The 144179-nt window shown below is 34.3% G+C and overlaps 10 protein-coding genes, 2 long non-coding RNA genes and 1 other non-coding gene across 18 annotated transcripts; 3 read left to right on the forward strand and 10 right to left on the reverse strand.

The window, feature by feature from the left end:
- The first annotated feature begins 23312 nt into the window (after nt 1-23312).
- Nucleotides 23313-24822, forward strand: LOC131645788 (F-box protein CPR1-like). The gene is made up of 2 exons (XM_058915997.1): nt 23313-24052; nt 24146-24822. The coding sequence occupies exons 1-2, from the start codon at nt 23383-23385 to the stop codon at nt 24646-24648; spliced, it is 1173 nt and encodes a 390-aa protein (XP_058771980.1). The 5' UTR covers nt 23313-23382; the 3' UTR covers nt 24649-24822.
- A 1483-nt stretch (nt 24823-26305) lies between these two features.
- Nucleotides 26306-35902, reverse strand: LOC131648875 (phosphoglucan, water dikinase, chloroplastic-like). The gene is made up of 19 exons (XM_058918603.1): nt 35605-35902; nt 34907-35522; nt 34604-34687; nt 34390-34521; nt 33864-33989; nt 33587-33765; nt 32924-33008; nt 32425-32589; nt 32270-32322; nt 31497-31705; nt 31273-31391; nt 31069-31139; nt 30778-30895; nt 30082-30168; nt 29913-29999; nt 29730-29806; nt 29398-29548; nt 28137-28239; nt 26306-27444 (listed from the first exon to the last, which is right to left on the reverse strand). The coding sequence occupies exons 1-19, from the start codon at nt 35778-35780 to the stop codon at nt 26540-26542; spliced, it is 3543 nt and encodes a 1180-aa protein (XP_058774586.1). The 5' UTR covers nt 35781-35902; the 3' UTR covers nt 26306-26539.
- A 3686-nt stretch (nt 35903-39588) lies between these two features.
- LOC131648876 (UPF0235 protein At5g63440) lies at nt 39589-41290 on the reverse strand. The gene is made up of 5 exons (XM_058918604.1): nt 41045-41290; nt 40604-40969; nt 40280-40368; nt 39977-40045; nt 39589-39833 (listed from the first exon to the last, which is right to left on the reverse strand). Exons 1-5 carry the CDS (start codon nt 41157-41159, stop codon nt 39774-39776), a joined length of 699 nt encoding a protein of 232 aa, XP_058774587.1. The 5' UTR covers nt 41160-41290; the 3' UTR covers nt 39589-39773.
- A 467-nt stretch (nt 41291-41757) lies between these two features.
- LOC131648493 (protein LAZY 1-like) lies at nt 41758-42703 on the reverse strand. The gene is made up of 3 exons (XM_058918246.1): nt 42698-42703; nt 42537-42603; nt 41758-42398 (listed from the first exon to the last, which is right to left on the reverse strand). Exons 1-3 carry the CDS (start codon nt 42701-42703, stop codon nt 41758-41760), a joined length of 714 nt encoding a protein of 237 aa, XP_058774229.1.
- Nucleotides 42704-49561: 6858 nt separating this feature from the next.
- LOC131648880 (photosynthetic NDH subunit of lumenal location 5, chloroplastic-like) lies at nt 49562-50871 on the reverse strand. The gene is made up of 3 exons (XM_058918610.1): nt 50717-50871; nt 50078-50632; nt 49562-49977 (listed from the first exon to the last, which is right to left on the reverse strand). The coding sequence occupies exons 1-3, from the start codon at nt 50765-50767 to the stop codon at nt 49825-49827; spliced, it is 759 nt and encodes a 252-aa protein (XP_058774593.1). The 5' UTR covers nt 50768-50871; the 3' UTR covers nt 49562-49824.
- Nucleotides 50872-52464: 1593 nt separating this feature from the next.
- Nucleotides 52465-56733, reverse strand: LOC131648878 (uncharacterized). 3 transcript variants are annotated; one of them, XM_058918606.1, is made up of 8 exons: nt 55602-56733; nt 55241-55384; nt 54878-55034; nt 54471-54643; nt 53476-53531; nt 53358-53380; nt 53098-53200; nt 52465-52952 (listed from the first exon to the last, which is right to left on the reverse strand). In XM_058918606.1, the coding sequence occupies exons 1-7, from the start codon at nt 56283-56285 to the stop codon at nt 53130-53132; spliced, it is 1308 nt and encodes a 435-aa protein (XP_058774589.1). In that variant the 5' UTR covers nt 56286-56733; the 3' UTR covers nt 52465-52952; nt 53098-53129. The 3 variants fall into 3 exon arrangements, with proteins under 3 accessions (XP_058774589.1, XP_058774588.1, XP_058774590.1); XM_058918605.1 differs by lacking the exon at nt 53358-53380 and having other exon boundaries at nt 55602-56726; XM_058918607.1 differs by lacking the exons at nt 53358-53380; nt 53476-53531 and having other exon boundaries at nt 55602-56731.
- Nucleotides 56734-57591: 858 nt separating this feature from the next.
- LOC131648879 (delta(3,5)-Delta(2,4)-dienoyl-CoA isomerase, peroxisomal-like) lies at nt 57592-58896 on the reverse strand. The gene is made up of 3 exons (XM_058918608.1): nt 58749-58896; nt 58026-58667; nt 57592-57947 (listed from the first exon to the last, which is right to left on the reverse strand). Exons 1-3 carry the CDS (start codon nt 58822-58824, stop codon nt 57757-57759), a joined length of 909 nt encoding a protein of 302 aa, XP_058774591.1. The 5' UTR covers nt 58825-58896; the 3' UTR covers nt 57592-57756.
- On the reverse strand, nt 58740-58811 carry TRNAQ-UUG (transfer RNA glutamine (anticodon UUG)). The gene has a single exon. It is a non-coding gene; the product is annotated as a tRNA-Gln (tRNA).
- Nucleotides 58897-62624: 3728 nt separating the features above from the next.
- LOC131645789 (uncharacterized) lies at nt 62625-64581 on the reverse strand. Of its 2 annotated transcripts, XR_009297194.1 has the most exons (3): nt 64186-64581; nt 63754-64047; nt 62625-62844 (listed from the first exon to the last, which is right to left on the reverse strand). It is a non-coding gene; the product is annotated as an uncharacterized LOC131645789 (long non-coding RNA). The 2 variants fall into 2 exon arrangements; XR_009297193.1 differs by having other exon boundaries at nt 63754-64581.
- Nucleotides 64582-73334: 8753 nt separating this feature from the next.
- On the reverse strand, nt 73335-74684 carry LOC131645790 (uncharacterized). The gene is made up of 2 exons (XR_009297195.1): nt 74464-74684; nt 73335-73554 (listed from the first exon to the last, which is right to left on the reverse strand). It is a non-coding gene; the product is annotated as an uncharacterized LOC131645790 (long non-coding RNA).
- Nucleotides 74685-81045: 6361 nt separating this feature from the next.
- Nucleotides 81046-84908, reverse strand: LOC131648882 (serine/threonine-protein kinase PBS1-like). 3 transcript variants are annotated; one of them, XM_058918613.1, is made up of 5 exons: nt 84595-84908; nt 84291-84508; nt 84016-84205; nt 82096-82487; nt 81046-81991 (listed from the first exon to the last, which is right to left on the reverse strand). In XM_058918613.1, exons 1-5 carry the CDS (start codon nt 84701-84703, stop codon nt 81524-81526), a joined length of 1377 nt encoding a protein of 458 aa, XP_058774596.1. In that variant the 5' UTR covers nt 84704-84908; the 3' UTR covers nt 81046-81523. The 3 variants fall into 3 exon arrangements, with proteins under 3 accessions (XP_058774596.1, XP_058774597.1, XP_058774595.1); XM_058918614.1 differs by having other exon boundaries at nt 84291-84505; nt 84595-84906; XM_058918612.1 differs by having other exon boundaries at nt 84291-84511; nt 84595-84904.
- A 4628-nt stretch (nt 84909-89536) lies between these two features.
- Nucleotides 89537-91708, forward strand: LOC131645791 (exocyst complex component EXO70C1-like). Its single transcript, XM_058915998.1, has one exon. It carries the CDS (start codon nt 89631-89633, stop codon nt 91650-91652), a length of 2022 nt encoding a protein of 673 aa, XP_058771981.1. The 5' UTR covers nt 89537-89630; the 3' UTR covers nt 91653-91708.
- Nucleotides 91709-107305: 15597 nt separating this feature from the next.
- Nucleotides 107306-121344, forward strand: LOC131648887 (coiled-coil domain-containing protein SCD2-like). Its single transcript, XM_058918618.1, has 17 exons — nt 107306-107843; nt 107935-108071; nt 108152-108209; nt 108331-108372; nt 108447-108509; nt 112895-112944; nt 113029-113056; nt 117448-117522; nt 117600-117710; nt 117804-117864; nt 119078-119194; nt 119336-119457; nt 119645-119720; nt 120157-120198; nt 120273-120313; nt 120618-120744; nt 120947-121344. The coding sequence occupies exons 1-17, from the start codon at nt 107457-107459 to the stop codon at nt 121084-121086; spliced, it is 1677 nt and encodes a 558-aa protein (XP_058774601.1). The 5' UTR covers nt 107306-107456; the 3' UTR covers nt 121087-121344.
- The last annotated feature ends 22835 nt before the right edge of the window (nt 121345-144179 follow it).

The raw sequence follows: 144179 nt of genomic DNA on the forward strand, positions 1-144179 counted from the left end.
AGAAGGATAGCTTTTCAACCCTTTCATTTACAAGCCTTAGCAATCCATTTAAGTTCTTCCTTTCCACATATAGAACAGTTATAATTATCAATCAATCCAAACTTTTTCATTATATCCTTTGTGGCAAGTTTCTCGTGGCTCGCAAGCCATAGTGTTATGACAGTTCTAGGCCTTACTGCATTTTAATACATCAAATCCTTCCATTCAACATGCGGTTTTTCTTCCAACAGCATCTCATAGACCTTTCTCATATGAAACTTGTGTTGTCCCTGCATTTTGGTCCAAACATTATTTATGCCACATAAAATTAGTTTTGCCACATTACACATTATCCTACGTGGCATCTTAAAAAATATCTCTCCACTTTTCAAAAGCTAAATATTACAAATAAATTATGCTTGAGGTCACAAGTTGGAATCCTGAAAAATATAAAAATTATATTAATTTAATAACTACTAACATAGTGTTCGAATCCTGAAAAATGCAAAAATTATGTTTACTTAATAACTACTAACATAGTGTCTAAAAAATTATTTTAAGTATTTTAATTACATAAAATATAAATAAATAGACTAAACACACTCGCGTGTTGCACGGGTCATATTCTAATAATATTTATTTTTGAGAAAATAAAAGATGCACTAAAGATATAAACTAACTTTACACTGTCATCTAAGAAACGAGACACGTCTCGCTAAATCTTTTTTTTTAACATGATTTGAAAAATTAATGACTTTTTGTTGTAAGATTGAATAAGATTTCTTTATACATTAAAATTTTTATTTTTTATTTTTTTATTTAATTATTATCATTAGATTAAAAATATTTGATCTAGAAGATATATGTTAACTTAAAAATAATTTTTATAATTCATATTATTTGAATTGTTTTGACCAATATTAGATTAAATATATAATATTATAATAGAATTAATTTAATGGAAATACATCAACACTGTCAGTGAAATCAAAACCATTAATTTTTAGAGGAGTTTGACAATTATTTTTAAAGATTGTCATATTTGAATTGTTTTGACCAAAATCAATTTAAATATTCTCTCCGATGAAAAGAGATATCTCATTTATATAATTAGTATGACGTGTCATGTTATTTGAATTAATTTGACCAAAGCTAATAATAAATGGCTTTGGAGCCCCAATTCAAACATTTCTTTAACCTAGCAACAACAGTAGTAGTAGTGAGTTGAAGAAATTTCCTCTCTTTGGAAGCCATCACCAATGTTCAGCTCAACCATGGATTATTAGCAGAAGCAATCACCACCTTTCAGCGAGTCTTCCGATTCAAAGGTTAGCAGAAAGTATATTCACGATGATCTTGCTTTCGACGTTCTTTAAAAACATGCCATAAAATCATTGAAATGTTTTGGATGTGTACGCAAATCATGGTCCATTTTATTTGATAACTCTCGTTTCATGGCCTTGTTTCGCAACCATTTCATATCTCATCACAATTCTGATGATCATCATCCTACATTTCTTCTTATATATCTACGTGACTGTGTTGATCGTGAATACGCTGCATTGATTTTCTCGATAGTAGAATCAAATTAAATTTTCCACCTTTGTTTTCAGAAGATGAACGTTTTCTTAGTATTTTAGGAAAAACAAGTGTTAACGGTATTTTTTGTATTGGACAAGATATTATAGGGGGGATACAAGGAATTTCAGATACGTATATTGGAACCCAGCAACCGAGGAATTTGTCAATACTCCTGCTAGCCCTGACGAGCTTGTACTGAAACGTCCTCTCCTTATTGTGTTTCATAAATTTCATGGGTTTGATTCTCCTCCACCTCAAGGTATAACGTATTACTCCTTTTTTGAGATATATATAGTCTAAGAAATAATTCTGTGAAGATACTCCACATCGACGATATGTCTCTATCAATTGTTGGTAACGCATTTAGTGGTGACTAATTGTACATGGATGGTGCATGTCATTGGTTGGTTAATGGTAAAATACATGATACAATAGCTCTCATGTCATTTGACATGAGTCAAGAGGTGTTCTTTACAACACCCATCGAAAAAAGATCTGAGTTGGATTATGGATAATTGGCGGTGTTAAATGGATCAATTGATTTTATCATAAATCATAACAACAATAATATTTTTCACATATCTATTCTGGATGAACTCGGTGTGAAAGAATCATGGATCAAACTATTTATTTATGGCCCCGTGCCTTTTATTGACTGGTCCCTAATTGGATTTGGGAACAAGGGATACATTTTCTTTAGAAAAAAGATGATGAGCTAGCCTATGTTGATTTGAGCACCCAAATAATTGAGTAGCTTGGTGTTAAAGGGGAAGATTGTTATTGTAAGATCGAAATTTATAAGGAAATCCTTCTCTCGATTCAAGGATCAAGTAACTATTTTTTTTTCTTATTGTTCTCACCTAGAGGTATGTTGGTTGTAACACCCCGCTAATTCCCCGCGGCAATTAACAAATTAATTCAGAGTAACATGCAAAAAGGGTGTCACAATTCATAATAAAATAAACCTCATTCGTCATATGTCATGCATTCACCAAGAACTTATTAACATAACACAAAATTCCAAAATATCATGTTTACACAATAGAAATAAATCGTCAAGTCAACATCACATCATCAATGCATTAATATTCTAAAATAAATTAAACAAATAGAGTCATCAACTAGAACTCAAAACATCGTGTTCCTAGTGTTACATCTATCAAAGCATGACACCTGACGCTAACTAACAAATCGACTTATGAGCTAATCCTCACCTAGTCAAGCCGTTATCCTCAATCTAAAAATGACACCAAGTAAGGGTGAGTCTCATCACAATTAACCAATGTTATTGCATCATAAACAACAATATATCATAGTTATATTATTCACCCAATCATTTCATATTCATACGTTTCATCATCACACATTCACCAATCATCAAGCTATAACATAAAACACATCATTCATGTTATAAAAAGTCATGCATAGGTATGAAACTGACACTATACATGTGGTACCAACATCATCAATGGGAAAACCCACCGACCGATATAACCTTGTCAAGATACGACGCTGCTAGTATAATTCCACACAATGGGAATTATACCCTTCACTAAACCCCCACGTCATCAGAATTCAGCCCTCAACAAATGGTTATGAATGCATGTAAACATATATAAAACATACTTTTATCATCATCATTCTATGAGTAACATCATCTTATACTCATTTCATCCTCATCATCATCATCATCATCATATTTAAAGCATGTTTATATATACATTAACATCATTAAATTAAATCATATCTCAATCAATCATACAAATTATTTCGTTCAGCACATCATAGTCCAAACATCATTCAAAACAGATCATCGGTTCAAAAGTTATCCATCATCAAACTTTCAAAATACACAAACAGTAAAATCTGCATTTCACGTTGGCCATACGCGTACCAACAGAGTAAAATTTCCACAAACACACACCATACGCGTGTCATACGTGTATGAACAGAATCAAATTACCACATAAAACAACATCATACGCGTACCATACACGTATCACTGTGTATCACTTGCCCATACATGTATCACTGCGTATCACTTCCCCATACACGTATCACCAGCGTATTCCCAAAACCTGCAACTTACCTATCCGTCTTCCTCGCGAATTCACCGGTCACAGCCTGCGATTTTGGATCTAAAACAGAATTTCTGCACTCTTAACAGTATAGGATTCATCTAACATTGATAGTACATGAACCTATATTCAATTTTACTCATCATAACATAATTCTACTCAATTTATTAAGGATTCACAGTCATAGATTTTAATCTAAGGATGAACACAACAGCAAAATCAGAATACATAAACCCATTGATCTAAACAACATCCCTAATCAATATTATCATTCATAGCATACAATAATAGAGATTAACTGGAGAGTCCCCCTTACCTTAGTTAAGAGTTCTTGTTGGTCTTTCCCTCCACAGTTCCTCTTTCACGTTCTTCGTGTTCCAAACCTTCAGTCTTTCACGTTCTTTCTCTTTTCCCAACTTCCTTATTATTTTAAGAAAAATAATATTAAAATTAGTAAAAGTCATCCTAACACCACACCTCCCTTCGTGCTAACAGCATACACTGGCCCGATACCTTAAACCCTTTATTCTCCTAATTTTATTTTCCATAAATCAACATAATTCAAATATTAATTCAATTTCTAAATTAAATTAAAATTAAAATTATACGGGTGTTACAACTCTCCTGCACTAAAAGAGTGTTCGTCCTCGAAAACATACCTCAGGTACAGAGTTTCGGATAAGCATCCTTCATCTGGCTCTCTAGCTCCCAGGTAACCTTTCCCTCAGTCGGTCCTCCACAAGCTACTCGGACCAAAGTTATTTCCTTTCCACGTAATTGCTTCAGCCTTCGATCTTCAATCCTCACAGGTAAAGTCTCAACCGTTAAGTTGTCCTTCACATGTACATCATCCATTTGGATCACATGGGACGGATCCAACTTGTATTTCCTCAACTGAGACACATGAAATACATCATGCAAATTTGCAAGCAGCAGCGGTAAAGCAATACGATAGGCCACTTCCCTTACTCTTTCAGAAATTTGGAACGGACCGATGAAACGCGGTGTCAACTTCATTGACTTCAACGCCCAATCAATACCTGACATAGAAGTAACTCTCATAAACACATGGTCTCCCTCTTGAAACTCAAGTGTTTTCCTCCTCCTGTCCTGATAACTCTTCTGTCGACTCTGAGAAACTTTCATCTTTTCTTGTATCATCCTAATCTTTTCTGTAGTCTGTTGTACAATTTATGGCCCGATCACAACACTCTCACCAGATTCATACCAACATAACGGAGTTCAACATCTTCTACCATACAAAGCCTCAAACGGATCCATACGAATACTCGAATGATAACTTTTGTTTTAGGTAAACTCGATCAAAGGCAGATAACTATCCCAATCACCTCCTTTCTCTAACACACAAGCGCGTAACAAATCTTCAAATGACTGAATCGTTCTCTCAGTCTGTCCATCTATCTGCGGATGATAAGCAGAACTCAATCACAACTTCGTACCCAATGCCTTCTGCAAACCTTCTCAGAATTTAGACGTAAATCTCGGATCTTTGTCTGACACGATACTTGAAGGAATACCATGTAGACTAACTATCTTCTTAATACATATCTGAGCCAGCTTCTCCATCGGATAATCCATTCTTACTTGTATAAATGTGCAGACTTCGTCAACCTGTCCACAACGACCCAGATAGCTTCACAATTCTTAACAGTTCTCGGCAATCGAGAAACAAAATCCATTGATATACTGTCCCACCTCCACTCAAGAATAAACATCGGTTGCATAAACCCAGATGGCTTTTGATGCTCAAGTTTTGACTTCTGACACGTCAAACAAGAATACACAAACTCAACAATTTCTTTCTTCATTCCAGGCCACCAAAACAACTTTTTCAAATCATGATACATCTTGGTAGCACCGAGATGAATACTTAATCCACTACGGTGTCCTTCTTCCAGAATACTCTTTTGAAGCTCTACAACATCAGGAACACAAACTCGATCACCAAACCTCAATATACCAATCTCGTCGATTCTGAATTCACCGCCTTTACCTTGGTTAATCAAAGTTATCTTATCAATCAACTTGACATCCATTTTCTGACATTCTCTAATCTCTTCAAGAATACCATTTGTCAGCTTTAGCATACCCAATTTAACACTATTAGGAGTATCTTCACACACCAAACTCAAGACTCTGAATTGTTTAATCAAATCCAATTCCTTTACCATTAGCATAGACATGTGCAAAGACTTCCTACTTAACGCATCAACCACCATGTTTGCCTTACCAGGATGATAATTCAAACCAAAATCACAATCCTTCAGAAATTCCAACCACCTCCTAAGTCTCATATTAGTTCTTTCTGATCAAAGAGATACTTCATACTCTTATGATCACTAAACACTTCGAACCTCGAACCATACAAATAATGTCGCCACAACTTCAAAATGAAGACCACAACTGTTAGCTCTAAATCATGAGTGAGATAATTCCTTTCATGCACTTTGAGTTGCCTCGACGTGTAACCTACCACTTGCTGATTTTGAATCAATACACCACCTAGACCCATCAATGACACATCACAATTGACCACAAACGATTCTGTCTGATTCGGAAAAATCAAGATAGGAGCACTAGTTAACCTTCCCTTCAGTTCTTGGAATCCTTCTTCACATTTTGCATCCCAAATAAAAGCCTGTCCCTTCCTGGTTAATTTGGTTAACAGCAATGCTAACTTTGAAAAGTCTTCTATAAACTTCCTGTAGTAACCTGCAAGACCAAGAAAACTACGAATCTCTGATACTAACTTCGAAGCTTCCCACTAGGATACCGCTTCTATTTTTGTAGGATCAACAACAATACCATTCTTAGAAATCACATGTCCCAGAAAACTAACTTCTTCCAACCAAAATTCACACTTCGATAGTTTGGCAAAGAGTCTCTTCTCCTTTACCAGTTCTAACCTAGTTCTGAGATGTCCCGCATGTTCTTCCTCATCCTTAGAATATATCAGGATATCATCTATAAACACCACCACGAACTTATCGAGATAAGGATGGAAGATCCTATTCATATATTCCATAAAAACACCATGTGCATTAGTAACTCCAAACAGCATTACCGAATACTCGTAATGTCCATACCTCGTTCTAAAAGCAGTCTTCTGAATATCGTCATCTTTCACACGGATTTGGTGAAACCCAGACCTCAGATCAATCTTACTAAATACACACGCTCCAACCAGCTGATCCATCAAATCATCAATCCTCGGAAGTGGATACCGATTCTTGATAGTAACCTTGTTCAATTGTCTATAATCCACACACAGCCTCATCGAACCCTCTTTCTTCTTTACCAACAACACATGTGCACCCCCACGGAGAAACACTCAGACGAATGAATTTCTTCTCAAGAAATTCTTCCAACTGCTTCTTGAGTTCATCCAACTCAGATGGCAACATACGATACGGTGCCATCGACACTGGACTAGTTCCCGGAATCAAATCAATAGCAAAATCTACTTCTCTTTCTGGTGGTAACTCATTCACATCTTCCGGAAAAACTTCTGGAAAATCACGTACCACTGGTAGTTCGCTACTCGCCACTTTCTCTTTCAAATCCATCAATGCAAACAACATAAATACAGTTGCACCGTCTTTAATAGCATCATTTTACTTGCCTAGCTGTCATGTTCAGATCATCGGCACTGACAGCTTCAGGAAAAATTATCGTCTTTGCAAAATAGTTGATATGAACACAGTTGAATTCCAACCAGTTCATTCCCATGATTACATCAATTGTTTCAATGGAACACACACTAAGTCCATCCTGAATTCTCTACCAAAAATATCGAATGGACAATTCAAGCATGCAGACGAAGTAGTTACTGAACCCGACGCAGGAGTGTCAATAACCATACTTCCATTTATGTCAGATATCTCTAAATTCAACTTCTTAGCATAATCCAAAGAAATAAAAGAATGAGTTTCTCCAAGATCAATAATCGCAACTAAAGGTGCACCATGAATGAAACACGTACCTTTAATCAAGCTATCCTCTGGAGTAGTCTCTGATCCGGTCAAAGCAAAAATCTTTCCTCCTGATTGGTTCTTCTTCGGCTTAGTACAATTTGGACTAATTTGACCTTCTTCACCATAGTTGCGGCAAGTCACAAATTTCTTCTTACAGTCAGCAACAATATGACAACTTTCTTCATGCCTATGATGTCCCAACTCACCACAATTGTAACATCTGATACAAGCAATGGAATCTCCTCCATTAGATTTCTTCCAATCAACACCTTTACCTCTACCGTATGGCTTACCTCTATCAATAGGCTTCTTACCCTTTCTGTCATCTAACTCGTGAGAGTGAGATGACTTCAGCTTAATGTTATCCTCTTCAAAAATCCTGCTACAATCCACTAAATCGGCAAATTGCCAGATCCTCTAGTACCTGATACCTTGCTTGATCTCACCACGAAGGCCATTCTCAAATTTGACACATTTTGAGAACTCACTAGCTTCATCATTGTTGTAGTGGACATAGTACTTTGCCAACTCAACAAACCTTGATGCATACTCTGGTACCATCATATTACCTTGAGTCAGCTCCAAAAATTCAACTTCCTTCCTGACCCTTACGTCTTCAGGGAAGTACCTTCTCAAAAACTCTCTTTTGAACACAACCCAAGAAACATCTATACCATCAACATCCAGTTCGGCTCTGGTCGACATCCATCAGTCATCAGCTTCTTCAGACAACATATGTGTACCATACCTCACCTTCAGATTCTCAGCACAATCGATGACTCTGAAAATCCTCTCGATCTTTTTTAGCCATTTATGAGCACCTTCGGGATCATGCGTGCCCTTGAACAATGGAGGATTGTTCCTCTGAAAATTCCCCAATTGTCTGTCAGCACCAATCCCATCTCCATTCACAATCCCTCCCAGCACACCAGCAATCATGCCTAGAGCCTCAGCGATAGCATCATCGTTTCTTCCCCCTCTTCCAGCCATTGTTCTACTTAAACCACAAACAATTCGGTCAGAATAAAATATTGACAAGTTAACTCGTACTAGTCGCATATACAGAAAAATTGACACTAAGACTCTGGTCACAACGATCGACTATGCTCTGATACCACTATTGTAACACCCCTCTAATTCCCCGCGGCAATTAACAAATTAATTCAAAGTAACATGCAACAAGGGTGTCACAATTCATAATAAAATAAACCTCATTTGTCATATGTCATGCATTCACCAATAACTTATTAACATAACACTAAATTCCAAAATATCATGTTTACACAGCAGAAATAAATCGTCAAGTCAACATCACATCATCAATGCATTAATCTTCTAAAAAAAATTAAACAAATAGAGTCATCAACTAGAACTCAAAACATCGCGTTCCCAGTGTTACATCTATCCGAGCATGACACCTGACGCTAACTAACAAATTTACTTATGAGCTAATCTTCACCATGTCAAGCCGCTATCCTCAATATGAAAATAACAACAAGTAAGGTTGAGTCTCATCACAATTAACCAATGTTATTGCATCATAAGTTATATCATTCACCCAATCATTTCATATTCATACGTTTCATCATCACACATTCATCAATCATCAAGCCATAACATAAAACACATCATTAATGTTATAAAAAGTCGTTCATATGTATGAAACTAACACTATGCATGTGGTACCAACATCATCAATGGGAAAACCCACTGTCATACCCCAAAATTTGCCCATCTCATTTCACCTTTCAAGCTCATACCAAAGTTCAAAGACTCAAAGACACATTCTCCTAAACAGTGATCTCCTAAACTAGGGTTTTGATTTCTTTGAAGAAAATTAATAAATCAAGGTCCCCAATGGATTTCAAATGACTTATGATGTTTCAAACTATATCCATGACAAAATTCAGGCTTCAAATCCAAGGATTGCTCAGTCAATTGCTTATAAAGTCAACAGTCGAAGAGTTTGACCTAAAAGTCAATTGTGATCAAAGTACAGTCAAGACTCCCGATTTTTTTGTCAACATCCTTATTTTGAAGTATCATTCATCATTTGATCAAGTATTGATCATGATTCATCAAGGAAATTCAGAAATCAACAAAACCTAAAATTTCTAAATTAGGGTTTTTTGACTTAAAGTCAACTGAACTTTGACCAACTTTAACTTTCACATGGAACATCAGAAATTTTCCATCCAAATCTCATTTTGAAGGAAATTGAATTCTCTACAACATTTTCTCTCCCAAGCCAAGTCAAAAAATGCTTCATTTGAGATATATGAGCCAAAAGATTATAGGTCCTTTTTGAAAGTCAACCAAAAGCAGTTTTTTGTCAAAGCCCATATCATCAAGATAAAATACCTAAATGGAAAAAATCTTCCAAAGTGGCTTGCAGAGGACATCTTGAGGTTTCCAAAAAGTCCTAGAACTACTCCATATCTTAAAAATTGAGGGAGATATGCCTTGTCAAAGTTGGGCAATTTTAGGGAGGAAAATGTGAAAGAAAAGGCCTCAAAATGAATTTCTTTGCAAATAGGCCCATTTCTTTAAGATCCAATCTCCATACTCATGATATGTAGAGCCCAAAATCCAATAGCCACGAAATTATATGATTTATTTGATTTTATATGAATTTTTATTCATTTAAAAAGTGATTAAAATCAAATATTCAAGGAATTATGGAAAAGAGTCGGTTTGGATTTGATTTCCAATCAAATTCAATTGATTAACTAGCATATTTTCCATTTAATTTCGTGCAAATATTTTGTTAAAGATTGGATGTGAAATTTGGCAAAAATAGAAACTTTCAAAACCAATTTCCAATAAAATTTGCAAAGATTGATTCTAAGAGATTTAGTCCCATCTTGCAGAGAGTTTCAAGAGGATTTGAAGCTTCTTATACATTCCTGGATCACCATTGAACAATTCTCAATCATTCTCGAGCCTTAAAGCATCAAGAACACACGCATATAACTCACAGTTTGTCCAAACTTTTTCAAAATCGATTTTATAATTTCATGCATCATAAATGATTTTTGAATGCATATTTATACTTGCCTTGATGTGTTGAACGTTTCTGGAAATTGAATCGTGTTTATAGGATGACATGAGTGAACCACCATTGTTAGGGTTAGAAAGCTTGAATTAGGGTTTCTCTGGTTAGGCAAAATTAGGACTAATTGCAGGTACGTCTATGTTCGTGAGACTTGGACGATCACGTCCATGAGGTAGTGAAGAATTTCTTTTGTGTTTTGTAGATTTTATGATATGCAGAAGCTCTAGCGACGGACGAACGTCCGTAGGTAAAAGGCTCGGTCTAAGACGACGGATGCATGAAGAAGGTGATGAAGTGGCAGCCCCTTATTGGTCCATTCGCGCGCGCGTTTTGGTTTTTGAAACAAGAAAATTATGTGCGCCTTGGTGCACGCGGGTATGATGCGCCCACTTAGTTCCAGCCTTCAGATCTTCTTCTCCCCAGATCCAACGTACGCAAGCTGGCAGTCCACCATGATCCCTCACCTCTGAGCCACACATGATCTGGGCGCCAGGTTTTTAATTTTTTTCTATTTTAATTATATAAAATTCTTTGTTTTGTTATTCTTAAAAAAAACTCTTTTTTAAAAAATCTTTTCTTTTTTTATTTATTCTTTTTTTATATATAACTAAAATTCCTTTTTTTTATAAAATAAAAAAAATAAATTATTTAAAAAAATAATAATTTTAGTTTAAATAATTGTTTTAATTAGCATTTAATTAATTAAAAAATAGGATTAGTTATTAAAAAATTAGAATTAATTATTTTGTTTGATTTAAAAATTAATTTAGGGTTCATTAAAATAATTTAATCAGGATTAGTTGAATTAAAATTAATTAGGTTAAAAACCAATAATTAATTTTTAGGGTTTGTCTAGCCTCGATTATTTTAGAAACCCTAGTAGCCATAGGGATCTTAGGTAGGTGTCGTCCATTAACTGTAGGTCTAGGTTTCCTGCCCTTAAATCTTTTTAGCCACTAATTTATTTTCAAATTGTTTTTTTGTTAACCTTATTTTCTAACATTGATTCATTGTCTGCCAGTTATTTTTTGCCTCTTTATTTTTTTGCCTCTTTATTGCTTAAATTGCCTTGCAGGGTTATACTATTATTTTCTTGTGGTTTGCCCACGAGTCTGTTTTGCCTTATCATTGCAGGGTATCATCTATTTAATTTTTTCTTGTGACTTTTCCCACAAACTGTTTTTTGCCTTATTATGTAACTGCTCCGAGGTTGTAATAGTTAATTAAGGTTTAAATTTTCTGCTTTATTTTCTGTATGATTAACTGTGTGGTTAGTAATTCTAGGGAGTGTTACCCTGAATTGAATTAGAATAAATAATTTATAAGATAAATACCACTGAATTGAACCACCTGATTGTGCCACACACACACTTTTGGGTAACCCCTCTTGTTGCCTGTTGCCTTATGATTTGCTGCCTTGTTGCCTTGTTTTGTTGTTTATTACAGAATAGTCAAGTCCCTCGGATACGAGGATGCCTCAGCAAATGTTGCCCTCAGCTCATTATCATTATTAAAGATCATAAGTCCCTTCGATGTTGCCTCCGGTTATATGATCTCGTCCCTCGAGGTTGCCTACAATATTATATGATAGCCCCTTTCGATTGCTGAGGTATCCTCATTGGTTGCCTAAAATGACTATTTTATCCTTCCCTTAGACTACCTGCCCTCTTTATGGTAGGGTCAGTCTTATGGCGAATGATACCCTCGATGACCCTTTTACTTCCAATAAAAGGACTTCCTACCCTCCTATGGTATGGATAGCTCTGAAAGGCTAAAATAACCTTTTTTTTAACTTAAAGGGTAACTACCTCCTAATTACTTTCTCTGGTTTAAATTCAGAATTCCTTTCTTTTCAAAACCTTAAAAAAGGCTACGCTTATTTACAAGCTAAAGTCCTTATTCAAATGTTTTTTTATACATTGCAAACTTTTTTTGAAAACAAATGAGCTAAGCAATTAAGAGCCCATGGAAAACCATGGATACAAAGGGTGCTTTAAACCTTCCCTTTGTATAACCTACCCCCCGAACTCAAAATCTTTTTAAAGGTCTTTTTCTATTCTTTAAGCCTTTCTTTAAATTGGATAAAATAAAAGCCGGTGGCGACTCTTGCTATCCGCAACATTTAAAAAAGTCAGTTCTCCCACCGTATTACACCCACCGACCGATCCAACCTCGTCAAGATACGGATCTGCCAGTACAATTCCACACAATGGGAATTATACCCTTCACTGAATCCCCGCATCATCAGGATTCAGCCCTCAACAAATGGTTATGAATGCATGTAAACATATATAAAACATACTTTTATCATCATCATTCTATGAGTAACATCATCTTATACTCATTTCATCCTCATCATCATCATCATATTCAAAGCATGTTTATATATACATTAACATCATTCAATTAAATCATATCTCAATCAATCATACAAATTATTTCATTCAGCACATCATAGTCCAAACATCATTCAAAACAGATCATCGGATCAAAAGTTACGCATCATCAAACTTTCAAAATACACAAACAGAAAAATTTGCATTTCACGTTGGCCATACGCGTACCATACGTGTACCCAACAGAGTCAAATTTCCACAAACACACACCATACGCGTATCATACGCGTATGAACAGAATCAATTTACCACATAAAACAACATCATACGCGTACCATACACGTATCACTGCGTATCACTTACCCATACACGTATCATACGCGTATCATACATGTATCACCAGCGTCTTCCCAAAACCTGCAACTTACCTATTCGTCTTCCTCGCGAATTCACCTGTCACAGCCTGCGATTTTGGATCTAAAACAGAATTTCTGCACTCTTAACAGTATAGGATTCATCTAACATCAATAGTACATGAACCTATATTCGATTTTACTCATCATAACCTAATTCTACTCAATTTATTAGGGATTCACAGTCATAGATTTCAATCCAAGGATGAACACAACAGCAAAATCAGAATACAAAAACCCATTTATCTAAACAACATCCCTAATCAATATTATCATTCATAGCATACAATAATAGAGATTAACTGGAGAGTCCCCCCTTACCTTAGTCAAGAGTTCTTGTTGGTCTCTCCATCCACAGTTCCTCTTTCACGTTCTTCGTGTTCCAAACCTTCAGTCTTTTATGTTCTTTCTCTTTTCCCAACTTCCTTATTATTTTATGAAAAATAATATTAAAATTAGTAAAAGTCTTCCTAACACCACACCTCCCTTCTTGCTAACATCGTACTTTGGCCCAATACTTTAAACCCTTTATTCTTCTAATTTTATTTTCCATAAATCAACATTATTCTAATATTAATTCAATTTCTAAATTAAATTAAAATTAAAATTATACGGGTGTTACAACTCTCCCCCACTAAAAGAGTTTTTATCCTCGAAAATATGCCTCAGGTAAAGAGTTCCGGATAAGCATCCTTCATCTGGCTCTCTAGCTCCCAGGTATCATTTCCCTCAGCCGGTCCTCCCCAAGCTACTCTAACCAAAGATATTTCCTTGCCACGTAATTGCTTCAGCCTTCGATCTTCAATCCTCACAGGTAAAGTCTCAACCGTCAAGTTATCCTTCACATGTACATCATCTACTTGGATCACATGGGACGGATCCGAAATGTATTTTCTCAACTGACACACATGAAATACATCATGCAAATTTGTAAGCATCGGCGGTAAAGCAATACGATAGGCCACTTCCCCTTCTCTTTAGAAATTTGGAACGGACCGATGAAACGTGGTGTCAACTTCTTTGACTTCAACGCCCGGCCAATACCTGTCATAGGAGTAACTCTCATAAACACATGGTCTCCCTCTTGAATCTCAAGTGTTTTCCTCCTTCTGTCGTGATAACTCTTCTGTCGACTCTGAGAAGCCTTCATCTTCTTTTGTATCATCCTAATCTTTTCCGTAGTCTGTTGTACAATTTCTGGCCCGATCACAACACTCTCACCAGATTCATACCAACATAACAACGTTCGACATCTTCTACCATGCAAAGCCTCAAATGGAGCCATACCAATACTCGAATGATGACTATTGTTGTAGGTAAACTCGATCAAAGGCAGATAACTATCCCAAGCACCTCCTTTCTCTAACACACAAGCACGTAACAAATATTTTAATGACTGAATCGTTCTCTCAGTCTTTCCATCCGTCTGCGGATGATAAGCATAACTCAATCTCAGCTTCGTACCCAATGCCTTCTGCAAACCTTCTCAGAATTTAGACATAAATCTCGGATCTCTGTCTGACACGATACTTGAAGGAATACCATGTAGACTAACTATCTTCTCAATATATCTGAGCCAGCTTCTCCATCGGATAATCCATTGGTTTGCTTTGGTGATGTTACACTATTTCGTTGTGGTAAACATGAGATCGATATTTGATGAATCGTTCCATGACAAATGAATTGCATTTGATTTTAATTAATATTTTTTTAATTGTGGCAGCCTTGTTTTTTATGTTTTACTCTGATTATTTTATTTATTAGCGCGGGGTTAAAAGGGTATTACAGCTACAGTGTATATAGGAATGAATTGACGCTACGGTACTCATATCAGTAAACTCGAAACAAATTTTCAACTTAATAAATATGTGCCACTACAGTAATGAATCATCATCACACCAGCTGAAAGTGATTTATATTTATTGATTCAATTTATATGATGCCTATTTCAATTATTCTAAACAAATTTTATCATTTGTTCCATATTCCTGTAGTAATAATATCATCATCAAAGTAACCTATATGCACTAGTGGTATGTTTTTCTCTTCTCAGAACCAAAAGTAAAATCTTGTTGCTATTAAGAAAGGCAGAAGGTATTATGAGCACCTTGCTTGCCAAAGGTTTTGTTTTAGGAAAAGATGCAATTGTAATTCTCAATATCCATAATCACACAACAACAATCCATCAATTCAAACATAATTAATCATCATATATCAAGAATTATCACCAAAACCTAACAATTTCAAAACCATAAAAATTGAAGAACAAAATCTCTAAATCATGTTAATCTACCCATTGACCCAATCATACTAAACCATAATAATAAGGATTCTCCCCTTACCTCTTTGATTTCTTGAAACCCTAGCTTTTGTTCTTCTCCTCTCTTAGTCTCCTTTCTCCTCTTTCTCTTCTCTTGAGAATGAACAAATGAAATGATGTCTCTACTCTCTTCAAAATCTTACTATCTTATGTAATGGGCTTAATAAAATAACACCCCCAATTTACTTCTACTTCTAATAATTAGGCCCAATAGATATAATTCTCTAATAACTCAATGTCTCGTATTTCCGGTCTAATCTTAATTACTCGGAAAATTCCCAAACGCTAAATATTAACTCATTAATATTTCTAATACTAAAAATATTAAAATTTTCAATTAAATATCGATCCTCTATCCCGAACGAATACCGACTAAATCGTCTCAAAACGCGAAAATTTCAATAAAATAATTATTTTTTCGGACGTTACACAGCAAGCTTGAGAAGGACAGCTTTTCAACCTTATCCTTTACAAGCCTTAGTAATCCATTTAAGTTCTTCCTTCCACTTTTGAGGCTCATGCCGGATATGCAACCACGCCAAACTCTTACACCATATTTCTTTAAGCTTTTCACATTCATAGAATTGATGATTGATACTTTCTTCCTTTCCACACATACAACAATTATCCTTACCAATCCATCCTAACTTTTTCATTATATCCTTTGTGACAAATTTCCCGTGGCACGCAAGCCATAGTGTTATGGCAGTTCTAGGCCTTGTTGCATTCTGATACATCAAATCCTTTCATTCAACATGCAGGTTTTCATCCAACAACATCTCGTAGACCTTTCTCATGTAAAACTTGTGTTGTCCCTGCATTTTGGTCCAAACATTATTTATGCCACATAAAATTAGTTTTGCTACATCACGCATTATTCTACGTGGCATTTTCTAAAATGTCTCTCCACTTTTCAAAAGTTAAAAATTACAAAGAATTTATGTTTGAGGTCACGAGTTCGAATTCTGAAAAATATTAAAATAAAATCTTAATTTAATAACTACTAACATAGTGTTTGAATCCTGAAAAATGGAAAAAATACGTTTATTTAATAACACACTTGTGCATTGTGTGGGTCATATTCTAGTAATATTTATTTTTGAAAAAATAAAAGATACACCGAAGATGTAACCTAACTTTACACCGCTAAATCTAAGAAACGAGACACATCTCCCTAAATCATATTATTATTTTTTTAAGGGTTTAATATACTTCACCCCCTGCCAATATAGCGAGTTTTGGTTTACGCCCCCTGAAGTTTTTTTTTTATTAAATGCCCCTTATAAAACCCAAAACATAGATTTACCAAACCCTTTTACCATATTTGCTGACTGGGCTTTGATTTAATTGGTGATGTGTCAAAAGCTACTTGATGACATGGCTATTAGAACAATATCACTCCTATTATCACTTCCACCATCACCACCACCACCACCAACGCAAACAGCATCATCATCATCAGCATATTCCATGTACCCTGCTTCCACCATAACCAACAGAATCAGGAGAATTACTATTCGGACCTTTATAAATTCATTAGAAAATACAACTGAAAACACTAAGTTGGAATATTATTGAAAATTCTTCATACTCGGGGCTTAATTTTTAACTCAAGTTTCACTTCCAGTACTGCTAATTTTCATACTTCACCTAACAGAACTATATAAAGTCATAAAAGGAGCAGCATAACAAAAATAATTTGCATCCCTTTAAGATTGTAACTCACAGAGGCAAGCAGGCCATATAAATCTGCATTATTCTCTTAGCGTAACTTATTAAATATAGATAACATCTCCTAGCTACTCTAGGGGGTGCAGTTACGGTGCATAGATAAAAATCTATGCACCGTGCATAGAGTATTATTGACCATTGGATCATTAGATCAAATTATAATTATTACTCAATACTCAATACTCATCACTCAATAGTCAATACTCAATACTCAGTACTCAATACTCAATACTCAATACTGGATTAAAAATATGATCCAATGGCTTAGATTGACTTATGCATGGTGCATAAGGAAAATCCTTATGCATATTAGCCAATGCCCTACTCTAGGCATGCATAGCGTAGCATAGCATGATGATGTTATCATCAGTAGAATGAATACATAACCAAAACCAAACATAATTAAATTGTTAAAAAACATACATGCTTCGTTCTTTGTTCCAAAATGCATACTAAACAGGGAATACAATTACTTGTACATTTTTTGTTAATATTTCGTGATGGTATCTATTCAATTTAGATATTTGATAATTTGTAGGTTAGTTACCGCAATGATAATACAGTGTTGATATTCAATTTTATGACGGTAATAGAAATAGTGGAGTCATATTTGATAGTTTCATAACAAAGCAACGTATTAATTCAAAGCATGGTATTAATCCAAAGCTTACTCTTTAATGCATGTTTATCATCATGAGAAGCATAATCAGAAGACAATCCATAAGCTTCAGCTTTCTTAACAGATTTCTTTTTGTCCAGAAAGCGTTGTGAGTTATCAAGATCATGTTCTCTTTCACTATGCATGTTGTTGCATTGTTATAATATTGTGTTGTAATATGATGATGATGATGATGAGTTTAAAATATGTGGTTGTGCTTTGACTTAGTCTTAAGACCAAAAAAATATGCTGCTTTGTTTTGACTTAGATTCTGATATGAGTTTAAAATATGTGGCTGTGCTACTCCATTGTCCAAAATGTCATTAACTCTAAATTTGGTCGTTTTGATGATTTCATACTTTTTGTTTGAAGTCAAAGTAAAACACACATCTCTTTGATTTCATACCATGTTGAACTTTTCCATCATAGAGATTATTTGACTTTTTTTTCATGGATCATCATTGTTTGAAATGCTAAGAGCGATACAACATTTTATGAAACAAACTGTGTGCTTATCTTGGCTACAAAGTTGAGCATGGATAAACACCATAAAACTACTAATTTGTTTGACAGCAAGAGACGTGCATTATGTTCCGCATCGTTGAAAGGCGGTGATGTTGTGAACACAGACGCGAATCGTGACGGTGGTGATGCGACTTGGAGGGATCGTGGTGTGGTCTTCGACGGAGATGTGGTTCTGTGGAGGGGACGGCGGCCTTGAACAGCTCGGTGGTGGACGGAGACCTTGTGATGGTTGCCGTCGGAGCTTCTTCTACTTCTTCGAAGGAGATGGCTGCTGTTGTTGGAGAAAGATGAGAGATAGAGAGAGAAAAGAAAGGAGAAAGAGAAATTACGTGAAAAATGGGAAAAGAAAATAAAAAATGAATTAAAATTGATGTGGTGTGTGTCTAATTATTATCCAGTCAGCAAAAAAAAAATACCACATGTGTCTTAGCTAATTACACAGTCAGCATATGTGGTAATAGGGTGTGGTAAAATTGATGTTTTGGTTTTATAAGGGGCGTTTTAAAAAAAAAAACTTCAAGGGGGCAAAACCGAATCTCGCCCTAATGGCAGGGGGGCATAGTATATTAAACCCTTTTTTTAAAATGATTTGAAAAATTAATGATATTTTGTTGTAAGAATGAATAAAATTTCTTTACACATTAAAAATTTTATTTTTTTATTTAAATATTATTATTAATTTAAATATATTTGGTCTAGAGGATATATGTTAACTTAAAAAATAATTTTTATAAGTCTTTGAATAGTTTTGATCAATATTCAGTTAAATATATAATTATTATATTAAAATTTATTTAATGGAAATACATTGAACCGTTAATTTGACAATTTTCTTTAAGGATTGTGATGTATTAGCATGAGTCATATTCTAGTAACTAGATTGTCCACCTGTGCTCCGCACGGGTATATTAGAAATAAAACTACATTATTTTATATTTATTATTATTAAATTTTTTATTTGCATATAAATTTATTTTATAATTCATTTAGGTTATGTTTGAAATTATACTTTTAATTTTTTAATGAGAAACAATAATGCAAAAAGTGTTTTATATTATTGTTTTTTTCTAGATTATCAGAAGATCTATTATGAGTTCATTTATATATTAAAATAAGTAAATTATTTTAAAACATTATGAGTATAGAAATATTATTACTTGAAGTATAATAAGTTTAACATTTAATTTATAATTTAAATTAATTTTAGTACAAATGAATATAATTGTAACAATTATAGTGAAAAATATGTAGATATTAAAATTTTAAAAGTACAATTATGCAAATTGTAACAATCGTAGTGAAAAATATGTAGATATCAAAATTTCAAAAGCACAATTATGAAATTATATTGTAGTAAATCATGTTATTCTATATATAAAATAAAACATTTATATGTAATAAATCTATATAATATACAAACGGTTAAATATGCAACTATCGATTTTATTTTATTAATTAAATCATATAGTATTGATTACATAAATTTATTTATTTATTAACACTATTATTGATTTTATTTTATTAATTAGATCATATAACTTTTATTAAATAAATATTTTATTCATTAGCATTATTATTTATTAGCGTTATTATCAATTTTTAAACATTACCATTTCGAATACCAATTAATTGAAATAATAAAAGGAAAATTTGACGATTTTGTTTTGAAACAATAATCCAACTTTAAAAATTATTGTACTAATGTATATTTTTTTAAATATAATACTAACTAATGAATAATCATAAATAGTGAGAAATGAGTTTTAATTCTTTTAATAAGTCATTAATGACTGAATATGAAGTTAGATTCATAAATTATTATTAGTCACAATTAAAAAGAAATAAAAAATAAAAATTCATAACAATTAAAATAAAAACTAAATATTATTGATATGTACTAATTATAGTGTAAGAATATAGATTAAGATGGTTAGAAACAATATGTTTAAAGAAATAAATTATTTTTTATAAAGAATAACAAATCAACTATTCCATGTAAATATTTTGAAGTTGAAATGAAGGAAATTAAACCAAAGTCTAACAATTAAATATAAATTAAATATTATTTGGATGATTATATTCAAAAGAAAATCATAAGTGAAAAAAGAAAATTAAACAAAAACAATCTAATTGATAAGTTATATCTGAATGAAAGCATGTGTATTATACTTTTAAAAATTTGACAATCTAAATAATTGCAACAGTCTTATATTTCCATCTTCATTCTAAGGTTATGGTTTTTATTCGTAGACGATAAAGTTTCAAATAGAAATACTGGAAATTAATTACAACAACACTAAACAACCTATATTAAAATAATAATGAGTATAAAATATGATTACAATAATAATTAAAATTTATATTCGAAAGAAAACATAAGTACTATTGTTCTAGAATTGGGAAGAAAGAGGAAGCGATTTAGACAAAAAAAACAATACAAAAAAGCTAAACTAAAACATATATTTAAATTCGTTCTAAGATTGTTATTTGTAGAAGCGGAAGTTGATTAGACTCTCTTTCAAATTGTAAAAAGAAATAATAATAAAAAATTATATCACACAATATGAATATGAGTATGAAATGAATTAGAATAGAATCAAATTAATATTTATGAAATAAATTCAAATATGATCAAAACAATAAAACTAAAATTTATACGGAAAAGTGTGCATGGAATTAATTTGAATAGATGGAAAAAAAAACTATCCTAGAGCTTTTGGATTGTAGTTGATATTGCTACGAAGACCTGCAAAATAAAAACTGATGAGATAGTTTGAGACTTGTAGAGTGCAATTTCCTCAAGAATTTTATGAGTATTATACTAATTCTCTACGATTTAAAAGACTCTTCTCGAAAGATGGAGGCCACAAAAATTTGCATGAAATATTATCCCAAAGATATAATTTTTCTCGTATACATCTTTCTAATTTTTCATCCCAAAATCTATATATTAAAGACCTCTTGTTTTTTGGTTTTAAAAGGAAAATTTCTTTATGAAATATTATTACCGCATTTAAGACTCATTCAACAAAATGGAACGTTTCATATAATACATTAATTTTGGCAAGATCAGTTGCTGATTAAAAAAATAATTGGGTTCAAAATCAAAGTATTGAAAATAAATATTCGACATTTAAGAATATCGTTCAACAAAAATTTAATTAATATTAAAAGCAAATTAAACCATTCAGCACTCTAAATTGTCATTAAAATTATTCAATAAAAATATTTCAAAATGTTTTATTTTATTGAATACGTTTTTGAAATTTTATTAGTGTTAGTAGAAGTGTTTTCAAAATTATATTGGAATTTTTTTTAATAGTGATAGTTAATTATATTATTATTATTATTAATATTATTATCTAAATAGTTATAACAGTATATTATGTTATTATTATTATTTATATAAAATTTATTTATTTTTTAATTATTCTACTTTTTAATGATTAATATATATTAAAAATTTTTTTTATATTATCACAGCTGTAATATATTAGTTATAATTTAAGTGATTACTAAAATGAATTTTATAAAATAATTTTTTATTTTTTGAATTAAAATAAAAAGAATGAAGATTTTTATTTTTAATTTTTAATTTATAAGTGTATATGAATAGGAGTATGCATAGTATTATTATCGTGAGTTTTATTTTTTTTAATTTATAATTGAAATTGGTAATTAGTATATTTAGTCTTTTTTTCAATTATTTTTAAATAAATTATTTTTTATTTTGAGTAAAAAATGATATATCAAAAGACATTACGTTAGAATTAATTTTTAATACATGTAATGTTAACATTATTTTTTTCTACAAAAAGTCATATTATTATACATATTTAGTTATATTTTAAAAAGATATAATATTAACTTTTAACTTATAATTTAAATTTCTTAATTAAATTTAAATATAAATTGAAGAAGAGAGAGATTTTTCAACTTATATTTTAGAAATGACAAATATATAATAAAATTTTATTTAGATTTTTGTATTTCTTTTCTATTGAAAATTATTTATACTTATTTATATATTTTTAATATAAATATTTATTAAAATTGTATTTATATTTTTTATTTTCGGCTATTGTATAATATATAAAAAATTATAATATTTATTAATAAAATTATTTCTAATATTGTTATCTGGATAGTATTATTATATATTATATTATTATATATTATTATATTATTATTTATATAATTATTATTAATAGTAGTACCGAAATATTATATTATTATTATTATTATTATTTATTTTTAATGTAGGGTCAAATTAGTAAATAACACATTAGGTGTAGGGTCAAATTAGTAAATAACATTTTAGGGTTTTTGTTAGGAATGGCTATCATGATGACACGTGGCTAGGGTTGCCATCATGACAACCTTCCATTTATATATATTAAGATTAAAATAACTTTACACCGTCTAATTCAACTAAGAAACGAGACATTAAAATCATATTATTTTTTAAAATGATTTGAAAAATTAATGATTTTTTTGTTGTAAGATTGAATAAAAAAATTTACACATTAAAATTTTTATTTTTATTTAAATATTATTATTAATTTAAATATCTTTAGTCTAGAAACTAGTATACGTTAACTTAAAAATGATTTTTGTAAATCATATTTTTTGAAACATTTCTTTAACCTAGCAGCAACAGTAGTAACAGTGAATTGAAGAAATTTCCTCTCTTTGGAAGCGAAATCTGCAGATGCAATCACCACCGTTCAGCTCGGCCATGGATTATCAGCAGAAGCAATCACCACCGTTCAACGAGTCTTCCGATTCAAAGGTTAGCCGGAAGTATATTCACAATGATCTTACTTTCTATGTTCTTTCAAAACTGCCCATAAAATCATTGAAACGCTTTGGATGCGTACGCAAATCATGGTCCAGTTTATTTGATGACTCTCATTTCATGACAGTGTTTCGCAACCATTTGATATCTCATAACAATTGTGATGATCATCAGCATACATTTCTCCTCATATATCAACCTGACTGTGATGATCATTACCATCCTGAATTGCATTTGCTCGATAGTAGAATCAAATTAAATTTACCACCTCCGTTTTCAGAACATGACCATTCTCTTAGTATTTTGGGCAAAACAAGTGTTAACGGTATTTTTTGTATTGGACAAGATTTAATAGGGGGAAATAAGGTGAGATATGTATTGTGGAACCCAGCAACAGAGGAATTCGTCAATATTCCTCCAAGCCCCAATGAGGTTATGTCAAAACACCCTCTCCTTAGTGTATTTCATAAATTTCATGGATTTGGTTATGACCAACTAAGAGATGACTATAAGGTGATTCAGTATGTATCATTTGATAGCTCAAGTTGTGTTGGCTATGACCTTGATTCTCCTCCACCTCAAGGTATAAGGTATGACTCCTTTTTTGAGATATATAGTCTAAGAAATAATTCTTGGAAGATACTCCACATCGACGATATGTCTCTGCACTGTGTAGGTAACGCATTTCATGGTGACGAATTGTATACGGATGGTGCATGTCATTGGTTGGTTAAGGGTAAAATACATGATACAATAGCTCTCATGTCATTTGACCTCAGTCATGAGGTGTTCTTAACAACACCCATTGATGAAAGATCTGAGTTGGATTATGGACCTGAGTTGGATTATGGACAATTGGCGGTGTTAAATGGATCAATTGCTTTAATCATAAATCATGACAACAATAATATTTTTCACATATCTATTCTGGGTGAACTCGGTGTGAAAGAATCATGGATCAAACTATTTATTTTTGGCCCCGTGCCTTCTATTGACTGGTCCCTAATTGGATTTGGGAACAAGGGATACATTTTCTTTAGAAAAAAAGATGATGAGCTAGCCTATGTTGATTTAAGCACCCAAATAATTGAGGAGCTTGGTGTTAAAGGGGAGGATTGTTGCTGTAAGATTGGAGTTTATAAGGAAAGCCTTCTCTCGATTCGAGGATCAAGTAACTAGTTTTTTTTTCTTATTGTTTTCACCTGGAGGTATATTGGCTATGGTTAGTAGGATTTTTACCTTGTATTTGATAATTTAACAAGACATTTGGTGATATGGATCTTGTTTCTTTTCTATTTCATTTGTAAGGATGATATGTTTTCTTTAATGAATGTGTTCCAATTTTACTTATTATATTATATATCTATTTTTGAATTTCTTTTCAATATGCTTGAAATAGATAGATCAATCAATGTCTCTAATATTGCTCTTTAGATATTGTTTAACATCCAGCATATGGCTTAGTAGTAAGCTTAAATGCAGTACCAAAGCATCCTCATTTGAAGATGATGCTGAGTTTGTATAGTTAAGAGTGTGAATGTGCTGAAATTAAATGCAGGTAGTGAAGTGAAGACCATTAGGAAAGAAAAAGCTATATTCGTAATGCTTTAGAAGGTTGTATGTCTTTGTTTTATTCTTCTTTATTTGAAAATTATAGTGTGTGGTATGGTGCATGTTACACGAGCTTGTCTATAATTGCAGAGGTGAATGATTTTGTTGCTTCTCTGTCTATAGTTAATAGTATTTATTTTTAGGAGTGTTGTTGGTTTTGACATGTATGTTTGGAGTACAGTATTGTTCCACTAGTGCCTCAAAATGTTATATATTATTTTTGCCTGTACACAAACAAATTGCAGCCTTTGTTGCTGATTTTATCAGCAGGGTGTGAATGCATAGACTTATCTATGTTATATATAAGAATAGTTTAATCATTTCATTCAATGTTTAGGGGTGGAGTTGAGTTTGAGTGCCTTTGAGGTGCCAAAGGCATGTCTCTGTCCCTATCTCTCATTAGAAAGACAACATTCAATGACAGGGATGTCAGATATAAATCTCACCAAAAAGAATTCATAATAGAATAAATAGAAATAAATATGATACTAGAAATAGATAATGATATCAACATGATATATTCATACACTACCATTTCATGATAAAAAAAACAAGATAACATATATTATAGGCCTCAATATTTTAATTTAGTGATTAGATAATTTTTTATTTTATTTTATGAAATTTCGATTTCAAACCATGACCACAATGATAAAATTGTTTGTGACACAATTATGTTTATATTTATTTTTTAAATTTAAGCTAACCTAAAATGAGAAAAATTACTTGTATAAGCTTAAAATCATGAAGAGTGTTATGAATACTCCCTTCAATCTAATTACTAATATTATTTACGGTTAAAAGAAAAATACTTTGTTTTCAAAACTCGATATTATGACCTCGAATTTTTTTTGCAAGAAGGATTAATATAGTGATATATTTGTAAAAGACACGTTGCGAGACAAATTAAAATAAGTTTATCCATGCACGACTCCCTTAAAAATAGAAATTTATAAAAATAGAAATCTATAGTGTACCATTGACTAAGTAGACAATTATCATTCTTTATAAATACCTCACCATCTTGAAAACCTTTATAAAACACAGAGCTCCTCACACATCTCTCACCACCGCAAACAAACCCTAACCACCATCAATTACCAAGACCTTTGACTATCTCTTACTCATAAAGATTCCACACATTCCTGTCCTTTTTGACTAGTACATGTAATAATATAATAATTATACACACAATAATAGAAACAAACATAAAAAAGATGTAAACTAAATAAAAACAACTCACAGCGAGGGCTGTTTAGTCTCTTCAATATTTATTGCATGAACAAGTCACAAATATTATTATATCTCAATACTAGTATTACGTTTTTGTGATTGTTTGCAAATGATTTATTTTTAAACAAGTATGATACACTAGTACACAGGCTTTGATATCTTATCTCAAGACATATTCAAAATTGTCTCCAACTTTCTTTCCTTAACATGACTTTGTTCCATGTTTCTACTGAGGTTGTGGCCTTGTCTGAACAATATAAATGTCTTTTCCAACAAGACATCCTTCCACATCCTGTGGGCTACCAAACTTTCTCTCCAGGAAAAACCCAACTGCACAAAGCCGTTGACCAAGCTGTAGACGGAAAACTGGATCAACTGTCAGTGGTTTCTTGCTGTAATCCACAGTCAAATGGATAACCTCCCCATCCGCAGGCCCTGCACTGTGTACAATCAATTCCTCACTGAAATTTGCAAAAGCCAGCGTTTGCACAAGCCCGTCAAATTTCCCACATGATATACGCCATGGTGTACCCCGGGTTCCAGAAGCCAGAGTTTCACCAAGGCCAGAAGCAATTTCGGCCTCCACAGAATTGTTATCCTGGTCTGTCGGGCTCATAGTATGTAGTACAAATGATAAATCTGGTGAAAGCATTTCTTGGATCAGAATTGCCATTGAAGCTTCCTTCTGAGGCACGCCAGCAGCTCTGCGGCTCAACACTGCCCTCCGTGTGTACAGTGAAGCCCATACTCTGCCAACCGCATCTGCAAAAGCTGTTGGATTGGAAGGACTCACGTTTGGTATTGAATCATAAAGTCCAGCTGCTGACATTCCAGCCAAATCTTCCACATTGGCGCTGGATCGAACAATCAAACGTGCATTGCTTGGAAACAATTTTCCAATGCTTTCAATGACGTCTTTTGATAGTTTCTGGGAAGAAATCAATTCCTGGAGTTGATTGCATAAACCGTCAAGTTCACCATCCTCCAGTTTTGCTGTTTCTATTTTATCCAGTAAGGACCTGAATATTTCAGTGGAGTTGCTCTTCTCTAGCTCCAATTCCATGGATCCAAATGGTAAAACTGCCCCAGAAGGAACTTTAAATGAAGCAGGCACTCCCTGATCGCTGTAAACTGTCATTCAAAAACTAGATTTTAGAAATGTAATTTGTAAGAATACATTATTCTCATTCAATATTAAAATTTACATCTATAACTCTGATCGATCATCAACAATCAACATAGCATGGGGTCTTCCAGCTTAATTGAAAGATCTCCAGATAAAATAGTATAATTTATGTTAACACTTCAGTCTATTCAAATACAAGAAAGTACACAAAGCAAGGCTCCATTGAAAGAGAGGAAGCATAGCTTGGCACAATGGTTGGAGTTGCTACCATGTGAAAAAAGGTCACAGGTTTGAGTTATGCAACCAACCTCTTGAAAATGTAAGATAAGACTAACTATAGTAGACCACCAAAGAATATTTTTAAGCAGAACCATGCAAATCCATATGCATGTACGTTTTCAACAATGATAGAACAGACAACATTCGAAAGGGTTTGAAATGTTATTTCCGCATAAACCCAATTATGAATAAAAAGATATCCGACATTATTTCAGTAAAGTTCTCTGAAGATAAAGTATTAAGAGGAATGATTTTAAAAAAGTTCTTCAGCTGGAATCTCTTTCCCTATGAGTGTTGTTAAACCAAAGTAACTAAAATAGTGTACTATTAGAAAGATTGTGATGAGGATACTCACTCCCAGTCTGTAAGATTGATACTATGTACGTCATAGGTATTCAACACATATTGCTTTTATTACCTTTATCAGAAGCTGAAGACAATGATGATAAGTGACCACATGCAGCAGCCTTTGCACCGGAAGTCTGTGTTTCAGCATCAGGAAGCAAGATAACTCCAGAACCCTTTATACAAATTGAGTTATGTTCAGTTGAGTCCCTTAGTATAGATAATTTAAATAATAATATAATAATAAAAATAATTGATAAATAATGTGCATACAAAAACAATTACTCTGAACGTTATGAGATTAAATTTGAATATTTCTCATTAACTATGAAAAGGTTTAAGCCACTATTTATATACATTAGAGGCATAAAATCTAAATAGGAATGCAATCCTATCATAATCCCTACAGATACCAACAAATCTTATTAGAATAAATATTAATATCTAAACACTCCTAATGTTGACACCTGGGAACTAACAAACACTGGGAATGATTATTGGTGCACTTACGAGCACCTAGTAAATGAGCACAGCAATAAAGAGACCCTGGAAGCTGTAATGCAGAGAGAAAATAAAAAACAATGCCTGGTATTCTAATGACAAAGCGCTTGAAAAGGAAAGTGGAATCCCACACTGGAAAGAAAATGAGCTGATCCATTCATTGCTGAAATCCGGTGAAAAAATGTCCGCTCGGAAGACCACTGAAAGAACACGCACGTGGCGGCACATGGGAAGGAGTACGAGGAATCGAGGATACACTATGGGGTTCAAACTGGTTTTAAACCAGATGGCATGGTTGCTGGAGCAAAAACTTTAGTGGAAGGCAGTCAAACTTACATGTACTAATTGTAAGATACTGAAGTGAACAGTGACACCCCAGAAAAGATCTGCAATAAAGGACTTTGAATCCACAATGAAGGCTGGAAGAAATAAGAAACTACAACTGTGACGGCAGCTAGGGTTTACGCAGAAGCAAGACCTCCAAAATCGGGAAAAACATTTCAAACTTATGCTAATAGTACAAGCATTAATTTGCTTAAATAATTACAAATAATTATAAGTGTTCAGATCAGAGCCGCCTTGCAGAAAGACATTTCCATTCTCCCTTAATTTATCTCTATCCTCGTTGGTTTTCTTCTCATCACGGTAATAGAACATTTTATCTCTAGGTTCCACCCAGAAATCAAAATCATTAGAATTTAAATTTCTTGTCAAATTGTTTAATTCTAAATATCACCACTTTCAACAAACTAGAAGTTCATTTGTAAATACAAAAAAAAAAAAGTCAAAACATCGCTAAAAATATTGAAATGAATAATTCTGCCATTATCTACCTGACTATATTTGGAGATTCTACCGGCAGAGGAAGCAGGAACCTCAACTCCAGATAAATTACCCTCAAAAGCACTTTCAACAGAAAATTTGCCGTCAGGGTCAACTGAAGAGGCCAACGTCAGATTAACACCAGCAGCGGATGCTTCCAATCTGAAAAGTTAGAAACTAGAAAAGGGTAAAATGGAATATATTATAGAAAAAGATCTGTTCACAATCAAAATAGTTTGAAGAAGGAAAAAACGAATATTATTATTTGACCCATATCCTAACATTATAGATTTTAATTTTAAATACAAACAGTCATGGATGGGAAAATTGTCTTGGAAATAACCTCACACGTGACCCAACAAGTCTTTGAATATCAGCAATTTTTTCATCATCTTCACATGTGACAAAGACGACCTTTTCCTGTAATAAGCAATAGCTGTATGAATGTCAATGACAATTTAATACTTTATAAGCACGAAACTCAAAATCTTTAGTTGGAATTTGCTTATTTAGAAATAAAACTTGCCTGCCGGGCCCTAACACCTAGATGAGATAAGTGAGGCAGCTCTTGCTTAAGGATAGCTCCCACTATGTTCTTCCCGGCAGCTGTTACCTGCCAGCGGAATCAAACTTATTAATATTGATATATTTAAGACTTCAGTATGCTCTCATCTCAAAGAAGTATAAATATATACCTCTTCATCGCCATCAGCTTTGTTAACAATGAGGATAATAGGACCTTCCACTGGTGATGGTAACAAGCCAGGAACAATTCTTTCAACCTAGGTAAAAGAATTTAAATTCATTTTTAATCATAATGAAGTGAGAAGGATTTTTTTGTCATTTGGATGAGTATAATTCCTCCCTAGCTAGTATCTTACTTATTTGGTTCTTACTTTTGACTTTAATTTATGATTGTGTAAAGAAGACTATAGACGTCCCTCTTTCCCAAACTTAATGACTTTTCTTTGATTATTATTAATAATAAAAAATTGCGACTTGTTCTAATTTGTGTTTGTCATTGTGTCTTAAACTACCCGTTTTCTTCCTATTAATATGAGACTTTTGTTTGAAAGTTAGTAATAAATTGGAGCAGTACATATTGATATTTGTAAGAAGTTAGGCATGATTAGCATTTATGCTCCATCTTGAAGCAGTCTTGGTAATATTAGTATGATGATGTATTCTAAGACACCAGCGCAAGGGGTTATTCACTTCATTAAACTCAATAATGAAGGTTTTTTTATAAAGAGCACTCTTACACACACGCATGCGCATGATTATCATATTATTTGTTACAAGACACCACACATGGCTTCTCTAAACATTGTGCACACAGGGTAACTATCTGAGTAGCATCGTACATGATTTCTGTAAACACAACTCAATACCTGAACCAATGTTCCTAAAACAGCTCCGGGAACAATAACATCCCAACCTTGAGAACCTAGCGTACTTCTCACAGCTTTTAGAAGAAGAGTACATAGTTTTGAAACCTGAAAAATTACACTAAAAATTTACAGTAGAGAAGTTAGAAAACATACTAGTTATGTTAAACGTAATGAAATTCACAGTGTAAGACTAAACAAGACAAGAAATCACAGATACTGTTGAAAACACTACATGTTATGATTCATGTAAATCTCCTCTCATTATAATTTAAGGATAATGCATTATCATACCCAGCACGAATCTCTGCTTCTGTAAATGTTTTGACACTGTTTTCAGGGATTCCTAGAGCTTTTCCTAGGATCTGTAACATTTAAAGTAACAACTTTGTTTTTTCAAAATATATATGTGCACAACATGAAGGAACAGGAACCAGGTTAAAAAACCAAACAGTAATAAATATCAGGCTTCAACTCAGTAATAAATTACTATTTAACCTCCACTTTTTGAGGAAATATCTTAAGAAGTTCTTCAGTATATTCCTCAGTTAGCCTCTTGGATCTATCAAGAGTAGCTTTCAGTCTCAATGTCCAAATCTTTTTGCCATCTTCATTTCCTGAGAGAAAAAGGGTGTACAGTTAAAAATAAAAATAAATTAGTCAAGACTGTTTACAAGGTTTCAACAGACAGAACAATTCAATCAAAGACCTAAGAAAGTTACCTTCGCTTTCTGAAAGGCCTCTTGTACTCCAGGCAATAAGCTCATTTTCAATAGCACTACATTCTTCTGGTTTCCAGTTAGATAATTTCAGCTGGTGGACTCCAATAATAAGGGCTCCAAGTGGATCATTCCAAGAGTTGACATTTTTTGACTCCAAATTTGCAGCTAGCCAAGAAGCACCTCCCATAACTTCGAGCACATTGAGAAATCTATTTATATGAGTTCAGAAGTTAATGCTTTACCAAGAGGAAAATCTTGTTATTACAACTGGCATGAAGCTAGAGTAGTTTTATATTTCCAAATTCCATCATTAACAATTGTCTAAATTTGAATAAAATTATCATATATTACGCCGTTATAATGCATTCGATAATTGATAAGTTCAAATAATTCTTTAAGTAAATCCAACATGATCTAATAAACATCTATCTTCGTACAATTAGAGAAAATATGCATTATATTACAGTTATAATGTTGAAATATTTTAGTATTGACTATCATCAATACCTGTTGATTTTGTTTTATTTTATTCTACCTTAATTTTAGAATATTCCATATTAGTCTCTCCTATAAAAGGATTACCTTCTCATTACAATAAACATACAATTGAGTCTCTATAATATTTCTAGTTGTGCCTATCATCTAAGTGGCTAGCAAGAATTCCATGCCTATTGCAAAATCATGTGCCCCCCATATATTTTACAAAAGTTGTTCAACATCCAAATATCTGATGATTGCTAAAAGTGTAAATTAGGAGAAGGTAAGCCAAAAACCTGCTCAAAAGAACAAATGAATAATCCTCAAGCCCAATCTCACAGAGGCGCCACTGTTCCTCCAAAGAGACAAGAATCAATAGATGTTTCAACATTCTTTAAATTACTATCCATGCTTAAGCTTTTGCTAAATAATTGAATAAAATTAGTCTCACCTTTTGACGCATGGCTATTGCAGAATCTGGAGCATCATTCCTGAGGCCACTTTCAAGACCCTTCACAATAATATCTCTCAAAGCATTCAAAGACTCCATGGTTTTAAATAAAAGTTTAATTCCTTCTTCTTTTGAACCTGTTGATTCTGCTGTACCATCCATATTCTGGAGAAGTACAAAAAGTTCTCCTTTATCAGTAGATGCCATTATAAGAATGGCTTTTAGTACCAAAGTCAATAAGGGTCAATATAACTTAACCATAAATTCATAATAGTGGAGTGAGTTTTTAGCGTGCAATAACTTAACAAACATAATAACTCAATTTCATGCTAAATATGATGAGCAGCAAACTATTTTCAGGACATAGAAGAGGTATTTAGACAAAGAAAAGGAGGGGAAGAGAATCTGGTTGAGAGAATTTTGCATGATAGAGGATAGGAAGTTAGGATCCAAAACTAATCAATAAAAGATACAAGAGAATCAGAAAAAGCAAATGCACCTTTTTGCACTCGAAAAATGAATTAAGTGATGACATGCCATTTTCATCCAGAGATTCATAAATTGATTCTAGCTGTTCGGCAAGACTGCAATACAACAAATTGATAAGCGGGATCATTAATTTGTTTATCTCATAGGATTCTATATGACTAGTTTTCATATTATTTAGTTATAGCAATAATTTGTTTCTTGATTTCCTTATTTCTTTAAGGTTAGGAGTCTTACATCCCAATAAATAGGAGTCAGTTTTTAGTCTTTAGTATCAAGTCATTATCAATTCTATTACACTATAATAATATTCAAAAGTATTTATTATTTGTCTTGTCCTTAATTTATCTAAAACCCATACTTCAACACCTCCAAGATAAGAAAACAACTACATAGTACTCGGTCAGAGGACTTTATGACATAAGGATATACATGATTACTTCAAAGTTCAGGTTTTCCTATAAACAAATGGGGGAAATTTAATTATCACTCGATTGGTTTGCAGCCCAATTGTGCATTTTGAAAGTTTCCAAGATAAGCGAACAAAATCCTAAGATGGAATTAAAATAACATACATCATAACAAGAGAGAGTGAATTGAAGGCAAAATCAAAACAAATCTGCAATTCCATATGATTACAAACTATAATGAGTCAGCTTTGTGATTCACGTCAAACCTGCCAGCATTAAAGAAGTCTTTGAGTTCCCGATGAAATATCTTGAACTGCTCTACAAATGCCTCACTATATTCTCCAGGGTTCTTTGTGATTTTAGCAAGCATGGCTTCTGTAGCAACCAAGTCTTCAGGACCAGCATTACGGTGAAGCTTGTTTTGTATTGTATGTTTAATTTGTTGCTGAAAATATGTAAATATATGTATGTAAGACAGTTGACCTATCATTAACAATGAACTGCGATAAGATTCCTTAGTCCGCGTAGTTTAGGGAAAATAACCTTAAGGTCATGTGGAATGTCATTTCGATGAGCAATATCTCTAATTCGAGTCAGAGGAACAGATGCCGTGAATTCTGCCTTGAAAGATGGCAAACATGGATGAATCTTTCGAATAACTAGAACTTCCTGTATATTAAAGAAATTATGATAAATAAAGGAAGTCAGACATAAACGTGCTGAAATGAGACCAAAATAATGTCATTTTCCTAACTATCAAGCTATCCCCATATTAAAATTTATGGGTAGAAGAGAAAAATAGGGGAAAAAAGAAAAGAGAACAAAATTTGTTAAAGCCATAACTCAATTTAGTGCTGCTGCATTAGCATATGTATATACAAACATGAGTGATGTATAAGGCTACAGTACAGTTAAATCTATGATAGAAATACGCTCATGAGTAGTCGTATCGTATGACATATGACTAAATGCCCTAATAGCTATTATTCAATTAGGACTAAGATAGAGAACCAAAAAGGCTGTCCTTCAAGGTCAGCATGTCTAGTGTTGAAAAATAACAATAAATCACCTGTGGAGATACATCCTTTTGACTTGTATGTCGCTCTAACTCCCGAAATATAACCCTTGAAATCTCAGCATGCCTGTTGGGACGGTGGTGACCTCCATCTTCAAAACATGGTATTTGCCCTGTGTTTATCCACTGCATAATATTATTTTAGAAGGGCTCAGATGGTGCTATAAGAAGAACATAGATGAAGAAGGAGGAAAAGTCGTTGCAAGACCTTGAGATAGATAGAAGTGTATATGAGAGCCTCCAATTGATCTTCCCCGTGAACACTTTCAACTATATCACGTACAATCTCAAGCTTCAAATTGAATAGTCGAGATAAAGTTAGTGCTGCAGCTGAGATTCAAATTTAAAACTGCAGGAAAGAACCTTAGAAATTTATTTCCAAAAATTGGCAATAGACAGTTTTACAGATTGAATATGAAATCTATATCAGCAAAAATATATTCTAAGAGTTTCTATATCAGTGGTGAATCAAAATGACATAATGTGATGATAATAGGTAAGATAAGAGTACCTTTCTCCACCAATTCCTTGCGCTTTGATCCCCTTGAACAAACTTGAGAGGCAAACCTTGAAGACCCGAGGTGTCCCAAGTCCTTTGTGCTTCATTGCTATGATGCTCGTTGGATTGCATGAAGGATATAGATTTACCTTGCCATTCTCCCACAAAAGGACTCGATCCTGCTTCGAAAGAAGAAGAAGAAGCTTCCTTGTCAACATTTGACTTACTATTATCTCCTACATTCTCGCTATCGTGATCGCGGTGTTGTTCTTGTTCATCCAAAGGAAGTAGGTCCATAGCCTGGTGTGTTGTGTTCCATTTGGCAACAGTGTGAAAATTGCCAGAGTCGGGCAAGTTCAAGACTCTGTTGTCTCCAGATTCCCAAAGTAGAGTACCATGTTGGTTGACAATGATGAATTTGAATTCAAGGTTTTCGCCTCCGTTGAAATGGAAGTCGCATACCCATCCATTTGGTGTCCAGTTGAATGGAACATTAGTCTTCCAGGAACCGAATTGTTTGGATGATCCTAGAAGGGCAACATGTTCGCCGAACTGAACTTGGTGATCTAATCGAAGATGTAGATGAACATTATCTTTGTTGGTAGTCTTGTTGTTTTTTCCACCTTTCCTGAGAATTGGAAATAGATAACAAAATTGATAAGTGAAGTAATAGTAATAATTTAGAAGATAGTAGAAGAGAGTTTTCAAACCTAGATTGTTTTTGGGGGGAGGAGACAGCAGATACAAGCAGCGGAAGAGTGCGGGGAGGAATGTGATGGCGGTGGATGGAAGAGGGGAGGAGGAATTGTAATCGGTTAAGATTGGAGGGAGTCTGGATGATTGAGTGAGTACAGTACAAAGAACGACAGTGTAGAGAATAATTCATTGCCACTCAAACTCAAACTCAAACTCGTCTGGGTTTGGGATTTTTGGAATGAGTAAATATAGAAGCTTTGTCTTCTATCGACACACGTGACGTGGATTATACTTGAACAATTTTACAAATTATATGTGGTAATCGTGTCAACTGCCGGGGATGCTACGCTTCTTTCATACATGTCGGTACATACATTATTCATGTTCTTACATGTCTATTTAAGAGTTGATATTTAAGAGTTGATCTAATCAGTTAGTGTTTCTCTTAAGATCTTAGATATAAATTATGTTATTATTTGATAAAGATAATTGAACCAATTCATAGTGGGTTGACCTCTAGATTCTATCTTTAAACGAGCCATTGGTAGTGGACGGTACGATTGATCGTCTTAGATTAATTAGGTGAAAGGCCCAATAGATGTGTTATGATTTTAAACGGATTCTCCGCTAGTGGGAGATGATATCAATCCTCTTGAATTAAGGGAAACTACTAGCTCATACTTGAGCTTAAACACCTTCTTTTTTTCAATATCTGCTTTGAACTAAATGAAACTTCAAAGGATCCTTTCAATTTTTTTTCAGCGATGGTGAAATCACGAGCCTTAAACTCTATTTCTTTGACCTTGGCCACCAAGGCCTCTTTCTCTTTTGTTAGGGCCTCCATTATTGTTTGCCCTTTAGCGAGATTCTCTTAGGCGTTAGCAAGCTTCGACCTTAACTCGTTCTTAGTTTGAGCATATTTTTACTGATCATTGCGCTCCATCAACAAGACTCCCATCCTTGTAGTCGTTTGGGAAGTCTTCGGGAAAGCGAAGGAGGATGCACATGAATTCCAGAACATAAAAATAAGGGTTATTCCATATAGAGAACGGAGGAGGCGGATCATTCTTAGCGGGCGATAGATGTTCACCAGGCCCATTAGATTCATGGATCTGGATCGTCTTACCCTATGGGATAAAGGTGGATCCCACATCCTGTTTTTAGACTTTAAAAGCGCGAGGTACCTAACGTATGTCGCCTTCAAATTGCCTCTTGGTTCCTTTCAAATTCAAGCCATTCTATGCGATTATGAGGATTATTTGATCCTGAGCGCCCAACCCTTTCTTGGCTAAACGCTCATTCTGTTTTGCCAAAGTAGTTTTTGACATTTTATCAACAAAAATCCCAAATATGGGCCCATAAGACATTAAACATACTCAAATATTTAGTCATGTCATCATCATCCCCCTGATCCAAGATAATCATGGTGCGAAACTCCATGACCTCGTAGTCACTTAGAAGTTGGACTACCTTCATCTCGTCAGGTGTGAGATAGTCAAATTCATACCTCGTGATGACCACTGGATTGTCCGTCTATGTTAGAGGAAATTGAGGGGCGTCCTCCTCAGCTCCCTAATCACCTATTGATTAGGGTGGGTGCCCATTGTCTGATTATATTGTCCAATCCCGAGATGACTCGCCCAATTGTAAGAACACGGATAAAGATGTATCTCAATATGCAATAGTGCAGAAAGAGAGTGAAAAGGGGAGAAAGCCATGTTCTCCTGAATAATAGGGGAGTTAACTGTCCACTCTTCCCGCACCTAGAAATGGTTGCATCTTCCTGATATTACGAGAGTCAGGCCCATGACTTTCTCTAAATATCTCAGTCCTAAGGTTAAGGATGGGAAAGTTCACTACCTAAAACACAGTATACAAAACTTTTCATGTCATTATGTGAGTTTGCTCTAATACCACAAACAAACCTAAAAATCCTGACAATCTTTAATCACTACGGATTATCACGTATTGTACTTTTAACAAGTATAAATTTATGAGACTTTTAAAAAAATGGTAAATAAAACAACATTTTTTATACGAACTTTTAAAAATCCAATAAAAATATATAAAAATACGAGATATTTCTTAACTAAATATTAATTTTGATAAAAACATAAATATTTACTTGTAAATGTCAGAGCAAGTCTAAAAAAAAATGAAATAATTCAATTCCTTCCGAAAATTTTAAATATAGATTTTAATTTTCCATTTTAACTTTTTTGTTTGTCAAAAGTGTATTTTGGTCAATTTGTTGAAATAGTGGGGGTGTAAGGTATAACCCTAGCTAATTTGCCAGCCCTAATTTTAATTACAGATTATTTTAATTTATATAAATTGTTTAATTTTGATATACAGCCAAAGCAAAAATATCACTATTACTTATATATTAAATTTCTAAAATACATATGATTGAATTAAACACTTCAATTATCTGACGTTTATAATTTAGTGTGAAATGACACTATATAGGGTCAGTTTGTTTCAGCTTTAAAAAAATAGATTTTTTCTTTGTATTTTTGAAAATAGATTTTCTAAAACCGTTTTTTAAAATATTACAAGTTTTTTTATATTCGTTTTTTCTAAAATGAAACACTTAATTTGACATTTTATAATATAAACATACATAATTGAAGACCAAAACTTAGTCAAAATCATAATTTTTCAAAAAGTTGTATTTCAAAAATGATTTTTATGAAAATCTATTTGAAATAGCTTCAAAATTAAGTGATTTTTTGAAATTTTGATATCCAAATTTTTTTTCTCATAAATAGATAAAATACCTAAAATCACATTTTAAGAATAACTATTCAAACAAAAATTTTATTTGAAGTTTTTATAAAAAGTTTTTTTATAAAAAAAAATTTCACATAATTTGGTAACATTATAAAAATCATTTTTAAAAAAAGTCAAAACAAACGGACCGTTAAATCAATTCTTTAAAAAGAATTTTAATATTGATATGTTACAAAAAAAATTAAGCTTTGGAGTGTTTCAATGGTTCAATTTTTAAAGTTTGACATATTTTACATCACCTAAATCTTCTTTCAAGCAACACCGATCTCCGGTACCTATCTTATGGTCTAATTCACCTTTCAATGAAGGGCCACGACACCCACGGATCAACATCAACACAGTCAATCTTTGGAAGCCAAACCTCAGAATACAAAAAAGTAATTCTGTGAAACATCATCTATGACTTCGAGTAAATAAAAAAATTCCATTAATGACCCTTTATCACACTCAGGGTTATCAATTTTATTTAAACCAAAGCATTTCCAAATCTTTTTGTTGCATATGAAATTAAAACCAGAAATCATCAATAGAAGTTCAAGGCATTAATTTATGAATATAAAGAGGATTATTTATGAATATAAAGAGGATTATAGTAAAAAGATTAGTTATTAACTATTGATGGAGCTTCCCAAGCAAGATTAAAGACCTATTTGCGTGTCTCCGGAGTCGGGATAACACTAAACAAATCTAGAGTTTGAAAAAATGAAAAATAAGATCAATACACTCCTTAATAATAAGACCAAAAGACGAAATATTACGCTTAAGGAGATTGATACTATTAGCTACTAACTTGCAATCAACCTCGAATAACATGATGGAAATTGAATTCGGAAACTAATGAAGAGCTTCCAAAAGACCATAGATGTTAAAAACCTGCATCCACATTACACTTTAAAAACCCTAAACCACATGCCCTTTCCCCTTATAAATCAACCTCTTCAACCATATTTATGGTACACCACAACAACTTTCGTTCCCTAGTCATGTTCCCTTCCTCTACCAATGCCTCTTCCACTCCCTAACCCTAGTCCTCTCCTCCAGCTGAACTCAGGACCAAGTGTGTACACCTCAATCCATTCATCATTAACTCTCTTTCTCCACACCCACGACTACAAGAATAATTCTGCTCACTTCTTTAAAACAGTCTTTCAAATTTAAATCACAATGTAGACATTTATATGTTTTCACATTCAAAACACATCTCGTTACAATTCAACCCCACTCAATTGCTGATTAATCAGATGAGTTTTACTTTACATTTCCAACATCAATACACTAATGGCTGTCTCTTGCTAAAATTAAATAAATACAACTGAAGTTCAAAACCCAAACTTGTTTTTGTTGAAAAAAGAGATACAACACCTAGTATGAAATGTGCACAGAAACAGCATCAAGGTTGTACAGCTTCCAAAAGTTTCTCATAAACTTGCCTAGCAGTCAAATCCTCCACCTGAAATGATCGTCAAATGGTCTATTAGGAATCAATTGTGTCTGAGGATCAGTATCGTATATATGTTTCTTTGAGAAAGAAAATGCTCAAATGCAAGATATGCTTTACTTGAAGGTGATATAATTGATAGTAATGTAACTCACCACAAGAAGCTTTGACTTATTATTCCATCCTCTCTGAAGAGTCATTTGACTCAATCTTAAACCCAAAACCTATAAATACAAATTTAGTCATATGTTGTCAGTGGTAACCAACTATATTTTCCTAGAGAGAGCAGATTTGAGCAAAGAGACATAATGTATAGGCAACCTTGCTGTCATGAAGAAGAAAGAGGCTGTTTCCATAGCTCAATCTCATGACTACAAGGTTACAAGGCAACAAACAACCCTAATCTTGAGCAAAACCAAACGAGATTAAAAAGAGTAAAAGAGGGTAGAGATATATACTTTTCCCATAAACTCCAAAAGTTCATTGTTAGCTTCTCCACGTGCAGCGGGAGCAGCAACAGAGACTCGGACATCATCGGCATTTACTCCTAACACAGAAAACTTGATTATAAATATCCATAATGGTTTTAGTAAGAAGCATTTGCACTCCAAATAGATGTATCCAATCATGTGAACATGTTTTTGGATCATATAACTTTTTGATCTTGTTCATTAGGGGCTTGAAACAAAAACAGTGTTGTAACTAACATGACATGTTTACCAATTAGCAATTACAAAAACAAGAAACAAAACATATTTGCATTAAGGTTGTTAGTTAGTTACTTGTGATAGCGGAGCGGTGAGCACGATCCTCGACTTCAATAGCAAGTTGAACAAGTCCACCTTCAAGATTGGAAATACAAGGCGGAACAGGTGCATCCTGGGGGTTGGTTTCGGCAGCAACAGTACTGAGTGCTTTGTCAAGTACATAAATAAAAGTGGAAGAATCCAAATCTTGTTGAGAACGATAGCAAACAAAGAGACCACAGCCAATACAATTCATACGGAACTGTTTCTCGACTTTGCCTTCCCCTCGCTTTAACAGAACGTTGCCAGCTTCGTGAATGTTGAATCTAGCAAGATGTTTGGTCTTGTCTAATACGTATGCTCTATCAGTGTTTCTTCTAGGCATTTTCTGCAATTGTGTGTCTTTTGAGTTTCTAGGTTAGTTTTTTTTTTGGAATCAAATAAATTGGATTGAAGAAGAAAAAGAAAGGAACAAACCAGTGATGAGAACATGGGAAGCGCAGTGTTTGCAGTAATAAACAAAGAGATCGGAGTTAGGGCCTTCAGGAGCCGCGTCCTCGCTTGAGTATGTATGCGTCGTCCTCTTCGGCATCTCTTTCTCTCTTCTCTTCGCTTCTACCAATTTTCAATTCCAATTCCCTTTTGTTTATTTATTCATTCGCTTATTTTCCGTTTACACCCCCGTGTTTTTACTCATACACCACCTTTGTTTTTATTTCAGTGTCGTCGTCGTCACTTTATTAGTTATAGTAATTCTTTTCATTCTGTTGCTTAATAAATAAATATGACAATACTGATTTTTAATTCATTCTTGTGGAACCATAAACAACAAAACAAGCTGATATTATATATTTATAGTTAAGCACCATACACAAAACAAAAGGTTTAATCTAACTTTGAGATTACACATTAAAAATAAACCCAATTATTGCCTTCTCCTCTGCCTTTTAGAGCTCCAACACTAAATCTGCAATTTCATAAAATTTGTTCAGTTCATGAGTGATATGAGTTAACTAACACAAAATTAAATGAGTGAGATGCTTACAGTCCGCATCTGTTTTGATCCACTGCTCCTTATTCTCATATTCTGCCCAACTTTTCTCATTCATTCTTTTCTTCTTCCTAGCTGCTCTTGTATTTACAGGGTGAATTTTCTTCTGAAACATTTGGACAATCTACAATCCAAAAATTCATTCACTTATCAACCGGACTAACTCATAACTTATCAATTGAAAAATATAAAATGTGTGTGGCACCTTATAATGCAGTTTTCTGTCTGCTGAAGCTGAATCAAAAGCATGGACCATCCTTTTTTTCTTCACATTTATTTTCATGGCCTCCACCTTGTCATTGTCAGTATCGTCATCCTTTCCTCCAACCAGACTGTTCTCATCTTCTAGTTTGCTTCTTTGAAACAGCTCAGCAAGTGATGTTCTCTCACTCTGATGCTGCTGCTGCTGCTGCTCCTTATTCTTTGACACTGCTACCATACTTGTTGCCGATAATTCAAATGCAGATCCAAAGAGATATCCCTGAAGTGGACAAAAGGTGTTTGATTCTCCGCTGCTGCTTCCATGGCTGTTTCTGCCAGATGAATCAATATCATCACTGCTGTTGGTTAGCACAAGAACTTTCTCTAGCTCATCGTTGATCAGCTTCAGCTCATTCTCAGTCACGTCATCATCCCCTTCAGTTATTATATCATCAACACAGATGGAAAATGTTGGAGTTGATGATGGATCCAATCCAAGAGTTCCAATTGCTAGGAAGCCCGGGAAAATACCATCATTCCATGCCTCTTGCTCTTCTTCCTCATCAACTGCTGCTGCTGCTGCCAACAGATATATTATATATATATATGCATTTTACAAGACATCAGAAATCAAATTTCATGCATGTAATAGACATGCCTAGTTAAATATGGCATAATTTATGGTGTACTGTTACCGGAATATAAAAATATAGTTACCAATGAGCAGGTGTTTCGACGGTCGAGTGCTGTTCTGGCCAAGTTTTCTATGAATCCATTCAAGTAACTGCAGCAAATGAAAAGAATCAACTTAGAAGATTGATTATAAGAAGCCAGACATTTATAAGATATCGAAATTAGCAATTAATCGTCTTAATTACCTTCATTCTTTCAAAGTGTGTTATGACTTTGTATGCTAAGAATAGTTTGGCATGAAAAGCTATAAATAAGAGTAATTTGTTAAGAGCGATGACATTCCAGAAATGTGCATACAGAGATAAAACATAGAGATAGTTACAAAGCATTGTTTGTTAATATATGTCAACATCCACATATGCCTATTCGATCATGTGCAGCTGAACGAGTTTGATTAATTTGATCAACGTATCTCCCAGGTGTGCCATCCACATGTTGTAATGCGTTAAAAGAATGTAAGACATATAACATTTTGTAATTTACACTCCAAACAACTTTGAAATACTTTATTACTAAAATATCAAGAGTCTATTACAAACATAATAACAAATCAATAAGGTTTGGTTAAAGAAAAGTAAAATTGTTTAAAGGAAAGAGCATGTGCAAAAGCGACCAGAGTAAACATGACTAGATTTTCTTGGAGGGGAGTAGAGAGTGATTCAAGAATATGACATTAGCAAAAAATTTCAACTAGTAGGGTCACACTTTTTTTATCACAAATAACTCAATAAAATGTCTAGTAAAACCCTATAAAATTACAATCTATTAGAAATTTTTAAATCACAATCTTTCATTGAATATTTCAGCTTAAAAAATTCAAATTGTTCGAATTAAAAATGTAAAGTTTGATTTAGATTACATTACAATTATGATTGAAAATCTTTCTCTACTGGCCAAAGGCGGCCAAAGGCCAAAGTTTAACTCAACTCAAATTCACTACTTTTGACTTAAGATATAAAAGTCTTTTCACACGGAAAGTAAGGTATACTCTCTGATCTCTACTTTTCATTATACTAATCTTGAATCTTGAATTGACTTAGCTTTGGAGTGCTAACTATGTAGATCCACTCCCGCTCAACTTTATCGTAAATTGAAACCACCAGTTCAGGATTCCGCATTCACCGATCACATCCAAATTTGATTCCAGAACAGAATAGTGGCGTTATTTATGGGAAACCAGTTCTAATTTCTGTGTTTTTCACGATTTCACGTATTCTTGCAGAGAACATCAATCAGATAGCCCCCTCAATCTGGTCAGGAGGGACTGCAAACGTTTATGGTAATCTATGTGTTTTTAGATGATTAGTCCATCCCTTTCACATTTGCTTTAGTCAAGTATTTGTACAATCATCTTTCCTTTCATTATTTATGCTTGCTAATTAGGTTTAATGACTATTAAGAAATGTAACATACTCCATTAACGATTTGTAACAGATTTTATTAACGATTTGTAACAAATTCATGATCGTTGATTGCCTCTTTGGGTATCGTAACGAAAACACGCTATCAGATGCGGCTTCCTAGAGTCCGATATGGGGAGTCCATCCCGACAAAGAATAAACCCGGAATATACACGGGTTATGACACCGCCATTGCGCCATTCATAAATTGTTGTGTGCAACCCGACCTTATCCGAGCTATGTATTAAAATTTTGGGATGTACATAAATCCGCAAAGCACGGAGCCTGTAAGGATGAAGTGTTTTGAGTTTATTCCATATCACATAAACTTGATATAAACGTATTTTAATAAAATATTTTAATCTTAACTCTTCATTTAAATTCAATGGTGAATAACAAATATATTTTTTATTCTCATATTTATCATAATTTACTATAAAAACATTAAATATGTATGGTAGTTAACTCTATGAGATATTGTGAGTTTGAGAGAGCATCGAAAATAACAAGGAACTCAAGATGCAAAATCTATAAAAGACTTAGACACCATACATTAGGTATATGTGTCATCTATCTTACATATCCAATATCTCCTTCTTTCATACAAACTCTAACCATGATATTATTTATTGAAGAATTCAAAAGAAGAAATGGACTAAATCTTCAAGACCTCATCACACTAGATATCAACCAAATTCTTAAAATATTAAAAATATGAATCACCTCCTTTTAGATAGGTAACATTTTATTTATTTTTAGTTGATGTGAGATTGACTATTGATACTTAAATTTCAAAGTAGGAGTCATTCACCTCATTAGATTTATTTTAAACTAAAATCACACTTCTCCACCAAATGGAACCATTAATCTAGTATCACTTGTTGAAAAGTTTGAAGAAGCTATGCAAGCAATCACGAGCTAAACGTCAAATACTCCTTAAAAACCACTAACACCAAATTTTAATCCAAAATATGAAGACATAAGTATTAATCAGCTCTGATTCATTCTCACCCATGTAAAAACTTCGTCAACATGACATTTAATTCCATTGAACAATTTGATGTGAGTACAAACATATATGCCTAATATAGCATTGCACTGTAGAGTAGAATAATTCCAAGACGAACATACAAAAAAGCCAGTGCTATCATCTTTTAAATCACAATAACGCCAATATTGAAAACTTAATAACTTGCACATTATAACCTATTTGTGGCCATGAATACAGTGGCGGAACTGGGGGACGTGGGAAGGCCACGGCCGGCATTGGCTAATATGCATAAGGATTTTCCTTATGCACCATGCATAAGTCAATCTAAGCCATTGGATCATATTTTTAATCTAATATTGAGTATTGAGTATTGACTATTGAGTAATGAGTATTGACTATTGAGTAATGAGTATTGACTATTGAGTAATAATTATAATTTGATCTAATGATCCAATGGTCAATAATTCTCTATGCACGGTGCATAGATTTTTATCTATGCACCGTAACTGCACCACCCCTCAACTTTTTATTTTTTTTAATTCATATATATTAAATTACTAAAATATTTTTATATTAAATTAAAATTAATTTTTATTTTTTTTCTTAATCATAGGTTAAAATACATATATCGTAAAAAGTTTCTACTTTTTCTTTCTTTCTTATATGTATTTGCTACTGACACTAGAATTGGAACAAATTAAAGTGATTGGCATATATCAGGTAAAAAACTTTATTCATTCTTCTTTTATAAAAAGTAACAAATTAAAGTGAGTGCTTGATTTGTGTTTTTGTGATTTTTAGGGTTCTTCTTTCTTAATGTGTTAAATTAGATGAACAACACATTAAATCATTAATCAATAATATTTTATATGAGATTTATTAAGCCAATTCATAACACCGTAATTTACAAATATAGTTATACACTGTAAAGGTTTATTTAATCATTGTTGCTGCTAATTTCTAATAGTGAAGTTACCGGTATTTGAAAACGGATTAAAATTGATTATTTAAGTTTATTAATTTTTCTCTTTTAATTTCTATGTTCTCTAAATTGATTTTTGGATCTGATATGATATTATAGAAAAAGTAAAGATGAATAATAAGAAAATTGATTTTTTTTCAAAAGGAAAGCATGTGAAATTGAAAGAGAAGAGAGAGATGAAGAAATTATAATCCCGACATCCGAATCTGAAACGGTTCTTAAGAATCCAACAATTGAAGAGCATCATGGTTTTGAAAATTATTTTGTACGCGATCTTGGAAAGCGTCATCCGGTTTGGCAATATCCACCAAATCAAGTGGAAGCAATACGAAGAGCTTATCTAAAATGGGGTCTATATCAAATTCATTTAGAAAACTATCCTTGAAACGAGCTAGAGAGACTCGTTGGGGATCACATTATGATTCTATTTCTAGCTTGATAAACATGTATGAAGCAACTTGTTCAGTTTTAAAAAAAGTTGCAAAAGATAGAGGAAGTTATGCTACACGCGAGAATGCATATAGTTGTTACAATTACTTGAAAGCATTTGATTTTATATTTATTTTGCACTTGATGAAAGAACTCATAGAAATAACAAATATGTTTTGTCAAGCCTTAAAAAAAATCAAGATGTATTTAATGCTATGAACTTGATTGGATAATCAGTAATTTGATGCCAAGCATCCATATTTGGTTGTTTTGCTAAGAATTAAAACATGTGGTTTAGTTCATTTTAGCCTTTATGATGTATCGAATGGTTTAAGTAAAGAGAAGAAAATATTCTCATAATAAAATATTTCTTTTTCTAATTTCTTTTTATATGAGATTAATTTGAAGAGTTTAAAATCACTTCACAATATCATCCAATTATAATACATCATTTTGATATACAAGCTTGAAATTAAAATTAACAAATTATAATTTAATAATTTTAATAATTTTTTTCTTTTCTTATGTATCAAAATGATTAAAGCTATGTTTGGTATAGCTCCTTTGTATCTTGCTGTGATTTTTCACTGTGATTCTGAAGTTTTTGACGTCCATTCAAACATACTATAATTCTAATCGAAAGTATATTGCAATTAGTGTCTTTCTGAATCATTCAAGGAACTGAAAAAAAAATGTAACCTTTATTTTTTAAATATAGATATGTGTACATTTTGTAACACATTATTAATTTTTTTTAACCATTATCTTAGTATGTGTTTGATTCTGTTGAGAAAAAATTGACTTTGAGAGAATAAATTTAATAAAAATTGACTTTAATATAAAGTGATTTATGTTTGGATATGGGCTTGTTTGTTTCAGCTTTATAAAAATTGATTTTTTTCTTTGTATTTTTAAAAATAAATTTTACATCGTATTTCAAAATATTACAAATTTTTTTATATTCGCCTTTTTAAAAATGAAACACTAATTTTGACATCCTATAATATAAGCATACATTATGGAAGACTAAAACATAGTCAAATTTTCAATTTTTTCAAAAAATTATTTCAAAAATGATTTTTATGAAAATTTAATTAAAATAATTTCAAAATTAAATGAATATTTGAAATTTTGTTATCCAATTTTTTTTATAAATAGAAGAAATACTTAAAATCACATTTTAAGAATAATTATTCAAATCGGATTTTCATTTGAAGCTTTTATAAAAAAAATTGTAAATATTTTTTAACACAAAATTATGTAACACTATAAAAATTATTTTAAAAAAAAGCCAAAAACAAACTAGCTCATATTCACAGCAAAAGTGATTTGTATTAAAAATGTTGATTGAATATTTTTATCAAAATTACTTTTGAATGTCTAAATGATACAAATGGCAAAAAAAAAATGATAAAAATGGCAACAAAAAAATGACAACAAAAAAATGACGAGAGATATTGATGTTGTTAAATTTAAAGGAAAAAAAGAAACAGAAAGGAGAATTTATTTTTAAAATTGATTTCAAGAAGTTAGAAATTGTAGCTTTATAAAAATTCAATTCTAAATAAGAAAAAAACACGGTAGTAAAATACCAAATATGTTGGAATTTATTTTGAAGGACCATAGTTAATTTTTTTGAAGAGTTTTACCGAGTGACAATTTTTTATTAAAAAAAAGGAAATGCTAACCAGTGTTTTGTGCCACTTTTTAAGTGATTGAAGTGATAAATTTTTTAAAAATGCATGTAATCAATGCATTGAAAATTGAAATGCTGATTTTTATAAAGAATAATGTATTTATTTAGTATGTTTAAAGAGTGCCCCGAAGGCTGCTAAAGAAAAAAAAAACAGTAGAAGAGATAAAGAGAAATAGGTTAATTACTAGCAATAGTCTAATGGTTAGCTAAGTGGACATTTTATGCGGGTATTTGACCATCCCAATTTCGAGCTTGTGTTTTGAATCTAATTTGCTAAGATCTCAATGTGATTGAATGAAATGACTATATCCGTTCATGAATCCTAAACAGAGAAAAAAAACTCCCAAAATACAAAATCATGTTCATTTGTAATATTAAAACCAAAGATATGAAGGTGTAGCTAATGGGGAGAGGGAGAACATAACTCTAACTTAAAAGACTGCATCCAAAGATGATCTTAGAGCAAATACCCAAATGAGGTGAATCACTGTTACTAAATTGTTACAGTTCTAAAAGCTTGGAAGATGTGATTTTGCATGAACTTGAAAGATTGGATTATAAGATTCTAGGGCCAAAGTAGATCTCCCTGAGTCTGTTGTTATGAGCTGTGATCTGTGTTAATTTCTTCTCGTATTTGATTTTTTTTTTTTTCAAGTTATAAGTTGAAACGCTACATCCAATTCTATAGTAGTAAATGCATATAACTTATCTTTAAGCTTAAATGATAGTAACATAAATTACTTCTAAAACATTCATCAATTTTTTTGAATAAGTTCAATAAACATCTCTGGAACTCTTTCGATCCAAAATAAAACTCTGAATCTTTAACGTGTACACATAGTGAAAATTTTTAGAGATATCAGATAGAAGATGGAATATTCCGTGACAGATCAGCATCCAGAACACCAATTTTCTTAGACATTGTACCATAAACAAATATCAAACTGAGAGATACGTGAAGTTCTAAGTTTTTCTTTGGCATCAAATGGAACAGTGCAAACAATAGGCAGGAAGAGGGGCGTACGAGACAGACAGCAACGAGCCAATGAGATAGATGAGACCAGAACATCAACATCAGTAATCACATTCCAAACTTGCAGACTAGGACTAGTGACAATAAAACCAGACAAGATCCACCTTAAAATATTTGGAGGAAGGCTATCTTTGGAAAGAGCGAGAGGAATTTTTGTTTTTGAAATCTTGAGATCCGGCCTAGCGACGGACTAATCCAAGGGGACCAATCCCACCGTCCACTTGTGGGGACCTTGTTTAAATACAGAACTTGTTCTGTATGGACTGACCCAATACATGAATTGTTTGTACCCAACGGAATTCGAACCTGGGGTCTTGAGAGGAGCACACTCTCAAGACCCAAGCCTCAACCACTAGGTCAACCCGTGGGGTTAGAGCAAGAGGAAGTTACAACATTCTCAATGGATCAGGAAGAAAAAAAGTCATAGAATTGCTAACAGAATGTCTTAGACAAGTCAATCACAATAATATTAAATTTCACCCAACAGTTTGTAGAAAATTCCTAGAGTTCTATCATCATTTGATTCCAACTGAATATGCACTTTGGCTTATTTTAAGGATACTCTATTCAGAATCAGATAACATCCAAAATCCGCGGACCAATATAATATCAACTCCAACTATATTTCTACTAGAATACAAATAGCTGATAAGAGTTTGTAGGTCCTAGTATCAAAAGAAGAAAGGCACTAACTGAACTCATTTAGAATTATAATAGTCAAATAGAAAATTCCAGAGAACAAGAGGTCGGTTTCTTGGTCAGCAGCCAAAAACAAAACATATCAAGCAATTGGAAGCTCACCACAGTCACTGATAACCACCTTCTTCCTTGGACGATCACCACGATCTGTCTCTTGCGATTCAATCAACCTAACAATGTCCATGCCTTCCAAAACTTGGCCAAATACAACATGTTTCTGATCAAGCCATTGCGTCTGCCAATTACGTATATTATATCAAAATCAAGCATCGCATATTTTAGCAGCGGATATAAATTGAAAGTAAAAGAGGTTGAAAATGAATGTTGTGGAGTACCTTGACAGTGCATATGAAAAACTGACTCCCATTGGTGTTGGGACCTGCATTTGCCATACTAACCGTTCCGGGTCCAGTATGAGAGAGTTTAAAATTCTCATCTTTGAATGTGCGACCATATATACTCTTGCCACCGGTTCCATTTCCTTTGTCGAAATCTCCTCCTTGAATCATGAATTCTTTGATGACGCGATGAAAGGTGGAATTCTTGTAGCCAAAGCCCTTCTCGCCGGTGCAAAGGGCACGGAAGTTCTCGGTTGTCTGGGGGACATCGTCGCCGAAGAGTCCGATGACAATCTTACCGACGAGTTTTCCAACTGGATTTCCAATACTGATGTCAAAGAATACTTTGTGAGTCACTTTTGATTGTACGATAACTTCCTCTGAGTCGGAATTACCAGCAGCCGCCCTCACTTTGAGTCTGGCAGCAGCAGCAGACGCAGGAAGAATGCTAGTGGTACGTAATTTCAATCCCAGAGGTCGGTGAATGGGGATATTTCTAGGGTTAGGGTTGAGTGCTGTGACTGCTAGGGTTCTAGTATCTGCAACATTTGACTAAGCACCCAAAACAAAAACAATAAAATGAATGAATTGAATTGAAGGAAACCAAACCTATGTAGAAGAAGAAGAAAGAATTACCAGTGAGAAGAGTGGGGGTGATATAACATTGAATGCAGCAGCAGCAGCCATCGGAAGGAACGGGGCGCGCGTGTTATAACTTACCAAGGCTATCTATTAATCTATCTCAGTATCGGTTATTAAACTCAAACCCTGCATATGCCTCTCTTTCCATCCTGTGGATTCACGTCTAAATTACTATAATGTCCTCCTATAACCCGCTAAATGTATGTATATAAAGGATATATCTAAATACTTATTGTAAATTGGGATATGTCTTAAAATTTTAGTTCTGGTATATTTTTGAGCTTCTTAAGATTTTAGTAATTGTAAAAATTGTATAAGGTAGAAATTCTAATGAATGTCTAAAAATATTTTGAGAATCAATAGATCGCTTTAAATGTGTTGAATGTACTAGAAATATCTTGATAGAAAAGTGAAAGTAGGAGTGACAAACAACATGTCCTTCTCATTTAGATTTCTTGCGTAAGAGTTTGAAAAAATAAAATACGGTGGGGCGGATGAAACGGGCACATTAGAAAGTTGGTATCTAAACCCTTGATCTGCCCTACACTAAAATGCAGATAAAACAGACATGTTCCACTGATCAAATCAATTTTATCACCTCTAAGAATGTTCTGTGATAAAGAGCTAGAACACTATGGTACATCAAGAATTCCTTCCTGATCATGGCCACTTAGAGAAGGAATTGGATCACTTATGTGAGAGTTGAGATTCTCTCCATTTCTTTAAAGAAATAGAGAGCGTCATTACTAAAGTTTGAGAGTATAAAACATTTATATTATTGAAAAACGTGACATATTTTTCATATTTTGATTTTTATATATGAAAACATTAGTAATGGCATTCTCCATTTCTTTGAAGAAATGGAGAGGATCTCAATTCTTTATGTGAAAGAGTAAAGAGAAATCCATATACTTGATTTATAACCTCCTCAAACTGCATCAACCCTTCATTTTTTAAATATTTTCAAATTCGATGAGGTTTAAAATTTAGGCAAATTGAAAAAGGAAAACCTCTATTAAATATTCAGATTTTGAAATCCAAATAGATTTTTAATTTTAATTTTACATATATTTGAGATTTTGCGAAGTTGTGATGCCTTAGTGAGACACATCTAAATTTTAATATTTGTTATTGTATATTTGATGTGTATGGATTTCAAAATCTAAATTTTAGAATACTTTGAGAATTTTACCAAAGTGTATAAGGCATGAGATGAGAGGTAATGATTCACCCTCCTATAAATTCACTCATAGGGAGAATTTGAAGTATGAGTTATCCTAGGTTTTTTAATTGAAACAATCCCCCCTCACATCAAGTATTCTTACTTTGGGAATTAAATACAACGCGGCACTCGTCATTTCTTTTGATTTTTGCTCCATCTAAGAAGACGCCTTACAAGCTCTCTTGCCACTAACTTGTTGAAAAATTTATATTCACATGCTATTTCAGCTAACTTGTTAGCCTCGTGATTGAATTATTTTGGAAATATATGTTAATATCAGGCGTTTTCAAATTTCTTCAACAACTTTTTTGCTACAAGACAATATTTAGATAGAACATAAGTTACACATTTGTATTTTAGAAATAAATGTTACATGAAAATTTGTGAAGAATGACTTTTAATTAACATGGATTACCTCTATGTCAAGAATGACTTTTAATTAAGGATTAAAGTTTCATATTTTTCTTCATTATTCAAACATTTATATTTCAATTCTACCATGCATCTAGTGAGATTTCCATTCGAGGAAATAATCAATATTCTCATTCCAACACTTCTTTTGGTGTTAAGATACATCAAAATACAAATGTCACGCCTTTAAACCTATGAAATTCATTGGTTCAACTTTAAGGCATGGATGATCTACCATAGAATCAACAATGGCTTGTCTTTTGACAACTTCCAATAGGTCATATATTGTAATATGCTCATCATCCTCGAGCTGCCTTATGCTCATCAGCCCATCCAATGCGGAAAAACAGTCACTGGCGTACGCTTGCAAAATGTCGTAGGCTCAAGCTCAAGCATCATAAAACAACAGTTGACGCCTCCGGTACAAGTTTAATAGACAAGGATATACATTGTTGCTTATATTATTACATATATTCCTTATCATAGACAATGTTTATGAAACAACAATCAAATGAAGTTCATTCTAGTTGGTAATTTTATGCCTGCCCTTTTCAGAAGTTCAGCTGAAGCCTGTTTTGCTTTCAAAATAACTTCTTCCTGTCATGGACAATCAAATTAAAGTCAAAATGAACACAGTGGGGAAAATATTGCTTAGTTGGTAGCAAGGAACGTAAAACCAGTTTGAAAGATATATTCCTAAATTTAGGGTTTCACGCCTCTCCTAAGTAGTTCAATTAAATACCTCATCCACGTTGACAATCTTTTTGTCCTTCATTATCCACAGACCATTGCACATAACAGAAACCACATTTTCTGTTCGCATGCAATAAACCATGTTGGAGATGCTGCATATTAATTAAACAATATATAAGGTTTAAACAATTTGGGATGACATGATGACGATAAAAAAGTTGTATTCAGCAAGTTAAGATTGCAAGAGGATATAGAACTTCTGTCTTGTAGTCACACGATTGCTTTATATAATGCTTGGGGAAGCCTAACCGTTATAGATTATCAATATCACCCTAGAAGAATATTCAATAGCCATCTCATTCAAAAATAGTTCATCCAATGTAAGTAATTGAAAAGGCTATTTATTTGACAAGGAGATGGTTCTTACCAGTCATGAACAGGAACCATAGACCAAGTGGAAGGATTGACAACAACAATGTCAGCCTAACAAAGGACAAGGACAGACACTGTCAACTTCTTTTGGTAGAAAAAAATGCTGAATATTATTATTAAAATCATGTATATGGTTCTTTTAAAATATTCTTTACAAAAAACACTCTGATGCCAAAGTCAATCTCAGTATAATATGATAATAGGGTATGAGGGAGAGCTAAAATAGGATAAGGCCCCCTTATATATAAAGTGAATGGGCTTATGTAACTGTCATGGGGCTTATGTCTTGGGCCATATGGGAAGTGAGGCCATGTATTCAAACTTCTTACCACTCGGTCAGTCAGCCGAAACATACTGCAGAGTTCCGGATACAGGTTGAAGGTTTAGCAACTCAGTTTGCAGTGCCAAGTTTTTGACATTTGAAGATAATGTAGCTGGAGTGCTGCATTTTTGTTATTTTTATATGCTACACTAGTGTCTTTTCGTGTCTGCTTGTCACAAGCCAGTCAGTCATCTTGATGTGCATATATTTTGTGGAGCTTCTCTCCTCTTTCCATCGTATACATTATTCAGGTCTTTTGCATGTTGCAGTGATGTGCAGCGTAGTACAAAAAGTACACAAGGTGGTGTTAGAGTCTATCCAAGATAGTAGGGTCACCTGCTATCAGGCCACTGCTATCGAATCACTCAGGTCATGCTCTAGATGCCCAATGGTGAATGGGTCAGAGGGTGTTAAGAGTCTCACATTAGATGAGATAAGGCATGAAGACGAGTTTATAAGTATAGAACTCTTTACTTAAAAGCTGGTTTTCAATGGTTGAGTTAGGCCCAACAAATTCTAATAGCCAACTATCAAATTGAATGTTATAGGTTTTACACAAAATTGAATGTTCAACTAAAAGGTGTTCTATCAGTAAGTTCTTGTTAAATGAGAAGGTGAAAACCATAATAATCATAATAAAACCATATATAATTGGAACCAGTACCAACCTTTTTCCCAACCTCAAGAGAACCTAGTTCATCATCCCATTTTACTGACTTTGCACCATTAACTGTGACCATTTTAAGAATAGTTTCGGCAGACAGTGCTGTAGGATCTGTAGTTCCATTGGCAAAAACTTCCCGTCCTTTGTTAATTAGAGATGCTAGGTACATTTCATCCACTGCAAATATGATGTATTAATGAAAGTTCCCATTCAGTAAACTGTATCTAGCATTTTCCATCCCATGAATGAGACTCCCACTACTATATGCATGTTGATTGTTTCCACGGTATATTTATAAGTGTATTGAAAATAGCAAATTATTCACATTGTGTATACATGACACTAATGAGAAGTACGAAGGAAAAATAGAAAAATAAACAAGAATTGTAAAAGTAGAAAGTTGAGAATAACCAATGCTCATGCGATTGTTTGATGGAGCCCCATCCGTTCCCAAGGAGACACATATGCCAGCAGCAAGCATCTCCCTTACAGGTGCAAATCCAAGCATTCTCATAGCAGCAGCTGGACAGTGAGATACTTTGACCCCTGCCCTTGAAAGAAGAGATATCTGAAAATTTAGCATTTCGAGGTTGTCACATTTAAGAGGTGAATGAAAGGATCATTTCAAGTAAAGTCTGTTGTTGGATCCACAAAGTCCATATCAGCAAATACTTACAAACAATTAATGATGTTAGTTTGCATACCACCATCACCATTTATTTATCATCAATAAGAAAAATCAGAAATTGGAAAGACGAATATGCAAAATGTTACCTCATTATCATCCACCCAAACTGAGTGAGCTGCTAACAGATTATTTTGAAGGAAGTGTATCTTGTCCAAGTATGTAACAGTTCCATGATTAACTTTGTGAACATCCACAACTAGTTCATTCTCATACGGTATCTCTGCAACATGCTGACAATTATGCAAATTCTACTCAATATGTTTTAAATATAAAATTGAAAAATTACAAAAGCCAAAGATGAGTTGCCAAATACCTATGAAGCACAGATACCAGAAATACCATACTCAGACATACACATGTCTACACTGATAATAATTTGAAAAATAAATAAATGAACCAAAATAAATAAATGAACCGTAAGCACAATTGTGCTGCATAGATACATACCATGTGTATTCCGGTGTTGAGTTGTGCAGCAGCATCTCTTGTTTGAAGAAGCAAGTTGTGTGTAGAATTCATGATTTGTCTAATTCCAAACCAGATTCTAATGCGACCTTGAGCTGTATTATTGTACTTGTGATAATTATCCTTTTGAGATTGAATACAATCCTGAGTAGTACGAGCAGCCCAAGAAGAAGGCAAACCATGACCAGAATCCATAGTTGACTGAGTCAAACAAGCACGCAAACCAAGCAACTCAACAGCTTTAACCATTCCAGAAACATGTTGACCACCAGCTTCAGCAAAACAGGTAACACCGGAGTGAATGAGTTCGATACCACATAGTAAAGTAGAGAGATAGGAATCGTTTTCGGTCATGGCGGATTCGTATGGCCAAATGCGGTGGTGAAGCCATGTGACTAAGTCAACGTCATCGGCGATGCCTCTGGCGAGTTGTTGGGAAGTGTGGACGTGTGTGTTGATGAGTCCGGGGAGGATGATGTGGCCGGTGAGGTCGATGAGGTGGTCGGCGAGATGAGAGAAGTCGGAGAGAATCTGTTGGGAGTGTCCGATTGCTTTGATTCGATCGAGATGAATAACGATGGCACCGTCTTTGAAAACTCGTTGATCAGCGTCCATGGTTACGATAACACAACCGTAAATTACAGTCATCACTTTCTCTTTCTCCATCTTCTTCCTCACTCCCTCCAGGCTCCTCCTGTTTCTGTCTAATTCTTTTTTAAATAAAAAACAAATATTAGTAGAGACCACTGACTGTTTTGGAATAAAACAATTATGATGGAGGGACCATTAATGTAGTATAGTAGTAGAAGATGGACTAGATTGTAACCCTTATATAGATGCACTGGATTCTAATCTTGATATAGATATGAGACTAGGTTTTAATATAATACTAGTACATGGGACAACAATGTAATGGTGATGCAAGTGAAGACAATATTTTAGAGGTTTGTTTTCAAGACCCGAGAGACGATTTTCATTTTGACCACAATTTTGTAGATGAAGAAGCAATGATAAGGGATAAAATAAAGGAAATGATGGGAAAAGAAAAGGAAATGTTTGGTTGGAAGACCATCTAAAAAAACAAACTCCCGCCGAATGAACTAGTATTGCAGAAGGATAAGTGACTCTAAATGATAATGCAAAAAAAAGCTTCTTGAGAACTTATTTTTGGTTGTTTCAGATATTTTGTGTGGGACCATTTGTTACCTTGCATTTAAACAACATTTAAGTAATTTAAATTAATTTTACTTATGCTCAGGTCCAGATAGGCTAACTAGGCATTGGTTTAGGGCCTCAAAAAATTTCTTTTTATTAGCTATTATACTTGATATTTTGTTTAAAAATAATTAATAACATTCAATTTCCATTACTATTACTACTAATTTGTTCCTTTACATTGATGTAATTAACTGCATTTTATTATGAGCCCGACTGTTAAGGTCATGTGAATATGGAGAAATAACAAGTGAACCCGACTGTTAAGGTCGTGTGAATATGGAGAAATAACAAGTGAAGTCATTGTGTTGCTATTTATCTACAAAATGTTTTCTTGTTTATTTACTCATATTATTATATTATTGATTAATTTGTATAAATTCTCACCATCAATTCACAATAAATATGTATGTGCCCCCAATTTTCTTTTGGATAGAAAGAAAAAAGCATAGCAGAAAAACAATTAGATTTTAGTTATTTGTATAATTTTCTCCAAAACGTGATTATTTGCATAATTTTTTTTAATACATAGTTATTTAAAAAAAAAAAACGCAAACAACCATCTAATATTTTAAAACTACTTTATCTGAGCATGATTTGATTTAGATTTTTATTTTAAAAGCCAAAAACAAGAAACTCACAAGACTTAGTTGTATTGAAAACGAGTTTGTATTTGCTATAATGCAACTTAAAACAGCAGTATGTTAACTACAATTTTTCTGTTTTAGAAGCACTTGCAAGCTTGGAAAGACAAATATTAGGTAAAAATAAATAGGTCGGCGAGCTTGAATTTTGCTGCATTGAACACATGAAATTCATACAATACAATTGCAGGAGGTACCTTTGTCCTTCATTACATGACTTTTATTTCCTGGCATAGCCAAATGTCTTATTTCTATGTCATCGAATACCTATTGAGCAATTAGAGCTTAGAATAAACTGGCTTCCGTTTCTGCTTCGCTGCCGCAACTGCTTCAATTAAATCACTGGAAAACAATCTTGCAGAATTTAAAGTTGCTACAAAATCCAACCCTTGATCCACAGTCAAGTCCCTACTTTTAAGCAACACAGTCTTTGTTCCAACAACTGCCAGTGGTGACTTGCTAGCAATACCTGTGTAATGATTAATAATAAGTCACAAGAATATTCAATTATCTAATTAACACTATTGAGTAACAAAAAGAAACCAACCCTGAGCAAGTTCCCTAACACCTTCATCCAGTTCATGTTGCGAACGAAAAACTCGAGAAACCAGACCCAACTCTTTCGCCTCCGAACCGGAAAACCTTCTCGCAGTCAAAGCCAACTCCATCGCGTTGCCGAAACCAACAATACTCGGCAGTCTTTGAAGCGATCCCAGATCAGCCGCCAAAGCCAAATCCACCTCTTTCACTGAGAAAAACGCATCCTCTGTACAAACCCTTATGTCACACGCGGTTATGATATCGATTCCACCGCCGATGCAACCTCCGTGAATACTTGCAATCACAGGTTTACGGCATCGTTCGAGAGCAGTAATCGAATCTTGCATCGCCAGGATCTGTCGACGGAGACTCTCCCCGGACAATTCGCCGGCGGTAGAATTCAAAACGGAAAGATCGATGCCGGAGCAGAAGTGTTTGCCAGCGCCGGATAAAACGATAACGTTGACATCAGGATTGTGATCGAGTGCATAGAGGGCTTTGGGGAATTCAGAGAAGAAATCGTGCGTGAGAGCGTTGCGCTGTGCGGGGCGATTAAGGTTAAGATAGAACACACCGGATTTAGGAATTTTCTCAATAATTTCTAGGGTTTTCAATTTCTCTTCCATCGTCGTTATCGAATTCACTATGCCTGAGATTAAAAAAAGAACATTAATAATGCAGATCCACAAATCAATAACAGAAAGAAAACAAAAATAAATAAAGGTCCTACCGGGAGTCGAACCCAGGTCGCAGGATTCAAAGTCCTGAGTGCTAACCACTACACCATAGAACCGTGTTGTTGACATATATCTACATTTTTGTATTTCTAGCACTAAATACCTCAATATCTATTTGAAAACTTGTTTAAATTAAATAATACTTTCGATCAACTACATAAAATTATGTTGATGGTTGCCTTACCTACATTTAATCCAAACGTAATAAAGTTACGTATTTTTTTTTTAACCATTTCTAAAGTTTGAATAGTCTCAAACACATAAAAAATAATTATATATTTTCTAACCTTAAAAAAATTAGCTAATATATGTTCCGTTTACATGCTAAGAAATCTATAAAAAAAAGTTGTTAAAAGATTATATGTTTAAATTATTATAAATTAAAAGCTCGATATTATAGACAACGTTTTTGTATTTAATTTTTTTAACGTTCTCTAAGAGCACACGTTAACACATTTCTTAAATATAATATTTTTTATGTATGAAACGTATGCTCAATCACCATAGCTAATGCTTAAATCCCTAATCATTTTTTATGGTAATATATGAACTTGTGAACGCATTTGCTTTTGGTGAAGTGAAAAGTTGGTTGGCACTATCACCGTTGATATGTGGGTGTGTATGTTTTCGTGTGTTTGTGTGTGTGTGTGTGTGTGAGAGAGAGAGAGAGAGAGAGAGAGAGAGAGAGAGAGAGAGAGAGAGAGAGAGAGAGAGAGAGAGAGAGAGAGAGTGTGTGTGTGTGTGCGCGCGCGCGCGCGATAGATCAAGCAAGTGCCTTGAGGCTGAAGATATGTGAATAATTGATCATCTTTTAACCAAATTATTAAATCAGGTATTTTTAATAATTGATCATTCGGTGAAGGAGAGTAAATCCTCTTCCTGTTATTTCGGTTGTATGTGGTCAAACCTTGACCAAGTAGTGATAGTAGTTTATGATTAATCCTTTTAATATGTGAGATATGGTCAGTCGGTCATTGAGACCTAGGACTCTTTGGTTAAGAGGGGGAAAGTCTCACTAGTTGCTCAAAATGTGCTAAACACATCATCTCCTTTAAACTAGGGGACCAAAAAAGCTTACTCACATGTCTGCCATGTGACCTCACCAGACCTTTGATATTCATTTGGTTTAGATTATGAAATAACGATCCACAGTCCCTTAAGCATCAGTCTTGTGAGGATGAAGTGGTTTAGGAAACAAGACATAAAAGTACATGTAACACATCTTAAAGTCTTGTGATGCCCTAAAGTGCATTATCTTCTTTAGTCTGCTAAAGAAAGTCAATCTAATATTGTTCTCCCACTTACAAGTAGTCTCATCCGGTCTTAAAAGTAACTAGTTGAGCAACCGGTATCACGATTATTCATTAAACATATAACACGAAACTCAAGATGCCATGTCAAATTTAGGAAAAACAATAAGGAATGTTTTATTTCTTTCATGAAATATTTCAATAATGGGACATGTTAGATCATAAACCTTAACCCAGTTGTGATTTTACACACATTTATGAAAGGTTTCAAGTTATATTTTTTTTATTTGACTGGCTAGTAGGTCGACATCTAACTCTTTGGAAATGCTTTGAATGATAGCATTATAGTAAATAGACATGTAGGAATTTATTGCAGAAAACTAAGAGCCTACAAGAAGTTCGCTTAGACTGATCAAAATTATAGCAGGAATGATCACGGGATGGAGGGAAATTTGACCAAAGAAAGGAAATTACAACAAATACATTATACTCAGGGAGAAACCACAAAGATTCTTCTGAGATGATTACAAATCCAACCTCGTCAATCTAACTTGACAACGCGAGGTTAAGCCAAATAACATTTATAATATATCTAGGCATTCCATAAACGACTATGAAGGTTAAAAAAAGTTATCAATAAATATATCTAGGAGGGTAGTCTACAAAATTTTGTAAACAATAAGCACAATGCTATAGATAACAAAAATTCCAAACCTTGTTGTAGAAGGACCATGTCACATGAACCTTATATGAGGTCTATAAGTTTAGAATAGAGGCATGACTGAGATGAACCAAAAAAGAGAAGTTTGTTTCCTTAACCCAAAGAAATAAAACTCATATTGGGAGGATTTGCGGGAACTCCAACAATGCCTAGAAAAGGAACTTTTGGGCCTCGAAATCCATTTTCTCCCTTACATAGCTATGGAATACATTGCCTTCATCATAGTCTTTCAAAACTATTACAAATGCAACAACGTGATGCAAGACGACCCCGTGGTTTCATTTGTAGGTGTGGTAAATTACAATTTGAAGAGATGCCCAATTGACTGAGGTAGTTCAAGTGACATCGTATTCAAAGAAACATACAGATAATTGGGTTACCTAACACAATTATTAATCCTTGTGGTAAAACACTTAAAATATTCTCATGAGACATTGTTAAATCTATATTACTCATAGAAGTTATAATAAACTTTGTAGGAGACATTGACTCCAAGTCTCTACGACTACAGACCAAGTAGTTAGTTATAGAAGGAACATTGACTTACATCATCCTTATCGAACGACTGATATTGAATGCACTTAAAGCTATTATAAAACCTACATATGAAAATTAAGTTCCCATTAGATAACATGAAGATCTCCGGCATACGTGTATATAGGAAAATGGTGAAGTAATGTTATGGCAATAACTTAAAGAAGCACTGTGAAAACCCCAACCAAGACAACAAGTCCATTAGTATATAGGAATACAAGGAAGAGTGAATATTCACATAGTTGGACTCAAAGGAATAAAAAAAGTGAAAGATTATTCCTATGCAAAAATTGAAATAGGTTGAGACCGTAGGCAATAGGAAAATCATCTAAATGAGCCCCTAGTTTCATTTGAGGAGGAAGTTACCCTAGTATAGCCTATAAGGGACAACAACTCAGACTTGTTTGCATGGAGCCTAAGTGACTTACTTAACATGGATTAAATGTGGTTCCTTACCATATATCAATTAACCACGCCATTAGACTTATGGTACAAAAGAAAGAAAGTCGACACGAGAGAAGCGAAATATAGTTTGAGGATAAACATAGAATTTGGCTAACACGACTTTCATTTTCAATATTAGCTATCTAAATGGCTAACTAATGCAATGATGGTCAAAAAGGAAAATATCAATTGGAGGATATTCCCATAATACTCATTTATGAATAAGGATTTCCTTAAAGACCCCTCACATTGCTAAACATACACATGCTAGTAAACGGGACTTCGGGTTGCAAGACACGTTTTTGGGATGCCTACTCGGACTATAACCAAATCACGATGAACTTTATAGATTTCTAAAAAAATATTCATGACTGATGTGCCAAAATATTATTATCAAGTTGCACCCTTCACACTTGTCATACCCCAAATTTGTCCTACCCCTTAACTTTTATCTGGCTTAGGTTTTGCATTTCATCTGTATACTCTCCATTAGGTCATCTAATACAACATGCATCATTCATCAAATAAAACATTTAAAAATACGGCATCAAGGGTCATGAAGCAAGCTGAAATTTCACCTAGGTCTTGGCACAAGGCAACCATTGTTCGAGTTTTGTTTCTTCTATCATAAGATATGGGATTAATGGTTAGTTTGAAGATTGAAGGGCAAGATCTGCTGATATTAAGCATTGAGAGAAGTAAAAGAATAATTGATCATTTAAATTTGGAAAAAGAAGGAAAACTAAAGATGATCTCATTAGGCATAAGTTGACTTTTCATCAACAAGTCAACCTTGAGATGTTGACTTTCGTTGACCGAGTCATGTTGACTTCCACATGCAAGATGGACTATGACCGCTTTATTCTGAAATGCATTAGGATCATATTGAATATCGAATACTGAAGCATGAAAAGTTCAAATTTAGAAAAGTATGGGAATTCACTCAAAGAGGGAAAGTTTTGTTCATTACAACTTCGATCATTCCCATTACATCAAATTCCTAAATTCTAAAATTTCTAAACCTATGTCCTTCTTTGATCCTAAAACTTCATGTCGATCTTCTTCCGAACTTTGCCAAAGCATCGCTCACGAATTGCTTCCATGAACTTACAGCCAGCCTTGTGAAAGCATTATAAGCACCTGCATTTTGAAACCAAAAGCAATCCACATCAGTACATAATAATTTAGCCAACCAATGCTGCAGCCAAATAAATCACAAATTCACTACAAAACCTACATTTAAACCATACACTAAAACCAAAACAGACCTGCATATACATAAAAGCATACAATTCACATCAGTTCAAATTCAAGACCAAGCCATGCACAGTTTGTATTCAAATCATTCGTGTTCACAAAATTCATTTTCAGTCGTACATTCAATACTCAAAACAGATGCGACATTCCGGACAGCTCAATGGGTTTCACGATCAGTTCTATGTCAGGGCTGAACATCAATGCATAAATATCGTCTCAGACACACAGTGTACGGCATATAATTCAAAAAGGCGTTGTGATGCGAGTTCAAGGATTCCAAGTGTGCAATAAGACTCCAGGATGACATCATATTTCAAGAGGCATATGTAAAAATCAGAAAATCGATATACAAATGCTCCGATTCAGTCCTAGAATGTGCACTCGGTTCAATAGAAAAAACAGTCGGCAATAAAAGCTCACAATTAGCAGCAGCATATACTAACATCCTAACAGTTTTCATGATTGTGTTACTAACAGTCTTTTAACAAGTAATATACTAACCATTAACAGGTTTTAAGTTTAGTGTTAACAACTCCTAACTAGTCCCTAACCAATTAACATTCAAATAGCAAAATAACCAAACCTCCAAACTGACTCAAACTACCAAGCAATAGTCCTTAACAGAAGTTACTAACCAATGCCCCGTAACAGAATTCCTAACTGTCCTCTAACAACCATAACAGAATCCTAACAAACCTAACCGAATCCAGCTAACCTCCAGCTCATCATAACAGACTAACAGAATCTAACAGAGGAGATAACAGAAAAAGAGAAGAATCAAAGGGAGGGAACCTGATATATAGCAGCATCATTCACACTTCAAAGCCTCTGGATTCATTATCCATGAAATCCATCTTCATTCTCTCTCATCATCATTCATCTTCCATTCACCACCTTCATCTTCCTCTACTTCACATATCACCTCCATTTTCATTCAATTACCTTGAATCTTCATCCACTTCTCTTCACGATTTCCCTAGAAAATCCACAAAAAGCTTCGCGCCAATCTTCACCTCATCCTCTCATCTTCATCCAATTACCTTGAATCTGAAAGAACTTCAATCATCACCATCTCGTCAAGGAAACCTGCAGAAACCAAAGAAGCGCAGCAAGAACATCAACAAGCAAAAACTCCTCAAATCCTCTATGCTATCGTTCGGCATCTCATTCACTATCCATTTCGCTCGCAACAATATCGCATAACAAAAGGAAAAGGAAACTCACCCCTACCAAATTTGTAACCAAACTTCAGAGGCAAGAACGTCTTCATCATCATCGATCCATTCTTCAATCACCACCAGAAGCACTCGCCGTCATCATACCGACAACGATTCGGAACAGAGTCGGAGAGAGATTGAGAGAGCAAGCGAAAGGCATCGGAGCTATGAGATTGAGACGTCGGAGAAGATGAGAGAGCCACGGGATTGAGCGGAAAGAGATCGAGAGAGTTTGAGAACTGAAACAGAGACGAGAGATTTGCGCAATGAGAAAGCTGAGATTCCGCCGCCGTGAAGCTTTCACCGGCGCGATGATTTGATCGGAGAGAAAGAGCCACCGCCGCCGTTGAGTTCGTGGGAGAGAGGAAGACGAGTTGAGAGAAGCTCAGAGGTCACAACTTTCTTAACCCTATTTCCCCTTTTGATTTCAATTAACGTTTTTAGATTAATTAAAACTTTTTCTAATTATCATTAATTGCGTTAATTGAGGTTATTAGAATTAATTTAACATAAAGTCTGGATAATCTGATTTCATAAAGTGGATTTAGTATAAGGTTTCAATTGGATTAATGGGGATAAAATCTAAATAATGCATTTGGATCAAGACAATTCTCAGCGGGCCTTCTCACAAGAATTTCAGGATCACACCCTGACTAGGCCCATCACACCACGTTTTTCTTTGGCTGGCTGAACAAACAAAAAAACCTCCTTGGGCCAACTCCGATTGGGCCTTACGCCCATGCTGCTATATGCACCAGAAACTTCAGTTTGCACCCCCCCGTTTCTATTTTTTAATCACTAGAATTTTAGGTTTAGTTAGATTTTTTCCTATTTTCTTTTAGTAATTAAAAAGCTAATTTTTTTTTCTATTGTTTTTAGACTTTTAATCAATTTTTGACATAAAAAATGTTCATAAAAATACTAGTTCTAGGCTTATTGTTTTAGTCTCTTTTTCTTTAGTTTAGAGTTCATTTCTCTTTTATAAAAAAGGTCATAAAAAATAATAGTATTTTAATGTGATTTTGTATCAATGCTTGAATTGTTTTGTGTTAGTTCCATGTTATTTTTGTATGATGCTTGTGCGATTTTATTGCTTGTACTTTGGCCATATTTTTGGCCTATTTTAGACTCCATTAGACATAAATAGGAATTAGACAACTTAGACTAGAATTTAGAAATAGTTCCCTTCTTTCATTCTTTTCTTTTCAACTTTTAAAATACTTAATAAAAATCGATGAAGATCATACCGTTGCTTTATTTCATAGTAGGAAAGAAATGATTGGGGCGTAGGCCCCGATGTATGTTCTTTCCTACTTAGCGGAGAAGAAATGATTGAGGTGTGAAGCCTCGATGTATTTCTTAACCGTTGTTTAGAGAAACGATCGTGGTGTAGGCCTCGATGTGCATTCTCTAAATATTCACAAAAAAAAACTCTTTTTGTATCTCCTTTACTTAGCGGAGAAGAAATGATTGAGGTGTGAAACCTCGATGTATTTCTTAACCGTTGTTTAGAGAAACGATTGTGGCGTAGGCCTCGATGTGCGTTCTCTAAATATGCAAAACAAAACTCTTTTGGTATGATCTAAGTCACAAATTAAATCCCCTTAAAAAACACCAACCAAAAACACTTCAAAAAACCTAATAAATGTTCAGACTTAAAACAAAAGTGAGGAAGTGATGCGAGACCTTGTAGTGGGTTCTCGTCATCAGGGAATCACCCTTAAAAGATACAAACCAATCTCTTTTTCTCTTTTCTTAAGGGCAAGTTATCTCCGCTCCATTGCATCCTAGGCGGTCCCTTATGCAAGAGCGTGAGCGTTAACGCCGCCCAACTAAAAAACACAAAAACAAACAGAAAATCTTTAGCCGAGCTACGGTAACTCTGATTCCTAAAAAGGATACGTAGGCAGCGGGGTAGGGCCCGTGCGAGTACAATTCTTTATTTTCCCTACATTTTGCATTCATTCGCATTTAGACATAGACATAGCATACACCCTTTAGATAAAAACAGACATAGGTGGATACCATCGAGTACGATGGGCGTGAGGGGTGCTAGCACCTTCCCCTTGCGTAACCGACTCCCGTACCTTGATTCTCTGGTCGCAAGACCCTGTTCCTTCCTTTGTTAGGTTTTCCGATATTCCTTTCCCTTATGGGATAAATATATTGGTGGCGACTCTGTTCATTTTTCGCGAGCGTGCGACAGCTGGCGACTCTGCTGGGGATGTTGCTAGACCTGTTGCTGGTCCATCCATAGCGAGTCGATCCTAGCCTGCGTTTGTTTGTTTATTTACTGGGTGTTTATTTGTTTTTATGTCTATACCTTGTATATATGTTTGCATGTTTATTTTTCTGCTTGCATATCATGTTTATTTCTGTTTGCACATCATGCATATGGATTATATTCTGTGTTCCTTGGGGTCTTCTGTTCTGTTTTGCAGGTTGGGTGGGATGTTCTATGAGGTAAAAGGCCCAATACCCAGGCCATGAGTGATACCTTAGGAACTAGGAATAGAGTGGCCATGACGGACAGAAGACGTATGTCTGATTGATCCGATCATGTATCCACGGACAGAGCTTGGTTGAAAGAGGCAATGTCGTATGATTACGCCTACTTTCAATCCTCTGTTGGCTTTTTTGACCTACCCTGACCTAGATTCACCTGTGAGTGGGGAGGGATATACATGACAGGTACTGTTGGTGACTATTGGTCTTCCTGGTATTCAAAAAGGTGTCGGACCTTTGATTCTGTGATATTTGACCTGTATCAGTTATTCAGAAGTTTGTACAGTGGTTACTAAGATTATATAGACCGAGGATCCCATGCTTTTGCATTGCATAACATCATTGCTTTGTCCACTCCATTTATGAAAGATCCTAGAGTCTATTTCCAAAAAAGAGAAAAGAAAAGAAAAGAAAAGATATGTAAAAGAAAAGGAAATAGAAAAGCAAAAAAGAAAGAAAAGATATTCTATACAAAAAAAGGAAGCTTTAATTCCAAAAAAGAAGAATGAAAGTGTGTGAAAAGACTTTAGGATCTCTCATAAATGAAACATGCATTCATACTATCATGCATTTCATGGTTCTTTCAGAGACTTATGGGACCATTTCTATCCAGATTTCAAGATCAACAACAGATTTGACTTCTCACTGCCACAACTCCAAGATCAACTATGGAACAACTCCGTGAGGAAATGGATGAGATGAGGGAACAAATGGGTCATCTTATGTTGGAAATGCAAGAATTGGTCCATAATCAGGGTGCACTAAAAGAGGAAAACAGTCAGTTGAAGACTCAAGTGAGTTTGGTCATGGAAGTTCTGAAAAAGGTACTAAGAAAGGAAGGGGATGTTGTTCCTACTGCTGCAACAGAAGTTGTTGATCCCTTCTCTTCAGTAGGATCCTTTCCCACTCATGGAATACCTCAGGAAGTTCCTCCTCAACTCCATGTGCCATTACCTCCATGCCAATCTGTTCTTCAAGGAGGCCAAATATGTGGGAAAAAGCCTAAGATACCTCGGAGAATTCTCAATCCTATCCCGATGCCTTACGCTCAGTTACTTCCCCGTTTGCTGGAGCTTCAGTTGGTTGAGCTACGAGAATTGGCTACGCCTGAGAAGCTTCCCCCCACCTTTGATGCCAATGCCCGATGTGAGTTCCATTCTGGGGCACCTGGTCATGATATTGAGAATTGTAGGGCGCTGAAGCAGCAAATTCAAGATCTCATTGATTCAAAAGTGATTTTGTTCACCCCCGAGGGTATGTTTGTTCGAGGAAATGGGGTTCCAACTGCGGTGGAAGAAAAGGTTGATTCATACTTCTATGTCAGATCTACTTCAAATCAGAAGCATAATGCACCGTCTTGGGTTCCAGGTTTCCCACCTCATCAGTCTCCATTTGTTTCTCAGCCAAATCAAAAGAGGAAGACACCTGAAGAGAATGGGTACTGGAATCATTGCCATCAGCAGGGTCCACAAATGCCAAGGAGACCACCAAGAAGGATTGACCCAATTCCTATGACCTATAGTCAGCTGCTTTCTCGTTTGCTCAAGGATTCTTTGGTCCAACTAAGGGAGTTTAAGCCCCCTCCAATACCAATTCCTCAAGGATATGACTTAAATGCATGGTGTGAGTACCATTCTGGGACATCTGGACATTCAACTGAGGATTGTAATATTTTGAAACACAAAGTCCAAGATCTCATTGACTCCAAAGTAATGTCATTCACTCCGAACGGCCTGCGCATAAAACGAAGAGTTCATGCATAAGTGAATGCCCGCATTCCAGAAAGTGTTCAGAAAAAAAAAAGAATAAGCCCAAATGGAGTCAAGGCTCCTCAACATTGGCAATCATCATTTCATTTCCGTATTTTGTTGAAGGCTACTTCCTTGTCTGAGTTGGTTGGTATGATAATAATAAAAGCACCACAAATTCTCGAGCAACTTCGTCATAATCTTTTCCCAAAAAAAAAAAGAGGATCAAGATGTTATGTAGAAGCATCTCTCATTCTCAAGGTTCTTGTGCTCAGTTGTATCCGTTGAGGGTTGGTGTTTCAGTTGGTGTTTTGGTCTTTCCTTACAACAGATGGCTTCTCCAAGTTTGATGACCATGCAAGGTTCTTCCATTTAGGATGGCAATTACTACTCTAACGACTATGCTTGGGGCTCCCGCACGAGGGATAAGCAAGACGTACTCTTATCTTGAGCATTGCGCCATTTGCATTGCTCGAATCCCTAAAAGCATTTCAAATTCCTATGTGACTTCGTCAGAATCTTCTTCCGTGCGGTAATCGGGAGTGTTCTTCATAATGCTTCTCATCCTCAAGGTTCTACTTCATATCTCGGTTGCTTTTTCTCATGATTTCCCTCTCAGTGGCCCTTGCTTGTTAACAGAGAGAAAAATAATGTGAGAAACAAATTGATGTGATTCTATTGCCTTGTGCCCAGTTGCTTCCTCGTTTGTCAGAATTTCAATTGGTTTAAGATTCGTGTTTTGGGTCTTCTTCACCACAAGTAGCTCTCTTGAGTTTGATGACCATACCAGATTCTTTCCATTTATGATGGCGATTACTACTCTAGCAACTATGCTTGGGGCTCCCGCACGAGGGATAAGCAAGACATACTCTTATCTTGAGCATTGCATCCCTCGCATTGCTCGAATCCCTAAAGCAAGGCAAAAGTTTACAACTCATGGGTGACTTTGTTGGAGTTCTCTTTTGAAGTAATCTGAAGTGTTTGGAAGGAACTGCAGAAAGTATTCAAGCTCAACAAGTCCAGACGGAGTCAAGTCTCCTCAACAACGACACCCATTTAGTTCCTTACTGCATTCTCATTGTAATTTTTCATTTGTGTGTTTAAGCATCAATAACATGTAAAAACTTGCTAATTTCTGAATGAAAATCATAATACATTGTCTATGTTTGTCTTGAAGTAATCCATTCGTTATCACTCATAAAATGTTTTGGCATTACGATACCAACTTTACTAATTGCTTGCTTATGCAAAAAGCTGAGGGAGAATGATGAAAGATAAAAATGAAAAATCTCTAATCATGTGTTTTCGAATAAAAACCCTACTGAGGATGTACAGGCATTGTTTCAAATCCCCAAACACCGGAGATATAAGGGAGATAGACCCTCGTTAACCCTTTTGAGCCTTGAAGAAGGAGTTTCTTTTCTAATCATAAAAAACCCTTATTTTAACCTTGGGGCAGGGTAGTGTTCATTTAACTTGATCGAGTGTTCAGAACTCACCAAAAAGGTATGAATCTAAGGATACAACAAGGGTTATCCTCCAAAGGTTGAGGAATGTCAAAACCGCAATGATTATCCTTATTCCATCAAGAGGTCAAAAGAGGACGATGCCTCAATGGTTATCCCTCATCAATCAGAGAATGAGGCAGTCACAATATTTCAAACAAATCGAGAGCAACGCAAGATCACACGACTTGTTCAAAAAGTGAATAAAAAAAAGAAAGCCCGCTAAGTCAAAAACTTGAAATAAGTGACTTAGGCAAAAGTTAGGGCATCCCGCTGGACTCCAAAATAAAATTCAAGAGAATTTGTCCAGGCAAAAGTTAGGGAAAGCAGAAGCGAAAAATAAGGATTACAAAATAAAAATCCTTATCAAAAGAACAAAGTCGTGTGATCAGACACCAAAAATGCAAGATGAAGTGACTGCCATGTCCAAAAAACCTCATTGACTCCTCAACCATTCCAAATTCCTTGTGAGGAATGAACACTCATGTCGAGTTAATTGAACCTAGGAATGGAGAACATCACGAAGGGGGTGGGTACCAAATAATTTTGAGCCTAAAATCCTTTGTTTTCTGAAAACCGTGAACCCGGCCAAGTTACAACCCTTAAAAGTCCTAATTGAAGTAGGGTTTATTTCGAAAGCACACTCCGATGAGATAGCGTTTAACTGACTCCCAATGAAGCGAGACTCATTTCCATGTCGGTATCGTATGCTTGCTTTATCTTCTATATGCAAAAATCGAGGTTGTGTCAACTAGTGATCCAGTCACAAGAGGTCGCAACCTCTTTTCATAAAAAGTTTTAAAACTTCAAGACTAACATAGGCTTTGCATTAGAATCATCGTTCTTAGAATTAACATTCTTTTGCATACAAATATGTGCTTAACATCAAGGAAATTTCAGGATGAGAATCAGTGAGTAACTTGATCATGTCAAAGTACGAGAGACTTGAGAACTCCGAGGAGTAAAAGCTAATCATTCCAAATGTTGACTATCAAGGGGCAGGTTCTCTAAAGAAACCCGTTGGGCTTGAATAGTTGATGCGTTCTTCGATTACTCCGAGGGGAAGAGTTTGAAGACTCCGTTGAGCGTGGTAAAGTTGTTTCCATGTTTGTTTGACTTCAAAACAAAGAAAGCTTGGGGATTCTAGTAAGATGTACTTAATCAGGGGCAATTAAGTCGAGGAATCTCTCAAATTTGACCAATCTGGGGCAGTTACGTCGAGATTCGACAAATCTCTCCAAGGATCCTTTGGGGCAAATTCCTCCATAAGTCACGAAGCTTGGGGCACAATTCTGAGTTTTTGTCGCTCCATGACCATAGGAGTTTATTTCTCCTAGAATCTTGGTCTCTCCCCAAACACGGAGTTAATTTCACCCGAGAGTTTGTTCCATTCCTCAAGCACAGGAGTTTATTTCTCCTAGGAGCTGTTCTACTTCCCTAATCAAGGTTCCTTACTTGGACCTCTCATCCCTGACATGGTAAGTCGAGGGGATCTCCTCAAGTTCAAAATCCTCCAAGCAGTGGCACATGGTGAGAAGTCAAAAATTATTCTTCAAGTCAAAGAAGGTGCATCTTACGAATCAAAGTCCAATGTCTGTTGGCACCTCCACATGGTCCTTAACACTAAGGGGATTCTCCCTGGTGCCTACCTCACTAATGCCTTTATTTGGCATCCTGCATATAGTGTTCACGGCATATAACATTGCATCCTCAAAAGCGTAGCATATCCATCAAAATGGAGCATTACGCCATAGAAAAATTCAAACATGCATACAAAGCATAAGCCAGATAATACAAATCCGCACCCAGTCAAGACAATAATACATCCCCACACAAAAGGTTGTCCTTACAAATTCTGATTGATATCTGCTACTACATTTCAGATCTCTTCCAACCACGGTGCCGAGGCGAGGTATCTTCAATCTCTGATGAGTGTCTGACACAATGTCTTCTTTTCTCCTGATGTTGAGTCGATGTTGAGTCATAGATCGTAAGAGATCTTAGTCTTTTAGTCCTGAAGATCATGCTTAGGTCTTCTCCTGATGTTGAGTCGATGTTGAGTCATAGATCGTAAGAGATCTTATTCTTTCAGTCCTGAAGATCATGCTTAGGTCTTCTCCTGATGTTGAGTCGATGTTGAGTCATAGATCGTAAGAGATCTTATTCTTTCGGTCCTGAAGATCATGCTTAGGTCTTCTCCTGATGTTGAGTCGATGTTGAGTCATAGATCGTACGAGGTCTATTCTGTCCTAAAGATCGTACGAGGTCTTCTCTCGATGTTGAGTCATAGGTCGCACGAGATCTTTTCCTTTCAGTTTTGAAGAACGTACGAGGTCTTCTCCCGATGTTGAGTCATAGGTCGCACGAGATCTTTTCCTTTCAGTTTTGAAGATCGTACGAGGTTTTCTCCCGATGTTGAGTCGTAGATCGCACGAGGTCTAGTCTACCCTGGAGGTCGCACGAGGTCTTCTCCCGATGTCGAGTCTTAGGTCGCACGAGATCCTTTTCTGTTTTTGTCCTGAAGGTCGCACGAGATCTTTTCTTTCCTCTTTTGTTGTCGAGTCGATGTTGAGTCGTGGATCGCACGAGGTCTATTTCCTTTCAGTCATTGTTTCATGAAACATTTCCTTTGGGAACCTTGTATTGGCACCTTGGGCTACGTTACAAGCTATCACCCTTCTTTCAATTACTCACTATAAATATTTCCACCAGAAAAAAGAAAAATTCTCTTTCCCCAGCAGATATCAAAACAAAAAAATAAGGATAACACTTACACCATCTTCTCTTCAGGACAAATTTCAGGTCTTGATATTTAATCTTCCTCTACCTTGAAGGTTCGAAAGGCTAGCGCCAATCTCACCTTCAGGTTTAAGACGATTAAATAGGGGCAGCTGTCATACCCCAAATTTGTCCTACCCCTTAACTTTTATCTGGCTTAGGTTTTGCATTTCATCTGTATACTCTCCATTAGGTCATCTAATACAACATGCATCATTCATCAAATAAAACATTTAAAAATACGGCATCAAGGGTCATGAAGCAAGCTGAAATTTCACCTAGGTCTTGGCACAAGGCAACCATCGTTCGAGTTTTGTTTCTTCTATCATAAGATATGGGATTAATGGTTAGTTTGAAGATTGAAGGGCAAGATCTGCTGATATTAAGCATTGAGAGAAGTAAAAGAATAATTGATCATTTAAATTTGGAAAAAGAAGGAAAACTAAAGATGATCTCATTAGGCATAAGTTGACTTTTCATCAACAAGTCAACCTTGAGATGTTGACTTTCGTTGACCGAGTCATGTTGACTTCCACATGCAAGATGGACTATGACCGCTTTATTCTGAAATGCATTAGGATCATATTGAATATCGAATACTGAAGCATGAAAAGTTCAAATTTAGAAAAGTATGGGAATTCACTCAAAGAGGGAAAGTTTTGTTCATTACAACTTCGATCATTCCCATTACATCAAATTCCTAAATTCTAAAATTTCTAAACCTATGTCCTTCTTTGATCCTAAAACTTCATGTCGATCTTCTTCCGAACTTTGCCAAAGCATCGCTCACGAATTGCTTCCATGAACTTACAGCCAGCCTTGTGAAAGCATTATAAGCACCTGCATTTTGAAACCAAAAGCAATCCACATCAGTACATAATAATTTAGCCAACCAATGCTGCAGCCAAATAAATCACAAATTCACTACAAAACCTACATTTAAACCATACACTAAAACCAAAACAGACCTGCATATACATAAAAGCATACAATTCACATCAGTTCAAATTCAAGACCAAGCCATGCACAGTTTGTATTCAAATCATTCGTGTTCACAAAATTCATTTTCAGTCGTACATTCAATACTCAAAACAGATGCGACATTCCGGACAGCTCAATGGGTTTCACGATCAGTTCTATGTCAGGGCTGAACATCAATGCATAAATATCGTCTCAGACACACAGTGTACGGCATATAATTCAAAAAGGCGTTGTGATGCGAGTTCAAGGATTCCAAGTGTGCAATAAGACTCCAGGATGACATCATATTTCAAGAGGCATATGTAAAAATCAGAAAATCGATATACAAATGCTCCGGTTCAGTCCTAGAATGTGCACTCGGTTCAATAGAAAAAACAGTCGGCAATAAAAGCTCACAATTAGCAGCAGCATATACTAACATCCTAACAGTTTTCATGATTGTGTTACTAACAGTCTTTTAACAAGTAATATACTAACCATTAACAGGTTTTAAGTTTAGTGTTAACAACTCCTAACTAGTCCCTAACCAATTAACATTCAAATAGCAAAATAACCAAACCTCCAAACTGACTCAAACTACCAAGCAATAGTCCTTAACAGAAGTTACTAACCAATGCCCCGTAACAGAATTCCTAACTGTCCTCTAACAACCATAACAGAATCCTAACAAACCTAACCGAATCCAGCTAACCTCCAGCTCATCATAACAGACTAACAGAATCTAACAGAGGAGATAACAGAAAAAGAGAAGAATCAAAGGGAGGGAACCTGATATATAGCAGCATCATTCACACTTCAAAGCCTCTGGATTCATTCTCCATGAAATCCATCTTCATTCTCTCTCATCATCATTCATCTTCCATTCACCACCTTCATCTTCCTCTACTTCACATATCACCTCCATTTTCATTCAATTACCTTGAATCTTCATCCACTTCTCTTCACGATTTCCCTAGAAAATCCACAAAAAGCTTCACGCCAATCTTCACCTCATCCTCTCATCTTCATCCAATTACCTTGAATCTGAAAGAACTTCAATCATCACCATCTCGTCAAGGAAACCTGCAGAAACCAAAGAAGCGCAGCAAGAACATCAACAAGCAAAAACTCCTCAAATCCTCTATGCTATCGTTCGGCATCTCATTCACTATCCATTTCGCTCGCAACAATATCGCATAACAAAAGGAAAAGGAAACTCACCCCTACCAAATTTGTAACCAAACTTCAGAGGCAAGAACGTCTTCATCATCATCGATCCATTCTTCAATCACCACCAGAAGCACTCGCCGTCATCATACCGACAACGATTCGGAACAGAGTCGGAGAGAGATTGAGAGAGCAAGCGAAAGGCATCGGAGCTATGAGATTGAGACGTCGGAGAAGATGAGAGAGCCACGGGATTGAGCGGAAAGAGATCGAGAGAGTTTGAGAACTGAAACAGAGACGAGAGATTTGCGCAATGAGAAAGCTGAGATTCCGCCGCCGTGAAGCTTTCACCGGCGCGATGATTTGATCGGAGAGAAAGAGCCACCGCCGCCGTTGAGTTCGTGGGAGAGAGGAAGACGAGTTGAGAGAAGCTCAGAGGTCACAACTTTCTTAACCCTATTTCCCCTTTTGATTTCAATTAACGTTTTTAGATTAATTAAAACTTTTTCTAATTATCATTAATTGCGTTAATTGAGGTTATTAGAATTAATTTAACATAAAGTCTGGATAATCTGATTTCATAAAGTGGATTTAGTATAAGGTTTCAATTGGATTAATGGGGATAAAATCTAAATAATGCATTTGGATCAAGACAATTCTCAGCGGGCCTTCTCACAAGAATTTCAGGATCACACCCTGACTAGGCCCATCACACCACGTTTTTCTTTGGCTGGCTGAACAAACAAAAAAACCTCCTTGGGCCAACTCCGATTGGGCCTTACGCCCATGCTGCTATATGCACCAGAAACTTCAGTTTGCACCCCCCCCCCCCCCCCCCCCGTTTCTATTTTTTAATCACTAGAATTTTAGGTTTAGTTAGATTTTTTCCTATTTTCTTTTAGTAATTAAAAAGCTAATTTTTTTTTCTATTGTTTTTAGACTTTTAATCAATTTTTGACATAAAAAATGTTCATAAAAATACTAGTTCTAGGCTTATTGTTTTAGTCTCTTTTTCTTTAGTTTAGAGTTCATTTCTCTTTTATAAAAAAGGTCATAAAAAATAATAGTATTTTAATGTGATTTTGTATCAATGCTTGAATTGTTTTGTGTTAGTTCCATGTTATTTTTGTATGATGCTTGTGCGATTTTATTGCTTGTACTTTGGCCATATTTTTGGCCTATTTTAGACTCCATTAGACATAAATAGGAATTAGACAACTTAGACTAGAATTTAGAAATAGTTCCCTTCTTTCATTCTTTTCTTTTCAACTTTTAAAATACTTAATAAAAATCGATGAAGATCATACCGTTGCTTTATTTCATAGTAGGAAAGAAATGATTGGGGCGTAGGCCCCGATGTATGTTCTTTCCTACTTAGCGGAGAAGAAATGATTGAGGTGTGAAGCCTCGATGTATTTCTTAACCGTTGTTTAGAGAAACGATCGTGGTGTAGGCCTCGATGTGCATTCTCTAAATATTCACAAAAAAAAACTCTTTTTGTATCTCCTTTACTTAGCGGAGAAGAAATGATTGAGGTGTGAAACCTCGATGTATTTCTTAACCGTTGTTTAGAGAAACGATTGTGGCGTAGGCCTCGATGTGCGTTCTCTAAATATGCAAAACAAAACTCTTTTGGTATGATCTAAGTCACAAATTAAATCCCCTTAAAAAACACCAACCAAAAACACTTCAAAAAACCTAATAAATGTTCAGACTTAAAACAAAAGTGAGGAAGTGATGCGAGACCTTGTAGTGGGTTCTCGTCATCAGGGAATCACCCTTAAAAGATACAAACCAATCTCTTTTTCTCTTTTCTTAAGGGCAAGTTATCTCCGCTCCATTGCATCCTAGGCGGTCCCTTATGCAAGAGCGTGAGCGTTAACGCCGCCCAACTAAAAAACACAAAAACAAACAGAAAATCTTTAGCCGAGCTACGGTAACTCTGATTCCTGAAAAGGATACGTAGGCAGCGGGGTAGGGCCCGTGCGAGTACAATTCTTTATTTTCCCTACATTTTGCATTCATTCGCATTTAGACATAGACATAGCATACACCCTTTAGATAAAAACAGACATAGGTGGATACCATCGAGTACGATGGGCGTGAGGGGTGCTAGCACCTTCCCCTTGCGTAACCGACTCCCGTACCTTGATTCTCTGGTCGCAAGACCCTGTTCCTTCCTTTGTTAGGTTTTCCGATATTCCTTTCCCTTATGGGATAAATATATTGGTGGCGACTCTGTTCATTTTTCGCGAGCGTGCGACAACACTCAAGGACATAAAAGTCACCAATCAAATACTCATCTAGAACGCCATTGAAATATATAAGGTTGATATGGTGATCAATATATAGGGTGACGATTCTCATTTAGAGGAACAAGGAAACATCTTTGAACAGTCCAAGAAGTAAAACAAGAGGATAAACTTGGTAAACTTGGAAAATTTTCTAACGAGGGTTAATCCATAAAGTTTCTTGGATTCACGATCATCCACACGAAAATTAAAACAAACTTAGAAAAGTGCAGCGTAATCCTTAAGTTTTATATAGTGACATCCATCAAGGATGTACATCAATTAAAGTATGTATAACATCCATAGCCTAATTTCATTATGAATCGACTGATTTTTCCTTACCTTTCTACCAAGCCCTCGAGAATATTGGATGCTTCCAATAGATTCCCTAGGGTGAACACGTCGTCAATCATTTGAAAAAGTTATTTTCAACATCCTAGGTGGTAACTAGAACAACACCATATGCTAAGAAAAAATTATACTTATCTTCGCTATAAGACACAAGGATTTTATCTCTAGTAGAAAAACGAAAGGAGCTTAGTAATGTGTATACCGAATAAATGGAATGGGTAAGGGCTAGAAACCAAAAGTTGGGGAATCTAGCCTTCACACTAGCCATATCATCCTAAAGGCTCTTACACTACTTCCATTCACAACTCGTAATGGTAACAACAAATTCCCCGTCAATTAAGATTTGGAAAATTTAAGTAGAAAATAAAAAATTATTTGTTGAGAGTGGGTAGGGGCTAGAAACCAAAAGTTGGGGAATCTAGCCTTCACACTAGCTATATCATCGTAAAGGCTCTTACACTACTTCCATTCATAACTCGTAATGGTAACAACAAATTCCCCGCCAATTAAGATTTGAAAAATTTAAGTCATTCATAACTCGTAATGGTAACAACAAATTCACCTTAATCTGGCGCCTTAGACCAACTCGGCCATCTCAACTTTGTTGATGATTAATTTACAATTATGAATTATATATTCAATTAAATATTTGATAAAGCAAAGAGTTTTTTTTTCATGTTTTATTATTGTTAAAAAAATTGTTTCCATAATTATTTTACTCTTTTGCATTATTTCTTAATTTATTCTTGAAAAATATATGTTTTATTGTTTGTTACTCTTTTAAATACATTGAGTAATAAGTAATATATTTTGAGACTTAAAATATAATTTAAGAAGATGTCCCTTTAAGACTACTAATAACATTTTTTATAATAATTATATATATATTTTTAAATTTATCTTTATTATAATTTTTTTTAATGTGCAAATCTACAAAATGTATATTTAGTTTTGCATTGACAAAAATTATTTGAGTTGTTTTAATTTAATATTCAACAAAATCATCTTAATATTTATCTAATGCCAAGCTTTTAAAACATGTTCAATTTGCAATATTTACAACATATTGTTAACAAAGGTTCAACTTGCAACCCTTACACCAAACTTTTAACGTAAGTTCAACTTAAAATTCTTACACCTTTAAAATTCAATTATCATAGTTTACAATAAGATCACACAAAAAACTTTTAACGTAAGTTCAACTTAAAATTCTTACACCTTTAAAATTCAACTATCATAGTTTACAATTAGATCACACAAAAAAATAGTTACGAAGATTACACCTCATATGTGGATGAAACAAATCTCAAGGATAATATTAGTTATATAGTAGGAACACTAAAAAATATAGGATTAAATAGGTTTTTGGTCCCTACAAAATTACCAATTTTAGATTTTAGTACTTATAAAAAAAATCATATTTTAGTCCCTACAAAATTAGTTATGCACGTAGTTTTAGTCCCCGAATAAGGACTAAAACGTCATGCAAAACCAATTTTATAAGGATTAAAACATGATTTTTTTACGGGACTAAAAGTAAAAACTTGAGAGAAAAAGATCGTTAGAGATGATTTCACTAAAACTAATGAGTTTAGAAACAATCCTCAGAACCCTATATATAGCTGAGGTGGCATAATTACCCAATCAAATGGTCATATCACTAAACGGCTATCAACTTCGTCCCTTCTCATATCACCCCAAATGTGGGGGGTATACTCAGGACTTTCCAGATAGTCTTTCGTAGCCTGGGGTGTCTCGTGTTATAAGGGCGTTCCTTTTTTTCTTTAGGACAAACACTAGTACAAATAAGACATCTTACCTTATACGGGAAAATGAATTTTACCTCGGCTACACAGACGAGGTAACGAAGGGCTTCATAAAAAGTGTGCCACTTAACCTCTCGGTTAATGCTAAACTGACATGAAATGACTTTTATCTCGGTTACACATATTTGAATTGAAGTAAAAATTTGAATGGAAGAGGTGAATCTGAATTTTAAATGATCATTGTGTTATATACACCCTATGAAACATGTGGAATCAGTTGTACATGTTGGTAGATGTTTCATAAAAATGTGCATTGGTTTATAATAGCAATGGTTGATGAAAGAATGCATTATGCAATTCTAAACGTTCAAAAAAATTCAAATTTTCAGACTGTGTAACCGTTTACATAAATAGTGTAACCGGTTACACCTTTATTAGTTTTAAAAAAAACAGTAAAAATTGAACCTATAACTAGTTACACTGGTGTGAAATTTGAAAAATGAGTTTGAAAACAGTTTGGAAACTTTTAGGGATGAACAGAAATAAGTTTTTTTTTAGCATCTAACAATATTACAAAGTAAATTGCATTGTATACCTTTTAGCATCATAATCGAAGCATATTTTCAACATTGTCATCCAATAACTTAGTGTATATTTGATTTTTTGAGATACCTATTGATATTTGATGTTGAGAAACCTTTTCATTCTTTTTTACATTTGAACTTTTGTCTTCATCGAAACTTAATACTTAGTGCATATTACATTGGTGTTGTGTCAAATGAAACAGGACCTGCCAAAATAATTTGGACAAGTTTTTTGAGTTGTCCAATCAATTGGAACATATACCTAATCGATTGGATCAGGTAAATAGTGTCCATGATCATTTGTGACAACGTCTTAATGAAGAGCATCAGCTATCTTTGAAAACCTTTTGAATTGGGCATTTATAATCGATTGTTTTTAGTCATCCAATCGATTGGGACAACGAGTCAATCGAATGTGACATTAAATTAACTCATGGGTCTTTTACATTTTTATGTCAACCTCTAGCATATAAATAGAGGTATCTTCCTTCACATTTTCACATCCAGAATCGTGATCTATTTCACTCTCCTCGCACACTCTCTCTCTAAAATAATTTTTCTACTTACTCTCACTAAAAATTAGCCATAACGCTTCAAGCAAATTCTTTCCTTTAAGTAAGGTGTGTATTTTGGAAAGAGTTATATTGTAAATTCACTTAAGAAATATTTTCCCTTGATTGAATGTTTATTCTTAAGGCAAAGTTTATTTGGGGTTAAAGTTAAACTTATTAAAAACTTCGTTTGGAAATAATATTAAGTCGACGGTTCGTTTCGCGAGTCCACCCCCATATAAAATTTCAACTTGGTTTGAAATAAGTCTAATGTAAAATCTCAATTTGGTGTGTAGCCATTCTTTGTAAGACCCCGCTGTGGTTTGAGATCAATCTAGTGCTATTAGTCAAATATTTTCTTTGAACTCTAAAAATGAAAATATGCTTGTTTTAAATTGTCAATTTTAAAAACCCCACATAGAATTTTATCAAATCTTTATAACAAGGATCAATTACGCACATCAAAAGTCAAGTTTGGGATCAAATTTAATACAAAAATTAAAGATTTCAATGAAAAAAACACACTCTTGGGAAAAGTTAAGGACCAATAAAACTCTATATAGCACTACATTCCAACAAAATTTACTTATTTTACGAAGTGAAGAGAGAGGTTTCTACAGCAATGGATCTCTATAAATAGAACATTTTTCTCTCCACAATATAGGGATGCATATTTAGATTGGTGTTAAACTTGTGAAGCACCACGATGATGCTCTAAGAATATTGGAATCTCTCATTTTTGTTCGAGCAAAACTTACAAGTTAGAACAAGTACTTTATTCTAGCATGTTTTTGCGCAGCATTTTTCTAAAATACCAGTTTTGTAACCTTGAACTCCTAGTGGCTAGTTCTGGCAAATAATGTACAACGTCAATATGCCCATGACGACCAGGTAAAATGAAATACATAAAGGAAAACAAAGTGCACAAAAGGCTGAAGTAACAGATTTTGGTACCAGGTTCATTATGTTATGTTGCAGCCACTGCAAACACATTAGAGCCCGGTCAACAACAAAATGGCCATTCAGACTTGTCCTAGACCAGCTCTAAGAAAGATGAGATCCCAAAAAATTTCACCTTGCATTGCATTGCCGCAATCAAGATATTACAGAAGGCAATGCTCAGATTTGCAGAATGTAAACTAGGCATTAGAAGCATCAAAACTGCCTTGCACACTCTGTCGTCTTTTATCTCTCAAGTTCTCTCCCCACATCTTGGCTTCAGCCACAGCACGTTCTCTATCAAGATCCCGGTTTAACATCTTAGCAGTTTCACGTGGGGAGTCATCTTTCTCAGATCCCTCCAAATCCCATCTACGCCCGGATCCTTCACCTTCATCGTTTTTTAATATTCTTCCACCTTTATCATCTCTATTTCCAGTTCCCTTATTATTACCAATTCCAGGATTGTTAGTATCATATGCCTGGTTGGCTAGATAAGAAAGGGCTGTCACCACATCCCCGATCAGAGGACGTGCAGCTGCCTGTTCTTGAATGCACATTGATGCTACAGCTAGAGCTTGATAAAGACCCCGCATGGGATACCGTCCCTGCAACCGTGGATCTGCCAGCTTTGGAAACTTCCTACGGTCATTGAATAAAGGCCGTGCCTGCTCAAAAATATGAAACCACCATTACCACTCCATTGTTATAGAGCCATAAGTTGATGCAAGCTAAATTAACATAAAATGACAAGAAAGTATCGGAGGACTACCCATGTGACGAGGTTTTGTTCTCCGTGGGGCCGGGTGCTGTCTATGGCTTTACGGCCAGTAATCAGCTCCAAGAAGACTACCCCAAAACTATATACGTCGGATTTTACAGTCAGCTGTCCAGTCATAGCATACTCGGGAGCACAGTAACCATAAGTACCCATGACACGAGTGGAAACATGTGATTTGTCCCCAACAGGACCAAGCTTTGCCAGACCAAAGTCAGAAAGCTTTGGATGATAACCTTCCTCAAGTAAAATATTAGATGACTTGAAGTCCCTATAAATTACTGGAGGATTTGCCTTGTCATGTAGGTATTCCAATCCTTTTGCGGCACCAGCGGCTATTTTCATTCTAGTGTTCCAATCTAAAGGCTCCTTATCAGGGGGGAGATCTGCACGAGTCAACAAAAAATTAATAAACACAAGTTATTATCAAGTTACATGCATTATGTTTTAAGAATGCATTGATCATGTAACAAACACCAAATTTAGGAACACTTCCCAATCATTAGAAGACAGATACGGTAAAGGAAAAACCAAAACACCTCTAGCAAACAATACAATGGTTATCAAATGTATGGATTCCATTTCTGTAACTTGGAATCAACAAGGAATGTTATTCCACACGCTAAGTTGATCAGGCTTCTCAAGAAACTACATTGAAAGAAGCAGCGTGGAAAATATTCAACTAAGAGCACATAACATAATGAGCTTAGAAGCACAGCTGTTTCCTTAAAAGGAAAAAACCCACAAAACATTATTTATCACCATCGTAAGTTCAAGACAAAGTTGTGGAATAATCAAAGCATCAAAAGGGAAATTTTGTTAGCACATTTAAGTGGATATGTAAAACACAAATAACATTGTAGAGAACAAATGCTAATCTACAAGAGCTTATCCATGGAAAGTTGGTCACCGGCCAAAAAAGAACAGCCTATTCGTTAAACAGAAATGAGATTCTAAAAGAGAAAATCAAGTATGGCCTAGAATACACAGGCTACTATAGAGTTTAAATTTATCACATCTATTTAAAAAAGGAGGAGTGAAGGGGAGCCTTTCTCTTTGGCATGCTAGGCTAGGCCATCCTGGTGTTGATGTGCAAAAGCTTGGTTTGAAACTCTGTAATATTCTCTTTACTAATGAAAGATTGCTTGATTCATGTTCATCCTGTTGTTTGGGCAAAACACATAGATTACCCCCACATTTTGTCTACCACTACTTACTCTAATCCTCTTAAGTTAGTGTATACTATAGAGATCTTTGGGGACCAGCTCCAGAAGTTTCTAGTACTGGTTTCTCCTATTGCATGTCATTTGTAACAAAATCCGAAGCTTAAACCATTTTCAACAATTTAAAGTCATGGTAGAAAACCAATTTCCCTTTAAAATCAAAGCTGCCCGATCTGATTGGGAAGGGAAAATTCAGACCTGTTACTCAATTTTTGACTCAAAATGACATCTCTCATCGTCTTATTTGTTCACATACTCCCCCCAAAAATGGTGTGGTAAAAAGAAAACATAGACACGTAACTGAACTAGGTCTCACATTATTGGCTCAAGGCTCCTAACAAATCTTGGGACTAAGCATTTCTAACTAGTGTCTATCTTATAAACAGACTTCCTTCCGCTCCTTTAAATTTTGATATTCCCTATATAAAACCTTTTAAGCAACAACCAGATTACTCTTTTCTAAATGCTTTGGATGTTTTTGTTTTCATCTTGTTAGACCTTACAACAAAAATAAACTTCAAATTTAGGTCTCAAGAATGTGTATTGGATATCCCACTTCTCGCAAGGGTTAGATAAGACTGGCCTCTGATGGTCGTATTTGTGTCTCTAAAGATGTCACCTCTAATGAACACAAATTCCCCTAAATTCATAAACTGAAAATAGAGGAGTAAAGCAAAGAAAAAGCAATTACCGTGAAGGTGATCTTCCAATGATCCGAGGGGCATAAATTCATACACTAATAGGCGTTGGTCCCCATCGGCGCAGTAACCAATGAGACTGACAAGGTTAGGATGGTGTAGAAGACTGAGCATGAGAACTTCCACAAGGAACTCGCGATTACCCTGGAGACCATCTTTGTCTAACTGTTTAACAGCAACAGCCTGTAATTGAAGAAACCAATGAGAGTGAGGGGTTTGGAACTGGTCCACAATGATGATGAAGATAATAGATTAATAATAATAATACCTGAGAAGTGGATTCGAGTCGTCCCTTGTAGACCCTTCCGAAACCACCTTCCCCTAAAAAGGATTGAGGCCTGAAGTTTTTAGTTGCAAGGGCGAGTTCACGGAAAGTAAAGGTTTGAGCAGCAATTTGACCGGGTGGCCCGTCTTTGAGAAGAGAAGGAAATTCCCTTTTGGATGCTCCTCCTCCATTACTTGTTGACCGAACCTTCTCTGCTCCTCCTCCTGCAACACGGGATCTGATTTCTAAACAAACAAACAAACAAACAATAATCGGATCGGATTGGATTGGCTTGAAATGAACTAACCAGAGGCGGCAGAAGGGAGATTATGATCGTGATGATCGTTCTTGTGTGATGATTCTTGAGGATTCAGCTTCTCATCTTCCTTTGAATCGAAACACGAAAAACAACCCATTCAATCTATCTCAATCTGAAAGCCTTCAACATCCAATTCTTTAATTATTAATTAATCATATAAAAAACGATGACTCTTTTGGGATTATTATTATGACAAGTTACAAGCAAGAAAGAACGAAGGAGTATATCAGTCCTTACACAAGAACAAGAAAAGACTTGGATTAGACTCACTGGGAGGGAATCATCCAGCTTTTCATTTAATAAACTCCATTAACCCATTCTCCAAATTACCCTTCTAAATTCTTTTTTTTTTATATTATTTATACAATTCCTTTGCTTAACACCCCAAATTCTTTCCATTACACTTAGATTTTAATAAAAACAAATCGAGTAAAAACTTTAAATCTTAAATTAATCTCTCACAATTTTAAAAACCAAAATTCATCAAAGTTGTTTTTCTCTCGAGTTCGATGGTAAACGTGTGCAAACGCCATTGTTGCGTCCTTGAAGTTTCACAACCTTTCGTAGGTGCATCTACGGAACATCCCGGAGGGGCCTTTCACATCTACTACTTTATCCCGGAGGCCTCGGGATGATGGTGAGGGTTCCTCATAGATGCCTTCCGCCCGCAAACGTCGCTGAGACACTTCTTTTACTCCTGTGCCACCTTCGACTAACGTTGGATCTTCCGTGCCACCTCTTGATGGTATTGACCTATTGCATGAGGAGGCTGATGCGGCTGATGTAACATCCCAAATTTTATTAGTTATCTATTTAATTATTTTATTTGGTGTTTTATTAATTATTTATTTGTTTAATTGTTATGTGATATAATAATTATTTGATTATGTGTATATTTGTGCTATTTGGGTTAATAATGGGATATAATTAGTTGGGCCTAAATGATAGAAATAGAATACTAAGTGAGTTTGTGGGTTAACCTCAATGTGAGAGAACACTAATTGATAGGGTTTTAGAGTAGTAAGAGATTATACTATCATTGTGAGAAAAGAAAAGAAATGATAGCTCAAGAGAAAGAGTAGGAATTTGGGGAATCTAGAAGAAGAGGGATTTTAATATAAGGTAAAGTGGAGAATCTTCATTATCTTGAATATATATATGTATACAATGGGTAGTAGTGTGATAGGATATTCATCTCTTTATTTCATAGATTTTACATGCTAGAGTTTATATTGAATCCATGAGATTTTGTGAATTAATCATGTTTAATGATGTTTATATGTTGACTCATGGTTAGAAACATGATTATAGTTGTTTGGATGAGTTTTAATTGGTTGAAATTGCATTTGGGTTGGTATTGAAGGTGCTGAAAATGCACATATTTTTCTGCTTCTAGTGTGCTTCGCTGAGCAAAGGAATTGTGCCCCCGGGAGAGACAGCGGGCGAGAGGGGGTTTTTCGTGACCAAATTTCGACCTTGAAGCGTCGGGCAAGTCATTCGTTCCGTCGGGCGAAAGTGTCTTGTTTTGCTAATTTTCTAAAGTGCATAACTTTTGATACATAACTCCATTTTATGTGTCGTTCGAAGCATTAGAAAGCTAATGTGATTATTTATATGATAGGATTCAAATGGTTAGAAAGGGTTAAATATAGAATAAAAACATAGGGTTGCAAGTGTAAAACCTATTAGATAAGCTCTGGAATCCACCAGAAAGAAGAAAAAAAACTCTTGAATTTTATGGTGATCAAAGATAATCCTTACAATCATTCGTGTTTGAATACATGAAAAAGAAACTCTAATAAACTTTCAATCTAAAATAGAAATAAAACAGGAAAAATAAAATCTTAATGGCTTTAATTCAAATTTAAATGGCTTAGAAAGCCTTCCTACATAATGTTCTTTGAATCACGATTTTTCTAAAATTTAGCTTCATTGTGTATTTGGTTAAAAAAATGTTAAATAGTTTAACTACCAAGCTTTAGCATACATATGTTTTTTTTTGTGTAAGCAATATGGAATTAATACGAGAACAACAAAGCCTGTTTACACAGCAAAGCAGGAGCAAAACAAAAACCCCGCTACAAAGAGATATTACAAACCAAATAGAGTTATGAGAGGAAAAACAAAGGCTCTTTGCTAAACTCATAAAAACTATATATTGGGTGCGTAATTTCTCCGATAAACGACCACTTCCATAATAAAGACTTGATATTCCAAATCATATTATCAACAACCCATCCTTCATTCCGGAAGCAGATGCCGTTCCTAGTTAACCAAAAAATCCACAAAATAGCTAACCAAATCAAACCACATTTTCCCTATTTTACTTTCTTTTTTTTTACAAAAAATGTACCAATCCATAAAACTATGAAGACATTCTTCTTCCATATCCCCCACCGGTTTACCAATCCACACGGTTATGTCCCTCCACACCCCCCTCACCAAGGAGCACTTGAAAAAAGAATGATCACAACTTTCCGGAAAAATGCCACAAAACACACACTTTAAGTTCTCTTCCGACAAAGGAACACCCCTAAAAGATAGTAAATCCTTTGTTGGGAGCCTATTTACAAAAATCCTCCAAGCAAACGCCTTAATCTTGAACGGCACTTGGATCTTCCAAATTAGATCAAAAGCCCTATCACTTCTACCCAACGGACCAAACGGAGTACGAGAAACAACCGTTAACTCATAACAAGAAGCAATGGAAAAAATGCCTTCCGCCGAACCAAACCACGAAACTTTATCCCTTCCCTCCATCAAAGGCTCACGGCCTAACAACAAAAGACGGAGCGAACCATCTTCCGCCACCAAAACCGGATCGGAATCAAGTTGTAAAGCAACCCCAAAATTCCCCCACTTCCACTCACCATTTAACCAACCTCCCATACTTGCCACCGCCACCCGTTTCAACAAAGAAACCGCAAATAAATTAGGGAACTCCTCCTTCAAACATAAATTTCCCACCCACCTAGCCTCCCAAAACGGAGTGACAAAACCATTCCCAATGACAAATCGACAATTATAAGCCAACGGGTCTTCCCCTTTATCATTACCAAGCGAAATAATATCTTTCCACCACACCGAGGCTAAAGAGAGAGAAGAAGAAGAAAGAGAAGATAAAGGATTAGAAGACATACCTCCACAAAAGGACTCCATTGTGAAATCCCCATATCGAGCTTTTAACAAATTGAACCAAAGAGCTTCTTCACCTTTTAATATCCTCCACCGCCATTTATTAAGAAGGGCACGGTTGAAATCACCCACATCTTTAATACCAATTCCTCCCTTTATAAACGGTAAACAAACTTGTTTCCAACTCACCCAATGAATCTTCCTTTTCTCCCCCAAACCCCCTCCCTACAAAAAATTACTTTGGATCCTAGCCACCTCCTTTGCCATCGTACTCGGCATCCTATAAAAAGACATAGTGAAGATAGCAAGTGAGCTAAGAATTGATTTCAAAAGAGTTATCCTTCCTCCCAAACTTAAAAATCGGTTTTTCCAACCCGATAAACGATTCCTAAATTTTGTTATAAGAGGAATCCAAGAAGATGTTTTCCTCGGGTCACAACCCACTCTAATACCAAGAAAAACAAAATTAGTTCCTTCAACTTTACAAGATAAAACATAAGCGGCCGCCTCCAAGAAATTTGCACTAACATTGATACCAATTAATTTACTTTTGTGATAATTAATGCCGAGTCCTGACACTAACTCGAAAGCCCTTAAAACCGCTTTGATTGCCCACACTTGTCTCCATGAACTTTCCCCCATAATAAGAGTGTCATCCGCGAATTGTAATATGTCGACCACACAACTACCGCTAAAATCAATACCTTTAAACTCCCCAATTTTGGAAGATTTCCTCACAAGACCCGCCAAACCCTCCGCCACCAACACAAAAAGGAAGGGAGATAAAGGATCACCTTGCCTCAAACCTTTCTCCACCTCAAACTCTTTCGTCGGACTACCATTAACTAACACGGACATAGAACTTTTGAAAATCAACAACTCCATCCATCTCATCCAAACCGCCCCAAAACTCATTCTCCTCAACATGTATTTAAGGAAACTCCAAGAGACTTTGTCGTAAGCCTTTTCGAAATCTACCTTAAATAATAAGCAACCACGACCCACTTTCTTAGTAAAATCCACCACTTCATTAGCCACCAACAATTGCAAATTTTTATTTAAAAAGTAATATTATTTATAAAAATACGGTGTAATGTAGATTTTCAAGCATTTTCTATGGCAATCTGACTTGTGCAAGGTACAATACCAATTATAAGTTTTAATTGCATGGCACATTACATAACTTTTATTTGGGATGATGAAATGAACTAATTGCATTCAATTATTTCATCGTATAGTACAAAATTACTAATCTATGTTATAATTAAATACATTTTACGGTATACAATAATTGTGCAAGACACGAAGATTGTATTAGATCCAAACCCCTTTGATTTTATAATTCATCTTTAAATTTTTACAAAAATTTATAAACTTCTACTTCAGAGTATCTAACAGTAATTTATAATCAATTCAATAGACACTATCTTGTGGTTGAAATATATTAACAACAGCGAATATAAATTTTTATATATTATTTTAAATTTACTTATAGTAAGACACCGATAAGTCATATTTTTTAATTTTGTCATTGTTGTATATTATATTATTTTTAAAGCGTAAATTTATCTCGTATATTGGACATAGTCCTACACTAGTCTGAAACAAATAAATCATTTAATTTTTTGTTTTTATATTAAATTTGCTCTTCTAATTCTAAAAGTAAAAAACTTCCTTATTAAGATAATTAAATGGTGCAAAAAAATCGGGATGCCTTGAGTTACCGGTAAAAACACCTAAATAGGTGGAGAGTGAAATGTGAAGAAACTCATTGGAGAAAAATGAAAATGATTAAGGAACATTGTGATCCATAATAGAAATTGGATGAACAAACAAAATAGAAAACAATCAAATCTCCTTAATACACACATGGATGATCAAATTAATTAATGGAGAAATTGTGGAGCTTTTCCTCAAGATCCAATAGTAATATTGTTGGAACCGATAAGCTAGAATGGGAAGAAGAAGAAGAAGAAGAGAACAATCTACTTGAGCAGTTAGATGATAAAATCCATCTTTCACAAGTTTTAGAAGATGTGGATTATTTTCTCAATAGCGTAACAACTCCTAATTCTAGTTCTACAGATGAAGTTCCCAATTGTGTTGTCTTATTGCATAAATTATTGGAGTCTATGATAGATAAGTATAATAAACCATCAAGAGGAACAAGAATTAAATTTGGGCGAGATCCAGAGATTTATAAGTCTTTTTTAGATGCGGTGGAACGCATCTTCAAGCTCTCTATCACCTCGAGTTTGGGTGACCTCTATTTAGATAGAACAAGCTCTATCCTAGAAAAAGCCATGTTTATTTTAGAGAATGACATTTGTGCTCTACTACAACGCCCCAAATCCAAAATATACCGATCAACACCAACACCAACAACTAAGAAATCTGCTTCCTTTGGTTCCCTTCAACTACATTTTCAACTTCAAGATGAGAGGGATTCCCTAAGGCTTAACAATCAAGATGATGATGACGACGACGACGATGGTGACTTATTGCCAAATTTCTCTTTACAAGAACTTTCCATTATGAATAATATTACCACTTCCATGATTGCTGCAGGATATCATTTAGAGTGTTGCATGGCCATTACCGCTTTCAGGAGAAATTCTTTCAAAAATGTGTTGCGAAAATTAGGATACACATTTCTAAAGATGGATGAGGTTTATAAAATGCAATGGGACTTATTGGAAGGAGAAATTGTGACATGGAACAAAGTGTTTCGGCATTGCACCAATGTACTCTTCAAAGCCGAACGAAAGTTATACGATTCGATATTCTCAAACCAACCCTCTTTATCTCGGACCATGTTTGGTGATCTTGTTCGACTTATCATCATCCATTTTTTGAATTTTGCTCAAGCAGTGGTTTTAACCAAGCCATCACCAGAGAAATTATTCAAATTCCTAGACATGTATGAGACCTTGAGAGATGAATTAGAGCCTATCATTGTACTCATGAATGATGATGGTTTAGAGCGATGTGCTAAGGATTTGACACACGAGGCATTTGAAACAAAACATGGGATCATAAAGGTTGTTGTGGAAATGTTCTATGATTTGGAAAACTCCATTAAGGGTGATAATCATAGGATTCCTGTCCCATATGGTGCCATTCATCCATTGACTCGTTATGTCATGAATTATCTTAAATATGCATGTGAATACAAAGTGACGTTGGAGCAGGTATTTTTCCAATATTCTACGGATCAATTTATTTCTACTACTGATCATTATCATTATGTTGATGATCATAATAAGGGTACATCCACGACCTCAAAAAATATTCCAGAATTGGACAAGACACTGGAGAAATCACCTTTTGTGGTTCAACTAATGAGAATAATGGACCTTTTAGATGAAAATACTGAAAACAAGTCCAAATTATATAAGGATATGGCTTTGCGTTGTGTATTTCTAATGAACAATGGGAGATACATAGTGCAAAAGATCAAAGGGTGTGCTGATCTTCACGAGTCCATGGTAGATGATTGGTGTAGGAGAAAGCAAACAAGTTTGAAGATGCACCATAAGAGTTATCAAAGAGAGACTTGGAGTAACGTGTTGCAATGCCTCAAGTTGGATGGGCTTCACCAACAAGGAAACAAGGTGTCTAAGCAGGTTTTGAGAGATAAGTTTAAGTGCTTTAATTCTTTGTTTGAAGAGATACACAAGACACAAAGCAGTTGGATGGTGAGTGATGAACAACTTCAATCCGAATTGAGGGTTTCAATATCTGCTTTGGTTATACCCGCATATCGCTCCTTTATGGGAAGATTTAAACATTATTTAGAATCTGGTAGACATGTTGATAAGTACATTAAATATCATCCTGACGACATAGAAATTTTGATTGATGATTTTTTTGTAGGAAATGCCACATCCATGCCTCGAAGGAAGATATGAATCACATAATTTTTTATGAGAATATGTCATCACACTTTATATAAGCCAAATATTTAACATTCGTCACATTGCAGTTTTTTCCTATTCTCTCATTTTCCGTCTTCGCTACACATCCATTTTTTTCACTAAGCACACCATATAAGACAAAGGAAAAATAAACAATTAGTTAAAATATAATATAGTTTTTTAAACCTAAATTATAACTAAGATTTAATCAAGATTTTTCCACAATAAATTTCAATTTGTGGTTGTGAAAAAAAATTAAGATTAGACTTGAATGTTATCCATATGAAAAGTATAAAAAGGATTGTATTCGAAGTTGAGGACTTTTGTGGCTGTGCATAAGTGTTAGTAAAAAACGAACAATTAAGGTTACGAATTAGAGGCATGTGTAGAGTATAAATTGAAGACTTAATATGTATCTCAAATATGAATTTTTGTTTTATACATCAACAACAAATAATATCACATACATATTTTGTATAATAAATTACAATTAGTGTTATTGTTATATCTTACACATTTTTATGAAAATATTCAAGAGACGTGCTAATATATATATATATATATATATATATATATATATATATATATATATATATATATATATATATATATATATATATATATATATATATATATATATATATATATATATATATATATATATATATATATATATATATATATATATATATATATATATAAAAGAAGAAGTCATGATTTATAAAAATTAAGCATGAAAACTAGAATTTGAACTCCTAAAATATATGTCCAATTTAGCATAAAAAATATAAAATATGTGGATACTGGCATGTTTGCGATGTTAGTTTCTAAGAATGTTATCAAAACTAAATTAAATACTAGTTACACTTGTTTATATAAAATATTAAATTTTATTTTGTATATAAACATGTATCCAAATATGTCATTCACAAACACATAAACCAATATTTAACATGGACAATGAGAAAACTTGTTCATCATAAAAAAAAATTTAAACTTGCCCTAAAGAGTTATACTAGTACAAATTTATCTTAATTTGTTTGCAATCTAAGTAAATGTAGTGTTTAAGGTAGAAAAGCATAAAAGTTTTTTTACCATATTACTTTTAATGGTCCATGTTGACCCGCTGAAGTTTTTATTTATTTATAATAAAAAAACGATAAGAGTTAATATTTTATTGGTAATTTTTTTTATTTTGAAACCACATCCTCAACTTGAAATTATTCACAAAAGTATTTTTTATTAGAAATTGTTTATAAACAGTTTGAAACTTCATCCTCTTATTCGACAAAATTATCATTTTCACAACAAGTATAATTAGTCCAAAGAGAACCAAAGTTTAGACCGAATTTACGTTACTTTTTAGAGAGAGATGCTCTCTCTTCTTCTTAGAAAACCTCCCCCCAAACCTCTAGAGTTTGATGGTGGCCACCTCCTACCTCAATGGTGGTTTTCTTCTTCCCCTTTTATAGTGGTTATTTCCTCTATGAAGGGTAGTATCTCTTTCATTCAACCTCACTCTCTTGCTTCTATTAAAACTAAGTCACTCATCGGAGACCCTCTTCCTCCACCACGAACCACTACCAAGCCGCCTTTCTCTCTACCGACGCAACCGCCACCGGAGCCACCGCCATTAAGAAGTGAAAAGCTTGTTAATGTTGTTTTTAGAATCTCAAACTCAACAATGGTGGGTGTTCCTCTCTTCACCGGATCTGCTTCAACACATTTGATCTTGACAACTTTTTGCCCTCCCCCAAAGCCCCCATGGATCTTCTACATGTTGCAATCTATAACTCTATGAGATCTATCTTTTTCTGTTTTAGTGTGGGCTAATGTTTGTTTTTGTGTTTTGGGATATAAGTATGCATTCCAGGTGTTTGATAAAAAGGCTCCAAAGAGTTTTGTGTCTTGGAACAACACTATCTCCGATCACCAATTAACCTTTGAACATTCGATAAAAGTGGGCAATCTCAAGACCAAAGTTGGTCAAAATGTGCAAACACAAGTCAAAGAAATCATCCGTAATTGAATTTGAAAAAAGACAAGGGGTTCTCATTTATATATTGTCACTATTGGCGTTCTTGAGAAAGTGGATGGATGGATGATATGTGATTGTTTCTGGATAGTTTGTGTTCTCTTAGCTTGTTATCAAACTATGCTTATTATCTTTCATGTCTATGTAATTGTTACTTTTAGAGATGTTGCAAGACTATGGATAGGGCATATCCTATATCATATGTCTCTTAATCCTTGTAATATTTTCTAGTTTTTCATCTAATGAAATGGTGTTTACAATAAAAAAAAAGTTTAGACCGAACTAAAACAATAAATGCCCCAAATAATTTCTTCGCTTACTACCTCTTTTGACCAACTCCCTATGTGGGAAATCATTTGCTTAAACTTCCTATGTGGGAAAGCCATGGCTACTATGTACTAATGGTCTTCTAAATGATATTGTTTCAAACAAACAACTCTTAAATTCAAATTCATTTTATTAATGTTATTATTGATGTTGATGATGGAGTTTGTATATTATATATGTTTAAGGAGTTTTAAAAATGGTTTCGTTTGGCATATTTTATTAGAGAATTATCTCATCTATCCAACGCAAGGGCAGTACTACATTCTCAAAGGATATGAGATTTTTGATCATACTATTATCACTATTCAGAAAATTCCAAGTCCCACGTTGCTTAAACATAGAGTCTTGAAAATATAGAGTCTTGAAAGAGTTTATATAGAGTGACACCCCTATTAATAGGCTCTGATACCATATTAGAGTTTGATATAACTCATTCTTACAAAATCAGCTTGTGAGATGAGGGGTGAACTATATATAAGCTCTTTCAAGGTTTTATGTTTAATCAATGTGGGACTATGATTTTCCCAATAACAATTGTAATACCCCATTTTGCCCCTTATTATTTTCAGGTTTAATACCTTTTTTAGTCCTATATCTAGGGGTGGCAAAATGGGTCCGGCCTGTTGGGCATGTTCGTTTTGCCCGCAATTTTGTGCGGGGTGGGCCAAGGTTTTATGCCCTCACTGTAACACCCCATAATTTCAGTTTATTAATTTATTTGGATTTAAATTAAATAATTGGAATTTTAGTATTTTATTTGAATTTATTTGGAAGATGATGAAATATTGACATTGGGCCTAGAGTGGTAGTTAGCAGTAAGGGGGTGTTAGCTAAGCAAGCCCGTTATAATATTTTATTTTATTTTTCATAAAATAAAAGGAATTGGGAAAAAGAGGAAGGGAAGAAAAGGAGACAGACTCTGAGAAGGGAAGAACACGTGAAAGAGAGAAGAGCCAAAGGGGAAGAAGACCTTCGAAGATTCGACTCTGAGGTAAGGGGGGATTCTTCGGGTTAGTGATCCTTATGCGATTGTAGGCGGTAAGATTGATTAGGATTATCGTGTAATTCAATCGTACGTGTCGGATTGGGAATTTTGTTAGGTTTTGATAATCTAGTATGAGTTGACATGATTCTGTCGATACTTGTGATATATGATGTTAATACATGTCAATAACTTGTTTGAAATGTGTAATTGTGTGAAAATCAATGATAATTGTGTGTATGTTCGTATGTACCTGAAATTGGGGGAAATGGGATAGGGTAAATGCTGTCAAAATGATGAATTTTGCTGTGCAGGTACGTAGGAACCGGTTCCCATGTGGGACGAACCGGTTCCCCCTTATAAAAACAGAGCGTGTGGATTCTGGGTAGCTGGGAACCGGTTCCCATGTAGGGACAACCCGGTTCCCCATAGTAAAAACCAGAAACGAGGTTTGGGAAGCTGCCAGGAACCGGTTCCCACATAGGGACAACCCGGGTTCTGCAGCATACTTTCTAAAAATGTTTTATCTTTAAAAACCCGTAACTTTTGATCCGTGTATCTGTTTTATGTGCCGTTTTGGGCGTTGCGAAGCTAATGAGATGCTTTATTTGATAAAGTGATGAAATGGGCAGTGGCCGACTTTATTTTTAAAACTTGATTTAATTGTTGATGAATTGGAATCTAGTATATGTATATGTGCTTATTTATATATGATTATTGATGCATGTTTTGTATTGGTGATGGGATTATGATATTCATTGGGTGATGTTGGTTTATAACATGTCGTAAATGAATACATGTTTTGACAATTTATTACATTGTGTGCAATGATGATAGATGTAACGATGTATGAACGTGGTGATGATTGATGATTTATGAATGTTAATATGCTGTTAATATTAACATGTGAACTGTGGTGAATGTATGTGCGATATATTTGAATGAGTGATAAGAATATATACATGCTTATTGGTGATGATAATGAAACGATGTGATACATCGGATTGGTGATGTTATAAGCATGTTATATGTTGCATTCATTGGCATACATTTTTGGTGATGGATCCCGGTGATGAAAGTGGATCAAAATGGTGGGCATAATTCCCATTGTGTGGAATTTGTGCTGGTTAAACTGTATCTTGGTGATGAAAAAGATCAGTGGATGGGTTTATCCCATGTATTGGTACCACATGCATAGTGTCAGTTGAATCACATGCATTGGTTATAACATGATTGGATGAAATCCAGTGTTATGCCTTGGTGTGTTTATGTGATTGATGTATTAAGGAGTTGTTGTTAATATAACTTGATCATTGATGAAATTGATGAGTTGTGGGCTGATGGCCAATATTGTTGAATTGATGTTTGCTTGTTGTGATGACTCCGATTATATGTATGTTTGAGTGGATGATAATTGCTATGAGATTTTATTGCTTATGACTGCATAATGGTTATTAATTCGAATGAAACTCACCCTTCCTTTGATGATTTCAGATTAAGGATGTAGCAGCGTCTTGATTGGGTGAAGATAGCTTGTAGGCTAGCCCGTAGTTCGTGTCGAGTCATGCTCTGATTGTAACACTGGGATCGATTAGTCTTAGCGTTACTTGTTATACATTGTTGCCATTTTGGCTATGGAGTTATGTATTGAGTATTTGAGTGGAGATGTTTCCCAATACTGCTGAATTAAGTTCCGCTGTGCTAAACACATGTTTGATATTGGTTAATTTCTAATAAAGCATGACAATCGACTTGATGTTTTTATTTATTTGATAATTGTAGCATCCTTGATGTGTTATTACTCTGATTATATTATATTGTTCGCGGGGGTTTAGAAGGGTGTTACAATAGTGGTATCAGAGCATAGTCGGTCCTTGTGACCAGAGTCTTGTCGTTAATTTCCTTTCGGTACGCGACATGTGTGTGAAACACTGTTGGTACTCAGTGTGTTCTAACTATTTGTCTGCAGAAGTGGGATTGAAACTAGTGGGGGAGAAGCTATGCTCCTCGGATATGTCTTAGATGCAAGATGTTAGAGTGATTTGCAGAGCAGCAGTACAAGAGTGTGGAGTTATTGTTTTCTGAAGTGAAGGTGACATGGGCTGAAGAATGTGGTTGTTATTTCAGTTGGATGTGTCTCGGGTAGTTGATGGTTATTTCTGGAAAATGGAATTTCGAAGTTGCGATGCTTCAAGTGCTACGGATGGACTGTAATGTTGTTGTGTGAGTAGCCCTATGTGAAAGGTCGTTGTTGAAGCGGCGATTAAAGGAAGTATTGTCGTAGACCATGCAGTAGGATTACTAGTACGTAATTGAGATGATGGTAGAGGTTATCGATGTTGTTGAGAACGCTTTAAACAACGAGTAATGCGAAGAGACGAGTACGATCTCAAGGATAAGAAGGTTGATGATGGCGTACATGGATTTGGTTTCGTGATGTTGTAGAAAACGAACTTCGATGATGGAATGTGTTGTTTAAGTTATAAGAAGTTTGGAAGTGAAGAGATATGATGAGGGGCTGTCGGGGATGTGATCGAGTTGAAGAGAATGAGTTTTGGAGTGCAATTTTCGTAAGCAAAACGCAGGGAAATTGCTTAATCGTTATGAAACTTCGAAAATTCATAACTAGAGTTTTGGACATCCGATTCGAGTTCCGTTTGGAGCGTCGGAAAGCTAACAAGATAAACTTTGTTATAAAAATGGTTGTAGCAGCTGTAACATATTTAATGGTGTCAGGATGATGTTAGAAAGAGGTGAAGTTACGGTTGCGCTTGCTCTTAGAACTAGACTGTTCGTTGGTGCTGCATGGGATGTAAGTGTCAGAGTTGAACGGAATAAAGGGATAATTAAAGACTTATTGAGAAGCAATTTTAGGAATTAAATGTACCAATTGAAGAGTTTGGAGATATTGTATAGAATGTCGCAGCATGGTGTCGGTGTTGCAAATTTGGATAACGATTGGAAACGTTCGTATCTTGAGCTCTGAATGTCGGATTAATGTGTCGTTTGAACCCACGAAGATGAGAGATTATGTTCTACCTTATGGAAGAGTTATAAATACCATAGAGTGGTCCTATGAGGAGATATTATGATGTCAGTTAAAGAAGCATGAACAAGTGTTGAGTAGGGATGCCTATTACCGTGATTGTTTGAAACGAAGTCGAGTAGAATATATCGTTGATGAATAAGATGATAAAGATGATTTAAGTATCGATGGATTTGAGTGATGAGTGAATCAGTAGAAAAAGTGAAATAGACTTTGGAACCATTTGTGGTATATTGTGATGCGTCGTTGATGGGTAGTGTATTGATGTAAAATCAGTAAGTAGTAACTTATGCGTCGGGACGATTGAAAGCGCATGAAAGGAATTATCTGACTCATGATTTAGAATTGGCAGCCATGGTTTTGTTTCGATGTTGCAGTGACATTATTTGTATGGTTCGAGATTGCCTCTAAAAATGTCGATGCGGATGGTGAAAGAGTTGGATTTAATTGAACAATTCAGAGAATTAAGTTGGTATGTGAAGGTGCTCCTACTAATGTTGGATTGGGTATGCTGAGACTGACTAAGGGTATTCTCGACGAGATCAGAGAAATTCAGAAAGTCGATGTTGAGTTAACCGATAAGTCGACTTTAAATTACCAAGGTAAAGACGTTGAATTCAGAGTTGACGGGGATGGTGTAATGAGGTTCGGAAATCGCGTTCGTGTTCCTGATGTTACCGAGTTGAGAAAGAATATTCTAGGGGAAGGACACCGTAGAGAATTATTAGACTATGACGACGTTAATGAGTTGAGTGCAAACTCATAAAGGACGCTATTATGTAGTAACGACAGTTTATGCTTAAATATGATTGTCGGCTATCTATTGACAAATTGAGGACTTGATCACCCTTAATCTCTTGTTGATAGTAGACGGAATCATATAGATGGTATGAGATTGCTTGTTACCTTAATGGTATAAGATGTGATGAATGCTAAGCTGTGAGAATAACCACTCACCATTTTGTGGAAGCTTATGAAGAAGTGAATATGAAAAAGTGCAAAGTATTGGCGGTGACTTAAGACGGGTAATTGTAGTCGCACAGCGAAAGTATGATGTAGAGTGGTGTGATGAGTGTTACTCGTGACCAGTGAGGAATTAATATGTCGGAATCCTACATAGAGAATATGTGTTGATCTATATGTTGGATTTGGAATCTCGTGGACGTAAGGATGTCGTGCCAAAGGATTAGAACCCTTTTGAATAATTGCCGAGATGATGAGTATGTTATTATGGTTGTACGTAGTTAACGAGTATATATTCGGAGGAGTTAAGACGAAGAGTTGATACTACATGATGCGATAATAATCTTGTGCTGTTGGAAGGTGTTATGTAGATTTCTAAATATGAGTAGGGATTGTACTCTATGAAGGACGAAGTTGATTTGATTCTTAGTGAAGAGTGGGACTCAGTTGAGCTATTTTGTAAGCAGTGGTAGATTGAGCCTGATGAGCTGTGTAATTATAACTGCTTGTGTGTACTCGTTCCGATGGTGGGAATGTTTTAATAGATGTAGTAATAGATGTAGTAACAAAAATAAATTGTTTTGAGTAAGTATAAGTATTACTTTATCGCTCAGATGGAAGGATGTGTTTAAGGTTGGCACATAGATAGATGGGATCCATTACTACAGTGCGGATCAGTTGTGATCATACCGTGGATTGTGTAAATTGTACTAGTCAGTTACTGAGCATATTGTATGGGTCGCATCTCGACGTTTCATTGTCATTAACCTTTGGAGATATAGCAAGTGGTATACCTTGGGATAGTCAAATGCAACGTAAGAGCTGAGATTGAATGCATGAGACATGCTTATGTTAGTTATGTCAGATGAATCTTGAGACTCGGCTAAGAAGGTGTTAACGGAGGACGGGAGAGTAAGATGAAGGACTCTTATTCGGAACTTTTCACTTGGGGTATGTTTTCGAGGACGAAAACTCTTTTAGTGGGGGAGAGTTGTAACACCCCATAATTTCAGTTTATTAATTTATTTGGATTTAAATTAAATAATTGGAATTTTAGTATTTTATTTGAATTTATTTGGAAGATGATGAAATATTGACATTGGGCCTAGAGTGGTGGTTAGCAGTAAGGGGGTGTTAGCTAAGCAAGCCCTTTTTAATATTTTATTTTATTTTTTATAAAATAAAAGGAATTGGGAAAAAGAGGAAGGGAAGAAAAGGAGACAGACTCTGAGAAGGGAAGAACACGTGAAAGAGAGAAGAGCCAAAGGGGAAGAAGACCTTCGAAGATTCGACTCTGAGGTAAGGGGGGATTCTTCGGGTTAGTGATCCTTATGCGATTGTAGGCGGTAAGATTGATTAGGATTATCGTGTAATTCAATCGTACGTGTCGGGTTGGGAATTTTGTTAGGTTTTGATAATCTAGTATGAGTTGACATGATTCTGTTGATACTTGTGATATATGATGTTAATACATGTCAATAACTTGTTTGAAATGTGTAATTGTGTGAAAATCAATGATAATTGTGTGTATGTTCGTATGTACCTGAAATTGGGGGAAATGGGATAGGGTAAATGCTGTCAAAATGATGAATTTTGCTGTGCAGGTACGTAGGAACCGGTTCCCATGTGGGACGAACCGGTTCCCCCTTATAAAAACAGAGCGTGTGGATTCTGGGTAGCTGGGAACCGGTTCCCATGTAGGGACAACCCGGTTCCCCATAGTAAAAACCAGAAACGAGGTTTGGGAAGCTGCCAGGAACCGGTTCCCACATAGGGACAACCCGGGTTCTGCAGCATATTTTCTAAAAATGTTTTATCTTTAAAAACCCGTAACTTTTGATCCGTGTATCTGTTTTATGTGCCGTTTTGGGCGTTGCGAAGCTAATGAGATGCTTTATTTGATAAAGTGATGAAATGGGCAGTGGCCGACTTTATTTTTAAAACTCGATTTAATTGTTGATGAATTGGAATCTAGTATATGTATATGTGCTTATTTATATATGATTATTGATGCATGTTTTGTATTGGTGATGGGATTATGATATTCATTGGGTGATGTTGGTTTATAACATGTCGTAAATGAATACATGTTTTGACAATTTATTACATTGTGTGCAATGATGATAGATGTAACGATGTATGAACGTGGTGATGATTGATGATTTATGAATGTTAATATGCTGTTAATATTAACATGTGAACTGTGGTGAATGTATGTGCGATATATTTGAATGAGTGATAAGAATATATACATGCTTATTGGTGATGATAATGAAACGATGTGATACATCGGATTGGTGATGTTATAAGCATGTTATATGTTGCATTCATTGGCATACATTTTTGGTGATGGATCCCGGTGATGAAAGTGGATCAAAATGGTGGGCATAATTCCCATTGTGTGGAATTTGTGCTGGTTAAACTGTATCTTGGTGATGAAAAAGATCAGTGGATGGGTTTATCCCATGTATTGGTACCACATGCATAGTGTCAGTTGAATCACATGCATTGGTTATAACATGATTGGATGAAATCCAGTGTTATGCCTTGGTGTGTTTATGTGATTGATGTATTAAGGAGTTGTTGTTAATATAACTTGATCATTGATGAAATTGATGAGTTGTGGGCTGATGGCCAATATTGTTGAATTGATGTTTGCTTGTTGTGATGACTCCGATTATATGTATGTTTGAGTGGATGATAATTGCTATGAGATTTTATTGCTTATGACTGCATAATGGTTATTAATTCGAATGAAACTCACCCTTACTTTGATGATTTCAGATTAAGGATGTAGCGGCGTCTTGATTGGGTGAAGATAGCTTGTAGGCTAGCCCGTAGTTCGTGTCGAGTCATGCTCTGATTGTAACACTGGGATCGATTAGTCTTAGCGTTACTTGTTATACATTGTTGCCATTTTGGCTATGGAGTTATGTATTGAGTATTTGAGTGGAGATGTTTCCCAATACTGCTGAATTAAGTTCCGCTGTGCTAAACACATGTTTGATATTGGTTAATTTCTAATAAAGCATGACAATCGACTTGATGTTTTTATTTATTTGATAATTGTAGCATCCTTGATGTGTTATTACTCTGATTATATTATATTGTTCGCGGGGGTTTAGAAGGGTGTTACACTCACCCTCTAATGTGACCGCCCCGCCCCGCCCCTTTTCTTCTGCGGACACGATTATTAACATAAATTTTATATTTTTAGGCTTAAAAAGTGTAGTGCCCGCAGGCTTAGTCCGTCCGCCCTCACTTTTTTGCAGAGAGGGACAAGGTTTTAGGCCCGCACCCTTAACTATGACCGCCTTGCCCGTTTTCTTGCGGGCTTTTGTGGGGCGGGACTAAATGGAACGGGCATGCTCGTTTGCCACCCCTACTTGTATATATACGTCTGAGTCCATTTCGGTCCTCTTTCTTTTAAAACGTCCAAGTTGGTCCCTTACGTTGTCAAACAATATCAAACTCGTCCTCTCTTTCAAATATTGTCAAAGGTATATAAGTCATCAAAAATCCAAGCAAAATTCTGAAAAATTCGCCTAGCCTAGAATCGAACCAAGGACATTATACTTGCATGACAATATGTAATATCACTGGGCCAATTCATCACTGATGATTTAATTTACATCAGATTTCATTATCAAATCATGATTTTGGATTTAAAGCATGTTAAGAATAATGCATATCAAATACGTAATGTCACATAGTATTTTCTCAATCAAACCTGCAATTAAAAACAAAACTCAGAAAAGTAAAAACTTACACCATTTACCATCATCGTGAACATATCCCCTTCTCCATCACATAACCTTTATCAATTTCAACAAACATTTTTCAATTTCCATCATAATCCCCATCATACTTAAAAATACACAAATACTGTTCAGATTACCCAAACCTCCAACCTTCACCAATCTCTCATGAATCACAGCAAAACAAACTTCCTATACAATATGCACCTTCACTTGAATCCATAAACCAAATACAAACTAAAACTTTGAACCAACCTTTACAAACAACATCACTGACCTCACTTTCAAAACCATATCCAACACTTATCACCTGCAATTCAATCAAAAACCAAACAATAATAAACCAAAAAAATATGAAAAAAGAAATAGAGGAAGAAAATCGATAACAAAAGAGAAATCCAAAATAAATGAAATTTAAAGCCCTATCGTGGAAATCGAAAACGCCACTGTGAGGAAGCTTTTCGGCCGCCCATCGCCCCGCTCCTACGAGCACCAAAATGAGACCATGTCGCGGCCATAAACCACCATCACCATCACGCAAATCCTCTCTCTAGGACGAGCCTCCCTGGAGACGCACCAATCCGTCGTACTGCCATGCTCGGCTGTCGTTTCAACTCCTCCGTCGCCACCGTTGTTGGTTTCGTGAATCATTATGTTTTCAAGCTTTAGTATTGTTTGTGCTTTTGAATCTGGAATGTATTTGTTATTTTGTGAACTAAAGCTTGCATTTGGGGATTTTGGGTGTGTAATTTTATTGAAATTGCAAGAAGCATGAACTAGAGCTTGCATTTGGGGATTTTGATGACCTATATGCCACGTCAGCATCAACGAAGAAGAAGGTGATGAAAAGGACAATCCACCTCAATTGACACATCATTTCCTCTAATTTCGTTTGACAGTAATTTACAGAAAGGACGATGCATAGAGAAAAATCATAAAAATATATAGCATTATTTGTCCATTTATATTTGTATTTCTTTCAGAAAAAATATGTATATGTTCATTTTGCGTATTTTGTTCGATTTTACGATTTAATAGTATTTTCTATTTATTTTACTAATCATTTTTAAATTTTAAATTTTAATTTTTAATTCAATTTAAATTAAGTTGAATTTTAAATTAAAATTAATAAATCATATTTTTCCTTTTATCATATTATTTTGTTGTTGTTTTTATTATTTTTTATTTTATGGTTAATAGGTGCAAATAAAAAAGAGTTATTTAGTCCAATTCATTTTCAAGGCACATTAAAATTGTGGCACTTGCTATATAGGTGTCAAGACTGATGTCCTATCACTAACACAATATAAAGAGAGATGTTATGACATCATCTCGTGACAAAAAATACTTGCTAAAACAGGAGATTGTGTAGAAGGTAAATTGCAGAAAAATAAATAACACAATCAATTGTTAACCCCGTACGGTGTAACGTCACCTACTCTGAGGGCTACCAAGCCAAGAAGGAAATTCATTATGACAATATTAGTTAAAAGCCTAAAGAATCCCAATTTACAACTTCTTGCCTAATCACTACCTTGTGCAACTTCTACTTAGAACCCTCTAGATATGAGATCCCCCTCTCACTTCCTACCAATTACCTCAGTGATAAAAACTGTCACAAACCAGTGATAATAACAGAAGATTATACTTCCTATAAACAATACTTAGTTTTGCTTAAAATATTCGAGTAAGAATAATACTCTACTCTTTGCTTAAAAGCTCATGAGTGAGAACAATGAACAATACTCAACTCTGTGCTTAAAAATCCATGAGTTAGAACAATCAGTCCACCTTAATGTATCAAAAAATATTTGAGTGACATACACAAAAACACAAAGAACTTGAAGTACTTTAAAAACCTAAATCCTTATTTTTGACAAGGTTCTTGTTCCAGCCATGTTGAATGAGATATCTAATAGAATTAAGATTTTCACCATGTAATATCATGGCATTCTGCTTGACATCATATTCCTTCAACACACGTTTAAAGAAACTTTATCTTTTTTCCCTAAGTTCAGCTTCAGCAGAACACCAATAAACACATACTTACTTCTCATTGATCCAAAAAAACAGACTATTCTTCAAGGCAAAATATCCATCAACATTTGATACCTTTACATTGAATTCAGTGATGCCCCATTCATTGGGGTGTCTTGTAATCAATTTCTTGGATTGTTCTATTTGTTCTTCAGTATAGAGACCTTTGCTGGATTGAGAACCCACTAATTCAGCGCTTATGAATTCACAAATTACCTCTGATCGGTCACCATTTCTACTTAGTTTCGTCATAAATTCGGCATAAGATCGTTATACTTGGTAACACTTTGTGGTTGTTTTCAAGAGTTTTTCATTGATTCCTTTAATATTAGTTAATTGCTTGCATTATGTTTTTGTGCCCTTTATCATGTATTTTTAGATGCTTTTGATCTCACTACTTGGTGGTTGTAGGTTAATTCTGGATCAGATGGAAATTTCACAAGTGTTGGTGTAAAAGAAGCTGAAAATCGTGACAAGTGTGTAGTATTTTGATCATAACTAGAGCTTCGTAACTCGGAATGACGCGGTTCCGGTGGCAAAATTTCGCTAACGAAAAGGGCTACAACTTTGATGTTGAAGTCAAAGCCAAATTATGAAGGCAGAGGCTGACACGGGCAGCCCGTGTCAAGTGACACGGCCGTGTCCAACCTGCTGAAGGATTCTCCCCCAAAGTGGCAGAAGCTGACACGGTCAGACCGTGTCAAGTGACACGGCGCTGGTGCGGACAAAAATTCTGAATTTTTCTATTTTGTTTTTTTTAAAGCACCAGGGGCATTTTGGGTGTTCTGTCTTGGACCTGAAAACCTATGTTAGATTAAAAGTGATTTTGAGACAAGAGGAGAGACACTTTTTGCATCATACGATAGAATTCCAAAGGAGGAGAAGATAGCTTCATCAAGGGTTTCGGAGACGGAGAGATTTAACGGTGGACACCATTGAAGATCAAAGTTCCCAATCATCTTTGTAATGTCTAAATTCTTTTCTTTGTGTTTCTTGAATATTATGAGAGGCTAAACCCCCCAATGCTAGGGGGTGTCCCTGATTTGATTTGTAATGACTATGGATTCCGTATTTCTTTAATTAAATGTTCGTATTATTCAATTCGATTGTATAATGTTTTTAATGCTGTCTTTATCGGACCAATAAGGATTGTTTTGTGGTTAACAATTTGTAGGACTACGATTGTTAAGGTTTGTATACAATTGAACCTTATAGTTATCACCTAGGACTAGGGATACTGTAAGGTTATTTAGAAATTCTTGATTAATCTCAGCTTTGGTTTTCTCCTATGTCTCTAAGGACTTAGGTAATAGGATTATAAACCAAAAGGTTTTCACTAAGGACTTAGGAAAACATCCTTAAAAATAAATAATTGTATTCTATGAACTTGTTAAAGAGGTCTTAATCCAGAGGAGTTATAAAGCAAATCACACACCTTACCTTGGCATTATTCTCATCTTAAAAAAAGTTAAATTTTAATTTCAGCTTATTTACATTATTTCAACTTATTTCATTGATAAGCAAAAGCACCCCTATGCTCTTTTGTTTAATTGACTCATTGTAATAACTTATATTCCTCCCCTAATGCTTCATCAATTTGCACACAAGATGTTCCAACATTGTCTTTTACATCCATCTTCTCTTCAGTAACTGAATCATCAATTACCACACTAAAATTCTGGCACTTGCAATACAGATGTCAAGACAAATGCTATGACATCATATGACAAAATGTTCTGGTGTAGAATGTCACAACATCTGGCAGAACATTTGTCCATACACATAACAGCAAAACCTGTTATGACAGCAGAACATGATGTTTCAACATCTTATTCAACATCAGTTAAGAACCATATTTTAGCAAAATTATGCCAATACAAAAACCATGGAACTAGCAATATCCTCCTTTGACAAAGTTTGACTAAAACAACCAAAACACAGTTTAATCTTGGAGATACTATGTCCACATTGAGTAAGGAGTTGATTTTAACTATACAATACTATGTGCATGTTTGGATTAGCTTTTGGAATGGCCAAAAGCAATTCTAGAGATGTAGAATTGCTTTTGGGTGATTTTGATATGTTTGGTTAGACAAAAGTAGAATTGATTCTGCCTCCAGAATTGATTCTACTTGAAGCTACAATTTGTAGCTTCTGCCTCCAGAATTGATTCTGGGTAATTTTTACACTGAAATTTATTGTTCAACTCACTTTTACATAAATGTATCCAAACATAAATCAATTCTGCTAAAATCAATTCTGTTAGAATCAATTCTATCAAACTCAATTCCGCTAGAATCAATTCTCCCCACCGCCATTCCAAACACACCCATATGTTATTAACGCTTCGTAGACAAAATTAAAAATTTGCGTGGTAGCTAAGAGATTCATTGAAAAATTGTCTATAAAAATAATTTTAAAAAAAGAAGTAGATATAGTTGTTAGTTATTTTGGAAAGATGATTGTTACATATTAATGTGAATCCGTCTCTTGCTTTTGAGTGGCTGAATTAAAGTGAAGCACTAGCTAACCAAACCAGTGGGTACTCATTACTGGTAATGACCGACTAACTAAAGAGTACTCGTTACTGGTAATGTACTTTAATGACCGACTAAAGAATACTCATTACTGCTAATTGTGACCTAGGAAGATGGAGCGGCAGTGGAGTAGTGAATCTGCTGGGAATGTGATGGAGCGGCAGTGGAGTAGTGAATCTGCTGGAAATGTGATGGAGCGGCAGTGGAGTAGTGAATCTGCTGGAAATGTGATGTCTTCGTCTTCCCCATCACACTCACGTAATGGAGGACATGCTCGCTCATCTTCCCTCACCGGAATTTCCACCATTAAAAGAACTCAGAATGTTGCTGCTAAAGCCGCTGCTCAACGCCTCGCCCAAGTCATGGCTTCTCACACTGCCGATGACGACGATGACGATGACGATGATCTAGGATTTCGCTACAGTGCTCCTCCTCCTCTCGCTCTCTCCAGGAAATCCGCCACCACCACTACTCATACTCATAGATCTCCATCTCATAAGGTGCCATTCTTTTCCTTCCACTTCACATTTCAACTTCACATTTATCATTAACCAACTAACTAACATGTGCTCTTGCTGCCAACTTAATTAGTTAACTCAGAACCGTCTAGAAGAACGGCCATCAGTAGCATCTAATAATAGTAATAGACCACCGCTGAACCTCAGGATTCCACCTCCTGATCTGCCAATACACCCTTCCATTAATAACACTAAGCCCAAAGATAAAAGGTCATCGATCTCTCTCTCCCTCATACTTCTCTTTTCTTACACTAATTATTGCCTTTACAACTTGGATGCAAATTTTACAGATTTCCCTTTCATAATGGACCCATTCAACCAAACGATGCCTCCGCTCTTCGTGATGAGGTTCATTTCTTTCCTCTGCCAAATATTCTATTCATGTTTCTAGTATAATATTAGATAATATATAAGACAAGTGTTTTGTATATATAATTTCTATCTTCAAAATTAACCCTAAACTCTGCAGCTCGATGTGCTTAGGGAAGAGAATCAAAGTATTTTTGACAAGGTAGTGCAATCTTCTATGTTAATGTTTGTGAATGAACTAAGTTATAAGTACTCACCTATTTCTAAAATGCACAGCTTAGACTTGAGGAAGAGAGATGCAAGGAAGCAGAGGCCAGAGTTAAGGAGCTTGAGAAACAGGTGCTTCCTTCGTTTCTTTTGCAAATCAGAAATTGATTTGTCCCCTTAATTTCACTTGTTAGTTTCTTCATACAATAGACGGCACAAATTAAAAGTTATGGCTTCATACCTTTCTCTTTGTATATATAGAGGTTACAATCAATTCAGGTAGGTACGTAGATAATTATAGTTATATGAGAATCAATCATATTTGATTTGATTCTGATTAATATTGATTAGGAGGAGCCTTTGTAAAGTTGTAAATGATTAGGAGGTATATTAGTTATTTCCCTTTATACCTAGGAACACGGATAGCACCTCTATACCTAGGAATATTCAAGACTCTTTCCAACATCATGAATGGACCAAAGTAGTGAATTAAGAAACCCCGAGCATTGGCTAAGAATGGAACTTGAGATATTACTATTCTACCAAAAGAGAAGAAACAAGTTGGATGTAAGTGGACATTCTCTATCAAATATGATGTTGATTGCAACATAAACATATGGTGTGGATTATAAAGAAACGTTCACTCTTGTGGCTAAACTCAATTGAGTTTGAGTCATCTTGTCTTTGGATGCAGATTTGGATTGATCACCACATCAATTAAACATACAAAACGCATTCTTGAATGGTGAACTAGAAGAGGAAGTATATATGCAAATCTCGATACGATTGGAATCACCCGACACCATAAACAAGTGTGCAAGCTCCAAAAATCTTTATATGGCCTCAAAATATCTCTGAGAGCCTAGTTTCCTAGCTGGCCCTAGTTATAAAAAAGGGTTAACTTAATGACTAACAGACCACACTATATTTGTCAAACATTCACCGGAAGGCAAGATCACACTGTTTATTGTGTATGTTGATAGCATTCTCATTACTAGGGATGGCAATAAGCAAATTGAACACCTACAGTAGTTCTTTGCAAGAAAATTTGAAGTTAAAGATTTAGGAAATCTCAAGTACTTTTTGGGAATGGAAGTAGCTCGAACAAGGGACGGAATCTACATGTCCTAAAGGAATTATACCTTGGATCTACTACAAGATACTTGGGGTGCAAAGCACCCAACACAACAATAGTGGTAACTAAAGGAAGCAAATCCAAAGAAGAGAGCATTTATATCGAGAAAGACAAGTATCAATGCGTAATGGAAAAACTCATCTATTTGACACCCTCAGTCATATATAGAATTTGCAGTAAGTTTAGCTAGCCACCATATGTCTAATCCCACAGAGGAAAATATGGCAGCAGTAAGGATGATCCTGCAGTATCTTAAAGGAACTTAAGGAAAAAGGATCTTTACTTCAAAATAAGTCCAGACGAAGGTTTTACAGGCTACTTGGATTCAAATAGGGTAGGATGGGAGTTAGAGCAAAACCCACACCAGGCTACAATTCATTTATATGGGAAAGCATGGTCACGACTCAAGGAATCTGTGAGAGAATGTGACTAAAGAGGATGCTTGATCGATCTGTGTGACAATAAGTCTACAATCAGCATGGCAAAGAACCTAGTTCAACAAGATAAAACAAAACATGTAGAGGTTGATAGACACTTCATAAAGGAGAAGTTTGATCAAGGCATCATTGCGGTTCACTATGTGCATCATGCCACCAAACACCTAACATCTTACCAAATTTAGAGGCACACTATTGAAAATTCCAAAGCCAATCTAGGTATGATAGACATCTATTTACTAGATTGAGAGGGAGTGTAGATGATTATAATTAAATGAGAATCAGTTAGACTTGGATATGATTTTGATTAATATTGATGAGGAGCCTTGTACAACTCTTAATGATTAAGAAGTGTATTGGTTTTTTCCTTTATTAGCCATAGTCATAATGAGCACAATATTTCCTCCTGATCCTTGGTATAAGAATTAGATACATGATCATAATTTGTTCGATTTATTTTTCCCCTCTGTACTATTCAAATTATTCAAGTGAAAGAATTCACTTTTCTCAAGGTTATTATAATAAATAATTATAATTTGACCAGAACAAATGAATTTCTTATTTGTTTCGTCTATTCTAGAAACAAACTAGTAAATGTAATTAAGGAGGCCGGTTAATTCCCAATTCACATTTAATCATTAGCCGTGGGAATAGATTATGACCATTTATAGAGGTTAGGACTAGGGATGGTAATGGGTAGGGTCTGGACAAGGTATTATAGTATCCGTCTTCGTACTGCAGTTTGAAAAAATCCCCGTACTTGAGTCCATACCAACGTAACACCAATATTTATACCCGTATCCATACCTGTACCTGTTTACCCACATTTTTAATAAAAATATCAATCAATTGTAATTTATTATGTCATATAAATTTTTTAATAATATTTAAAAAAAATTCAAGAATGTTATTGTTGAGTTAAGAAATAAACAAACATTTTTATTAAAATGCGCACAAATTTAATAGTGATGTATTTTATAAAATTGATAAGCATACGTGTGTATATAATAATAAAAATATAAAAATATAAAAATATATTATGCGGGTATGCGACGGAATGGGTGCTGAGGTATCCGCATCCGAGTCCATACCGACTTATTTTTGTGGGTAATTATCCGTGTTCATGCCCGTATCCATTTTGCGAGTTTTAATTCTATCCATTGTGAGTAATTGTTCAATGTACCCGCTAGAAATGAGTACAATTGTCATCCCTAGCTATGACCTAGTCTACACAATGCCCAGATTAGACCAATTTTTTAATGAAAAAAAGCTAAAGTTTTTATAAATTTATTTAATTAAAAAGGCAGACGTTAGACAAAGGTATAATAGACCGACATTTTAAATTAAATATAAACAATTTTTTTATTGCTGTTATTATTATATATATATATTTTTAGTTTGTGTTAAACCATAAATTAGTAATTAGTAACATATTCAGTAACTTTAAACATCCTCCCACACTTGTTTTTCACATTTTTACAGATATTATTATAAAATAGAATTTAAATAGGATGCTATATAAACTCAATAATTTAAAAGATTATGTTATATCTCAAAAATAGAACTTAATACAATTGACCCTTTAATTTGTTAATGTATTTAAAAATAAGTCAAATTATTTATATTGAAAAGAATGATAAAATGATGTTTTGATTTTATTTCTCAGCTCTAGGCTGGTTTATATACTAAAAATATAATAATTATAATTAATTTTCTCTTTAATGGAGAATAAACGAAAACAATAAAATAAAAAAATAAAATATTTTCCAACATCCCCTCAAGTTAGTCCTTAGATATTTATCTTGCCCAACTTTTCTATCAAATGCTCAGTCTTGCCAAACATTTGGTCAGGATATCCCCAGTTTGCTGACTTGAAGTCACAAAAGGGAGACATATGATTCCAGCATCTAACTTCTCCTTTATGAAGTGTCAATTATTCTCAATATGCTTGGTTCTGTCATGTTGAACTGGGTTTTGAGCTATGCTAATGGTAGCTTTAGTGTCAGAGTATAATTTCAATGGAAGCTCAATTTTCATCTTAAGTTCTTCTAGGACTCCAAGGATCCATAATCCTTCAAAATACCTTGAGACATAGCTCTAAACTCGGCTTCTGCACTACTTCTTACTGCAACTCCTTGTTTCTCGCTCCTCCATGTCACAAGATTACCCCAAACATATGTACAATATCCAGAGGTTGATCTTCTATCTGTGGTTGAACTTGCCCAATCAGCATCGACGAAGATAGACACATTTCCTTCAAATATCTCAGTATCATATAGAATGCCTCAAAATATTCCTCGTAAGGAGAATGCATAAACTGACTTACTACACTAACTGAGAAATATCATATTTCCACCCCTATTAATCAGGTTTCAATATTGTTGTTTTTAGAGTTTATTATGTTCTTCGAATGATTTTGTAATATTTACCTGGATAGACTGGATTGTATCTTGGCTCTGTTCAGCTATTCTAATATAAAATGGTATGCTTCGAGAATGTGGCGTCTGGCTCAATGTCACTGCTTCTGCCATTGGGATAGGAGTTTGGGTCTTGCTCCATTGTCCCTTATCAAACTAGGAAAAATAAAGAATAATGAAGAGTTTAAGACATTAAATTTGATTACATTATTTTTTAAACTTTTTTAATTAAAGGTTAAATATTACATTATATCTTGTTTGAATTTTTTTGTAATGAAATAAATCGCTCAATTTATATCTTTTAACAATAATATTAATCTTAATATTTTATATGATTATAATAAATAAATATATATGTAGCAGTGTTGGTGTCTTCAATTTTTTACATTAGTATTGTTGACGTGTCCGTATTGTATCAATGTGTCTATGTCGGAGTCTGTTGTGCTTCATAGCTTGAGTTAGACACTTGTATTTAGATATATGTTTTGCACTGGTGTGGTGAACTTCTGTTGCATATGCTGTTTTTAGGTCGCTTCCCTTGGAGAAGGAGTATCTTTGGAAGCTAAACTCTTGAGCAGGTGAGAAAATTAAAGTTAAACATGTTGCAAATGGTTGTTCCTTCCCTTGGCAGTATTTATGAACTCAATCTTATTACATTACAGAAAGGAAGCAGCATTACGTCAAAGAGAGGTAACATGGAAATTATCTTTTCCCTTTCTGCCAGCATTTATCACAGTAGATAATACCCTTATAACTGTAGCCGGCCAAAGAGATGTTTTGATGAGAATAATATATTATATTATGAATAAGGGGTTCTTTTTATAGGAGAAAATACAATCAGTGAACTCCTTAATTTCAAGAGAGATGTAAGAAAAATAAAATAAACATAAAGTTAAAATAATAAGAAAAAGAAATAATATATCATATTTCAACATGTTCAAATAAGCCCATTTATAATCCTACAAAATATTTTTCATATTCCCAAATTGTCGACCAGTCTAATTTTCGTACAAAAATTCACAAAAGACCTAGCATGTAATATTTTTTTATGACAATGCTTGTGTTTTCTAGGACAAGAATCCAGGGAGGACGATTGAAAATGGTAGATAATGAAATGACCTTTATTTTTTAGGATAACCAGAGTATTCCTCCATATCTACTCAACAACAACAACTCATTTTTTCTGAATCAGTCAAGACCAACCAAGAGAAGTTCCTTCTGCAATGCTGTTGCCTTGGTCATCCCTCATTTAGAGTCATAAAACAATAATTTTCTTCATTTTTTTAAAACTTTAGATGTTGCGAGTCTTCGTTGTGAGGTGTGTCTGTTTGTTAAACATAGTTGTTTCTTTTTTCCGGTTAATAATGAAGTGAGTACTTTTTTGTTTTATTTAATTCATATTGATGTGTGAGGTCCATCGAATGTCCCAAGTATATCAGGTGCCTGGAGATTTGTAACTTTTATTGATCATTGCATTTAGGTCTCGGATCTACTTGTTAGAACAAAAATCTTAAGTTAGTTATGTGTTTTTCCACCTCTTCCCCATGGTAGTTTGATGTGAGTATTAAAAGAATTATGTTCAATTATGTTAAAGATTACTTTAATCACCATCTTAATTCTTTATGTCAAAAAGAAGGTATCATTCATGAGTCTTTCCGTGTTAAAACACCATAACAAAATTGAATTTCTTAGAGAAAAAACAGACACTCGTTAGACCAAATATGTGCTATGATATTCTAAAGTAAGGTTCTTAAGAAATATTGGGGCTAGGCGGTTTTAACTGCATCATATCTTATAAATAGTTTACCTTTTAATTGTCCTTGTCTCCAAAACTCCTTTGAAAGTCTTACCTTTGGAAAAATTGAAATACTTTTTGAGCGTAACCACTTACTAGACACTTGTTAGGCAACCACTTAATTAATGAATTTGAGAGTAAGACCGTAGAAAAATTGTTTTTGGGAATTGAAGTTGTCCACTCTAAGAAAAGAATCTTCATATCTCAATTTGCTGATCTTCTACAAGAGGCTGACAAGACAACATGAAAGTTTGCAAATACACCAATGGATCCAATTGTAAAGTTGGAAAACACAAGAGAAAATATTGCGGTTGAAAAACTTATATACCTATCACATACTAATCTTGGTGTTGCTTTTACGACAAACTGAGTTAACCAATTCATGCACCAATCAAAAGAGATTCATTTGCAAGCTGCGTTTTGAATTGTGCCATATTTGAAAGGAATTCCAGGTAGAAGAATTTAGTTTGAACATAATGGAAGTGTGTGTCTTGAAGCATATATTGATGTTGGCCATGCAGTCCCAATGTGATTAGGAAATCAACTGCAAGATATTGCCTTTTCCTAGATGGGAATCTTGCAACTTAAAAGAGTAAAGAATAAAGTGTGGTATCCAGATCGAGTACTGAATATACAAACTACTATGACTACAAATGACTTTAGAAGACTTGAAGATAAAGAGTAATGAATCAATGAGACTATTATGATAAAAGTCTTCTATTAGCATAACCCATAATCCAATGCAGAATGATAGAACAATACATATTAAAGTTGTTAGACACTTAATCAAAGAAAAATTAAATATTGATCTTTTTTGTACTTCATATGTCTCTTCTGAAGGAAACCTTCCAGATCTTCTAACTAAGGGAATGAATGAGAATAATTTTAAAAAAATTGTTTTCTAAATGGAAAGGATAAATATTCATTTGTCAACTTCTGAGAGTATTGTTATTAATTTATTTTTATTATCGTTAGTAGTAATTTGTATTCGGACCTTTAGCCCATTGGTCAAACTCATTAAGTTAGAATGGTCTATATAAAAAGATTCGTGCGCTTGTTCATGACATATACTCAAAATACATTATTTGGTTTTCACACATATTTGTATATGCTGCATCCTATGGCACCGATGATGGTGCACGGTGGATCTGTTGGTTTGGACAACAGCGACAACATTAGTGGAAATTTATTGCTCCTAGACTTTGTGCTCGGAACAGGGATGGTAAAACAGGTTGGTCCTGTCGGGCCGGCCTGTTTAACCTACTATTTTTGTTGTGCGAGTTGTGATAACATTGGTTGTTGGACTAATCGTTCCCATTGTTTTGACAACAGTGGTTGCTGGCCTAACCTTTCTGGCGACAGCCACTCAGTCGGGCCATCTTTGAATCTCAACTCACTCATTTAAGTTGCAATCTTTCTTAATTGTGGTGGCAATGGTGACGACAGTCGGATTGCCGTACATGCATGGTATCTCCATTCCTAAGCAATGTTTCTTAACAAACTCACATCTTATTGCCCCTTTCACTCAATCCAATACCACATCCTTCTGTTTTTCTTCAACGCGTTCCTTCATCTTGACCGTTCCCTTTTGTAATACTCAAATTGTTCTTTGCACATCGCACTCAGTGCTCTGGTTAGCCTTTGTTCGCTTCCTCCTTCTGGTTCTGCTTCTACATTCAGATCTCTGCCTTCTTTTTGGTAGTGTTTATTCATCTGTACCATTTCATCTTTACTTCACTTTTGATTTCGTTTGATTTTGAGATGCTTAATAGTTCTTGCTTCTCTTCTTGAATTGGAGCACAGCCTCCTTTATTTTCTTATTTTTCAATTTCTGAATCTAGAAGACGACCCCAAACTTCTAGTTGAAATTGCCTTTGCACCGCTTTCTCAAAGGTCCGCCATGTTGCATGATGATTTTTCTGTCTCCAAGAAGTCCACCATTCAAATGCTTCCCTCTCAAAGCCACCTAACCAGCTAATGAAACTCTTACTTCTTTCGGTATTTTGTTGGTCTCAAAATACTTGTAGTACACTTGGATCTTCCACAAATAAGTCTTTCTCCCATTAAAATTAGGAATCAATTTTTTCGGAAGGCTCTTTACTTTCATGGCTTCCAATCTTCTCATCCATGGTTTCTTCTTTATGCCTACTTATTTATTACCAGATGCTCCTAGGATCAGAGCTCCGTTACCAATATAGTTCTAGAATTTACGAGTAAGTGAGGGATAATATATCCTGAATACAACTTATATTATAATTAACAACACTCTAGTATGGCATTCTTTAGAGTTGGTTATGAGAACAAGGAGAGACCAATAACCCAACCTCTAAGAATTTGAGAGCCTAGTCTTTCCTTACCAACCAAACTGTTAAGAAATGTGGTTAGGCCTAACTCAACCCTACAAAACCGGCTTATAGGGTGAGGATTGCCCCCACTTATAAGGACATGTCCAGGCCATATATTGTCCAATGTGGGACTCTTAACACACCCCCTCACGCCCAGGACTAGACAACTGGAGCGTGGAAATAAATGGCGGGTGGCCCGATAGCGGAAACCATAGAAGGTGGCCCACCGGATCTTAAACGAGGCTCTGATACCATGTTAAGAAATGTGGTTAGGCCTAACTCAACCCTACAAAACCGGCTTATAGGGTGAGGATTGCCCCCACTTATAAGGACATGTCCAGGCCATATATTGTCCAATGTGGGACTCTTAACACAAACATTAAACAATCGAATGACTCCCTTTTCCCTTTCAGCCCATAGTAATTATTCTAACATCCTATAGGAGTTAAACGTGAGTAACGGTAATTACTGGACACAATGTGTAATCATAATACAGTAAATTGCCTACTAATTAATATTGCATAACTTCTGCTCCAACGCTAGTTTGATTTCTATGCTTCTTTCTGTCATAAGTTCTAGTGATAGATAGGAAGGCCTACTACTAACTACTGGAGTATCTTAAGCTAAGGGTAGTATAAGCCTCAAGACTGACATCTGTCAGCTTGAGTGTAATGTCAAACATGATATAGTAGGTCACCTGGTTACAACTATAAGTAACACAGGTGTATCAATTGTAACTAACTTTCCACAATTAATGAAAATCAGTTTTAACAGAAATATGAAAAACCTAACTAACTATTCTCTCAAATCTAACACTAACATTATGGTGTGTTTAAAATATGCTATCCAGTGAATGGAGATGGAACTATTTTTCAACAAAATAGATGGATGTACTACTATTTCTTATTTTTCTCTTATTATGACAGTTTTATATTTCATAGGCCGTACTGAAAAATTCCAGAGAGTCAAAGGATGGGGTTGATAAGGAAATCACATCTCTACAGACAGAAGTTGAGGTGATTACGTCAATTTTTAAAAATATTCTCAATACAAGCTAGTACCATTTATGTTTTAACCATCTCCTCTCAAATAGCATGCAAAAGTAGAGACTGAAGCCACAGTGAAACAGCTGAATGGAACTGAATCCGAAGTGAAAACTCTCCGATCAATGACGCAAAGAATGGTATTAACTCAGAAAGAAATGGTAGGTACTTCAACAGTTAATGGAATCCAATGGTATTTGTAAGTTGTTTGTACTTCTCCTTATTATAAGCTATCTTCTTCTTCTTCTTCTTAGGAGGAAGTTGTTCTTAAGAGGTGTTGGCTAGCTCGTTATTGGGGTTTAGCCACAAAATATGGTAAGCAACTGTCTGATTTAGCCCCATTCTTCTTCTTTAATGGCATCTCTTCCTGATATTACAGACAAGTTATTTTTATATCAATTGGTTCCATATTGTTAAGATATTGCCTTGATTTAGTTTCCTTTATTTCCATTATGTAGATATTTTGTTTTCATTTTTATGATATTAGCTCTTATTCTTATCCCTATAATTCAGGGATCTTGATTGTAAACTTTTGATTATAAATACACGAGGTGGGAGGGTTTAGTCTCTCAAGCAATTCAGTCATTTAATTCAAGACATGTGTTAATATCTTTTATTAGAACCTTAGACTTATTGTTGTGCATAGAAAAATAGAAAAGTAGGGATGACAATTGGACCCAAATCCAACGGGTACCTGCAAAAATAGAAAAGTAGAGATGACTGCCGCTTTGTTTTAGAATTTGGGTTGTGCCTAACTCCATCCCTTCAAAATCGGCTTGTAAGGTAAAAACTACCTTATAAACAAATATTTAGGCCATATCTCATATGATGTGGAACTTTTAACAAACGGAAATGGTCAAAAAGAGGTGGGGGATCATGTCTTCCATCAAGACTACCACAGTACCACAGGCACTTGACTAAATACTTCTTTGTTTGTGCCGCATCAGCATATAAGGAAGGAAACCTTAATTTCCCTTAAGCTCATGCAATGACGCCGCAGCACCTTGTAGCATTACTAGCTGCACACTATCAGGGAGATACAATTCCAAAGCATGACACTTTACTGTGCCAAACGAGATATTTACATAGACTTAATTAAAACTAATTAAAATAAAATGCTTCCTTCCACACTTAACATCAACTTAGACTTAGTAAATTCAAGCTTAAAAAGATTAGACAATTCTTATTTCTAAGAGTTACCATCATTAACATTGTAAAACTAATGAGTGCGGCTTGGTTGCATATTGGGATTTAGCTGTCAATAAACTAAGCTACAGTTGGTGGTTATTTATCTTCCTTTTTATTCTTGTGGTGGTTTGGCTAAAGGTATCTGTTGGCAATACCGGAATACATTATCAAAGCTTTTAAGTATCAGTTTGCCTTATAATCAAATGTATTATTGCATGCATATATATTATATTTTGGTTGTATATCTAGTTTGAATTTGGCGGAGTTGCACAAGTGGAATAAATTCTAAGTTCACTTCTAGCTATCTTTTATCTTGTGTAATATTTACCTTGGTTTACAGGTATCTGTGCAGATGTTGCAGTTTCAAAGTATGAACTTTGGTCATCCTTAGCTCCTCTTCCATTTGAGATTGTTGTTTCTGCAGGACAAAAGGCCAAGGAGGAATCCTGGGAAAAAGGCATGAACTAAAGATTTGGACTCTACAGTTCATTGTAGTTTGCCTGCACAGTAGAATATATCTCCGTTGTGTTATACTTTTATTATTCTATTACACAAGCCTGTGAGTTTTCAGTAGATAATTGTTATGACTTTTAAGCAGGCGATGATGCGACAGAGAAGAGGAGCAATCTTGTTCCAGACTTGAATGATCTTACTGGAGAAGGAAATATTGAAAGTATGCTTTCGGTTGAAATGGGACTAAAGGAGCTTGCTTCTTTAAAGGTGTTGTTCAAATGCATTGGTGATTTTGTTTTTCTTCATGTTCATTTATAGCAAAAAATTTAGCCATAAGTTTTGTGTGATCTTGTTTAGATTTCATTGAATTTGCTATATACTTTTTCAGGATAGCAGAGTTGCCATACATAGGAAAAGCTAATCTCTATATATTATTTTTTATTTGTTTTCTAAGGTTGAGGATGCTATTGTGCAAGCATTAGCCCAACAACGGCGTCCAAGTCCAAATTCTGCTCGACAACTAGTATTAGGTATGCGCTCATGCTATGTCACTATTTTCTTTTTATTTTTGTTCTTCAAGCGTATATTAAACACAAATCACGCACATCACATAATACTAGATACTTGTCTCTTTATTCTGTTGAGGATTTATAACTTATAAGAGGGGTTTTATAAAATTTAAATCCTTTTACCGGAACAATTTCAATAAACAGATTTTAATTAAATAACTAAATACAAAAGACAGACATCAGGTCGAACACTTTTGAAAATCTAGAAATATCTCTTAAAGCACGCTCTTCTATTTATCGAGAAAGAGATAAGCCACAGATCCTAAGAGTTATATTTTGGTTTCTGTATGCTTTTTGATAAGCATTTTCTTCTACATGCTTTAAAACATGTTAGACTAAAATATATTTTATATGTACTAGTAACATTCTGATTCAGTACACTTTTGGATGTTACCAGATATTAAATCACCAGGGGATCCTAAGTTTATGGAAGCATTTGGTATGTTCTCCCCCACCTATCTGAGCAGTGTTCCTTTGTGCAAATAATGTTTTAGTATTATTGTGTTTTTGTAGAGCTGAGTCCAGAGGAATCTGAGGATGTTCTTTTCAAGGAGGTATTTAGTTCTATTTCACTAATCATTCCATGCTCTTTATCAGTGTCAGCATCTTTGAATGTCTATATCTACCGTAGTTCATTTTTATTTTGTAAGGCATGCTTTCCTCGATTCTAGATCACATGGTCTTTTGTTAATCATTTACCCCACTCTTCTATCCACTTAACCTGTTCATTGATATCTGTGGCTTGCTAATACACCTCGGGTTTGTGACCACTGAGCTGTAAAGTCGATGGTCGCTCTCATTGAGAAGTATATTTGTATTACTGAAACATGTTTTCTATGTGGATTTACTCTCTGTCAGGCCTGGCTGACTTATTTTTGGAGAAGAGCCAAGGCTCATGGTATAGAGGAGGACGTCGCCAAAGAACGCCTTCTATTTTGGATTGGTCGAAGTAGGCATTCACCTACTTCGCACGACGCCGTTGATGGTACTGTGTAACATTTTTATTTTAAACAATTACTCTGATTTATCAGCCCTATATTATGCTAATTAGTTGAGAAGAAAATGTTCAACTTAGGTGTTTCCATTAACCTTCAACTTACCAAACCTAGATTGCTTCAAAGGTTTAGCAAGGATATTTGCAAGATATGTTTTCCATCCAGTTAACTATATGGGTTTTCAAATTTCAGTGGAGCAAGGGCTTTTGGAGTTGCGGAAATTGGGGATTGAACATAGACTTTGGGAAGGATCCAGAAAAGAAGTTGACGAGGAGGACTTGAGTATTGCATCGAAGATTGTGGTTGAGACATTTTCCATGTCCAGAGTATGAATTGTGAATTTCATTTTTCCTTGTGGAATCCATTACACTGTTCAAGTGAGATTAATCACACCGACTGCAGCTCTTGGTAACTGTTATAATAGCTGAATTGATTTTAGAAAGTGATGAAATTGTAGCCCTTCGGAGAATGTTTTTCCTCTTGGAATAGCACAAATAATAGTAGTTGATAAACCTATTAAAATAATTGTTCATCAAAAGGGAAAAGTTTTGCTGTTAGTTGGAAAAGCGCAAGTTTGTTTTTAAAATAATGTAGGATGCACTTAATCTTCATATAATTTTTTTCAATACACCTCAGAGGTTTCCTTCCATCTTGCATCAGCTGGAAACCTCTAAAGCAAATTTCACTTTTATAAAATTATAACTTCACTTTTCACTTTTTTATGTGTGATTTGAATAGTTATAATTTTATTATTTTCAAAAATTTTAAAGTTTAAATAATTTTAAAGTTTAAATCACATATTTTATCAAGAAAAAAGTGATTTGTTAAATTACATTTTATTATAAGATTTAACTTAGGATTGATAAAGTATATATATAATATACTTATGATAAATATACTCATTGCATCTGGAAGGATAAATATACTTATGATGTAAGTTGCTGGCCTCGAACACATATTTGATCATAACCTCTTTTCTAGCTCTACATAACAAACGACCTCTCCAAGAGTTGATTCTCTTCCATATTACCAATGTATGCAAATTTAACGAACATCGTGTATTTTATGTTGTATAACACATGAAAATCTTCTAAAATACCAATGTATGCAAGTTTAACGAACTTCGTGACATTTATGCAGTATAGCACAAGAAAATCTTCATAAATACGAAAGTTTACAAGTTTAACGAAATTCGTGACTTTTATGTAATATAGCATAAGAAAATCTTCAAAAAGATTTTTTTTTTTGTAAGTTTAAATAACTTCGTGACTCTTATATAGAATAACACATGAAAAACTTCCAAAATACCAATGTATGCAAGTTTAACAAACTTCGTGTATGTTTTGAAGTATATCTCACGAAAATCTTCCAAATACTAAAGTTTGTAAGTTTAACGAACTTCATGACATTTATGTCCTATAGCAACGAAAATCTTCCAAAAGACCAAATTTTGCAAGTAACAAACTTCGTGACTTTTATGTAGCATAGCACACAAAATCTTCCAAAATACCAATGTATGCAAGTTTAACGAACTTCGTGACTTTAATGTTGTATTACACACAAAAATCTTCCAAAATACCAAAATTTACAAGTTTAACGAACTTCGTGACTTTTATGTAGTATAGCTCACGGAAATCTTCAAAAGGATCAAATTATGAAATTTTAACGAACTTCGTGACTTTTACATAGTATAGTACACAAAAATATTCCAAAAGACTAACTTTTGAAAATTTAACAAACTTCGTGACTTTTATGTAGTATAGCACACGCAAATCAACCAAAATACCAATGTATGCAAGTTCAACGAACTTCTTGACTTTTATGTAGTATAGCACACGAAAATCTTCCAAAATACCAACGTATACATGTTTAACGAATTTCGTGACTTTTATTTAGCATAGCACACGAAAATCTTAAAAAATACAAAAATTTACAAGTTTAACGAACTTCGTGACTTTTATGTAGTATAACACACGAAAATCTTCCAAAATACCAAAATTTGCAAGTTTAACAAACTTCACGACTTTTATGTAGTGTAGCATTAGAAAATCTTCCAAAATACCAATGTATGCAAGTTTAACGAACTTTGTGACTTTAATATAGCATAGCACACGAGAATCTTCCAAATTACAAAAATTTGCAAGTTTAACGAACTTTGTGACTATTATGAAGTATAGCTCACGAAATCTTCCAAAATACCAAAATTTGCAAGTTTAAAAAGCTTCGTGACTTTTATGTAGTGTAGCACACAAAAATCTTCCAAAGACCAAAATTTTGCAAGTTTAACAAACTTCGTGATTTTTATGTAATATATAGCACATAGAAATCTTCTAAAATACCATTGTATGCAAGTTTAATGAACTTTGTGACTTAAATGTAGTATAGCAGACGAAAATCTTCCAAAATACCAATGTATGCAAGTATAATGAACTTCATGACTTTTATGTAGTATAGCACACAAAAATATTTCAAAATAACAAAGTTTGCAAGTTTAACGAACTACGTGACATTTATGTAGTATCGCACATGAAAATCTTCATAAATACCAAAGATTTCAAATTTAACGAGTTTCGTGACTTTTATGTAGTATAGCACACGAAAATCTTTCAAAATTCCAAATTTTGCAAGTTTAATGAACTTCGCAACTTTTATGTAGTAGCACACGAAAATCTTCCATAAACCAAATTTTGCAAGTTTAACGAACTTTGTGACTTTTATGTAGTATAGCACACAAAAATCTTCCAAAAGACCAAACTTTGCAAGTTTAACAAACTTCGTGACTTTTAAGTAGTATAGCACAAGAAAATCTTCCAAAATACCTATGTATACAAGTTTAACGAACTTCGTGATTTTTATGTAGCATAGCACACGAAAATCTCCAAAATTACAAAATTTTGCAAGTTTAACGAATTTTGTGACTATTATGAACTATAGCACAAAAATATCTTCCAAAAGACCAAAATTTGAAAGTTTACCAAACTTTGTGAATTTTATGTAGTATAGCACACAAAAATCTTTCAAAATACCAATTTATACATGTTTAACGAATTTCGTGACTTTTATGTAGCGTAGCACTCAAAAATCTTAAAAAATACAAAAATTTGCAAGTTTAACGAACTTCGTGACTTTTATGTAGTATATCACACAAAAATCTTCCAAAATACCAAAATTTGCAAGTTTAACAAACTTCGTAAATTTATGTAGTGTAGCATAAGAAAATCTTCCAAAATACCGATGTATGCAAGTTTAACGAACTTTGTGTCTTTAATGTAGCATAGCACACGAGAATCTCCCACATTACACAAATTTGCAAGTTTAACGAACTTTGTGACTATTATGAAGTATAGCTCACGGAATCTTTCAAAATACAAAAATTTACAAGTTTAACAAACTTCGTGACTTTTATGTAGTGTAGCACACAAAAATCTTCCAAAGACCAAATTTTGCAAGTTTAACAAACTTTGTGGATTTAACGTAGTATATAGCACACATAAATCTTTTAAAATACCATTGTATGCAAGTTTAACGAACTTTGTGACTTAAATGTAGTATAGTACACGAAAATTTTCCAAAATACCAATGTATATAAGTTTAATGAACTTCGTGACTTTTATGTAGTATAGCACACAAAAATATTTCAAAATACCAAAGTTTGCAAGTTTAACGAACTACGTGACATTTATGTAGTATCGCACATGAAAATCTTTATAAATACCAAAGATTTCAAATTTAACGAGTTTCGTGACTTTTATGTAGTATAGCACACGAAAATCTTTCAAAATTCCAAATTTTGCAAGTTTAATGAACTTTGCAAATTTTATGTAGTAGCACATGAAAATCTTCCATAAACCAAATTTTGCAAGTTTAACGAACTTCGTGACTTTTATGTAGTATAGCACACAAAAATCTTCCAAAAGGCCAAACTTTGCAAGTTTAACAAACTTCGTGACTTTTAAGTAGTATAGCACAAGAAAATCTTCCAAAATACCTATGTATACAAGTTTAACGAACTTCGTGATTTTTATGTAGCATAGCACACGAAAATCTCCAAAATTACAAAATTTTGCAAGTTTAATGAATTTTGTGACTATTATGAACTATAGCACAAAAATATCTTCCAAAAGACCAAAATTTGAAAGTTTACCAAACTTTGTGAATTTTATGTAGTATAGCACACAAAAATCTTTCAAAATACCAATTTATACATGTTTAACGAATTTCGTGACTTTTATGTAGCGTAGCACTCAAAAATCTTAAAAAATACAAAAATTTGCAAGTTTAACGAACTTCGTGACTTTTATGTAGTATAGCACACAAAAATCTTCCAAAATACCAAAATTTGCAAGTTTAACAAACTTCGTAAATTTTATGTAGTGTAGCATAAGAAAATCTTCCAAAATACCGATGTATGCAAGTTTAACGAACTTTGTGTCTTTAATGTAGCATAGCACACGAGAATCTCCCACATTACTCAAATTTGCAAGTTTAACGAACTTTGTGACTATTATGAAGTATAGCTCACGGAATCTTTCAAAATACAAAAATTTACAAGTTTAACAAACTTCGTGACTTTTATGTAGTGTAGCACACAAAAATCTTCCAAAGACCAAATTTTGCAAGTTTAACAAACTTTGTGGATTTAACGTAGTATATAGCACACATAAATCTTCTAAAATACCATTGTATGCAAGTTTAACGAACTTTGTGACTTAAATGTAGTATAGCACACGGAAATTTTCCAAAATACCAATGTATATAAGTTTAATGAACTTCGTGACTTTTATGTAGTATAGCACACAAAAATATTTCAAAATACCAAAGTCTGCAAGTTTAATGAACTTCGTGACATTTATATAGTATAGCACACAAAAATATTTCAAAATACTAAAGTCTGCAAGTTTAATGAACTTCGTGACATTTATGTAGTATAGCACATGAAAATCTTCATAAATACCAAAGATTTCAAATTTAACGAAGTTCGTGACTTTTATGTAGTATAGCACAAGGAAATCTTCCAAAATATTAAAATTTGCAAGTTTAACGAATTTCGTGACTTTTATGTAGTATAGCACAAGAAAATCTGCCAAAATACCTATGTATACAAGTTTAACGAACTTCGTGACTATTATGTAGCATAGCACACAAATATCTCCCAAATTACAAAATTTTGCAAGTTTAACGAATTTTTTGAATATTATGAACTATAACTCACGAAACCTTCCAAAATACCAAAATTTGCATGTTTCACAAACTTCGTGACTTTTATGTAACACACGGAAATGATCCAAAATACCAATGTATGCAAGTTTAACGAACTTCTTGACTTTTATGTAGTATAGCACACGCAATTCTTTCAAAAGACCCAATTTAACAAATTTCGTAACTTTTTTGTAGTATATAGCATACAAAAATCTTCGAAAAGACTAAATTTTGCAAGTTTAACAAACTTTGTGACATTTATGTAGTATAGCACACGAAAATCTTCCAAAATACCAATGTATGCTAGTTAATGAACTTCGTGACTTTTATGTAGTATAGCACACAAAAATCTTCCAAAAGACCAAACTTTACAAGTTTAACAAACTTCGTGACTTTTATGTAGTATAGCACACGAAAATCTTCCAAAATACCAATTTATACATGTTTAACGAATTTCGTGACTTTTATATAGCATAGCACACGAAAATTTGAAAAAATACAAAAATTTGCAAGTTTAACGAACTTCGTGACTTTTATGTAGTATAGCACACGAAAATCTTCCAAAATACCAAAATTTGCAAGTTTAGCAAACTTTGTGAATTTTATGTAGTATAGCATAAGAAAATCTTCAAAAATACTAATGTATGCAAGTTTAACGAACTTTGTGACTATTATGGAGTATAGCTCACGAAATCTTCCAAAATACCAAAATTTGCAAGTTTAACAAACTTCGTGACTTTTATGTAGTGTAACACAAAGAAATCTTCCAAAGACTAAATTTTGCAAGTTTAACAAACTTCGTGACTTTTACATATTATATAGCACACATAAATCTTCTAAAATACCATTGTATACAAGTTTAACAAACTTTGTGACTTAAATGTAGTATAGCACACGAAAATATTCTAAAATACCAATGTATGCAAGTTTAATGAACTTCGCGACTTTTATTTAGTATAGCACACAAAAATATTCCAAAATACCAAAGTTTGCAAGTTTAACGAACTTCGTGACATTTATGTAGTATAGCACATGAAAGTCTTCATAAATAACAAAGATTTCAAATTTAACGAATTTCGTGACTTTATTTAGTATATCAAACGAAAATCTTCCAAAATTCCAAAATTTGCAAGTTTAATGAACTTCGCGTTATTTATGTAGTAGCACACGAAAATCTTCCAAAATACCAAAATTTGACTGTTATACGATCTTCATGACTTTTATGTGGTATAGCTACGAAAATTTTCCAAAATACCAATGTATGCAAGTTTACTAAACTTCGTGACTTTAATGTAGTATAACACACAAAAATTTCCAAAATACTAAAATTTGCAAGTTTAAATTCGTGACATTTGTGAAGTATAGCACATGAAAATCTTCAAAAATACTAAAGATTGCAAATTTAACGAATTTCGTGACTTATATGTAGTATAGCACATGAAAATCTTCCAAAATACCAGATTTTGCATGTTAAACGAACTTTGTGACTTTTATGTAGTATGACACACGTAAATCTTCAAAAGGACCAAATTTTGAAGGTTTAACGAACTTCATGACTTTTATGTAGTATAGCACACGAAGAACTTCCAAAAACCAAAATTTGCAAGTTTAACAAACTTCGTGACTTTTAAGTAGTAGAGCACACAAAAATCTTCAAAAAAACCAGTTTTTGAATGTTCAACGAACTTCGTGTCTTTTAGTTAGTTTAGCATACAAAATTTTTCCAAAATACCAAAATTTTAAAGTTAAACGAACTTCGTAACTTTTAAGTAGTATAGCATACCAAAATCTTCAAAAGGACCAAACTTGTAAAGTTTAACGAACTTCGTGACTTTTATATAATATAACACACGAAAATCTTCCAAATATTAAAATTGCAAGTTTAACGAACTCTGTGACTTTTATGTAGCAGCACATGAATATCTTCAAAAAGACCAAATTTTGCCAATTTAACAAATTTCGTAACTTTTTTGTAGTATATAGCACACAAAAATCTTCGAAAAGACAAAATTTTGCAAGTATAACAAACTTCGTGATATTTATGTAGTATAACACACGAAAATCTTCCAAAATACCAATGTATGCTAGTTTAAAGAACTTCGTGACTTTTATGTAGTATAGCACACGAAAATCATCCAAAATATTAAAATTTGCAAGTTTAACGAACTTCGTGAATTTTATGTAGTATAGCACACAAAAATCTTCCAAAAGACCAAACTTTGCAAGTTTAACAAACTTCGTGACTTTTATGTAGTATTAGCACAAGAAAATCTTCCAAAATACCTATGTATACAAGTTTAACGAACTTCGTGACTTTTATGTAGCATAGCACACGAATATCTCTCAAATTACAAAATTTTGCAAGTTTGACGAATTTTGTGACTATTATGAACTATAGCTTACGAAATCTTCCAAAATACCAAAATTTGTAAGTTTAACAAACTTCGTGACTTTTATGTAGTATAGCACACGAAAATCTTCCAAATATTAAAATTGCAAGTTTAACGAACTCTGTGACTTTTATGTAGCAGCACATGAATATCTTCAAAAAGACCAAATTTTGCCAATTTAACAAATTTCGTAACTTTTTTGTAGTATATAGCACACAAAAATCTTCGAAAAGACAAAATTTTGCAAGTATAACAAACTTCGTGATATTTATGTAGTATAACACACGAAAATCTTCCAAAATACCAATGTATGCTAGTTTAAAGAACTTCGTGACTTTTATGTAGTATAGCACACGAAAATCATCCAAAATATTAAAATTTGCAAGTTTAACGAACTTCGTGACTTTTATGTAGTATATAGCACACAAAAATCTTCCAAAAGACCAAACTTTGCAAGTTTAACAAACTTCGTGACTTTTATGTAGTATTAGCACAAGAAAATCTTCCAAAATACCTATGTATACAAGTTTAACGAACTTCGTGACTTTTATGTAGCATAGCACACGAATATCTCTCAAATTACAAAATTTTGCAAGTTTGACGAATTTTGTGACTATTATGAACTATAGCTTACGAAATCTTCCAAAATACCAAAATTTGTAAGTTTAACAAACTTCGTGACTTTTATGTAGTATAGCACACAAAAATCTTCCAAAGACCAAATTTTGCAAGTTTAACGAACTTCGTGACTTTTACGTAGTATATAGCATATGAAAATCTTCCAAAAGACCAAAATTTGAAAGTTTACCAAACTTCATGACTTTTATGTAGTATAGCACACAAAAATCTTCCAAAATACCAATTTATACATGTTTAACGAATTTCGGTACTTTTATGTAGCATAGCACACGGAAATCTTAAAAAATACAAAAATTTGCAAGTTTAACGAACTTTGTGACTCTTATGTAGTATAGCACACGAAAATCTTTTAAAATACCAAAATTTGCAAGTTTAACAAACTTCGTGACTTTTAAGTACCGTAGCATAATAAAATCTTCCAAAATACCAATGTATGCAAGTTTAACGAACTTTGTGACTTTAATGAAGCATAGCACACGAGAATCTCCTAAATTACAAAAATTTGCAAGTTTAAAGAGCTTTATGACTATTTTGAAGTATAGCTCACGAAATCTTCCAAAATACACAAATTTTCAAGTTTAACAAACTTCGTGACTTTTATGTAGTGTAGCACACAGATATCTTCCAAAGACTAAATTTTGCAAGTTTAACAAACTTCTTGACTTTTACATAGTATATAGCACACATAAATCTTCTGAAATACTATTGTATGCAAGTTTAACGAACTTTATGACTTAAATGTAGTATAGCACACGGAAATGTTACAAAATACCAATGTATGCAAGTTTAATGAACTTCGTGACTTTTATGTAGTATAGCACTGTTTACGGTGATTTCTGGTAAACAACCGCTAGTCCTCCAAACTATAAAATATACTTTGGTTACTCGCAGGATCGACTAGATTGATCCTAGGACATAGTCAAACAATTGTCTTTCGATCTGATTTGATTCTTGCTTGTTTGTTCTGACTTCAAGAAAACTTGTGTGTGATGTGATCGAATGGATATTCACTTAATCCAAATAACACTTGTTATACACGTGAGTATGACTTTCGACAAAGAAGTATAAATAAAGCGTATAAACTGCAGAAATGTAAAGTGCAAGAATGTAACGTGCAAGAATGTAAAGTGCGTCGAGATAAAAGTTGAACGAAATAAAAGAAGTGCAGGAATGTAAATAACAGAAAGTAAACGAAAGCAGTAATAATGAAAAGATACTTGAATAAAGAAAGATACAAATGTATTAAAATGGTGTTGGTGTCATACGTACATTTCTCAGCGAACTCGTTCTCTAAACACTTGATACTTGAGTGGTTTGTGAGTGATTTGTACAAAATGAACACACGGAATCCTAACATTAAGACCCTTATTTATACTAATTTCGACCCTAACGGTCCTACACTAATCTGATGCCACGTTGCCCACAAGAATCCCTGGGATGCCATCTGTCTTTGTGCAGTTACACAAACTACTTCGAAATTCAAATCCTCCCGCCTGAATCCTCTTTCGACGCGTGGCAACGTGATCAAAACCGAGAATGCCACGAAAACACGTTCAGCCTCAGTACCTTACGTATTTCGCCAAAGGTTTAAGTCTTCAAAGATAATCCTCTTCGAATTAGCTCCAAGTCTAACCATCTTTACTCCAACTCAAACAAACATTCTCGAAACATGGCCATCAGTAGCCATCTTTAATCTCAGAAATGGTCATCAGTAACCATCTTCCTTCGAATTCTAACTCTTCAAAGGATATTCTTTCTAAACGAAATCTTCAGCTAACAAATTGCCCCCAATAAATGTCTGTTTCGAAAAACAAGAGAAATAGGCGTTTCTTGTCATGATGAGATTTCGTTTTACTCACTTCTTAGAGTTCCAAGACAACTGACTAACGTCATAATCATTTATGACTCCACTTTCAAAACGTCTTGTCATTTTCAAAGATGTCTTTTCAGAACTTACATTCCCACGTTCTGGCATTACTTCATGATCATTACTCCTATATACTAGGAATAAGGCTAGTAATTATTCGACCGCCGTTGGATTAAATTAACGCCTGCCGCGTGTCTTTTGACTTTTACCCAAAAGATTTGAAAGAGTTTCCGTTAAACCTTTAAATACTTGAACTTCTACCCTCGCATAACTTCCAGTTCTATTTTCTTTACCCTCAACACAGAAAAGAAAAATTCTCTTTGGCCTCGCTTAACCTATTTCTCAAATCAAATTTACTCATGGCGTATTCTTCAAATGCTCTTCAACCCATTTAGAAACTTCAAAATCCTACACAGATAAAGAATCAAGCACATATTCCAGACCCAAATGATGTAGAGGCGCACGCTATCTACGCTTCTCAGGTAATCATCCCTTTTGAACTTTCTGGAAAAACTCATGCTTTCATGGGTCCTTTACCAGGAGGAAACAACCCCTTTTTGAGTAAATTCTTCCCTGCTTATTATAAGACTAGACCTTTAGTTAGCAAGAATAAGATAGATGAAGAAGGTCATCCAGTCTTAGCTGATCCTGATAACACAACAGAAACCTCAACTGAAACTTCTTTGGTTTTAGAGAAAATTAGGTTAAACTATGTAACCAATTTTGTGAAAGTCTTTAGGTCAATCCCTTTAGCAAAATATCCTGAACTGTATTACTCTTGGTTAGCGAAGGTGGAAAAACAAAAGGCTTCTTTCTGGAAACAATTAGGGATTTATGACCTAATCCAGTTATCCAAAACAGGCCTAGAATATAACCAAACCATGTTAGTAGCGTCGGTTTATTTCTGGGATGCTTCTCATAATACTTTCCGCCTTCCATGTGGAATGGTTACCCCTACCCTCTTCGATGTAGCTGCCATTACAGGGCTTCGACCAACTGGGAAAACCTTCGACCCCAATTTCATGGACACTGACACCATCAATTTTAATGAAGCAACAGTCACCTATACTGCCTTCATTCAACAATACCACAACGAAACGAACCCAGACGTCTCAGATGAAGAACATATAGCATTTCTAGCACTCTGGCTTTCGAGATGCGTCTTTTGCTCTAGGTCCTTACAAGTAGCAAAGAGATACCTTTGCATGGCTAACCAGCTAAATGCTGGGAAAAAGTTAAACCTAAGCCAGTTAATTCTAGGATTTCTCTACGAGAATCTTGGTGAAGCAACAGACCTTGTTAAGAACTACAAAACAGGATCTCTTCTTTTTGGTGGTCCTTTCTGGTTGTTGCAACTATGGCTTAATGCCACTTTCGAGGCTCACCTCCCATATAAAAGTGTTGTGGATGAAGAAAGTGCAGCTATAAAGAATCGAACAGTAGAAGGAACTATATTAGCTTACCTAACTTCAAAGGAAGAAACAGGAAAACTTCGTGAAACCTTCTTGGCATACATAATGATGTTTGCCAAACGTTATCAATTCACTCCCTCGATGGCTCCATTCGTACAACGTAAGGTTGGTCCCGAATGGTTTACTCAAGAATTTCCAGCAACTTCTGTTGATCATCAAGCTGAATCCATGGCTATCTGGGAAGCCTTCCTCACCCCAAAGTTGTTATATCACCGACTTCGATCTTCGAAAAGTCACTGCTGCCTCCTTTGTTATCAACCAAATCTGGTTTCGAGACAATTTGGGTTGGTTCAACTGAAACCAAAGTGCTTGTATGACAAAAGGAATCACATGTGTCTACACACTTCGCATCTGGCAGAAGATGAATATGAGTCAAAAATCTCCAAATATGTTGGCATCACCACTTTGTTTCCAGTTTCTTTCGAACCTGCTTTTTACTCTACCATAGATTTTCATCAATGGTGGACAAAATATTATTCTATGCAAATCTTCGATGCCGAAAGCCTTACTCGGGAACTAACTGAAGCTTTTGCTGATGTGCAGGAGAACCAAATCTTCATAAACCAAATTTTGCAAGTTTAACGAACTTCATGACTTTTAGGTAGTAGCACACGAAAATCTTCCAAAATACAAAAATTTGACTATTATACGAACTTCTTGACTTTTATGTGGTATTGCAGACGAAAATCTTCCAAAATACCAATGTATGCAAGTTTAACGAACTTCGTGACTTTTATGTACTATAGCACACAAAAATCTTCCAAAATACCAATGTATGCAAGTTTAATGAACTTCGTGACTTTAATGTAGTATAGCACACGAAAATCATCAAAAATATTAAAATTTGCAAGTTTAACGAACTTCGTGACTTTTATGTAGTATAGCACACAAAAATCTTCCAAAAGACCAAACTTTGCAAGTTTAACAAACTTCGTGACTTTTATGTAGTATAGCACAAGAAAATCTTCCAAAAGACCAAACTTTGCAAGTTTAACAAACTTCGTGACTTTTATGTAGTATAGCACAAGAAAATCTTCCAAAAAACCAGTTTTTGAAAGTTTAACAAACTTCGTGACTTTTAGTTAGTTTAGCACACGAAAATCTTCCAAAATACCAAAATTTGAAAGCTAAACGAACTTCGTGACTTTTAAGTAGTATAGCATACGAAAATCTTCAAAAAAAGGACCAAACTTGTAAAGTTTAATGAACTTCGTGACTTTTATATAATATAGCACACGAAAATATTCCAAAAACCAAATTTTGCATGTTTAACAAACTTCGTGACTTTTAAGTAGTATAACACAAGAAAATATTCCAAAAACCAATTTTTGGAAGTTTTACGAACTTCATGACTTTTATGTAGTATAGCACACGGAAATCTTACAAAATAACAAAAATTGCAAGTTTAACGAACTCTGTGACTTTTATGTAGTAGCACATGAAAATCTTCAAAAAGACCAAATTTTGCCAATTTAACAAATTTCATAACTTTTTTGTAGTATATAGAACACAAAAATCTTCGAAAAGACTAAATTTTGCAAGTTTAACAAACTACGTGACATTTATGTAGTTTAGCACACTATAATCTTCCAAAATACCAATGTATGCTAGTTTAAAGAACTTCATGACTTTCATGTAGTATAGCACACGAAAATCATCAAAAATATTAAAATTTGCAAGTTTAACGAACTTATTATGTAGTATAGCACACAAAAATCTTCTAAAAGACCAAACTTTGCAGTTTAACAAACTTCGTGACTTTTATGTAGTATAGCACAAGAAAATCTTCCAAAATACCTATGTATACAAGTTTAACGAACTTCGTGACTTTTTTGTAGCATAGCACACGATTATCTCCCAAATTACAATTTTTTTGCAAGTTTAACGAATTTTGTGACTATTATGAACTATAGCTTACGAAATCTACCAAAATACCAAATTTTGTAAGTTTAACAAACTTTGTGACTTTTATGTAGTATAGCACACGAAAATCTTCCGAAGACCAAATTTTGCAAGTTTAACGAACTTCGTGACTTTTACGTAGTATATAGCATACGAAAAATCTTCCAAAAGACCAAAATTTGAAAGTTTATCAAACTTCATGACTTTTACGTAGTATAGCACACGAAAATCTTCCAAAATACCAATTTATACATGTTTAACGAATTTCGTTACTTTTATGTAGCATAGCACACGAAAATCTTAAAAAATACAAAAATTTGCAAGTTTAACGAACTTTGTGACTCTTATGAGTCTAGCACACGAAAATCTTCCAAAATACCAAAATTTGCAAGTTTAACAAACTTCGTGACTTTTATGTACTGTAGCATAAGAAAATCTTCCAAAATGCCAACTTATGCAAGTTTAACGAACTTTGTGACTTTAATGTAGCATAGCACACGAGAATCTCCTAATTTACAAAAATTGTCAAGTTTAACGAACTTTGTGATTATTATGAAGTATAGCTCACGAAATCTTCCAAAATACACAAATTTTCAAGTTTAACAAACTTCGTGACTTTTATGTAGTGTAGCACACAGATATCTTCCAAAGACTAAATTTTGCAAGTTTAACAAACTTCTTGACTCTTACATAGTATATAATACACACAAATCTTCTAATATACTATTGTATGCAAGTTTAACGAAATTTGTAACTTAAATGTAGTATAGCATACGAAAATGTTACAAAATACCAATGTATTTAAGTTTAACGAACTTCGTGACTTTTATGTAGTATAGCACACAAAAATAATCCAAAATACCAAAGGTTGCAAGTTTAACGAACTTCGTGCCATTTATGTAGTATAACACATGAAATCGTCATAAATACCAAAGATTTCAAATTTAACAAATTTCGTGACTTTTATGTAGTATAGCACACGAAAATCTTCCAAAATTCCAAAATTTTGCAAGTTTAACGAACTTCATGACTTTTAGGTAGTAGCACACGAAAATCTTCCAAAATACAAGATTTTGCATGTTAAACGAACTTTGTGACTTTTATGTAGTATGACACACGTAAATCTTCAAAAGGACCAAATTTTGAAGGTTTAACGAACTTCATGACTTTTATGTAGTATAGCACACGAAGAACTTCCAAAAACCAAAATTTGCAAGTTTAACAAACTTCGTGACTTTTAAGTAGTAGAGCACACAAAAATCTTCAAAAAAACCAGTTTTTGAATGTTCAACGAACTTCGTGTCTTTTAGTTAGTTTAGCATACAAAATTTTTCCAAAATACCAAAATTTTAAAGTTAAACGAACTTCGTAACTTTTAAGTAGTATAGCATACCAAAATCTTCAAAAGGACCAAACTTGTAAAGTTTAACGAACTTCGTGACTTTTATATAATATAACACACGAAAATCTTCCAAATATTAAAATTGCAAGTTTAACGAACTCTGTGACTTTTATGTAGCAGCACATGAATATCTTCAAAAAGACCAAATTTTGCCAATTTAACAAATTTCGTAACTTTTTTGTAGTATATAGCACACAAAAATCTTCGAAAAGACAAAATTTTGCAAGTATAACAAACTTCGTGATATTTATGTAGTATAACACACAAAAATCTTCCAAAATACCAATGTATGCTAGTTTAAAGAACTTCGTGACTTTTATGTAGTATAGCACACGAAAATCATCCAAAATATTAAAATTTGCAAGTTTAACGAACTTCGTGACTTTTATGTAGTATAGCACACAAAAATCTTCCAAAAGACCAAACTTTGCAAGTTTAACAAACTTCGTGACTTTTATGTAGTATTAGCACAAGAAAATCTTCCAAAATACCTATGTATACAAGTTTAACGAACTTCGTGACTTTTATGTAGCATAGCACACGAATATCTCTCAAATTACAAAATTTTGCAAGTTTGACGAATTTTGTGACTATTATGAACTATAGCTTACGAAATCTTCCAAAATACCAAAATTTGTAAGTTTAACAAACTTCGTGACTTTTATGTAGTATAGCACACGAAAATCTTCCAAATATTAAAATTGCAAGTTTAACGAACTCTGTGACTTTTATGTAGCAGCACATGAATATCTTCAAAAAGACCAAATTTTGCCAATTTAACAAATTTCGTAACTTTTTTGTAGTATATAGCACACAAAAATCTTCGAAAAGACAAAATTTTGCAAGTATAACAAACTTCGTGATATTTATGTAGTATAACACACGAAAATCTTCCAAAATACCAATGTATGCTAGTTTAAAGAACTTCGTGACTTTTATGTAGTATAGCACACGAAAATCATCCAAAATATTAAAATTTGCAAGTTTAACGAACTTCGTGACTTTTATGTAGTATAGCACACAAAAATCTTCCCAAAGACCAAACTTTGCAAGTTTAACAAACTTCGTGACTTTTATGTAGTATTAGCACAAGAAAATCTTCCAAAATACCTATGTATACAAGTTTAACGAACTTCGTGACTTTTATGTAGCATAGCACACGAATATCTCTCAAATTACAAAATTTTGCAAGTTTGACGAATTTTGTGACTATTATGAACTATAGCTTACGAAATCTTCCAAAATACCAAAATTTGTAAGTTTAACAAACTTCGTGACTTTTATGTAGTATAGCACACAAAAATCTTCCAAAGACCAAATTTTGCAAGTTTAACGAACTTCGTGACTTTTACGTAGTATATAGCATATCAAAATCTTCCAAAAGACCAAAATTTGAAAGTTTACCAAACTTCATGACTTTTATGTAGTATAGCACACAAAAATCTTCCAAAATACCAATTTATACATGTTTAACGAATTTCGGTACTTTTATGTAGCATAGCACACGGAAATCTTAAAAAATACAAAAATTTGCAAGTTTAACGAACTTTGTGACTCTTATGTAGTATAGCACACGAAAATCTTTTAAAATACCAAAATTTGCAAGTTTAACAAACTTCGTGACTTTTAAGTACCGTAGCATAATAAAATCTTCCAAAATACCAATGTATGCAAGTTTAACGAACTTTGTGACTTTAATGAAGCATAGCACACGAGAATCTCCTAAATTACAAAAATTTGCAAGTTTAAAGAGCTTTATGACTATTTTGAAGTATAGCTCACGAAATCTTCCAAAATACACAAATTTTCAAGTTTAACAAACTTCGTGACTTTTATGTAGTGTAGCACACAGATATCTTCCAAAGACTAAATTTTGCAAGTTTAACAAACTTCTTGACTTTTACATAGTATATAGCACACATAAATCTTCTGAAATACTATTGTATGCAAGTTTAACGAACTTTATGACTTAAATGTAGTATAGCACACGGAAATGTTACAAAATACCAATGTATGCAAGTTTAATGAACTTCGTGACTTTTATGTAGTATAGCACTGTTTACGGTGATTTCTGGTAAACAACCGCTAGTCCTCCAAACTATAAAATATACTTTGGTTACTCGCAGGATCGACTAGATTGATCCTAGGACATAGTCAAACAATTGTCTTTCGATCTGATTTGATTCTTGCTTGTTTGTTCTGACTTCAAGAAAACTTGTGTGTGATCGAATGGATATTCACTTAATCCAAATAACACTTGTTATACACGTGAGTATGACTTTCGACAAAGAAGTATAAATAAAGCGTATAAACTGCAGAAATGTAAAGTGCAAGAATGTAACGTGCAAGAATGTAAAGTGCGTCGAGATAAAAGTTGAACGAAATAAAAGAAGTGCAGGAATGTAAATAACAGAAAGTAAACGAAAGCAGTAATAATGAAAAGATACTTGAATAAAGAAAGATACAAATGTATTAAAATGGTGTTGGTGTCATACGTACATTTCTCAGCGAACTCGTTCTCTAAACACTTGATACTTGAGTGGTTTGTGAGTGATTTGTACAAAATGAACACACGGAATCCTAACATTAAGACCCTTATTTATACTAATTTCGACCCTAACGGTCCTACACTAATCTGATGCCACGTTGCCCACAAGAATCCCTGGGATGCCATCTGTCTTTGTGCAGTTACACAAACTACTTCGAAATTCAAATCCTCCCGCCTGAATCCTCTTTCGACGCGTGGCAACGTGATCAAAACTGAGAATGCCACGAAAACACGTTCAGCCTCAGTACCTTACGTATTTCGCCAAAGGTTTAAGTCTTCAAAGATAATCCTCTTCGAATTAGCTCCAAGTCTAACCATCTTTACTCCAACTCAAACAAACATTCTCGAAACATGGCCATCAGTAGCCATCTTTAATCTCAGAAATGGTCATCAGTAACCATCTTCCTTCGAATTCTAACTCTTCAAAGGATATTCTTTCTAAACGAAATCTTCAGCTAACAAATTGCCCCCAATAAATGTCTGTTTCGAAAAACAAGAGAAATAGGCGTTTCTTGTCATGATGAGATTTCGTTTTACTCACTTCTTAGAGTTCCAAGACAACTGACTAACGTCATAATCATTTATGACTCCACTTTCAAAACGTCTTGTCATTTTCAAAGATGTCTTTTCAGAACTTACATTCCCACGTTCTGGCATTACTTCATGATCATTACTCCTATATACTAGGAATAAGGCTAGTAATTATTCGACCGCCGTTGGATTAAATTAACGCCTGCCGCGTGTCTTTTGACTTTTACCCAAAAGATTTGAAAGAGTTTCCGTTAAACCTTTAAATACTTGAACTTCTACCCTCGCATAACTTCCAGTTCTATTTTCTTTACCCTCAACACAGAAAAGAAAAATTCTCTTTGGCCTCGCTTAACCTATTTCTCAAATCAAATTTACTCATGGCGTATTCTTCAAATGCTCTTCAACCCATTTAGAAACTTCAAAATCCTACACAGATAAAGAATCAAGCACATATTCCAGACCCAAATGATGTAGAGGCGCACGCTATCTACGCTTCTCAGGTAATCATCCCTTTTGAACTTTCTGGAAAAACTCATGCTTTCATGGGTCCTTTACCAGGAGGAAACAACCCCTTTTTGAGTAAATTCTTCCCTGCTTATTATAAGACTAGACCTTTAGTTAGCAAGAATAAGATAGATGAAGAAGGTCATCCAGTCTTAGCTGATCCTGATAACACAACAGAAACCTCAACTGAAACTTCTTTGGTTTTAGAGAAAATTAGGTTAAACTATGTAACCAATTTTGTGAAAGTCTTTAGGTCAATCCCTTTAGCAAAATATCCTGAACTGTATTACTCTTGGTTAGCGAAGGTGGAAAAACAAAAGGCTTCTTTCTGGAAACAATTAGGGATTTATGACCTAATCCAGTTATCCAAAACAGGCCTAGAATATAACCAAACCATGTTAGTAGCGTCGGTTTATTTCTGGGATGCTTCTCATAATACTTTCCGCCTTCCATGTGGAATGGTTACCCCTACCCTCTTCGATGTAGCTGCCATTACAGGGCTTCGACCAACTGGGAAAACCTTCGACCCCAATTTCATGGACACTGACACCATCAATTTTAATGAAGCAACAGTCACCTATACTGCCTTCATTCAACAATACCACAACGAAACGAACCCAGACGTCTCAGATGAAGAACATATAGCATTTCTAGCACTCTGGCTTTCGAGATGCGTCTTTTGCTCTAGGTCCTTACAAGTAGCAAAGAGATACCTTTGCATGGCTAACCAGCTAAATGCTGGGAAAAAGTTAAACCTAAGCCAGTTAATTCTAGGATTTCTCTACGAGAATCTTGGTGAAGCAACAGACCTTGTTAAGAACTACAAAACAGGATCTCTTCTTTTTGGTGGTCCTTTCTGGTTGTTGCAACTATGGCTTAATGCCACTTTCGAGGCTCACCTCCCATATAAAAGTGTTGTGGATGAAGAAAGTGCAGCTATAAAGAATCGAACAGTAGAAGGAACTAGATTAGCTTACCTAACTTCAAAGGAAGAAACAGGAAAACTTCGTGAAACCTTCTTGGCATACATAATGATGTTTGCCAAACGTTATCAATTCACTCCCTCGATGGCTCCATTCGTACAACGTAAGGTTGGTCCCGAATGGTTTACTCAAGAATTTCCAGCAACTTCTGTTGATCATCAAGCTGAATCCATGGCTATCTGGGAAGCCTTCCTCACCCCAAAGTTGTTATATCACCGACTTCGATCTTCGAAAAGTCACTGCTGCCTCCTTTGTTATCAACCAAATCTGGTTTCGAGACAATTTGGGTTGGTTCAACTGAAACCAAAGTGCTTGTATGACAAAAGGAATCACATGTGTCTACACACTTCGCATCTGGCAGAAGATGAATATGAGTCAAAAATCTCCAAATATGTTGGCATCACCACTTTGTTTCCAGTTTCTTTCGAACCTGCTTTTTACTCTACCATAGATTTTCATCAATGGTGGACAAAATATTATTCTACGCAAATCTTCGATGCCGAAAGCCTTACTCGGGAACTAACTGAAGCTTTTGCTGATGTGCAGGAGAACCAAATCTTCATAAACCAAATTTTGCAAGTTTAACGAACTTCATGACTTTTAGGTAGTAGCACACGAAAATCTTCCAAAATACAAAAATTTGACTATTATACGAACATCTTGACTTTTATGTGGTATTGCAGACGAAAATCTTCCAAAATACCAATGTATGCAAGTTTAACGAACTTCGTGACTTTTATGTACTATAGCACACAAAAATCTTCCAAAATACCAATGTATGCAAGTTTAATGAACTTCGTGACTTTAATGTAGTATAGCACACGAAAATCATCAAAAATATTAAAATTTGCAAGTTTAACGAACTTCGTGACTTTTATGTAGTATAGCACACAAAAATCTTCCAAAAGACCAAACTTTGCAAGTTTAACAAACTTCGTGACTTTTATGTAGTATAGCACAAGAAAATCTTCCAAAAGACCAAACTTTGCAAGTTTAACAAACTTCGTGACTTTTATGTAGTATAGCACAAGAAAATCTTCCAAAAAACCAGTTTTTGAAAGTTTAACAAACTTCGTGACTTTTAGTTAGTTTAGCACACGAAAATCTTCCAAAATACCAAAATTTGAAAGCTAAACGAACTTCGTGACTTTTAAGTAGTATAGCATACGAAAATCTTCAAAAAAAGGACCAAACTTGTAAAGTTTAATGAACTTCGTGACTTTTATATAATATAGCACACGAAAATATTCCAAAAACCAAATTTTGCATGTTTAACAAACTTCGTGACTTTTAAGTAGTATAACACAAGAAAATATTCCAAAAACCAATTTTTGGAAGTTTTACGAACTTCATGACTTTTATGTAGTATAGCACACGGAAATCTTACAAAATAACAAAAATTGCAAGTTTAACGAACTCTGTGACTTTTATGTAGTAGCACATGAAAATCTTCAAAAAGACCAAATTTTGCCAATTTAACAAATTTCATAACTTTTTTGTAGTATATAGAACACAAAAATCTTCGAAAAGACTAAATTTTGCAAGTTTAACAAACTACGTGACATTTATGTAGTTTAGCACACTATAATCTTCCAAAATACCAATGTATGCTAGTTTAAAGAACTTCATGACTTTCATGTAGTATAGCACACGGAAATCATCAAAAATATTAAAATTTGCAAGTTTAACGAACTTATTATGTAGTATAGCACACAAAAATCTTCTAAAAGACCAAACTTTGCAAGTTTAACAAACTTCGTGACTTTTATGTAGTATAGCACAAGAAAATCTTCCAAAATACCTATGTATATAAGTTTAACGAACTTCGTGACTTTTTTGTAGCATAGCACACGATTATCTCCCAAATTACAATTTTTTTGCAAGTTTTACGAATTTTGTGACTATTATGAACTATAGCTTACGAAATCTACCAAAATACCAAATTTTGTAAGTTTAACAAACTTTGTGACTTTTATGTAGTATAGCACACGAAAATCTTCCGAAGACCAAATTTTGCAAGTTTAACGAACTTCGTGACTTTTACGTAGTATATAGCATCCGAAAAATCTTCCAAAAGACCAAAATTTGAAAGTTTATCAAACTTCATGACTTTTACGTAGTATAGCACACGAAAATCTTCCAAAATACCAATTTATACATGTTTAATGAATTTCGTTACTTTTATGTAGCATAGCACACGAAAATCTTAAAAAATACAAAAATTTGCAAGTTTAACGAACTTTGTGACTCTTATGAGTCTAGCACACGAAAATCTTCCAAAATACCAAAATTTGCAAGTTTAACAAACTTCGTGACTTTTATGTACTGTAGCATAAGAAAATCTTCCAAAATGCCAACTTATGCAAGTTTAACGAACTTTGTGACTTTAATGTAGCATAGCACACGAGAATCTCCTAATTTACAAAAATTGTCAAGTTTAACGAACTTTGTGATTATTATGAAGTATAGCTCACGAAATCTTCCAAAATACACAAATTTTCAAGTTTAACAAACTTCGTGACTTTTATGTAGTGTAGCAAACAGATATCTTCCAAAGACTAAATTTTGCAAGTTTAACAAACTTCTTGACTTTTACATAGTATATAACACACATAAATCTTCTAAAATACTATTGTATGCAAGTTTAACGAACTTTGGGACTTAAATGTAGTATAGCACACGAAAATGTTACAAAATACCAATGTATGTAAGTTTAATGAACTTCGTGACTTTTATATAGTATAGCACACAAAAATAATCTAAAATACCAAAGTTTGCAAGTTTAACCAACTTCGTGACATTTATGTAGTATAACACATGAAATCTTCATAAATACCAAAGATTTCAAATTTAACAAATTTCGTGACTTTTATGTAGTATAGCACACGAAAATCTTCCAAAATTCCAAAATTTTGCAAGTTTAACGAACTTCATGACTTTTAGGTAGTAGCACACGAAAATCTTTCAAAATACAAAAAATTGACTATTATACGAACTTCTTGACATTTATGTGGTATTGCAGACGAAAATCTTCCAAAATACCAATGTATGCAAGTTTAACGAACTTCGTGACTTTTATGTACTATAGCACACAAAAATCTTCCAAAATACCAATGTATGCAAGTTTAATGAACTTCGGGATTTTAATGTATTATAGCACACGAAAATCATCAAAAATATTAAAATTTGCAAGTTTAAATTTGTGACATTTGTGTAGTATAGCACATGAAAATCTTCAAAAATACCAAAGATTGCAAATTTAACGAATTTGGTGACTTATATGTAGTATAGCACATGAAAATCTTCCAAAAATACCATATTTGGCAAGTTAAACGAACTTTGTGACTTTTATGTAGTATAACACATGTACATCTTCAAAAGGACCAAATTTTGAAAGTTTAACGATCTTCGTGACTTTTATGTAGTATAGCACACAAAGAACTTCCAAAAACCAAATTTTGCAAGTTTAACAAACTTCGTGACTTTTAAGTAGTATAGCATACGAAAATCTTCAAAAAAAGGACCAAACTTGTAAAGTTTAACGAACTTCGTGACTTTTATATAATATAACACACAAAAATATTCCAAAAACCAAAATTTGCATGTTTAACAAACTTCGTGACTTTTAAGTAGTATAGCACAAGAAAATCTTCCAAAAAACCAATTTTTGAAAGTTTTACGAACTTCATGACTTTTATGTAGTATAGCACACGGAAATCTTCCAAAATAATCAAAATCGCAAGTTTAACGAACTCTGTGACTTTATGTAGTAGCACATGAAAATCTTCAAAAGACCAAATTTTGCCAATTTAACAAATTTCGTAACTTTTTTGTAGTATATAGCACACAAAAATCTTCGAAAAGACTAAATTTTGCAAGTTTAACAAACTTCGTGACATTTATGTAGTTTAGCACACTATAATCTTCCAAAATACCAATGTATGCTAGTTTAAAGAACTTCGTGATTTTTATGTAGTATAGCACACGG

This window comes from Vicia villosa, linkage group LG2 (assembly GCF_029867415.1).
Source record: "Vicia villosa cultivar HV-30 ecotype Madison, WI linkage group LG2, Vvil1.0, whole genome shotgun sequence".
NCBI lineage: Eukaryota > Viridiplantae > Streptophyta > Magnoliopsida > Fabales > Fabaceae > Vicia > Vicia villosa.

Excerpts from the sequence above, each read along its gene's own strand:
- LOC131645788 (XM_058915997.1), top strand. The coding sequence starts at position 23,383 with ATGCAATCACCACCGTTCAGCTCGGCCATGGATTATCAGCAGAAGCAA. Across the intron at positions 24,053-24,145 it reads TGATTCTCCTCCACCTCAAG|GTAACGCATTTCATGGTGAC; the intron begins GTATAAGGTATG and ends TGCACTGTGTAG.
- LOC131648875 (XM_058918603.1), bottom strand. The coding sequence starts at position 35,780 with ATGAATTATTCTCTACACTGTCGTTCTTTGTACTGTACTCACTCAATC. Across the intron at positions 33,766-33,863 it reads ACATTCCACATGACCTTAAG|CAACAAATTAAACATACAAT; the intron begins GTTATTTTCCCT and ends ACATATTTTCAG. Across the intron at positions 29,807-29,912 it reads TAGGTGTTAGGGCCCGGCAG|GAAAAGGTCGTCTTTGTCAC; the intron begins GCAAGTTTTATT and ends TGCTTATTACAG.
- LOC131648876 (XM_058918604.1), bottom strand. The coding sequence starts at position 41,159 with ATGCCGAAGAGGACGACGCATACATACTCAAGCGAGGACGCGGCTCCT. Across the intron at positions 40,369-40,603 it reads TCACCGCTCCGCTATCACAA|GAGTAAATGCCGATGATGTC; the intron begins GTAACTAACTAA and ends TTTCTGTGTTAG. Across the intron at positions 39,834-39,976 it reads ATAAGTCAAAGCTTCTTGTG|GTGGAGGATTTGACTGCTAG; the intron begins GTGAGTTACATT and ends CGATCATTTCAG.
- LOC131648493 (XM_058918246.1), bottom strand. Across the intron at positions 42,399-42,536 it reads GTCGAAACACCTGCTCATTG|CAGCAGCAGCAGTTGATGAG; the intron begins GTAACTATATTT and ends ATCTGTTGGCAG.
- LOC131648880 (XM_058918610.1), bottom strand. The coding sequence starts at position 50,767 with ATGGCTGCTGCTGCTGCATTCAATGTTATATCACCCCCACTCTTCTCA. Across the intron at positions 50,633-50,716 it reads CACCCCCACTCTTCTCACTG|TCAAATGTTGCAGATACTAG; the intron begins GTAATTCTTTCT and ends TTGGGTGCTTAG. Across the intron at positions 49,978-50,077 it reads TTTTCATATGCACTGTCAAG|ACGCAATGGCTTGATCAGAA; the intron begins GTACTCCACAAC and ends CGTAATTGGCAG.
- LOC131648878 (XM_058918605.1), bottom strand. The coding sequence starts at position 56,285 with ATGGAGAAAGAGAAAGTGATGACTGTAATTTACGGTTGTGTTATCGTA. Across the intron at positions 55,035-55,240 it reads TTTGGGTGGATGATAATGAG|ATATCTCTTCTTTCAAGGGC; the intron begins GTAACATTTTGC and ends CTAAATTTTCAG. Across the intron at positions 53,532-54,470 it reads CTCTTGAGGTTGGGAAAAAG|GCTGACATTGTTGTTGTCAA; the intron begins GTTGGTACTGGT and ends GTCCTTTGTTAG.
- LOC131648879 (XM_058918608.1), bottom strand. The coding sequence starts at position 58,824 with ATGTCAACAACACGGTTCTATGGTGTAGTGGTTAGCACTCAGGACTTT. Across the intron at positions 58,668-58,748 it reads CGACCTGGGTTCGACTCCCG|GCATAGTGAATTCGATAACG; the intron begins GTAGGACCTTTA and ends TTTTAATCTCAG. Across the intron at positions 57,948-58,025 it reads TGTTAGGGAACTTGCTCAGG|GTATTGCTAGCAAGTCACCA; the intron begins GTTGGTTTCTTT and ends ATCATTACACAG.
- LOC131648882 (XM_058918612.1), bottom strand. The coding sequence starts at position 84,703 with ATGGGTTGTTTTTCGTGTTTCGATTCAAAGGAAGATGAGAAGCTGAAT. Across the intron at positions 84,512-84,594 it reads TCTCCCTTCTGCCGCCTCTG|GAGGAGGAGCAGAGAAGGTT; the intron begins GTTAGTTCATTT and ends CCCGTGTTGCAG. Across the intron at positions 84,206-84,290 it reads GACTCGAATCCACTTCTCAG|GCTGTTGCTGTTAAACAGTT; the intron begins GTATTATTATTA and ends CTTCAATTACAG.
- LOC131645791 (XM_058915998.1), top strand. The coding sequence starts at position 89,631 with ATGGAGAAATTGTGGAGCTTTTCCTCAAGATCCAATAGTAATATTGTT.
- LOC131648887 (XM_058918618.1), top strand. The coding sequence starts at position 107,457 with ATGGAGCGGCAGTGGAGTAGTGAATCTGCTGGGAATGTGATGGAGCGG. Across the intron at positions 108,373-108,446 it reads ATCAAAGTATTTTTGACAAG|CTTAGACTTGAGGAAGAGAG; the intron begins GTAGTGCAATCT and ends TAAAATGCACAG. Across the intron at positions 120,745-120,946 it reads TTCGCACGACGCCGTTGATG|TGGAGCAAGGGCTTTTGGAG; the intron begins GTACTGTGTAAC and ends TTCAAATTTCAG.